The sequence below is a fragment of the Sturnira hondurensis genome, unplaced genomic scaffold (genome assembly GCF_014824575.4).
Source record: "Sturnira hondurensis isolate 20B ecotype Veracruz unplaced genomic scaffold, ASM1482457v3 Scaffold0021555, whole genome shotgun sequence".
In the NCBI taxonomy this organism is placed as follows: domain Eukaryota; kingdom Metazoa; phylum Chordata; class Mammalia; order Chiroptera; family Phyllostomidae; genus Sturnira; species Sturnira hondurensis.
The window spans coordinates 986607-1125837 of record NW_028094186.1 but is presented as its reverse complement, the minus strand read 5'-3'; the positions used below and the strand labels follow the sequence as shown (position 1 = coordinate 1125837).

The 139231-nt window shown below is 48.7% G+C and overlaps 7 protein-coding genes and 2 non-coding genes across 16 annotated transcripts in view; 6 read left to right on the top strand and 3 right to left on the bottom strand.

The window, feature by feature from the left end:
* Positions 1 to 5028, top strand: part of CATSPER4 (cation channel sperm associated 4) — a 13844-nt gene extending 8816 nt beyond the window's left edge. Inside the window, exons 5-11 of the mRNA XM_037032780.1 lie at positions 173 to 270; positions 439 to 559; positions 751 to 884; positions 2636 to 2810; positions 3579 to 3790; positions 4118 to 4283; positions 4930 to 5028. Of these exons, the coding sequence (XP_036888675.1) occupies positions 173 to 270; positions 439 to 559; positions 751 to 884; positions 2636 to 2810; positions 3579 to 3790; positions 4118 to 4283; positions 4930 to 4980 (957 nt within the window). The 3' untranslated portion in view covers positions 4981 to 5028. The remainder of the gene's footprint in view (positions 1 to 172; positions 271 to 438; positions 560 to 750; positions 885 to 2635; positions 2811 to 3578; positions 3791 to 4117; positions 4284 to 4929) is intronic.
* Positions 5029 to 21362: 16334 nt separating this feature from the next.
* On the top strand, positions 21363 to 51840 carry CEP85 (centrosomal protein 85). 3 transcript variants are annotated; one of them, XM_037032734.1, is made up of 14 exons: positions 21363 to 21473; positions 27027 to 27100; positions 30302 to 30454; positions 35756 to 36450; positions 37222 to 37355; positions 37795 to 37912; positions 39165 to 39350; positions 43928 to 44080; positions 44312 to 44463; positions 45558 to 45669; positions 46589 to 46639; positions 48309 to 48416; positions 49540 to 49765; positions 50138 to 51840. In XM_037032734.1, the coding sequence occupies exons 2-14, from the start codon at positions 27046 to 27048 to the stop codon at positions 50296 to 50298; spliced, it is 2304 nt and encodes a 767-aa protein (XP_036888629.1). In that variant the 5' UTR covers positions 21363 to 21473; positions 27027 to 27045; the 3' UTR covers positions 50299 to 51840. The 3 variants fall into 3 exon arrangements, with proteins under 3 accessions (XP_036888629.1, XP_036888630.1, XP_036888631.1); XM_037032735.1 differs by lacking the exon at positions 39165 to 39350; XM_037032736.1 differs by lacking the exons at positions 21363 to 21473; positions 27027 to 27100; positions 30302 to 30454; ... (2 more) ...; positions 37795 to 37912; positions 39165 to 39350 and adding an exon at positions 40060 to 40086.
* On the top strand, positions 32434 to 32590 carry LOC118977876 (U1 spliceosomal RNA). Its single transcript, XR_005064632.1, has one exon. It is a non-coding gene; the product is annotated as a U1 spliceosomal RNA (small nuclear RNA).
* A 1141-nt stretch (positions 51841 to 52981) lies between the features above and the next one.
* Positions 52982 to 54454, top strand: SH3BGRL3 (SH3 domain binding glutamate rich protein like 3). The gene is made up of 3 exons (XM_037032744.1): positions 52982 to 53145; positions 53727 to 53894; positions 54014 to 54454. The coding sequence occupies exons 1-3, from the start codon at positions 53098 to 53100 to the stop codon at positions 54077 to 54079; spliced, it is 282 nt and encodes a 93-aa protein (XP_036888639.1). The 5' UTR covers positions 52982 to 53097; the 3' UTR covers positions 54080 to 54454.
* A 714-nt stretch (positions 54455 to 55168) lies between these two features.
* UBXN11 (UBX domain protein 11) lies at positions 55169 to 76735 on the bottom strand. 6 transcript variants are annotated; one of them, XM_037032737.1, is made up of 15 exons: positions 76679 to 76735; positions 72997 to 73099; positions 72001 to 72029; positions 71272 to 71370; positions 68752 to 68849; positions 68219 to 68273; positions 67680 to 67756; positions 64996 to 65122; positions 58672 to 58886; positions 58325 to 58402; positions 57256 to 57373; positions 57023 to 57126; positions 55656 to 55729; positions 55445 to 55585; positions 55169 to 55364 (listed from the first exon to the last, which is right to left on the bottom strand). In XM_037032737.1, the coding sequence occupies exons 2-15, from the start codon at positions 73065 to 73067 to the stop codon at positions 55217 to 55219; spliced, it is 1434 nt and encodes a 477-aa protein (XP_036888632.1). In that variant the 5' UTR covers positions 73068 to 73099; positions 76679 to 76735; the 3' UTR covers positions 55169 to 55216. The 6 variants fall into 6 exon arrangements, with proteins under 6 accessions (XP_036888632.1, XP_036888633.1, XP_036888637.1 ...); XM_037032739.1 differs by having other exon boundaries at positions 55248 to 55364; positions 55471 to 55585; XM_037032738.1 differs by lacking the exon at positions 71272 to 71370.
* Positions 56290 to 56418, top strand: LOC118977873 (small nucleolar RNA SNORA51). The gene has a single exon (XR_005064629.1). It is a non-coding gene; the product is annotated as a small nucleolar RNA SNORA51 (small nucleolar RNA).
* A 7911-nt stretch (positions 76736 to 84646) lies between the features above and the next one.
* Positions 84647 to 86517, top strand: LOC118977779 (UV excision repair protein RAD23 homolog B-like). Its single transcript, XM_037032870.1, has 2 exons — positions 84647 to 84779; positions 85980 to 86517. Exons 1-2 carry the CDS (start codon positions 84729 to 84731, stop codon positions 86295 to 86297), a joined length of 369 nt encoding a protein of 122 aa, XP_036888765.1. The 5' UTR covers positions 84647 to 84728; the 3' UTR covers positions 86298 to 86517.
* A 535-nt stretch (positions 86518 to 87052) lies between these two features.
* Positions 87053 to 113498, bottom strand: CRYBG2 (crystallin beta-gamma domain containing 2). Its single transcript, XM_037032900.1, has 21 exons — positions 113432 to 113498; positions 111143 to 111864; positions 103561 to 106087; positions 103085 to 103132; positions 102883 to 102995; positions 102576 to 102705; positions 100565 to 100704; positions 99608 to 99734; positions 99320 to 99355; positions 98847 to 98983; positions 98558 to 98684; positions 98128 to 98267; positions 97917 to 98043; positions 97713 to 97745; positions 97477 to 97589; positions 93347 to 93476; positions 91985 to 92124; positions 91488 to 91611; positions 89687 to 89845; positions 87333 to 87492; positions 87053 to 87230 (listed from the first exon to the last, which is right to left on the bottom strand). The coding sequence occupies exons 2-21, from the start codon at positions 111721 to 111723 to the stop codon at positions 87142 to 87144; spliced, it is 5181 nt and encodes a 1726-aa protein (XP_036888795.1). The 5' UTR covers positions 111724 to 111864; positions 113432 to 113498; the 3' UTR covers positions 87053 to 87141.
* Positions 113499 to 115817: 2319 nt separating this feature from the next.
* Positions 115818 to 123776, bottom strand: ZNF683 (zinc finger protein 683). Its single transcript, XM_037032938.1, is given in 7 exon segments — positions 115818 to 117139; positions 117142 to 117445; positions 118475 to 118603; positions 119738 to 120423; positions 121774 to 121978; positions 122599 to 122726; positions 123650 to 123776. Coding segments are annotated over 6 exon segments (1539 nt in total). The 5' UTR covers positions 122713 to 122726; positions 123650 to 123776; the 3' UTR covers positions 115818 to 117038.
* Between the last annotated feature and the right edge of the window lie 15455 nt (positions 123777 to 139231).

Genomic DNA, 139231 nt, shown 5'->3' with positions numbered 1-139231 from the left:
GCATGTTTTGGGGGCAACAGAATGAGTAACAGCGGTGGATGGCAAGTGGCTGGCCCTGATGTGAGAGGAACATTGAGCCCCCCATCCTTGGGGTGTGGGGAAGGCAGACCCAGGATGTCTCCATGGGATGGGCCTGACAGACCCCACTGGGGCTGGCCCACCCCACTCCCAGGACGGCTGGAACATCCTCAACTTCCTTATCGTCTTTATCTTGCTCCTGGGGTTCTTCATTAGTGAACTCAATGTCATCTCTATCACTTACACCCTCAGGTGAGCTGGGCCCTCTGAAGAAACGAGGGGACCTGCCTGGGCCCTGGGGAAGAGATGGGGGTTATTACCAGCTGGGGATTAGTTCTGCCTGTCTGAACGGATGGGGTGGCAGTGAGGAGGAGGGGTCTGGGGAGGGTGGAGGGGCACCCCTGAGAGGCTCTGCCACAGGGTACTTCGTCTGCTGCACGTGTGCATGGCGGTGGAGCCTCTGGCCCGGATCATCCGCGTCATCCTGCAGTCAGTGCCTGACATGGCCAATATCATGGCCCTCATCCTCTTCTTCATGCTGGTCAGTGCCCTCCCCCACCCCACCCCCACCACTCCCTTTCCCTGAACAGGCCCTGGGTTATTGGGCTTACAGGGGTGTCTGGAGGAGAGGAGGGTCTGAACCCCTGTGATTCCCTTGGTAGTGTTCATTTGCATGTCCTACCTCCAAGGCTCTTGGGTGAAGTCAGGGCGTGTCTTCGGTCTCTCTGGCAGGTGTTCTCCGTGTTTGGGGTCACTCTCTTTGGTGCATTCGTGCCCAGGCATTTCGAGAACATGCCGGTTGCCCTGTACACTCTCTTCATCTGCATCACCCAGGATGGCTGGGTGGTCATCTACGATGACTTTCAGTGAGTCCCGGAGGGGTTTTGGTCCCCGAGCCCAGCCAGGAAAGGCAGGGGCTGGGCTCCCATGAAGCAAACTCCTGAGTGGGGACAGAAAAGGGCTCTGGATGGGAGTGGAGCTCCCAGGGATGGGGGTGAGGAGGGCCCACCACGAAGAGTGTGTCAGAACTTCAAACTGGAGGAAAGAACCCTGGGGCTGGGGCCTCTGGGTGTGTGCACTACTTGAAGACTCGTCCTCTTGAAACTCCACCCACTTGAAGTCCCACCACAGACCTACTCATGGGTATTCCTCCCATCATCCAAACACCTGAGCAGCTTGGCCTTGGGCAGTGGAGCTGTCTGCAGTTGCACTAGGGCTTCAGGGTAGCCTCCCAGCCTGCACCGGAGCCCACCAAACTGCCTGAACTCCTGGGAACTTAGGGTCTCATTTCACTTATTCTTAGACATGCTGCCCAAGGTCATGTTTGGCCTTGGATGGCTGCCTGGGTTCTATTTCTTACCCCTTTGCCATTAAGTCAAACCCCTATTTGTTTCTAGCCCATTCCAGGGAGTTGGGTCCCCTGACGGATTTCCTTTTATTCCCTCATGTGAGAGTCAAGTCCAGTTGGTGAAGGGTTTCTGCTGTCACTATCCATTATGATTTAGGTAGCGGAGAAACCAGAGGGTGTCCTGTAAAGGTGGACTGGGCTTTTGAGTCTTTGTCCCACCACACTGGTTGTGCAATGTTAGGCAAATTATTTCATCTTTTTCCTAAGTCTTAGTTTCCTCATCTGTCAATCAAAGATTATAATACATTATTAACTATGCCATGGATTGCTGTGAGGATCAATAGAAAATCTATATGAATCTCTTAGCACAGAGCTTGGCACAGTACACACACACACACACACACACACACACACATACACACACACACACAGAAGACAGAGAGAGAGGACACTATTATCTGGAAAATATATATATATATTATCCTCACCTGAGGACATACTTATTGATTTTAGAGACAGAAGAAGGGAGGGAGACAGGGAAGAAGAGAAATATCAGTTGGTTGCATCTCCTACAAGCCAAATTGGGAACCAAACCCACAACCTAGGCTTGTGCCCTACCCCTGAATTAACCCATGACCTTTCAGTTTATGGAACAATGCTCCAACCACCTGAGCCACATCAGCTAGGGCTGGAAAAATATTTTACGGGAGATTTAAAACACATGTTAATAGTGGATGGGATTTTTCCTGTATATTTTCCTTCTGAACTTTCTATAGTGAGCTTGAATTATGAGCTTTTTATAATAAGAAAGAGTACAGCCAATAGATTAAACTTGAAAATGCTGATGTGCAATCCCCACCCTGCAGGGCTGGGTTGAAGGCCCCACCACCTGGCAGTACAGCAGGTGCTCAGTAAAGAGCAGCCCCTGCCCTGACTGGTGCGGCTCAGTGGGCTGGGCATTGTCCTGCAAACCTAAAGGAGGTCGGTTCAGTTCCCAGTCAGGGCACATACCTGAGTTGTGGGCCAGGTCCTCAGCTGGGGGTGTGTGAGAGACAACTGACTGATGTTTCTCCCTTCCCTCCCCTCCCCCTGAAAATAAGAAAATAACAATCTTTTGTGTGGCAATTAGAAGTAGACAATAGATCCGCACAATAGCAGTGAGGCGATGAAAGTCCTAGCAGGCCTTGAGATAATTTCCCCATTTCATAGATAAGGAAACTGGGCTCAAAGGGCCAGGGTGGTGACAGGGCCTCTGGCTGTCATCTCCAGGATGGAGATCAGGGACTACGCAATGGAGATTGGGGGTGCCCTCTACTTTGTCACCTTTATCACCATCGGTGCCTTCATTGGCATCAACTTGTTGGTTGTCGTGGTGACCACCAACCTGGAGCTAATGGTGAAGGCAGGAGAGCAGGGGCAACAGAATCAACTAAACTTCGCAGAGGTGAGTGGGGTGGGGGAGCAGAGGAAGGAGAGGGAGGGTGTGAATGAGTGCTGACTTACTTGCACATATGTAGACGAGTGTGTGCTGGCACACTCAAGTGTCTGGAAGAAGCCAAGCCTGAGACCCTGAGGCCACATTCTCCACCTTGAGTGACAACTCACCAACTGTGTCTTTTGAGGGGTGTGGATTTCCTAGCTGTCTTGTTTCTGTGGCAACGGAAAACGGAGCAGCTGGATGACCTTAGGGCATTTAACCAATCTAAGCTTCAATTTCTTCTGTAAAATGGGAATGATGATAGTACTTCTCTCATAGGGCTATTATGAGAACTACATGGGTAAATTGACACATTCTAAGAACTCAATAAATGTTAACTACAGTATTATTTATTCGGAGGTAGAACTTCCAACAGGTTGGGGAGGTGGAGGGTGTAATACTTCTCAAAGTGTCAGGGGCCCTGGGCTGTGACTGGAGAGTAGATAGTGCTTTACAAGTTTGCTGGGTAGGATTCATTAGCGGTGAAATGGGGGTGGGAGGCTAAGTTTCAAAGAGGGGTGAGAATTTCCAGAGAGGTAGGGGAAGTGCTTGTGTGTGCACCTGAAGCTGAGCTCCCACAGCACAGTGGGGAGACTAAGTGTGGTTGGAGCTGAAATGAGGTACATCAGAATTCTGGTGTCCTGAGACTCGTCCTTCCCGAAGCCAAGCAGCTAGGGGCTGGGGAAGGTGGTATGGGCTGAGCTGTCTGTCCTCTCTCCGTTTCCCCTCCCCTAGACAGTCAACATGGCGGAGTATGAGAATTATGACCTCCCACTGGTGCACTGTGCGGTGGCCCGTCTGGACATGTCCGGCCTTCCTCAGGAGCCACTTATGGGAGGCCCCATGTCCAACCTCTCAGAAAACACATGCGACAACTTTTGCTTGGTGCTGGAGGCAATTCAGGAGAATTTGATGCAGTACAGAGAGATCCGAGATGAGCTCAACACGTAGGGCGGGTACTGGGGCTGCCCCTGAGTCCTGTGAGTTAGGGCTGAGGAGAACCTCAGATTTCTCTGGCCTTATGACCTCACCATTTTATTATGTGGACCCTGAGGCCCAGAGAGGTTAAGTGATCTGCCCATGGTCCCTCAGCCTTTTGGAGAAGCTGGAATCCAGACTTCTCAGTTCCTCTCATCTCACACAATCAAGTGATTGCATCACTCGGCTTGGGTCTCTAACAGAGTGGAGGGAGGATGAAGTGGGTGGACACCAGGGAAGTGGTGGGAGGGCTACCCTCTTTTTCCCCACTCTGGAATACACTCCTTCACCCTCAGGATAGTGGAGGAGGTACGCTCCATCCGCTTCAACCAGGAGCAGGAGGAAGCGCTGTTGCATAGGCATATCTCAAAGAGTCTGTTGTTGGAGAGCAAGTCTTCCATGGAGATCCGTGAGATAGCCAGCCAGCAAGACTTGCTCACTGCGCTCGTCAACAGAGAAAAGGTGCGGCTTCCCTCGGGCACCCACTCTGTGCTCACACCCCCCCGCAGCCCGCCCCAGTGGAGTCAAGCCTCTGCTGTAGTAGTCAAGGTTTCTGTCTATTCCAGGTTTGCCCCCCCCTCCACCAGACTTCCACACCCCAGCAGTCACTGCCAATCTGCCATCAGGGTTAGGTTCCACATTTCCTTCTCTAAGAGACCCTGCCACACCCATCAGGTTCTGCCCACTGAGCCACTTCTGACTCTAACGCCTTCAAATCTACCCTTTCTTAGTGAGGCCTGAGCCAGCTTAGTTCTTGCTTAGTGGCAGATACTTAGGCCCCCTGATGGCAAAGGACCCCTGGGTCCTGTTGAGGGTGCATAAGGGCAGCCTCCTTCTGAGGGAGGAAGCTTCTAGGGAGAAAAAGACACACACCCACATTAGTTTCTGCTTCCCATACCACCTGACTGCTATAAAATGACATGCAGCTTTGTGAATGTCCACAGCCTGGCCTCCCAAGCTCAGAGAGGACACTAGACAGGCTAGAGTTAGACGTATGAAGGACTTCCCTGGGAGGCCTGAATGGGGCACCCTTGAAGCTGGGGAAAGGGAGGAAGGGAGTATGTGCCATGTTAGTTGCAGGCTATTGACAAGACCTCTTGGTTTGCAGGTTCAGGAATCTAACACAAGTATACTCAACAAGCACAAGAGTAGCCGCTGAGAGGGCAGAAGGGGAGCCGAGGGGCCTGTGCGCACACACCCAGCTGCTGCATCTTCCTGCATCCTTAGCATGACTTGGCTAAGCCTGGCCTGAGCTCATCCTCTCCCTTGTACCTGGGAAGATGCCTGGGGCTATGGAGGGGGCAGCTTCTCTGGGCCTGTGCCTGTGAGCCCCAGGTTCAGAGGAGCCGGGATGAAGAAGGCCGAGGGATAAGTAAGAGTGGGAGCCCTAGAGCAAAGGGCTGCTGGCTAAGGCAGCCAGGATTTGCACTAAGGAGGGCCGTCTCTGGCATCCTGCTCTAGGCCAGAGCTAGATGGGGCCTGAGTGGGCCCAAGGACTAAGAGGAGAAAGGTGAGGCCAGTAAGGCCAAGCATTTTTGTACTGACAATAAAGTTTTGTGTTGCAATCAATGTGTCTGGCTGGTGGATCTCCAACCCCTTGGGGAAACCTTGCCCCTGATTTGATGGACAAGACAAATTTTGCCCCTCAAAAGCCTGACTTTCTGATGGGAGGGTCACTAACTACTCTCCAGAGCTTCCAGTCTAATGGGAGAGAGAATCCACACCCTCAACATTTCTGACTTAATGGTGGAGACATAACCCCTGCCCTTAGAGTCCTAAATTTTAGGGATGAAAGTCTGGTCCTCTGCCTGAGGCAGGAGACAGCCCTACCCTCTCTGTCTGAAGGCAGAAGAGACTGGACCTCACTCTGGGGGACCCTAGTCTAATGAAGTCCCCTTTGACCGAGTCATGCAAGCACAGGAAGCTCCATCTTCGGGCAATGGAGAATGACAAGGCCAAGCGTGGTCCTGGCAGGCTTGCTGGAGGAGAAGGGCACTGCAGCTTGCTGGGAGACAGCAGGAAGCATTTGTGGGCCGGGTTATGAAGTCTGGTGGGGAGCTTGTGGCCTGCGAGGCCTCTTTGGGACCTTCACACCGAACACCATGGAGAGACAAAGCAAGTTCCAGAGCTAGGCGATGCAGAGTCTGAGGGAGCTCTGGCAGCTGTGGGCAACAGGAAGAGATGTGTCGGAGGGCAGGATTCTGGTCCTCAGACAAATCACTGGGCTTTATTTTTCCCATCTGTGCAGAGGGGAGAGGATGAGACTGATCTCCAGCTCTCAAATCAAATGGCCAGCTCTCAGCTCAGGAGTTTGGAGACCAAGGAGATCTGCCTCATTGCTGAGACTCGGGTTCCCTGGTGTTGGGTGGACTGGGGGGCTGGAAGGTCCAGAGCTCTGCTCAGCTGTTAGGCAAGGACGGACAATTAAGGGCCTTGGGGGGATATTCACCAACTTGACTGGGCATCCCCAGAGGCCCACTGATTGCAGCTGCTGGGAAACTCCACCATCCTTCCCCACGCCACGCCCCAACAATCAGCATTGGTTTCACTCTGGAGAAGCCCACTGGGGCCCACTGGGGGAAAGTCTGGACACCTGGGGATGGGGTGGTATACTCAGCAGGCAGGTGAGAGGTGGTACCAGTGCCAGCAGTGCTTCATTATCTTGGACCTACTGTCATTCCCGTTTGGGCAAGGAATGCTTCCCAGTGCCCTCCAGGATCATCAAGCAGCAGAGCTATGGGCAGTCGTGGCTTTTGTTCCTGCTGCTATTTATTGGGGATGGAGCTCTCAATCTTCCTGGTGAGTGTCCACATACACCTTTTCCATCTATACTTCTCTGGGGATTCTCACAGCCCCTCTTCTGGCTGGCCAGAGAGGGGAAGAAGGTGGTGGAAGAGCGGGTAGTATCCCCAGGAAGATCCTATAATGTGACCATAGCCATTCTCCATCCCACCTCTAAATTGTCTAAAAGGCTTGGGTACCAATGAGTTTGGAGGCAGGAGCATGATGGGATGACTTCCAAGGGGCTCCTGGTTTTGCTTATCCATCCTCTTCTAGGATGCTCTCTTTGTCTGTCCACATCTTCTATTTTGTCCATCATCTCAGCTGTCTTTCTCTTTTTGTCTGTTCTATGGGCTGAGCCAATAGCTTGGGGTCTCAGCAGGCTGGTTTTCTCCACACTGGCCTAGAACTGAGAGCCCTGTGACTTGGACACCTGTCGCCCTCTCCTGCCCTACTCCAGCAAAGAGCTTTGCTGAGCCTAAGGTTGGAGTGCAGCCCCAGATCCTGAGCTCCTAGAACAGTATGGCGGAAGATATTGTGAGGTGGCTGGAAACTGCATGTTTCCTCACTCCCAGGAGTCCATGATTTTTCCAGGAACAGTAGTATCCTTGACAAAGCACCAAGGAAGTAGATAGCAATTTTTGTGAGAGGGACAGAAAGGGATAGTTATTACAAAATAGCATGTTGAGCACCTGGTATATAGCACTCACTATATAGCTCAGCACTGTGCTAGGTGCTTCACATGCATTACCTTATTTAATCATTATGACCATCAGTGAGGTGGATACCATCATCATCCCTATTCTACTGCTGAGGAAACAGGCTCAGAGACCTGAAGTGATTTATCCCCCATCACAGAACTTGGATTCTATCGCAAGCCACAATCCACTTCCTCTCAAAGCAGCTGCTGTGGGCGGGAAACCTCGGTATCATAAAGGATGTCAATCTCACCAAATCTATAACTGCAGGAAACTCCCAATCCATGTATCATGACTAAGTATCACGACTTAATACACAGATTATAATATATATAAAAGGGAAAATGAAAGGCCAACATCGCCGGGATAATTCTGAAGAACAAGACTGGAGACTCACTCTACCACATACTGCGATTTACATAACAGTAACAGCAACACAGCACAGTGTTGGTGCCAGCATCGACAAGAGTGAACCAATGAAATGAGAAAGAGGGCATGGAAATCTGTCTGGATACATAATGATGGGTAGCACAGCAAGTCAGTGGGGAAAGGATGGACTTTTCCACAGGGAGGCAGGGACAACTGGCTAACCACATGGAAAAAAAAACATAAAATTAGATCGAATGGAAACATCTCTCCCTGCAAATAAAAACTTAAAACCCCTGTAGTAATACATCTGTTCATTTCAGCCTGGACTTTTGTAGCAAATAGACCCCTGGGTCACCAGAGTTCAGCGGGCTCCTCCAATATTGAGCCCAAGTCCCTCACTACACTAAAGGGGACGTGGAGGCGCTGGGCAGGGTGTGATCTTCCCCAAGATCACAGGACAAGTCAGTAATAGAACCAGGTCTAAAGCGTAGATCTCCCTACCTTTTCCACACGTCCCGGCTAGCTCCCCTGCCCTATTGCAACCTCTTAGATGTGCCCAGGGCTGGAAGAAAGTTGGGCGTGGAAGGAGCAGGTGCCAGACAGGGGCAAAGTTGGAGACAAGGTCAGTGCCTTCTTAGAACTAGGAGGCTTGCAATAAAGCTGATGGCTTGCAATCAGGGGGTCAGGTCATATAAAAAACTATATGTCTTTAAATATTAGACTCATTTAATGCAATAGGAAACACATCAAAAGGTATCAAGAAATAGGCCCTGGCTGGTGTAGCTCAGTGGATTGAGCACAGGCCTGTGAAGCAAAGGGTCGCCGGTTTGATTCCCAGTCAGTACACATGCCTGGGTTGCAGGCCAGGTCCCCAGAAGGGGACCTGCTGGGGACCTGGCATGCATCCCTGAGATCTAGTTCACAGAGCTGGCACATATATAAATGAACACATCAAATATAGTTGGTGTTAATGTTATTTTTATTGAATCTTCCAGCAAGGATACTTGGTAAATGAGAACATCTGAGAAGAACTCTGAATTGGTGGAGGGAACAGACGTGTTGGTTTCTTTTTGTTTCTTTGTTTTACAGGCACTATTACCACCTGGGGGTGTGAGTCAGCTATAACAACTTCCACACCTAAGGAGACCACAATGTGTTCAGATGCATCCTCAGCTCTCCCCAACAGCCAGAGAGACAACACCCCTACAGTTCCACTTAACACCTCAGTCACGACCAGGAGGGCAGCAATGACTGAGGCTCAGATGCATACAACACCAGCTACAACTTCAACTTCACCGCCAGACAACAACCCTGCTGGGTCCACTGAGCGGGCAATCGCAATGCATAACCCTCAGAAGGGGATATTACATACAGCTAACATCACAACCTCCAAGGGTCCAACACTGTCAAATTCCATGGTGACTTCTACACTGAAGGAACAGGGAAGGACAGCCTCATCCACTATGGTCACTTCAGATGAGACCTCAGAACAGAGTCAGGGAGCTTCAGCTGCAGCCCCATTAGCACCAAGTCCCACAGTCAATATGTTGGCAACATCAGTGTCCACTGATTCTCAGATGTCATCCACCCTCAGAGCTCCAACAGCTTTACACACACCAAGCAGTGACATTACATCACCAGTGTCCATGGCAGCCGCTGTCTCTAAGAAGTCAATATCCCCAACCACAGTGAACAAAATCACTGACGTGAAAGGATCTCCACCCATGACAACCAGTGCAGTTACCCACACCACTTCACTAACACTGACCGGCCTGGGAGCAACTGTTCTCGGGGCAACCATGTCTGGGATTCAGGAAGGGGGAAACTACAGCTGCAAAACCCCCACCCCAACAGTAGCCCCTACAATGGGCATGCTGTCCAAAACACGTCACAGTGTCACCACACAGACACCCTCCGGTGCAGTGGAATCAGCCCCTACTGCTGGCCCTGCGACAGCCCAGTCACCTGAGATAACGGCTGTTCATTCGACAGCCCCTAGCCCCAGCTCCTCGGGGACAAAATTCTCTGCCATGACTGGGGCCAGTCAAGCTTCCCCTAAGCGCACCCAGACCCGTAGTTCTGGAGCAGGAACCTGTGCTTCAGACGAGTACCCGGATAGCCAGGGAGTCTGTGTGTGCAATGACAGCTACTACACTCGGGTAAGTCTAAGGAACTCATGTCAGGACAGCAAAGAAGAGGTGGGGGCCAGAGTGGACACCCTGCACTGTGAAGGCCCAGAGGGAAGGGGAGGGCAGGTGAGGTTCCATCAGACATCGCCATCTAAAGAGTCCATCCAGGTACAGGACAGAGAGCTGGGCCTCAGTGCTTACTAAGTTAGGGTTGCTAGAACACAGTGCATACACCGGTTGGCTCATAAACAAAGAAATTTAGTCCTCACAATTCCGGAGGCTGGGAGTCTAAGATCAAGGCACCAGCAGATCTGGTGTCTGGTGAGAGCCTGGGTCCTGGTTCATAGACAGCTGCCTTCTTCAGTGTGGGAGGGGGGCGTCCCTTTTATAAGGACTCTAATCCCATTTATGAAGGCTCCACCCTCAGGACCTAATCACCTCCTAAAGGCCTCACCTCTTAATACCATTGTTTTGGATACTGGGGTTTCACCTGTGGGTTTGGGAGTCACCAAGTTTCCGTCTGTAGCAGAGGTGGCAACAGTTTGTCCACCCTTTCCTCTAAGACTCTTAGTACTGGCCCAAGAGGAAACTGTCCTGGGGAAAGGAGCTGATGATCTACCAAAGACAAAGGCTGTAGCTGCAGCAGAGGTCCGGAGGGCAGAGCCAGGAAAAGGAGGCCAAATCTTGTTCTGGCAAGAGCAGTGTGGCAGATAACATAGAAGGGCCGGCTTCACAGGGCCTCCCCCAGGTGGTGGAACTAACACCCAGGCCCGACCTCTGGGAGGGTGGAAACTTGGCTCTGGGAACCAAAGAGATGAGTGTCCCCCAAACATGTATCTGCCACAGGTGAAATAATTCTAACCCCCAAAACATCCAAATTTAACACAATTCGGATCTTCCTAAAATAACTACTCTGCTTTTCTAAATATCAATTCCTTCAAAAAATGTTTCTTTGCACTCCTGCTCTGGTCTACTGGATATACCAGCCTTGGGATGAAGTATCTACTACCTTCAAAACTGGGCAGTGCTTAATTTATAGGCCAGTATTTTCCAAAATCTATTTTGTGGGACACCAGCATTCTGGGATTTCAGTACACATCAGACTAACAAAAAGGGTGCTATTGTCAAATATACTTGGGAATACTGGATTATACAAAACTATGTCTTGACTGCAAGACTTTTCAGAGCCTTGAAATTTTAATATTCCACTGTTCACTGTGACTGCCCCCAAAGTCAGATTTTTAAAGCAAATTTTAGCATGCATTTTCCAAGAGCGTCTGTCCCCTGTTCCTCGTGCTGAGGAACATTGACACAGCACTTGGGAGGATCCTCTGTCGCAGAGGACCACGAATTCAGGCAAGAGCTGAATCGTGCTGGGCAGGTGGAAGTGACCAGGATGACAAGTCCAACCTGAGGGGGATTTAGGGGATTCAGTCAAACTCTGAGTATGAGGTGGCTCAGTGGAGGGTTTTCTTTTTATTTTAGATTTTTAAAATTTATTTTGTAGAGAGATGGAAAGGGAGGGAGAGACAGAGGGAGGGAAACATCGATGTGCTAGAGATACGTTGATTGGTCTCCTCTCACACAACCCCAACTGGGGACCTGGCCCCAAACTCAGGCCTGTGCCCTGACCAGTAATCAAACCAGCAACTCTTCGGTTCAAAGGGCAGTGCTCAATCCACTGAGCCGTACCAGCCAAGGCAGTAGAGGGTTTTCAAATGACATCACAGTCTCTTGGATAAGATCGGGGTTTCTATGCTCACTCTCACAACACTGAACATGTCCATCCACAGAAAGTATAAAGTATATCATTGTTTTCATGCATTAAGAATGACACAGCTCTTAATTTTTTTATTTATTAATTTTTAGATGGAGGAAGCAGAGGGGAGAGAGAGAGAGACAGGCAGACAGAACATTGATTTGTTGTTCCACTTATTCATGCATTCATTGGTTGCTTCTTGTATGTGCCCTGACTGGGGATTGAACCCGAAACCTTAGTATAGTACTACAGTATACTGGGACGATGCTTAGGCATAGTATATGCCCTACTAAGTATGTGCTTAGTAGGCATAGTATACTGGGACAATGCTTCAACCAACTGAGCTACCTGGCCAGGGCCCAAGACAGCTGCTGCTGCTGCTTCTTCTTCTTCTTCTTCTTCTTCTTTTTTAAAGAAATTCTTTCTTTATTTTTAGAGAGGGGAAATGGAGAGAAAGAAAGGAAGAGAAAAAAGATGTGTGGTTGCCTCTTAAGCATCCCCTACTGGGGACCTGGCCGCAACCCAGACATGTGCCCTGACTGGGAATCAAACCAGCGACCCTTTGGTTCACAGGCCAGTGCTCAACCCACTGAGCCACAGCAGCCAAGGACCAAGACAGTTTCTTTATGTTAATTTTTCCCTGTGACTAAGAACGTGGACTCTACAAAATAGATTACCTGAATTTAAATTTTCCCTCATTTCCTTCTTCTGGGAACAATAAGAGCACATTTATTTCATGGTGTTAGAGCCTGAGTGTTAGCCTTTATCAATATTATTATTTGGCACTCCATATCACATTGTGTTAATTGCAACAGCAGAAACATATGTGATTGGCTTAAACTCTGCCACACCCTCCAACACACACGGATACAAAGTACCTTCTCTTAAATTGCTGCCCAAACCTGCTACCAAGATAAAGACAGTGAGCTTTCTTAAAAAGACAAGTAAAAAAAATACTTAAATTCAAAATGATGAGGCACATCCAGACATGTTTTACAACAGGACTTCCATTATTTTTTAGTGACCAACCATCAAGCAGCTCATCCCAAACACAACAGAGAGTGTGAAAGGAGAGCAGGCCCAGAAAGGAGGGCGGGGTTAAGTATCACGTTCTCATTCCCCACCCACCAAGCCCTGGTGTTTGACACCTGTCAGGACACCCTGTGGTGCCAATGGCAGGAGAGCAACTCAAACTGGCTTGAGCAAAGTAAATAAATACATTCCAAAAACTGGAACACGTGAAGCAAAATAAAACAAATTCATCGGCTCACGAAACTAAAAAGTCCTCAAGAAGACTTGAAGACTCTGACCCCTCCCCATGTGGCTCTCAAAGGAGCTCCTTCCACCCCCTCGCTCAGCTCTGTCTCTTTGGGGTTTAGGCTTTTAGAAGACAGAAAGAGCCATTAACTTCAAGCAGTTTAGGCCTCTTAAAAAACCCCCATGGCCTAGGCTACCTTTTGGAAGGGGAGGAAAATCAAAGACAAAACAAATCAATATCTTCAAAAATAATCTTGCCAGAGAAGTAACAGAAACTAACGAGGCTGGCTAAGGAAAACAGGAGAACTTATTATAAGGATGTCTGATGGAGGCCAAGGCTCCAACCAAGTTCTCCAGGGACTAGGACTTGGAGCTGTGAAAGTGGCAGGAACCAGGAGGTTGCCTCTCACCCTTCTCAATCTTGCTTCTCCCATTGGGCACCTGCACCAGTTTAGTTCCTCTCTCCACACACTGGCTTTTCCTGTCCCAGCCAACACGGCAGCCTCCTGACTCTCAAGCTTGATGGTATACTTGATAGCATCTCCTTTTAGGCCCAGTTCCTGGGAAAGAAACTGCGAATAGATCATCTAAGGCTGCGTCCCCAGAGCAATCATGGTGCAGGGATCTCACCTCCTGTGAGGGAGAGTCTTTGTCTAAAGCAGTCACTGTGGGTTGGGCTAATAGCCCCACTGTGTCCCTTCCACCCATATTAGAACCAGTATCCCTTCCCATGGCATCATCCCAGCAGCCTCAGAGGGCCCTGGTTCTTGTCTTCCTCCGGAACTGTCCAGGGTATTGGTGACCCTGCACTGCAAGCCACAGACAGTTGGGGTGGTCCTGAGAGCTGCTTCCTGAAAACTCACCTTTGGACCCTGAGGGAAGGTGCCTTCTCAGGATGCTCCAATGTCAGTGAGATAGAGGAAGGTCGCAGCAGCACCCGAGTCTTCAGGATGGAAAAGAAGGAGGGTACTTGTGGACTCCACCTCTCTGTAAGCAAGCTGGGAGGGGCCACCTGATAGGAAGATGGGGCACATGTGTGTGGTGGGGAGGGGCTGGGAAAGCAGGGACTATTTTGGAGTCCTGACTATTTTCATCTGGCTGAGGAATAATTCCCTAGAACTGAGTCAACTCTTAGCCACGAGGCCAGTCTTTCTTGGGGGAAAGACCCATCATATTGGGAATGTCCTTATACTTGGGTACTGTGTTTGATGAATAAGGATATTGGTTTCCAAACGTCTTGGTCATGAAACCTTTTATATTTATTTATTTTTACAGAACCCTTTAAAACAACAACCACAATCAATATTTATTAATTTCTTATCATGTGCGTGCTATGTACTGTGGGTCAAAGCCTTTTTCTACCTGCATTAGCTCATTAAATCTCCACAATAATCCTGTGAAGTTCCCATTTTACAGATGCGCAATCTAAGATCAGCACTCTCAGCTGAGGGATGATCCTGACTCTCAGAGTTAGTTACTAACAGAGCTTGTTCGTGCTCTTCACCGGTGCTGCTGCCTCCTCCCTTTGGCAGGAATCTTACATAAATGCTGAACATAATAATAAATAGGGAGAAGCAGTTTGGCTCTCACTGAATGAGGGAGGGGGGAGAGTGTTCTGCTGGGCTGACTTCCCTGCCCACACCTACGTACACAGGACTTCCGTGCCTCTTCAAGGAGCCCCTGGGCCTCCTTGGGCTCAGTTTGAAATCCGATCATCATACAGGGGTGATTTAGTCCCACCAGTGTCTACCATTGTCCCCACTTCCGCCACCCCTCAGAGATGCATGTGGCTCCTTGCTTAGGTCATGGAACAAAGTTGGCAGTTTCAACACGGAATAGCTAAGTCCATGGCTATGCCTCTAAAACTCACAGTGTTCTTTGTAATGACTGCTTTATTTTATAGCAACAAAACAAGTCACTTTGATTCTTTTTTAAAAACCTCATGGAAACAATAAAATATTGCTAGGGGAACTCAAGAATGAAATAGGTTAGCTTTGATAGTTTAAGTGAGTTGTACATGTGAAAAGCTCTTATTCCAGGAACTGGAATGCCCGACTCCAGGAGGTCCATGAGCAGGTCCACCTATGCACTCCATGGGGTCGAGATGGTGTCTGAGCCATTGTGTTCCAGGGAAGGAACATCCATGATGCAGATAAAAAATTGTTGATCATCAGGTAAAGAAATACTAGGAAAATCTCCACGGCTACAACTCTTCTCTGATTAAGCTTTTCCCCAAGCCCTTTACCTACCCTTTTCTTCTCCTTATAAAAAGCTTAGCTTGAAATGAGATGTTAAGGTAGTTTTTAGGGTACATAACCCACAATCTTTTCAGATCGCCAGCATCTGAATGAGTGCCCATAAATATTCAATTCTTGTCTCTATTTATCGATTCTGGTAGAGACAGGTAGAACAAACACCGCCTTTTCTGGTTTCAATATAAAAAAGATACATGAATCTGGGAATAGAGACCAGGACGTGGCAATTTTCACAAACACCCTAGCAACTCTTTTATTTATTTTTTTCTGAGGGATTCTAAAATATACACTGATATTTGAGAACCATGGGCACCTAGGTTAAGAACATGGGCTTTGGAATCAGGGAGACGTTAAATTCTGGCTCTGTTACTTGCTTTCAGTGAGCTTTTTAACTCTCTAAACCTCAGTTTGCTCTTCTGTAATATGGGACTAATAACAGAGCCCTCCTCAGAGAATCATGGTCAAGCCACAGTGCCTGGCATACAGCCACAGGCTCAGTAAAGTTGGGCCACTACTTTTATCTAAATGAACCACTTGCAGCCAATCAAGATGGAGAGTTTCCTCAGGAGACCTGAGGAGTCATTACCCGGCCCTTCTGTCACTCATCCAACTCCTAGTCTCGGTCGTCTGTCTCCGCTTCTGCTTCTGTCCTCCACTTCTCACCTTTCCTGCCACAGCAGAGCACTTCTCTCCCAGTCTGTTAGTCCCGAGTACCTGCGTGGTTTTGTAAATCCTCCTTGCTGGCCTCGAGCCTTCTCAAGATCCCACCCTCAAGGGAAAGCCTGTCTCCTTAGTGAATCTATTCTTATTAGAGGCAGAAGGTTCACCCTTGTGAGTCCCAGGTTCAAAAGGGGGTCAGCTTCTTGCCCAATGTTGATGGGAGCATATCCTGGTGGGATGGCTCCTCAAGCTTAATCTTTCTTTTTATGTGTTTTTAGCGTCCAGTGCTTCCAGCAGCAGGAGTTAGGCAGGTTGGCACACAAGGATGGCACCAGGGCCTGGGGGTGCTTACTGGGTTCTGGCAGGTGCTGTTCCTGGATCCTGTTTCTGCTCAACTTTGTGACTTGGAAGAAGTCAGTTACCCTCTTGGAGCCTCAGCCTCCTTAACAGTACATGAGCTATTGGGAGGTAGCCGTAGTGTCAACGTAAGAACGTCCAAACTTGTAGAGAATTTTTATGTTTTTTTAAAAAGTATATTTTATTGATTATGCTATTACAGTTGTCCCATTGTTTTTCTCCTCTTTATCCCCTCCACCCTGCAGTTCCCCTCCCACCAGCATTGCCTCCCCTTAGTTCATGTCCGTGTGTCATACATATAAGTTCTTTGGCTTCTCCATTTCCCATACTATTCTTCCCCCTGTCTACATTGTACCTACCATTATGCTTCTTATTCCCTGTACCTTTTCCCCTATTCTCTCTCCTCCCCCTCCCCACTGATAACCCTCCATGTGATCTTCATTTTTGTGATTCTGTTCCTGTTCTGTTTGCTTAGTTTGCTTTTGTTTTTTAGGTTTCAGTGGTTGATAGTTGTGAGTCTGTTGTCATTTTACTGTTCATAGTTTTGATCTTCTTTTTCTTAGATAAGTCCCTTTAACATTTCTTGTAAGGGGTTGGTGATGGTGAATTCCTTTAACTTGACCTTATCTGGGAAGCACTTTATCTGCCCTTCCATTCTAAATGATAGCTTTGCTGGAGAGAGTAATCTTATCTAAAAGTGGATGTAGGTCCTTACCTTTCAGGACTTGGAATACTTCTTTCCAACCCCTTCTGGCCTATAAGGTTTCTTTTGAGAAATCAGCTGATAATCTTATGGGCACTCCTCTGTCGGTAACTCTCGTCTTTTCTCTTGCTGCTTTTAAGATTCTCTCCTTATCTTTAATCTTGGGTAATTTAATTGTGATGTGTCTCAGTATGTGCCTCCTTGGGTCCAATTTCTTTAGGACTCTTTGAGCTTCCTGGACTTCTTGGAAGTCTATTTTCTTCTTTTTATGGGGTTTTGTTTGTTGTTGTTGTTGACTTTTTTTTTTTGCCACAACTAATGGCAATTGCTGAGAAGCAAGATCTCAAATGCTCCAGAGAAACACAGTTTTGCAGTCTCTGTTATGCATTTAAGATTGAGAAGGGAACACGTGGTGACTCGACTGCAGGGTCGTTAACAAGCTATTGTGCTCTCTTGAGGTGGTTATGCTTCTTTCAAAGGTGCAGGAACCTAAATGCACAAAAATACAATGGATGGGGCTTACTTAAGGCAAAGATAAAGCTTTTACTGAGAAGTCATATGCCTGGGGCTGCCTACCCAGCAGCTAGACCTGCCCAGTGAGGAATTTATGATCAGATCACCCTGTTAGGTTAATTTAGAACTCTTTTTTTGTCCATGGCAGAGTTTTATACCTCATCAGAACCTGAGATTCTCCAGAAATGATTTAGAATAGGTGTTGAAATTTCAAGATACAGGTCCAGGAATGTGACAACATTGGGGTGGGGGCTGAGTGAGGTTCTCATTGAATTATCGAATTTCATCTCTTATCTCAATCTGCCTCACCCCCAATCTAATGGGGGGGGGTTGGCATGAAGTCAGTCCCAGGAAAGTTTTGTTTAAAGAATGAATGCGTGGCCCTGGCTGGTGGCTTGATTGGAGCATTGTCCCATACACCAAAAAGGTTGTGGGCTTGATCTCTGGCCAGGGCAGATTATGGATTCTACCCCCAGGAGGCAACTAATCAATATTTCTCACATCCACATTTCTCTATCTCTCTGCCCCCTCCTCTATAAAATCAACAAATATGTCCTTGGGGAGGATTAAAAAATAAGAAGAGTGAATGCATAGGTTACTAAGTAACCTGTGTGTGTGTGTAGTCACTTATTCCTCTATGGGTCTCTCTTTCCCTATATGTAAAATGAGAGTTTGACCAGATGTTCTTTGCTTCAACATGGGAACTCTGACTCTTGTTCCAGGGTAAGTTCCTAGGCCTTGGCCACCTGGTCCTATATCTTTTTTCTGCAGAATAGGCAAGAGCTATTCAATTTCATAATTACGATGAAGTGTACCCATATAATATAGTATCCTGACCATTAATTATTTATAATCTCATACACTTCCTCTTTGTAGGAGAGGGTGGATACATGCAGCACTATTATTGCTATCATTTATTCATTCCAAAACAGGTTGGAATATTATACTAAGTACCAGTTCCTGTGTTAGGCCCTGAGGATTCAACAGTACACAAGATAGTCTTTGACCTTACAGAAAGACAGCTGAGTGCAGGAAGTAGGTGTTATGGACCAGGAAGCAGGACAGGCTTTATAAGTTGGTAGAGGTGACACTGTCACAAAATCCTAAGAAGACCCTGTACCTCTTTTTGCTTGTTTTACTTTTAAAATAATGATTTTATTTTTAGAGAGGGAGGAAGGAAGGGAAAGAAACATCAATGTGAGAAACATTGACTGGTTGTCTCTTATATTTTCCCCAACCAGGGACCAAACCTGCAACCCAGGCACGTGCCGTGATGGGAATTGAACCAGTGACCTTTTGCTTTGAGGTATAATGCGCAACTAATGGAGCCACACAGGGTGTTGTTTGTTTTACTTTTGAAATACTACTTTTTATTGATATCTATAATCACTTTGAAATTTCTTGGGAAAATTGGTACAAGCAATAAAATAAAAGTTAAATTTAACTAACAGTCTTAATGTTTTACTTGAAAAATCTTTTGTCATGTAGTGCTTTAACAGCTCCTAAAAAAATTAAGTCAAACAATTAATCCATATTATTTTTTCCTATTTATCAAAGTCACACATTTATTAAATCAGTACAATTAATTACGTCTCATTGGAAATTCATATTGACTTTACGGGTTTGGAGTAGGCTATTTAAATAGCCCAACTGGCAAGGTAGCTCAGTTGGCTAGAGCATTGTCCCAGTACGCCAAGACTGCAGGTCAGTCAGGGCACATACAACAGTCAACCAATGAATGCATAAGTAAGAGGAACTACAAATTAATGTTTTTCTCTCTAGAAATCAATTTAAAAAAATTAAACTTCTAAAAAAAAAGCCCTGTTGACAAAGGCATTAACCCCTGCTCTTATTTAAAATAAATCCTGGAAGATAAGGGCAAAATATTATTGACTGTACCATGCTTAAATATCTCAAGGAGAAAATAGAATGAAACAAAATTAAGTGAACAAGGAAGCTGATGAACTTCAGCTGTACTTAGTTGGCCATGTTAAAAACAAACAAAGAAACAAACAATAAAAGCAAACCTCTGTTCTGTGTAACAATAGAGACAGTGATACCTTGGTACTCATTGCCAATTTGTTCTGCAACTCCTTATGAGTGCTGAAACTGACGAGTACCCAACAAGGAAGCATTTTCTCTTGTGGGGCATCAACATGACTCATACAAGCCCTAGCAAGTGCGATAACATCCAAACAAGCACTGAGGGCAGAAACATTTTTTTCTCGTCAAAATGTGATGAGTACAGGATTTGAGTTCTGAAGCCAACTAGTAACAAGGTATGACTGCACTTATAAACTGCCAGATAACACTTAATGCTTGTGAAGGCAGTAGCTCTTATTACAACTAAGATGCAGTTCATTTTCTCATTTTCTTTGGTTAAGTTGGGGTGGGGCATATATGACCAACTTGAGTCCTTTTTTAGTCATTGCAGGTAATAATTCCATTTATATATATTTATTAAAATAAGTAGCAAGTCTTTTTAAAATAATAAGATACCTGAAAATTCAAGAATAGCTCATACTGCCCTGAATTGGTATGGCTCAGCTTGTTGGGTGTCATCCTGCACAGTGAAAGGTCACCAGTGCGACCTCCAGTCAGGATATATGCCTGGGTTGTGGATTTGATCCCTAGCTGCAGCGCATATGAGAAACAACCGATCGATGTTTTTCTCCCTTCCTCCCTCTCTTCCCCTCTCTCTAAAAATAAATAAGTAAAATCTTAAAAGAGAATATATCGTACCTAAAAGTTGATTGTGAATATTCTCTGAAATTAACACCAAAAGTCTTTATTAAAATATAAATGAGGGGTCATTCACATTTTAAAACTGGTAGTTAAAGTTTCTTCTAAAATAAAGATATACATTGGAGAAAAACTGTACAAATGCAGTTTGCCGTTTGTACATTTCTTTTTTCTTTTTTAAACTTTATTTTTCAACTACAGTTGACGTTCAGTATTATTTTATTGCCATTTGTGAATTTAAATCTCAGCCTCTCACTGTTTCCAGTCAGGCTTCTCTTCCATTCTCTGCATCAGCTCTTCAAATTCTCCTGATTCTTGGCAGTCCTCTACATGTTCCTATTCCCTCCCTCCTTATAGATGCTTTTCACAAAAGAAATAGAAGCCATGGAGTGGACCTTTCCACCACCTACCGGTCTATTTCCTATGCACCAGTCCACAGATTCATTAATTTAGACGCCTATCCTTATCATTAATATTTTAACAATTTCTAATCTTAAAGAATACTCCCTATATTCATCTATCATCATACCAAGATTCATTACGCCTTCTATTTTCTTAAATATGAAGGCAGAGACAGAACCCTGGAGCACATCCCCAGAGTCCTTCCTCTAGTGAATTTGATCCAGTAACTAAAGCTCTTTAGTCTGGTTCTTCAAAGTTAAAAAAAAAATCACACAACTTTTGAATGTCTCTCTTCCCAAGTCAGGTTTTCAGAAACCGTGGAATTTCACTATCGTTTGGTTTATAGCTTTACTCCTCCTTTAATCAATTTCCAAGCATGGTTCTTAAATATATATTAATGCAAATATATATGTTCCTTCTCCTGGGGGCTGAATTTGGGTAAGAAAGCAAGACTAATCCTTCCACCCGAATACTGGTAATAAAATGATCGCTAACCCAGCCCAAGCCCTAACCCCGAAGCGGCACTGACCCACACCGCAACCACTGGTCACAACCTGACCCAGCTTTTCATGTGGAAGTACTGATAAGAGGTGGAAAATGGGAGGAGAGTGGGACAGGTTTCCGAGTGGGATTCCGGAACAATTTGCCTTGGCCTCCAGTTTCTCCATTTGTACGCCCAGCAAGCTGCTCCGCGCGGGAGCAAGCAGCACTCTTCACAGAGGTGCCACTCCCACTAGGGACAGACTAGAAGGCTCGCGGAGGAGGCGGGGCCTTGCGCAGAGGGAGCCGACCGCCGAGCTCGGGGCAGCGTGCAAGGGCGGAACGCTGGCACGGTCCCACTTCTGATTGGTCGCAGGCGGGCAGAAAGGGGTGGGGCCGGGGCGGTGCGCGCTGTGAGGCGCGCGGCCAGGCAGGCGTGTAACGGCCGTTGGGAGAGGTGAGGGACGGAGTCGCCGCCCGTGGTCGACGTGGTGGCTGCAGTTGGTATCCCTGAGTAAGGTATTTCGCCGCCCCTTTTCAGGCCCACGTAAGTCCTCGTTCCCTTCGGGACACCCCGTGGGACTGACAAACCGTACTATACCTTGGAGAGCTCTGGAGGAGCCTGAGACCCGCGCGAGCTACCACTGTGGGCGGCGGGGGGGGCGGGGGGGTGGGCAGGCTCGGGAGAGCGAAAGCGCATGCGCAGAGCGACTAATCCGTCCCCGGGCTGCTAGGGCTTCGTAAATTAATGACCCGCACACTCCCCCTCGTGTTTATCGCGTTGTTTTCTACTCCGTTACCCTTCACTCCACAAGCCCTTGTTGTACCATTGTAGAGGACGAGCCCTTTGCCAGTTAGACGGCGGGGAGCGGGGTCCTTGCCCTCCTGCAGCGCACAGTCCAGGGAGAGGGTAGAAGGAGGTAAAGGAGGTGATTTACTCGCTTAGCACTCAGTGCAGGGTGGAGTTTGACGAGTACGGAGTCGAGAGCGCGCGGTTGAAGTCTCAGAGGGCAAGGAGCCCTCCCCGAGGAAGTGAAGTTTGAGCTGAGATTTGAAGAGTGAATAGACAGTTAAGGTTGGGGGACCGAGAGCACTTGTGAAGGCCCTAGGCTAGAGTTTTTGAGCCAGGGAGATTTTGCTCCCCAGGGGATACTTGACAACATCTGGAGATTTTTTGATGATCACAACTCCGGGATTCTTCTTGGCCTCTGGTGGGTAGAAGTCAGCGATGCTACTGCTAAACATCTTACAGTGTATACAGCACAGCCCTCACAACAAACACCTATCCTACCTAAAATGCCAGTATCTTAGTATGGGGATTAAGGAACCCTGCTCTAGGCAAGGAGGAGCTGGTGCATTTAGTGATAAAACTAAATGTTGTTTTAGGAGTTGTTCAATAGAGGATATTTATCACAGTAAACTGGAAGGATCAGAGCCCTGTTTGTCTTTTACACCAGTGTATTTCCACCACATGACATAGAGCAAGCACTATGTAGTAGTAGGCTCTCAGGAAACTCTGGTTGATGAATGCTGTGTGCTAGGTAGGAAGGAGTGGTGCTTCTAGGGTGAGAAAGATAACTGTGCCTCATTACTTGCCCTTAGGCCTTGTCTGTTTTATACTCGTCTGGTGGTATAGTATGTTTCAGGACTTGTTCTTTGTCAAGGAAGCTTCTTGGCAATGATTTGGCTTTTCTTTAGAATCTGGTTTAATGAATGGTCAAGACCATGAAAGTAGTGTGATGCTTGTGGGATTCTTTTTAAAAAATATTTATTTATTTTTAGAGAGAGAGGAAGGGAAGGAGAAAGAGTGGGAGAGAAACATCAATGTGTGGTTGCCTCTCCTATGTCTTCTACTGGGGACCTGGCCCCCAACCCAGGCATGTGCCCTGACTGGGAATCGAACAGCGATCCTTTGGTTCTCAGGCCTGCGCTCAATCCACTGAGCTACACCAGTCAGGGCCCTTGTGGGATTCTTAATGTGTCTGTATCCATGCCTTCAGATCCTTTCCTGTCTTGATGTGATTCTCTCAAAAGCTGCTTAGTGTGACTTTCCACACTAAGATTATAATTTTTGAGGGGGAGAAATGCTTGTAACAGTTAGGTAGCAACTTGGGAAATAGACCCTGGGTGGTGACCAAGAACAAAGTGAAGAAATTATATGAGCCGTCTCTGCTCCTGACTGCTCTGGGGCTTGCAGATCTGGCCGTGTCTGAGGCAGAAACTTCCAATTTGTGGTGCCTTAGGACTTCTCTATTTCTCTCTCTGTTAAACACGGAAAGAATGCTGATTAGACGTCCACAGCATTAGAGCAGTCCTGGCTGTGAAGCTTCTTCCTAGCTATATGACCATCACCTCTCTAAATTTTTATTTCTTCATCCAGAAAATGAGGATAATGATGGTAACTGCCTTAGGTTTGATGTGAGCATTAAACATAAGACATGATTAGCTCAGTGCTTGATGGGTAATTAAGTACTGAATATATGTTAGATTTTTTTACATGTTAAATTTATTGAATGGATGAATATTACTGTAGTTTAAAGGGCTTTGAAGATAAAAGCCATCAATTATCGTGTGCTTTTTTTTCTTTCTGCTTCTATTCACTCCTACCTTTCTTGGCTGTATTGGTTCTCATACCTTCATTTCTCTCTTTTATTTTCTTATCTTCAAATAGTCCTAAAAATTTCCACCAGTATCCCATCTAGTTCTGAACTTAGTAGGAGAAAGTCAATAGTTATTTTACTGTTTTACTCCTTGTGGGAGTGCTTCCCATCCAAATACTAAGCGGGCCCAGCCCTGCTTAGCTTCCAAAATCAGACGAGATCAGGTGCATTCGGGTGGTATGGCCATAGATCCTTGTGGGAGTTCTTAATTGTATGCAACTCACATATTATTAAAATTTTATTTTATGTGTGTACAGTTCGGTAGTTTTAGTATATTCACAAGGTTGTGCAGCTATCACCACAATCTAATCTCAGAACATTTTGATCACCCTGGAAAGAAACTCCATATCCATTAGCATTTACTCCCCATTCCCCTATGGCCCTCCTATTAGTCCCTGGCAACCTATAATCTACTGTCTCTGTGGATTTGCCAATTCTGGACATTCCGTATGAATAGAATCACATAAAATTTGGCCTTTGGTGTTTGGCTTCTTTCATTTACTATCATGTTTTCAATGTCCATCCGTGTTGTAGCATGTACTGGTACTTCATTGCTTTTTTTATTGCTACACTTACTTATCCATTAACAGTTGATGAACATTTGAGTTTGTTCTACTTTTTGGCTATTATAAATAATGCTGCTATGAGTATTCATGTATTCAATCCAAGATTTTGTGTGGGCCTATATTTTTATTTCTCTTGAATATAGGTATAGAATATAGGTATTATATTACTTAGGTGTGGAACTGCTGAGTCATAAGATTTCATTGAAAGTTCTTTTGTCATTCTGTTTTCAATTTATCTAAATTTGGAAAGGTGTTAGAATCCAGTGGGCCTATCATTTTGTTCTACTTTAAAGAAAGGGGTGAAAAAAGGATTTTGATATTGATTGTTTGATATCACTAGTAGGTAAGTAATCTAATCCTTCTATTTCACCATTAACACACTGAATGATACTAACCATAAATTGAAGCTTTTATTATTGAACAAAACTTCTGTTACCCAGTATATGAAGACTTGGGATTTCTATTGTAAATACAGTGAATTAGAGAGGATTTGGGATGTTGTTACTAAGAGAAAACTATAGAGGTCAGTAAAGTACATTAGAGAAATAGTACCATATAATTTTTTTTCCCTCCAATGTTTTAATTTAACCTCTAAGAGTTCTTCTGTCAGCAGAGTTTGTCCTAAACTCTTTGGGGGCTCTTATTAGTTAAAAGTTTCTAAATTTATGTTTTATCTTCCAAGAACTATACTATGTCACTTTTTATTAATATAAGCTGCCAAGTATAATTTTTAAAAAATTAATAAAGCACTTAATATTTGTCAGGCACTGTTGTAATTTAATTCTGAATGAATTAGCATGACTTAGGTCCTGTCTTCATCCTGTATTTTTATAAGGAACTGAAGCACAGAGATATATTTTTTAAGATTTTATTTATTTTACTTTTAGAGAGAAGGGAAGAGAGGGAGAAAGAGGAGGAGAGAAACAGCAATATGCAAGAGATGCCTCAATCCTTTGCTTCTCACATGCTCCTAACTGGGGACCTGGCCCACAACCCAGGCATGTGCCATGACTGGGAATCAAACCAGCGACCTTTCGGTTCAAAGGCAGACACTGAATCCACTGAGCCACACCAGCCAGGGCTTAATTTATTGATTTTAGAGAGAGGAAGGGAGAGAGAGAAACATCGCTTTGTTGTTCCACTTATTTATGCACTCATTGGTTGACTATTTATGTGCTTTGACCCAGTATCAAACCCATATAGTTGGCATATAGAGATGGCACTCTAACCAACGGAGCTACCTGGCCAGGGCCAGCACAGAGATATTAAGAAATTTCCCCCTGATATACAGCAAATAAACTGCTAACTCAGGTTTCAGACCCAAGCTATCTGATCAAGAGTCTATACTGTGACACCCTTCTCTGTACTGCCTGTCAAGTACTGTGCAAAGATATTACTTATACAATGTGAGATATTATTTGCTATTATTATTATTATTATTTTTAATCCTTACCTGAGGATATGTTTATTGATTTTAGAGAGAAAGGAAAGGAGAGAAACATTAATCAGTTGTGCCTCCCATATGAGCCCCAACCAGGGATTGAACCTGCAACCTTTTGGTGGGACAATCCTCCAACCAATTTAGCCACCTGACCAGGGCTATTTGCTGTTATTGGTTACAGTTAATTAAACGTTTTGCTTACACAGCCCTGGCTGGTGTAGTTCAGTGGATTTATTGCCTGCCTGTGAACCAGAAGGTTGCCAATTCAAATCCTAGTCAGGGCACATGCCTGAGTTGCTGCCAGGTCCCCAGTTGAGGGTGTGGAAGAGGCAGCAGATTGATGTGTCTCTTGCACAGTGATGGTTCTCTCCCTCCCTTTTCCCTCTGTCTAAAAAATAAATAAAATAGTTTGTTTATTTTTTAGACAGGGGAAAGAAGGGAGAAGAGAGAGAAACACCAATCTGTGATTGCCTCTTGTGTGCCTCCCACTGGGGACCTGGCCTGCAACCTAATAAGCATGTGCCCTGACTGGGAATTGAACCAGTGACCCTTTGGTTTACAGGCAGTACTCAATCCACTGAGCCACACCAGCCAGGGCAAATAAAATATTTTTTTTAAAAAACCTTTTACTTACACAGATAGTAATCAGCTTCTGCTGAATTCTCAGAACCTACATTGGAGTAAATACAAAGATTTTAAAGAATGGAGAAATGAGAAAAAAGCTTCATGTTTCCAGCTGAGGACTGGGGTTCTGCTAATGACCAAGAACTTGTTCTACCTTGTTCATCATGTGACTAACTTTCATTACTGGATTGATCAGGGAATTTGTTTTATATTAATCATAATTTAAGCCATAATACTTAATCGTTGGTTCGGTTATTTAGTTCTTTCTCCACCCCATCCTCCCATCCTGTCCCCGTGGCTAAGAAGATCCATGGCAGTTTGTTAATTAAAAGTAACATTAAGCCCTGGTCAGGTAGCTTAGTTGGCTAGAGCATTGTCCCAATATGCCCAGGTTGCAGGTTTGATCCCTGGTCAGGGCCCATATAAGAAGCAACCAATGAATACATAAATTAGTGGAACAACAAATAGATGTTTCTCTTCCACCTTTTCTCTCAAATCAACAGATGAAAAAATTTTAAAAGTAATATTATTTTTAATTTTTTCAACAATTGGAGAGGGTCCTAGGACCATATAGGATCATTGTTGAGAATCTCTATTTGGTTCTAGGTTTTCTCTCCTTTCTTTAGGAAGAAAAGTATACTGGAGTAATAGGAATCACTTTGCCTTAAAAAGTAGTCCATAGGAGTAAAACATATGAAAGACAACTTGAATGCTCTATGTGATTTTGATAGTTTCAGTTGAATAGAAATGAATTATGGGTAATTGAAAGATAGTGGAGAGATCTGACTGGTTACTCCTTCATTCTACAGTTGGCTCAAATAACTGCTGATGGCCATGCAGGAAAAATATCCAAGTGAGAGGAACTCGCATGCTACTTCACCAGGTGAGTAGTCCAAATTTTCTGGGTAAATTCTGACCTTTGCTCTGATATTTCATAACAGAAATTTCTTTTAAAGAACATACCGAGCAAGCAAGCATTCCCTGAGCTATTGGTATTAAAGGAATAAAAATAAAATGGGGCCATATTGAGTAGAAAAAGAGGTCTTTCCAAGAGAACAACTATCTCTGGTCCTACATGGCTTTCAACAAGACCACGTGATTGATTGAGAGGGGAGGACACATAAAGGATTGGAACAGAATGACTTTGGAACATAGTTCCATTTGAAATCAGAAAAACACAGCATAAATTACTGTGTTCTGTGTTGTCTTTGTAGTCCTGTGGGTGGGTCAGACATCTGCCGGCCCACAAAGATTGGAATTCTTCTTGAATGCCAACAGTCTCAGTTGTATTGGCACTAGAGATTCAGGAATTTATCTCTAGAATGTATTGACAAAATTTTGAAAGGTCGGTAGATATATTAAAAAATATATTAAGTATATAAAACATAAATGTATATACACATTCAATACATATTAAGTAGATATTGTAATTTAAATAGGAAGTAGCTTTTTAGAAATAACTCGAGCTCTGTGGTATTTATGAAGAAAAGGATACATTTTATACAACTAAGGAGGGCATTTTTTATTTAACTTTAAAATCCCACAGTGCCACTCTGGCTGGTGTAGCTCAGTGGATTGAGCACTGGCCTGAGACCCAAAGAGTCCCTGGTTTGATTCTTGGTCAGGGTGCATGCCTGGGTTGTGGGCCAGGTCCCCAGTGGGGGCCACGTGAGAGGCAACCACACATTGATGTTTCTCTCCCTCTCTTTGTCCTCCCTTCCCCTCTCTCCAAAACCAAATAAAATCTTTAAGGAAAAATATCCCACAGTGCCTTAAACATTCAGTAGATATTCTATTCTTCTAGACGTGCTATCTTGCATATAGTAGGCACTTTGAAAAGTGTTTGCTGAATCAATTCAAGATTCACTCAACAAGTATTTATTGAACATCTGTTATGTGCCATGCACTGTCTTAGGGCTGGGTTGTACGATTTCTTATGACAGTTTTGTGTATAATGCAAGTTTTTGGAATGTGATGATTCCTAACAAAGTTTAACTGCTTTTCTCATAGTTTTGTGTTCAGTAATCTCTCATTTGATTAATAATGATTTAATGTTTGATAAGTATGTTGCTGCTAGGCCATGTGGCATAACACAAGAAAATTTCAGCTTTCAAACTTGAATTTTGAAATAATTCAAAACATAGGCCTCTATAACTGTATACGCTAAAACATACTTTTATTGTAGCAAATATATCTTTAGAATTGATGTGTGGAATGGGTGCATGGAAAAGTAGTAGCAGTGAAGAATGGAAGATTAGTAGTAGTAACAGGGACTGGTTCTCAGTAGGAGGCCAGGAACACAGTAGAACAGGTCCTCAAGCGTCAGTTTTCAGTGTTTCAAAAGGCTTGGCGAATGGTACACTGACTATACAGATAACACCATATAGACACACCAGGAGGTCAAATTCTTTGCTTCTGGCTAAAATTACACTAATTTAGCATAGTTAACACTGGTTAATCTTCTGCTGATCAGCAACTCTGATTGTTGGCTATGTCTTTTATTAAGGATTATTACAGATTACTGCAGGTAAATAGATTCTTTCAAATCAGGTAGTCCACTGTGACGGAAAGGATAAAAGGAGTCATTGGGTAAAATTAGGTTTCCTTCAGTAGAAGGCAGAAGTAAGGGTAGCAAAAAGGTAGCACAAGTAGAAAGAATTAGGTAGCTTGGAAGAAGGGAATAAGATGATTTCTATTCAAATATCATTGGCTTTCCATTGGATCAGAGAGTCTATAGGACCATATTTTCTGATTTCAGCTTAAACTCTGACACTTTAAATGAATAAGTAGCTGCCGTTACCTTTTTGCTTGTTTGTTTACATGGATAATCAGGTATAATTTAGGAAAATTATAGTAGTTTTAAAAAATAATTTGAATTTAAGGCTTTGCTAGTACATTAGTAAATCAGGTATTTATTGAACACTTCCTACCTACCGGCACTTAAACAGCAAGATAATAAAGTCAGAAAAATTTCGTCACTTTTATATCTTAACCACTCAGAAATTTTAGTGGTTGGCCTTCCTTCCTTCCTTCCTTCCATCTTTTTGCATTACCTTTAAAAGCTCTTCAGATTGATTTTGATCTAGATTCAACCCTGTCCATGAGGGTACTGTGGTTCAGTCAAACAGTGGTTTTCAATGGGGGCTGTACTGCCTTTTACCCTAAGGAGCATTTGGGGACATACAGAGTATTTTCCGGCTTCACAGTGATGGCAGGAAGGGGTGAGGGCTGCTTCTGGCATTTAGTGGATGCGGACCAGGAATGCTAAACCATCCTGCGATGTATAGACTATACATGGAATAATTGGCTTCCCAAGAACATGAAAAGCACCTGTTGGGAAACCTTGTAAGAGGAAACAATGTGGGTATTGGGATTAGAACAACCTAGATCCAAACCTCAGCTCTATCCTCTGTAAAATAGGGGTGTCAATAAGATAATACTTTTCTGCAAGTAGGTAGATGAGATCATGTTTATAAAGTGCTGTGACTTCTGGGTTTCAGGAAATGGTAGCTATATTAAATGTTATTTTGTTTTCTGTCTCAGTACACCTGGATTCTTGGTAGGTTTTAGTTCTGTCTTTAAATGTTCTCACCTCTCATGCTATTTCCATCCAAAATTAACAAAATCAGCCATGGCTGGTGTGGCTCAGTGGATTGAGCACTGGCCTGCAGACTGAAGAGTTGCTGGTTCAGTTCCTGGTCAGGGCACATCTGTGGGCTGTGGCCCAGGTTCCTGGTTGGGGGTGTGCAAGAGGCAACTGATTGGCATTTCTCTTACACATTGATGTCTCTGTCACTTCCTCCCTCCTTTTCCCTTTCTCTAAAAATAAATAAATCTTTTTTAAAAAGGGTGGGCAGGGTAGGAGAGAGTAATGCGGGGGAAAGGGAGACAACTGTAATTGAACAACAATAAAAAACAGAAAATGAAAAAGAAAATGAGCAAAATGAGAGTTGCTAAAATAGGCACAGGAGAAAGGGGTGGAGTGCTGCTCTTCCTTCATAGGTTTAAGTGATTTTTTAAAAACAGCCTTGTGGGGTTATTATCAGCTGGTTAACACTAAAGGTGGGAATCCCACTTGTTTCAGCTTCCAGTGTGATTCAGAAGGGCAGTTCTCTGGGTTGTGAATGGCAGACCCCAGTTATCTCAGAGGCCTTTCGGAGCCGCTTCAGTCGCTGTTCAAGTGTTACTGACAGTGGAGACACGGCCATTGGCACATCGTGCTCAGACATGGCAGAGGGTAAGTTTGTGTTAATAATTTGATTACCAGTATATGTTGTTGTTTTCAGATTGTGTTTCAGGTGTATTGTCATTTCCAAAATATTTGTAAGTCAGTCCACGTGGAAAGGAGTCTGCTTGATTGTTCTTACCCCACTGCTTCTCAAAGCTTGTCCCCTCTTCGCAATTTCTGCTGTTTGTCCTGTCTCAGACAGCTTTTTAATCTTTCCCTCTAGTGCCACGTTAATCCTTGTGAAAGCTTGATTTCATAGTTTTCCTTTTTTGTAGTCGTCAATTGTTTCCACTATTTGCAGGATAAAATCCAGAGGCCTCAGTTCTTCTCCCACCTATTTCAATGTATTTCTTACTGTCACCAGGTCTCTTGTCTTACTGTGCTATGAAAGTGAAGAACTTTTTTTTTTTACATCTGGGCTTCTTTAATCTCATCCCATTTATGGTATTCCCACCTTCCCTTGTCTCTCCCAGCTATGCTGGCCTTAGTTTTCAAGGTTAGTGAAGTGCCTGACAAGACTTTTCCCAGCCTTTCCACCCATTGCTAATCTTCCTTTTTATAACCTTCTATCTTTATTGTTTCTGTCACTTGTTTTGGCACTTAAATTAGTAACTGCCAGCAGTCTTTTTGTTTAGATGATATTTTGTTTTTCATTTAGATGGTGAATTCCTAGAAGGCAGAGGATCTAATGATAATTATTAATGACAGCATATTAAATATTTTGTGATAGATACTGTACTAAGTTTTTAAAATATTTTTTCTTTAATGCCCTTAAGAATCTTATGAAATATTTTTATTTTTCTTTTTATTTTACAGATAAGATAACTGAATTTTAAAGGTTTCTTTAAAAAAGATTTTATTCATTTATTTTCAGAGATAGAAGGGAGGGAGAAAGAGAAGGAGAGAAACATAGATGTGAGAGAAACGTCAGTAGGTTGCCTCTCACCTGCCCACAGCTGGGTACCTGGCCTGCAACCCAGGCATGTGCCCTCAGCTGGGAATCAGACTGGGGACCTTTTGATTCTGAGGCTACTACTCAATCCACTGAACCACACCAACCAGGACTCAAAATGGTTTTTCAAAATTATCTATTTACTTTTAAGATTTTATTTATTTTTACAGAGAAGGGGAAGGAGGTAGAGAAACATTGATAGGTTGCCTCTCATATACACCCCTACTGGGGACTGAACCCACAACCCAGGCATATGCCCTGACCAGGAATTGAACTGGCAAACTTTCAACCTTTCGCTTTGTGGAATGACACTCAGCCAACTGAGCCACATCAGTCAGAGCTCAAAAGTCTTTTAAATTAATTGATTAAAATCATAAGACTAGTTACTTTGGTGCTTTGACAGATGTGACACCTACTAGGTATCTGGCTGTGATCAAAAAGATAATAATAAGTGCTGATGAAAATGTGGAGAGATTTGGACCTTTTTATGTTGCTGGTGGGAATATAAAATATTACAGCAGCTTTGGAAAGCAATTTGGTAGTTTTTGAAAAGGTTAAACATGGAGTTAGTTACCTTGTGGCTCAACAGTTCTACTCTTACTTATATATACACAAATGCTCATAGTAGCATTATTTATGGTAGCCAAAAAATGGAAACAACCCAAATCTCTATTAAATGATAATGGCCCTGGCTGGTGTGACTCAGTGGATTGAGCACTGGCCTGTGAACCAAAGGGTTGCCAGCTGGGCAACCCTTTGGTTCACAGCTAGGGCACATGCCTGGGTTGTGGGCCAGGTCCCCAGTAGGGGGCCTGGGAGAGGCAACCACACAGTGATGTTTCTTTCCCTCTTTCTCCCTTCCCCTCTAAAAATAAGTAAAATTAAAAAAAATAATGATAAATGGTAGTAAAATGTAAATAGTGTATTCATAGAATAGCCTATTATTCAGCAATAAAAAGAAATGAAGTATTGATACATGCTACAAAATGAATGAACCTTGAAAACATTTATGCTAAGTAAAAAAGGCCAAACACACATACTTAACCTGACAGGGGAGATACCATGATCAGGAAGGTGTTTTTTTTCTGGGTGAGGCTTATTCATTGCATTCCAAACGTGCTGACCCTTGTGATTTCCCCAAATGTGGGAAACTCAACTGCACAACATTTTAAAAATATTTTATTTATTTTTAGAGAGAGGGGGAGGGAAGAGAAATGGAAACATTTAAACATTTTATTTATTTATTTTTTGGGAGAGGGGAAGGAGGAGAGAAATATCACTGTGTGAAAGATAGATTGATAGGTTGCCTTTTGATTCATGGGCTGGCATGCAATGCACTGAGCTGTAATACATTCTTTTAAAATTGTAGTAGCCTTGATGTAGTGGTCAAAGCCATTGGTCTAGAAATTTTTTAAAGAACTCAAGATGTTTTTTCTACCAGGTTTGTTTTATACTGTGATCCTTAATTTTAATTTTTGCTCATTTCATTCATGAATCTAGGTTGGTTTATTTGGAGCACAGCTGACAAGAACCCTTATGACTGGTATAAAATATAGTTGGTTCATTGTTGCATCTGTAAGTTGAACAAGCGTGCTTTTGATTCCATTCCAATAAGGTGTTTTACCTTGAATATTCACAAGGGACAGGGCAGAGGTGGATACTGGAGGGTTCAGAAAGCTTTCAGCTCTTTGCTGAAGACTGACATAGTCACTGGCTTAGTTCAGACTTCATACTTTATAAACCAGTAAGTGATGTAGGCAGAGTGATCAAGGTTTAACAGTAGCTGAATCTACCACCCCTTACCAGGAAAGGAGGGTTGCTAAAAAGAATGCGTTGTGAGTTTTTTGGAGGGGTGTGGGGAGGATGTGGTTGAGAAGAGAGATTTAGAAATATATCTTTAAAGTGGTAAAAACCCAATGATTTGGGGGACTGCAGACTTGTCTAAATAAAAATGATCCCATACACTAAATTTTGAAAGCCTTTGAAAATTGTGCAAGATAGTGACCCCTTGGAAATAAGTATTGCTATTTTGTTTTAGAATGTTCTGAACCACAAACCAGGCTTAAGGTGTAACTTTACTTTTATAGCAGTTTGTCAGAATCAGGCAGTTTCCTTAATATAATTAAACCAAATAGACAAGTGACAAACGCTGACGAAGGTTTCACTTTTTTCCATCATCCATAGGGAGCCCTCACTCATTAGGAAATTAGAAAAGCAGCATTTTCCAGGGTCAGTTTGTACATTTTGGCTTTGGTTTTGGCATTGCTGCTTTGGGTATTATGGGATTAAAACTGAATTTGGAGAGTCTTGAGAAACAGTGGTACTGTGGATGGAGAATGGAAAGTGTTGCTAACATCAACATAGTAGCAACCCCTTATATGCCCAATCTCACTGCCTTCTGTTCCAAAATTATATTTTGGGAGCAGGGACCATTGGTGAGAGTGAATATTATGATGCCATTATGGAGAATTTTCAATTGAGAGTTTACTAGTATTAGAAGTCTTCATCATCACCAGTCTACCTGTTGACTAGTCCTATATTTAAATTGCGGGACATCAAAAACATTCTTTGACTCTGAAATGTCCTTCTTTCTTGGTCCTGAGAGGCTGATGCATGCTATCAGAAATTACTGTTTTTTTGTTTTCTTTGCTTGTTTTTAGTATGGCCTTTTAGCCCCAGGATATCTTGTGTGTAGAAAATTAGATATTGCATACATTACGAGGGATAATTTGGCTCCTCTTTGTTTTTAAAGAGCTGCTTACAAATCCATATGAAAAGATGGTAGCTCCTCTATACTGATTGAATTCTAGGAAAGCTTATAGCATCTGTCCTCATTAGCTGAGTGTGTTCTGTGTTGGTTGATGGAAAGAAAAAAGTGAGCCGTGGCTGGTGTGTCTCAGTGGATTGAGCGCCAGACTGCGAAGCAAAGGGTCACCAGTTCCATACCCAGTCAGAGCACATGCCTGGGTTGCAGGCCAGGTCCCTGGTAGGGGTCATGCGAGAGGCAACCACACATTGATGTTTCTGTCCCTCTCTTTCTCCCTCCCTTCCCCTCTGTCTAAAAGTAAATAAATAAAATCTTTAAAAAAACATAAAAAGAAAAAAGTGAAACAGGTTGATAGTCCACTCTTCATGGTAGATGTGCTTGGTTTGGGAAAGAGTACTGGGCATACTTGAAAAGGGAAGACATTTATATTCCTTGTTCCCTTACTCAGGTTTCTGCATGTTGAAGGTAACCGGTACGTTTTCTGGCTTGCTTGTAGTCCACTGCCCTGACATATTAGTTCTGTGACCTTGTAGTCTTCTTCGGAGTAGCACTTTATTTTTTATTTATTTTTAGAGAGAGAAGGAAGGGAAAGAAACATCAGTTGGCTGCCTCTCGCATGCTCAGGTCTCCTAACTGGAGACCTGGCCCACAACCCAGTCATGTACCCTGACCAGGAATCAAACCAGCAACCTTGCTGTTCATAGGCCAGCGTTCAATCCACTGATCCACACTGGCTAAGGCTCCTTCAGTGTAGCACTTTAAAGTTGGAAATGTGTAGAAATGTGAGACTTCTGTGGCAGGGCTAATGAGAGTTGTCTCCTAAGACTAGAAAGGAACTAAAGGAAATGTAAGTCCAGTATGAAAGAAAAGGGGAAAAAATCACAGTTGGAGACAGACAAAGGGGTAAGTGAAAGGCAAAAAATAAAATAGAGGATTTCGGTGTGTACCCACTTGAGAGTGCTCTCTGTGCTAGAGTGAAACCTGAGAGTTACTAAGAATAACTTCACATATTCAGGCAGTCACTTCTGGAGTGTGGGAGAGAGAACAGAATCCTGATTCAGATGCCGTGCTCCCTGCCCCGGATACAGAGCAGCACTATCCAGTTCACCTTATTCTTCAGATAGTTTTGATTCGTTGCTCACCTTCACTGGGAAGCTTTTGGAAGTCACAGAAGATTCTTGCAGCTCTTGGAAAAGATATTTTTATTAGATTGGATTGTAACTGAGAGGTACCCAGCTCCCAGAAGAGTAGGATCTAATCCATTTTCCCTAAGTAAGTGATTTTTTTTTAAAGTTCAGTTTTCAGCTTTGTTTGTTGACTGGCAAGATTTTTTTTATTCAAATGCAAGGAACAGGGTGTAAGTTAAAAATGAAGCCAGTGTTGCCTTTTCTTGGTTTACCTTGTGAATGACATTTGGGACCTTAGAACACACATCTCCCGGTTAGACTGTTGTGTCTTTCTTCCTGATATTTGTGATGATAGAGCCCTCTCTCCCTGGTCTCAGGGTAGGCAGAGGACATCTGACATAGCAGCTAAACTGAAGAAAGCTTGCTGCTTCAATTTTGACTATGGAAGACTATTTTTTCCACAGATTTTTGCAGCTCGAGTAGCAGCCCTTCTTTCCAGCCCATCAAAAGCCACGTAACCATTCCAACAGCCCATGTGATGCCTTCTACTTTGGGGACTTCTCCTGCTAAGCCAAATTCTACACCTGACAGACCCTCTTCCTCTAAAGTCCCTTTGTCAGGATTGGGTGAAAGTGTGGGGATGACAAGAAATGGAGACCTCGGTGCAATGAAACGTTCTCCAGGCCTATCTAGAGACTTCATGTATCTTTGTGGTGCTGCTGGAGAAAATGGAATTGAGCAGTCTTGGTTTCCAGCAGTGGGCCATGAAAGAGAAGAAGAGATGAGGAAGTTTGATATTCCCAATATGGAGTCTACCTTCAATCAGTCAGCAGTGATGGAGACACTTTATTCAGATCCTCGCTACAAAGCCCACTTCCACAACCTAAGAACCGACCCAAACAAGGAGTTATATAAAGTGTTGCCTGAGACCAGGAAGGCACCAGGCAGTGGGGTGGTGTGTGAGCGGAATGGACTGCACCCTAGCAGCAGCGGGTTGCTCCCTTTGGGTCTTCAGCCTGCTCCTGGGCTCTCCAAGCCTCTACCCTCTCAGGTGTGGCAGCCAAACTCTGACCCTTGGCATCCCTGTGAGCAGTCTTGTGAGCTCAGCACTTGTCGGCAGCATCTGGAGTTGATTCGTTTACAAATGGAGCAAATGCAGGTAAAGGCCCTTCTTTCCTTGGATTTTGCAGGTCCTGTGCAGATCTTTGAACTGTGTAAGTTTTGTCCTGTTTTGACTCTAAAGAAAACATTTGTAAGGGGAAAGATGTTTTTACGTAGGAAGTTAAGGCTTATAAATCCCATTGAATCTGTTGGTGGTCTAATTAAACACCAGGTGGGTTCTCCAAAATAGAAGGTTATAAGGAAAGACCCAAAAAAAGTCACCAGGCTAGGTACTTTTACATTCAAAATCTTACTGGATCCTTTTAGCACTCTGGTGTGGTATATGGAGAAATTTACCAGGTTCTTAGAATAAATCATTGTCCAGGGTCACAAAGCTGGTTCAGTGACAGAGCTAGGGTTTGAAAACTGCCTTTGAACTGCTATACGTTTCCCACTATACCACTCCTGTTTTTAAAAAAATAAAGTTCTGCTGCTGCTTAAGGGTGGGAAGGAGAGAAGCTGGACATACTCTCTTTTCCTGGTTGTTGAGGACATCTTATCTCTTGGTTTGCCTCTGGTGCCAGATAATGAAAGATAACTGACCTTTTCTTAGAAACTAGAGCCTTTCTGAGCACTGTCCAGTTGGCAGAAGTCTCCCTGGCAGGTTCTTTCCAGTCATGCATCAGAGCTAAAATTATTTCATAAACACTGGGCCTTCTTAGGCCAAGCCAGAGTGAGCCTTGATTACAGAGCCAGCCAGGTACTGCTCAGGTGTTTTCAGGTGCCTGTGGTTTAAGATCAAGCCCCTTCGGACCTGCTTGTCTTTCAGCTTCAGAATGGAACCACTTGCCACCATCCCACTGCTTTTGCTCCTTCACTGCCCACGTTAGAACCAGCACAGTGGGTCAGCATCTTGAACAGTAATGAACACCTTCTGAAGGAAAAGGAGCTCCTCATTGACAAGTAAGAGAGCAAAGGGTACCATAGGCCCAACTTCTGTTCTCCCAGCCCCTACTTAGAAGGCCTAACGAAGACTCCTGGAGAGTAGTACATCCTCCTCTGTTTGGGTGCACTCCTTGCTTCATGGTAGAGCTAGGTTGGTGAGCAGCCTAGTCCTGTATTTGACTAGTGTGTTAGACCAGTTGTGTATCTGCGTGGGCCCTGTGTGTGGAGGGAGCGGGGGTGGGGGTTAAAGGGGGCAGCTGGTTCTTTGCAGCTGATCTTGCCTCATTTCCCCCCAGTCAGCTATCTCATTTGTTCCTCCTCCAGCAAAAAAGTACTGCCCAGAACCCAAGGTTCTAGCTCATATAGTATGGATTGTACCAATCTAAGGAAAGTGGAGGCTCATAATTGCAAGTGGGTGAGTGTCAGACCCCGGACCTCATTCTACTGACTTTTGCAGGCAGAGGAAACACATCTCTCAGCTGGAGCAGAAAGTGCGAGAGAGTGAACTGCAAGTCCACAATGCCCTTTTGGGCCGCCCTGCCCCCTTTGGGGATTTCTGCTTGCTGAGGCTACAGGTAAGCATTGGCAGCAGCTATGTTGGCATTGTGCTTGTCATAATTCAGTGTCTTTGCTATGCTTGGCACTGCTAGGTGTCCAGGAGATAGAAAAGAAACCGAGTGATATAAGGTGTTTCTGCCCTCAAAGAGTAAGCATCCTAATTGTTGTAAAGCATCCCTCTCCTGCCTTTGTGGGGTCAGAAAAAACTTGAGGGTAGAATCAGGTGGCCATCCAGATGCTTTGGTGTCAGGACATTACTTGGGAGAAAAGGAGGGCAGAGGAAACTACATGGTAAGGTCCTAGAGTTGAGTGATGTTCTAAGAAGTTTTAATCTACTAGCCCTGGCCAAATGGAAGGAGAGTCAGGTGTAATGGGATATTTAGAGCCATTTTGATTTTTATCTTCCATGTCTAGGAGCAGCTGAAGGAAATCATTTTCTCACTAAGGTCAGTGGCTATAGAAAAAGCCTGCTTTGTTGACCAAGCTCTGTAATTTGGGCTTTTGAATGATGGATATAGACAGATTGTAGTACTGGCTTTGCCACCTAGTGGGCCTGTTAAGACTGTTGTATCTGATAGAATCAGATTGTTACAGTGAGAAAGGCCCTTAGATAAACTGTAGTTCAGTTCTCTAAAAATAAAACTTAGGCCAAGGAAGAAGAAAGAACTTCCCTAAGATCGTATAGAGAAAGAGTGGAGGAGAACCAGGCCTTCGGCCCAGGTCTTCTGATGTCTTGCCCTGTGTGCCTTCCTTTATACTACAACTCCTCAGGTACTGCTTTAAGGCAGTGGCTCTGAAATGGGAGCATGCATCAGAATCACCCAGAGGGCTTTTTAAAACACAGATTATTGAACTCTGGCCCAGTAGCTTAGTTGATTGGAGCATTGTTCTGATAGGCCAAAGTTGAAGGTTTGATTTCTGGCAGGACACATACAAGGGTCAACTAATGAATGCATAAATAAGTGGAACATCAAATTCATGTTTCTCTCTCTCTCCCTTCCACTCTCTTTAAAATCAATTAAATGTATATTGTTGAGACCGAACCCCAGAATTTTGGATTCAGTGGGCCTGGGAATTGGGTTTAAGGATGAGCAATTCTAGCAGATTCCCAGGTGTTACTGATGCTGTTAGTCTAGACCATCTTTTGAGAAGCACTACTTGAAGAAATTTTTAGAGAAAGATGATAGTTGACCTCAAAGTCTGCTGGGATAAGTAAAGGACATGGGACTGTAAGATTAAGGAATAGATATATTGAGGATCTTTCTGCAGGAATTGCAGCGAGAGAACACTTTCTTACGTGCACAGTTTGCACAGAAGACAGAAGCCTTGAACAAAGAAAAGATCGAGCTTGAAAGGAAACTCTCTGCCTCAGAGGTTGAAGTCCAGCTCATCAGAGAGTCGCTCAAAGTGGCGTTGCAGAAGCATTCAGAGGAGGGGAAGAAACAGGAAGAAAGGGTGAGCTAAGGAGCTAATAGCTCTCTTATTCACAAAAGAGTTGATAGCCCTCTCCACCAAGCTCTAAGCTGTTTCTGGCTCCCATTCTTGGAACCAGGAGGAGCCAGTTGAGTCAGACCCTGCATTGCCTTCTCATTCAGGACTGGTCTTCCAGAAATGGAACTCCTTTTGTTTCATCTTCACAAAAATATTGTATCACAGAAAAAAGCCCTCACTGCCCCAGGATGTGATGGGCCACCAACCAGCTGGCTTGGATGGAAAACCAACCTGAGCAGTCATACCAGATGGTATTGTTGCAAGATGTGTAAATCCTGTGGTAAATTCACACCATTCAGCCTGGTTTTTCCTCATTCTACTTAAAACGAAGGGAAGAATCCCACATGTGCAGTCAGTTTGGGAGTTCTGACATTTTTGCCATTGCAGTTAGATTTGCCTTTGGATGAGCTTGGTCATCACAGGAGTAATTGATTTAAAATCTTTTGGTTGTGTTCACAACTGGCTCTAATGCAGATGTTCTTTGGGGATGAGTTTAGTAATTTTAGCTTTGGACCACTTGCATCAAAATCAGCTAGAACAGTGCTTCTTAAATGTTAAACTTTAATGTGCTTAAGAATCACTTGGAACCTGGTTGGTGTGATTCAGTGGACTGAGTGCTGGCCTGCGTACCAAGAGGTCACCAGTTCGATTCCCAGTCAGAGCACAGACCTGGGTTGTGGGCCAGGTCCCCAAGTTGGAGGTGAGCAAGAGACAACGTATTTCTCGTATATTGATGTTTCTCTCCCTCTCCTTCCCCTCTGAAATCTTTTTTTAAAAAAGAAGAAGAATCACTTGGATTTAGAATAGGTGTAGAGTTGCATTAGGCATAGGGTTAGTTCTAGGCTTAAGTGCCACGTCCTCTTCCAGCCATGTTGTCTGACAAGGTCCAGGCATGGAGGACTCGAGTTCAAGGAGATCGTCTCCACGGAAGAGAATGTGGCATCCAAATTAGGTTAACAATTGACTGTTTTAATTATTTTATTTAGGTTAAGGTTAAGTATAGGTTTAGGTTTCACCTTAGGTTTTAGGTTGAGAATAGGTATAGAGCTAGGGTTACCTTGGGCTAGGTTTTGGGTTATGGTTGAGGTTAGGTATAGGTTGAAGTTATAGTTAGGGTTAGAGTAAGATTTAGGATGAAGGGTAGGGTTAGGGTTAGTAATGGGTAGAGTTAGGGTTAAGGTTGGGTTTTGGTTTCAGTTTAGGTGTAAGGCTAGTGTTAAGACTAGATTTAGGATTGAGGTTAGGTATATTGGTAGGGTTAGTGTTTGAGTTAGGTTAAGGATAAAGTTAGGTAGAGGTTTAGGGTTAGGATTTGGGTTAGGGTTAGAGAGGGGATTAAGTATAATGTTATTGTTAGGGTGAAAGTGAGTATAAGATTAGGTATAGAGTTACATTTTGAGTTAGAATTAGGGTAAATTTTGGTATACAGTTAGGGTCAAAGGAGGGTTAGATGTAATACAGAGTTGAGGATAGTATAGGGTTATGTTTCTGGTTAGAGTTAGTGGTAGAGAATTGAGTTAGGTCTACAGATAGTGTTAGGGTTAGTGTTGAGGATAGGTATAGGTTTGGATTAGGATTTTGGTTAGGGTTATAGAGAGGGTTTCACATAGGGGTTAGAATTAAGGTTAGGTTTAAGATTAGGCATATTGTTAGGATTAGGGCAAAAGGTATGGCATTACTGTTAGGGTTTGGTTTAGGGTTACGGCTAGTGTTGAGTTTAAGTATTATGTCAGCGTTAGCATTAGATTAGCATAGAGTTAGGGTTAGTGTTGAGGTTAGGCATTGGGTTAGGTTTTGTGTTTTAGGGTTGGGGTTCGAGTTAGGGGTAGTGTTAGAATTGGGGTTAGAGTTGGGGATAGGGTTGAGTTTTGCTATAAGGTTAGTTTTAGGGTTAGAGAGATGAGGTTAGGGCTTCACTGAGTGGTAGAAGTTAGATTAGTGTTTAGGTTGGGTTAGTATTAGGGTTATCAAGATGATTAGGTATAATTTAATGTTAGAGTTAGGGTTAGGTTTAGGTTGAGCATTGGTAGGTAAGGTATATGGTTAGGGTTAGGGTTAAGGTTAAATTTAGATTTTTGGTTAAGGTTAGGAAAAATAAAAAAAGGATTGCTTGGCCCTGGCTGGTGTCGCTCAGTGGTTGAGTGCCACCTGCCAATCAGAGGGTCGCCAGTTCAACTCCCAGTCTAGGGCACAAGCCTGGGTTGCAGGCCAGGTCCCCAGTAGGGGGCGCTCGAAAGGCAACCGCACATTGATGTTTTTCTTTCTCCCCCCCTTCCCCTCTGTCTAAAAATAAAGAAATAAAATCTTAAAAACAAACAAACAATTATTTGGAGGTCATGTTTAAAATGCAGATCCAGCTTCATTAATTCTGGGAGGAGACAGGACCTGAGAGCCTGCATTTCTAACAAGCTCCCAAGTGATGTTGGCACCATTGGTACAGCAAGGACTTTTTAAAAAAGAAACTTTTACCTGGCTGGTGTAGCTCAGCGGATTGAGCGCAGGCCTGTGAACAACTGTGGTTCAATTCCCAGTCAGGGCACATGCCTGGGTTGCAGGCCAACTTCCAGCAGGGGACTCACAAGAGGCAACCATACATTGATATTTCTCTCCTTCTCTCCTTCCCTTCCCCTCTAAGGATAAATAAATAAAATCTTAAGAAAAACTTTTAATGAAAAATAATGTAGATACATGTATCTAAGGTAAATCACCAAATATCAATATGTTTATAATAAAAGTCAGTAGTTCTGTTCCCAGATCATTCCACAAAGGTATTATTCATTGTCAGTTCTTTTCTTCCTCCTGATACATACTTCTGTATTTCTTTTTTACAAAATATTTATTTAGTTTTAGAGAGAGGAAGGGAGGGAGAGAGAGAGGGAGGGAAACATCAGTGTGTGGTTGCCTCCTGCACATCCCGCACTGGGGAACCTGGCCCACAGCCCAGGCTTGTGCCCCAACTGGGAATGGAACCAGGGACCTTTCAGTTTGCGGGATGATGTTCAACCCACTGAGCAACAGTAGTCGGGGCAAGTTAATAATTTATTTTCTTCCTGTCATTTTAGAGATGTTTTGGGAGGGAGAAACGATAAACAAATGTGGTCTGTCCATCACTTTTTAAAATTCAGAGTTGGTCATCAGCATTTTTAACAAACTTCCCAGGTGATTCTGATACATGTTAGAATGTGAGAATCACTGGTTCTGAACTTGAAGAATATAGATTGTATCTCAGGTAAAGCTTTACACTGATTTTCAGGTATCTCTTAGTACTGTCTTATCTTTGGATTACATTAGGCCTTTGCCTCCTCTTTGCCTTCAGTATATCTATCTTTTCTCTGCTTTCTCTTACTTCCTTGAGCTTCCTTTTTATAAATCAAAGAAAAAGCCACAATAGTGGAGAAAAAAGTCTGCATTTAACAAATCTCGATTGAGTAGGGCCTGCTTTACGTTGACCACTGACTGTGCCGTGTGTCAGGGATATGATAATGAGAAAAATGGGCCCAGTCCTTCCTGTCAAGAAGTTTACAGTCTCATTAACCCTTTCCGATGATTGCTTAGCTTTGTGTCATGTGTGGCATTTAGAAAAGAGTGCATTGCCTATTAACCAGAACACACCAGACTAGTTGAATGTCTACAAGGAAGTTGTATATACTTTGGCAATTCATTTCTGATGCAGAACACCCAGAGTTAGCATCAGATTCCACAGGTTTAAGGGCGTAGTCCCCAACAAGACTGCAATTATTTCAGATGCCAGCTGCAAGTTCTGGATTCTCCAGAACAATTCAGAATTTAGGAAGGTGCTATACTTAGGATTATAGTGTTTGGGGGCTTTTTTAATGCTTTTTTTAAGATTGTATTTTTTCCATTATCATTTAGTCCCCTTATAGCCACATTCCCCCTGTACCCACACACAGTCACCACACTGTTATCCATGTCCATGAGTCCTTTTCTGGGATTATGGTTTTATTATAAAGGATACAAATCAGGACCAGTTAAATGAAGACAAGGTCTGGGAAGGTGTTGAGAGGAGGGCTTCTGTGCTTTCTCCCTGTGGAATCAGTGTATGTCACCTTACTGGCACATCCTTTTCTTCACCAAACAGGAAGCTCACTGCGCTTCAGTGTCCAGAGTTTTTATTGGAGTTTTGTTGGGTGGGCTCTATGAGCTTAGTTCCTTTGGTCTTTCTAATGACTAGCCCCATGCTGAGTTATCTCATTAGCATAAGTGCATTCATGTTGGGCTTTGGCCCACTGTGAATAACAGTCACTCCTATTATTTGGCCAATTCCAAGAGTTTAGAAATTACCTCCCAGGAACCTGGGACAAAGACCAGACAAATTTTGGTCTTTGTCCCAGACAAAGACCATAATTTGTTCTGCAATGTGTATGTTCTAATCTCAAATGGGAAAATTTGATCAGCTTCCTGACTTTATTGCAGTAAAATAACATTTAGAGCTGAGAGGACAGAGGCAGTGGTCAGTTTGAAAAAAGTTGATGGCCCTAGAGGAGTCAACGGAGACAGGTTCTTTACATTTCTTTCCCTAGGTCAAAGGTCGTGATAAGCACATCAATAATTTGAAAAAGAAATGTCAGAAGGAATTAGAGCAGAATCGGGAGAAGCAGCAGCGTATTGAGACTTTGGAGCGCTACCTGGCTGACCTGCCTACCTTGGAAGACCATCAGAAGCAAAGTCAGCAGGTAGTAGCAATGTCTGGGCATATCTGGGGCCAGCAGGGAGTGGCCAAGCCAGGGGGACTTTCTCAGCCTCTGCTCTATGAAGTTACCCCTTGGTTTCCTAAAAGGAAAACCCCTCAGACCCCTAGATGTTGACACTGACATCTGTCAAATTTACAACTAGACTCTAAACTTTTTAGGTACCCAGACAGTCTTTTTGGTTTGTTGACCTAAGCCTGAGGTCTTGTCTCTCAGCTTAAGGATTCTGAATTGAAGAGCACAGAGCTGCAAGAGAGAGTGACTGAGCTGGAGAGTTTGCTGGAGGAAACCCAGGCAGCATGCAGAGAGAAGGAGGTTCAACTGGAAAGCCTGAGACAGAGAGAAGCAGACTGCTCCACTAGACATAGGTAAATATTCCTGTGGGGTTGCAGAAAGAAGTGAAGAACTGAGGTCTGGTCCAGGCTATCCCACTTACTACCTGTGTGACTACTCAAGTCACTTGTCTTCTCCAAGCTTCCTTTTCTTTGGATTGTGATTTACAGAAAAGCTGCCTGTGGGTAAGGAATATATCTTTTATATGGAGAGTGGGGGATGTAATGGTGCAGTGGGAGCTTGTCATTGTATCCCTTGAAAGGATACAACTCTCAGTGCCTGCCATAATAACACTGGAAAATAATCCTTGAATATTTGTGTTGAGTGAATGGAAGTACTTTATAAACTGGGAGATGAGTTGTCTGTATATTTGCAAAAGTAGGTCCTAGTGCTAAACTGGGGGCTATCCACGTTTTGAACCTTGTAAGATAAAGGCTACCAGCAGCATCTGTTTCTCCTCAGCCCTCAGAATTGCTCTCAATTGCTACAGCAGGTTCTGAGAGCGAAACAAGATTCCATAATGTGCTCTCAGGGTGTCTTGGGAGCCTCCTCCATATTAATAGCAGTTTTCTGAAAATGTGATAGCTGTGTTCAACAGCCTCTTGGACCAAATCCAGTTTCTAATGGATGGATTGGATTTCTCATCCCATATTCTACCCCAGTGACCCTGTTGTTTATCTTAGCTGCGATGAAAGTGAGTATAGGGGTCCATTGGAGGAGACCACTGGTTGGAGTCAGAAGTGAGGTTAGGGGACAAAGTTGCCTCTGCCCCAAACTATGTTTACCAAGAAAGAGATTGTTTTGTATTTCCCAAAATTCTAAAGTATACATGTATGGCTTTTATAATCCAAATACATGTCATAATGTTTGTTTTTGTATATCAAAGCAAAGAATAAAAAAGCTTTGGGCAGGTGGCCATTGTATAGATGTTGGCTTCTAGGGAAGGGAACTAATGCAGACTGAGCAGCTCTTTTGTGGCAGACCCTACATTACGACAGACTTAACATTGTCCTCAGCTGTGGCTCTGAAGGGCCTAAGTGCTTTGCCCCAAAACATACAGTAAGTAGATCAGGAGTCAGAGCTACTTCTGCCTGACTTCAGACTCCTTAAAGAGGCCACTGTCTTTCAGCCTGCAAGATAAGCAATGCGTTGAGGCCAGTGGAGAAAGTCCAGCTGAACAGGAAGAATGCCCAAAAGTGGAAATGGAGTCCTGCCAAAAGGAAAGTGCTTCCCTTCGGAAGGTGACTTGGGGTATTGAGGCTGTCACGAGGGGAAAGGCTGAGAGGAAAGAGAAAAGTTGTGTATTGGGAAGGAACCTGAATCTTGGGCCTCAGGTCACCTAGGGTCTGTTACCTAGAGCTTTGCCTCTTTTCCAAAAAGTCATTCCTACATAATAAGTTTGCATTTTAGATATTTATTCTTATGACAGGCAAGCAACGTAAAGGAAGGACATGCCTCTAAACATTCAGACTCGATGCTTCAAAATGGTACACTGAAGCTTGGTGCCTGCACTTCACTCATGGCTCAGGCCCCATGCAGATTCTCTCGTGCTGGGCAGAGATCCAACCACTGAGGTGGCCCTAATCCAGCAAGGAGGAAGGAGACTGGAGCCTGCTAGTGAGACTAATCACAGATCAGCAAAAAAGAAAACCCAGAAATAATTCAGAGAATACCTGAGGTCTTAAAGGACAGGAAACTGGGCCTGTTCAGTTTCTTTCCTTGAACATCAGTGTAACAAAAGCTATAACAACGATCACATCTGTGGATAGGGCAGGCTCTATTAAACTGTACTTGTAGTCGTGCATGCCCTTTACCAAAGAATCAGAATTACACTGACTGTATATAAAATTAATTGCACTGGCCTACAGTCATCTGGTGAGGGTATCTCCCCCACCCATTCCGACCCCCCAGTAGTGGTCATGAGTCCACACTACTTTTTTTTTTCCAGTAAATGAAGCACAGGAGTGTGAAACTGGTTATCCAGGACAGGGAATCTGAGTTACATATATTTCTGTAGATAGAGCTAACTTGTCTTCACCCTGGTCTCACCAGTAGGACTAGTAGACAAACCACAGGTCCCAGTGTAGCCTCTTGCCCTCTTGTCTTCTTCTGCAACATCAGCCTGTGCTTACGGCCTTCCTTGATAACTCTGCCTTTCAGATTGTGGAGAACCAACAGCAGAAGATGGATCACTTGCGTTCAAAAGTGCAGGTGAGGTGGAACCCTTGGGACATTGTAGGCAGGACTTAACGATGGAAGCTCTAGAATTTAGCCAGCAGTCTGTACTGTTCTCTGCTATGCAGTTTGCTCAGTGTTAGGCACACAACAAGAATGAGACCCAATCAGTGCTTTTAGCCTACAGTCTTGTTGGGAAGGGTTTTACACAGTGCTGTGAGAGCAATGTCCATGTTACATAGGGGAGCGTAGAAGAGTCAGTGGGAGAGGAGGAGGTCAAGAGTTGCTGGAGGTCATGATGACCCTTGAGGGAAGAGGAGGAGGAATTAGGCAGGCAGAGAAATGGAACTGGAAAGGATGGTATTGGAATTCCAGATGGAAGGAACAGCATGGGTAGGAACATGAAGGCACAAAACTGCAGTTTTGCAAATGGAGCTGCAAGGACTTTGATACTGTTGAATTAAGATGGTGAATGGAGAAGTAGGCTATGGGAGGAGTCTCCCATTAAGTTAGCTTTTATTCTCTAGGTAGGTGTTGGGAATTGACTACAGCATTTAATTGGGGTGTGGTGTGGTCAGGTTTGCAACTCAGGCTTCCGTATGGAAGAAGATTGGCTCTTGGAGTGGGGCAAGGCTGGAGGCCAGTGGACTGTTGTGAAAACCCTCATGGGACATGAAGAAGGAGCCTGACATCAGGCAGCACAGCAAGGAGATGTGAGGGGATGGGTTTAAGTGAGTTTTAGGGGGTGAAATTGAGAGGAATCAGTGACTGACAGAATTAGGGGGTTGAAGAATAAGGAAAAAAATCAAGGAGAACTGGTTTCTGTTTTGAGCCAGAGTGGGAGTGTCCTTTATACTTTATTTAAATCAGCTGTAAAATTGGGGGATATTGGGATGAATAGAATGAGAGGTGGAAGATGATAAATATAAATACCTCCTTCCCCAAACTACCCACACACACACATTAACTAGATTTGGTGCCTGTGGGAATGTTCTACTCCTCCTCATCTCTGTCAGATGCATTTAAAACATAGTATTGTCAAGGACTTGGGCTGTGAGCACCCTAAAGACTGGTATTGTTTTCAGTAGCCTCTGTAGCCCGTTATAGTAAGTGCTCAGTAAATATTGAACTCAACTGAATGGATTCCGTTCCCAGTCCTCAAGAAAGCTACGGTGTAGTGGAGGGGGAGGCATTGTGTGCACAGCCAGCAGATGCACTCATGAGCTCTGATGGGGGTATGAGTAGCAGGGTGAGGTTAGGATTAATTGCCTCTGATTTGCAGATTGAGGAATGTTCAGGTGGGCCTTGGAGGTTTCCTAGGTGATAGGCAGAGCAGAAGAGGAGTCTAGGCAAAGGGGAAGAGAAGTGAGCAACAGTCTTGGAGCTGGAACCTTTGACGATGAAGGCCAGCTAGTTATTCCATGTGGCTGGAGTGTAAATTGTGTGGAGGGTAAAAAGAGAGATGGCTGAAAAGTAGGTAAGGGCCTGACTGGCCTGGAACACCCTCCTGAGGACCTGGCTTCTTAATTTGTACAAGGTCACTGGCTGTAAAAGGGTTTTAGTCAGGGCTATTCTAAATAAACTCTTAGCAGCAGTGTTTGGGCAGGGTAGGGCTTTACTATATAGTCCAGGCCATGGCGACAGGCTCTGAACCAGACTAGTTACCCTGGTGTGTTCTCCCACCACTCCTTGCCATGGAATTTAGAGCCTACAGCAGCAAGTGGCTCAAGAAGAAGGAACAAGCCAAGCCCTGAGAGAGGAGGCCCAGCGGAGGGAGACAGCTCTGCAGCAGCTCCGCACAGCTGTGAAAGAGGTGAGCAGCACCAGCTGGGCTCCTTGGTACTCTTTCTCTGTGTGTGCTCTCTCCCCATCCCCACTCCCACATGAGCCGCCATGTTTGAAAGGTACCTGCTGAGGTTTTTTTGGTGGAGGAATAGGAAGGGACATTGCATCATCCTTTGTATTAAAGGTCCTAAACCTGGCTTAGAGTGGTTATGATGACCCACGAATGCTTTTTGTATGTGGGAAGTCATTCTCTCTCCCTTTGTCTTCCTGCAGCCACAAATTTGTGGGGTTGGGATGGTTCAAGAATACTGACCTTGGTGGTCAGTATTCTTGGTGGTCTTCATGGAGTAAACAGCTGTCACCAGGGGCAACCAAGTTCACTGGCCAAGTGCCTCTGGGGAGTCTCCCAGAGCAAGGATCGTCACATGTCCCAGTGTGGGTAAGGGCTGGGACCGGAGGAGGAAGTCTTTTCAGTGTCTTTAAAATAGGATAGAGGTAGGGAGGGAAGGAGAGTGGGTTAAGCTGTGCAGGGTAAGGGGGAAGAGACACAGGTGTATGTGAGTAACTGGTCTGTGTAGCGAAGCCCATCTCCACTTGAGCTAAGGTTCAGAAAGGAAGGCTACATTCCAGCACTGTCTGCTCCAGGTCCCCAGCTTCTCCCACCACCCACTCAGTGGCCACTAACTGTCATGTTGTCATTACTGCCCCTTTTATTCCTCTGATACACACTGATCAGACTGGCTGATGGCCACTTTTGTCAGGGTGGCAGGGAGAGATTGAAACCAGTGTCTCCTCAGATTTCACAGTTCACGTTAAGCCTTCTCTAATAGCCTGGCTAACAGAGTTGGCTGAGGGACTGGCTTCAGATAGAGTTCCGAGGGGTGGGAGTATCTTCTCTGGTTCCTGAACAGAAACCTGGAGGCTGATGACTCAGTCTGCTGGGGAGTGGTTTCCTCTCCAGTGTGGGAGCCCTGTGGACTAATCCTTCCTATAGGAGGAACTAGGCCTGATACTGGAAATGGGGTGTAAGGGGTGACATCACCTGACTGATAGCTTCCCCCTCACACACAAATACACATCTATTCACACAGGTACAGATGCGCTGTCTCTCCCAGGCCTGGGTTAATGTTCTTGCCTATTTATCCTCTCAGCTTTCAGCACAGAACCAGGACCTGATTGAAAAGAATCTGACACTTCAGGAATACCTGCACCAAGCTCAACCAGGGTCCCCATCGTCACCAGACACAGCCCAGCTGGCATTTGAGCTGCACCAGGAGTTGGCCAGTTGTCTTCAAGATCTGCAAGCTGTCTGTAGCATTGTGACCCAGAGGGCCCAGGGCCATGACCCCAATCTCTCCCTGCTCCTGGGCATTCATTGTGAGTCCTCAGGCCAGTCTGGGGCCCAGGAGAGTACCTTTCTCCTCTCACCCTCATCTGACTTCTCCATCCTTATGGCAATGTGTGAACAAGTCTCGGGGGGCCTGACTACTATCCTCTGAGAGTTGTGTATTTTGCAAAGTAGATGTTCTCTAAGTCTGTTTTGAAAAAGGCATGTTTTGGGGGTACCTGGGTGCAGGACAAGCAAAAAGTGGCCCTTGGGCAGCTAGTTTTCAGCCCACCATCCCCAGTTGCTATTTTAAAAATGCTGTGTCTCAAGACCATGGGCCTCCAGGTACAGCCTGGGCATACTGCCCCTCCACCTGAAAGTGTCCTTTGACTAACATTCTCTCAAAATGCTCTTTTCCCCAGCTGCACAGCACCCAGGGACTCCACTAGATTTACAGAAGCCGGATGTAATCAGGAGGAAACTAGAAGAGGTTCAACAGCTGCGCCATGACATCGAGGATTTAAGGACCACCATGTCAGATAGATATGCTCAGGACATGGGAGAAAACTGTGTCACGCAGTGAGGAATGCTGGGCGTGGGACAGGTTGTATTCCCCAAGGGAGGATCTGGTCTGCTGAGAGCACAGTCCAGCAGGCCCTGCCCTGACAGTCTCTTGCCTCCTGTGTGCTGCTATTCCCAGAGAAAGTGTGGAAGGGAGGTAAGAGCCTCCATCTGGGGCCGAGGGCTGCCTAGGGAACTGTGTCCGCTCTGTGACTTGCTGGCTTTGCCTTGTTGAATTGCATTTTTCCTATCATCCTGATTCACCCTTTGAGGGTGAGTTACTGATTAACTTTTGCAGGTCACCTGGTAAGTCTTCACAAACTATTTCAAGCCTCAGACTGACCTCAAAGACAAACAGGCTTCTCACCTCCCTTCTCCATCCTTTGGGGTGGATCTGCATTCATTCCCACTCCATACCTTGGTCCTGCTGATGCGCAGATTTTATTAGAGGGCCTTGAAAGGCTGAGTACCAGTAACATGCTCATTTGGGAATTCTCAGGCCTCATGAGTCAGCCTTCCTGGGAGTTGGGCTAGCTTCTGGGTTTGCTTAGGCCCAGTCCCACTGCTTCTTCCTCAGGGCTCTTGTCCTCACAGACACCTCAGGGTGATCTGTTCATTAGCAAAGTACCTACTAGAATTGGGGGCCTAGGGATTATAGGCTCCTTCGTCTGCGCCATTTTACAGGAGACCCCACTCCAGCTGCCCTGAGGCCTTGGAGCCCTGGCCATATGTTAAATGTAGCCCCCTTCTCCTTTATTCTCAGGCCGTCCAGGTAGCCCCCTTCTTGGGCTTTCAGTGCAAGCTCCTCTGTGGTTCTGGGTTTAGGCAGGATTTTCCCCCAGGATGCCCCAGGTCAACTGTCAAGCTGCTTACCCCCTCACCCTGGGGCAGGGCCCCTGCCCAGACCTGATTTGTGCCTTTTGTGTCGGGTGGGTGGGGTTCCCTTTCCAGGCTCTGGGCCCCTTAAGAGTTCAGAGTGCCTAGTACAGGTTTTAAGGTACACTTCAATGTTTTCTGGGGTGGTGGTGGTGGTGTTTCTCTAGGGCCTTTGGACCCTCTGCTTTCTGTTTTCTGTTGCCTCCTGTTGAGGGAGCATCTCACGGATGTTTGTATCTGGTTGCTGGGCTGGCCCCAGGCCTCCTCTAGAGCTGGAGCCAGGCCAGGCGGAAGCCATGTGTAGGCATGGGGAGCACTGAGCAGTTCAGGAGCCACCGTGAAATTCTTGCTGAGCTTTGAGCTGTCAGGGAAACAGCCTAGACCTCACTGCTGGGCCTGAATGAGACCCGTTAAGTGTTTTTACAGATTGTGTTTTATTTATGCAGTGACTTATTCCTTCCATTCAGAGCTGTCCCACCCAGCCATCCCCTCAGCCTCTGGGCTCCTGCCTCCTGAAAACAGAACTGCCTGGTTGGTCTCTCCACCCTGTATTGGGAGCTCAGCCACCATGCTCACGGGTATTTTTCCTCATAAAGTTTATAAGCAGTTATTTATATGAACTCTTATTATGTCAACTGGTTTGTATTGCCTATTTTTATTACAAAATAAAAATTTAACAGAGTCCTCAGTTTTCTATTGCCTTCCATCACCGCTATCCCCTACTCCACCCCTTATTTTGGCTTGTTGAAGCCAAAGCCTGGGAGTTTAGCCAAGTTCCTCAGACAACAGCAAGGAGGACCTTTGGCAGGACCAGCCTCGTGTCTGTGTCTCTACTTCTCTATTGTTGTGCGAGGAAAATCTGGTCTATTCCCATAAAACTGTCTGTTAGGGCAGAGCTGCTCTGCGTCACAGAAAAGTTGCCTTTAGAGTTTCAGTAATGTGTGAAGAGGAAGTCGGCTACCTCTGAGTTGCTGCAAGGAAGTGGCTTCCCCTGGAGCAGGCAGGGCGCTGTTTGCCTCAAAGAGTCGGGGCCATGTTCCTGGGGCACTCTTCAAACCCCAGGGGGGCTTCTGGAGGGGTGTCATGTCCAACCCCAGACAGACAGCAGTCTCCAAAACTGGGCTGGTTGCTACACTCTGCTCCCTTTGAACCCCCTGAATTTGTGCTGGGAGTAGGAGTGATTTCAGAGTGCCATCTGTGAACTGGAGTTGGGGCTGGTCTAGGGACACCCCACCCAAGACCAGCTGTGGATCTGTAACAAGGAGTCTGACGCCTCTGCCTCCACCCTTTCCAGAGCCAGCAGCCTCTTCTTACCTTGGCCTCCATCTGGCTCCTTGAGGGTGTGGCCCTGTTTCCTGCCACCACCCTTGCTTAAGTTTGCAAGAGTGGAGAGGGACATTGGGAATTTCTCAAGCAGGGGTTGTCTCTGCCTTGGTGTGCCTATCCAGAGGGTTAGCCATTTGTGGGTGTCCCCTGGGGGACTGTGGAGAAGGGTCCCCTGGAGCTAGATTATCTGACAACCCCCTTCAAAATTCAAAGACGGGAGCTGAGCTCCGCGGCGCTGCCGTGGCACTAAGGGTGGGCGGCTGGGCACAACAAATCCGGGCGAAACTGTGGAGGTGGCCGTTGCCAAACTCTGCCCTCCTGGCTTTTCTAGCCCTCGGGTCCCACCCCAGTCTCACACCGGACCCAGATGAGAGAAGGGTGAAAGCCGGGGCCCTGGCGGGGATGGAGGGGACCTGCGTGCGAGGGGCGGGTAGCACAAGCCCGGCCCCGGCCCCGCCCCTGCCCGCGCTGCCCATTGGTCCTGAGAGCGGTGACTCGTGGGCTGAGCAGGAAGGAAACCGCTCCCCGAGTGAGCGGCGGCGTCGTCTCCAGGCCGTGCAGCTGCTGCTACCGCCGCTCGTCCGCCAGCCGCTCATCCGCCAGTCGTTTCACCGGCAGCATGAGTGGACTGCGTGTCTACAGCACGTCGGTCACCGGGTCCCGCGAAGTGAGTGCGTGCCTGGGGCCCACGCTGGGGAGAAAGCGAGGGCACCCGGATCCGCCCCCAGGGTGAGGGCGGGCCGGGGGCTGGGAGGCTCGGCCTCCGGGTTTGGGTCCCATCCTGAACGCCTTCATTGGGTATCCTGGGGCCTCTGCAGCCCCAGCAGGAACTGCCCACCTCCAACCAGTGTCACTCAGACACTCATTCCCTGCACCCCCCCTACCAGGATGCCCCACACTGCTTCCTTATCTTGCCCTTCCTCTTCTCCACCGCGTGTACCTGGGATGGGATGGCCCCCTACCAGCCTGTACTCGGGCCTGCCCTGGTTGCCATGGATCTACCTACTCTGAACTTCACCCCACTTCCCTTTACTCTGACTTACCTCCCCTTGGTCAGTGGTCCCTCTCATTCCACAGCCCTGAAAGCCTGACTCATCCTTAAAAGTCCCAGTAGCAAGAACCCTCCCCCACAGTGCAGAGGGAGAAGTGGGGGAACAAAAGCTCCTGGTCACAGTCCCTGTTTTCCCAGGGTTTCCCCTCTAAGCCCTCCAGCCTGCTCCCCGAACCCTGCCTTCCTCCTGCCCCCAGATCAAATCCCAGCAGAGTGAGGTGACCCGAATCCTAGATGGAAAGCGCATCCAGTACCAGCTAGTGGACATCTCCCAGGACAACGCCCTGCGGGATGAGATGCGAGCCTTGGCGGGCAATCCCAAGGCCACCCCACCCCAGATTGTCAACGGAGACCAATACTGTGGGGTACGAGCCTGGGAGTTGGGGTGGGGGGGGTGTGGTAGTCTGACTTCCATTCAGGCGAAGTCAGACCTGAGACAGTGCACCATCACTCAGGTGAGCCCCTCTCTCATCCCCTCCCCCAGGACTATGAGCTCTTTGTGGAGGCTGTGGAACAAAACACGCTGCAGGAGTTCCTGAAACTGGCCTGAGCCAAGCCCCAGCTGGCCAACTACTCCGTCACCACATCCCTCCAGCCCCCAGCCATTGTGGGCCATGAAGGACCTTGTGACCAACCCCTTTATTCCTAACCTTCTGACCTTGGAGCCCTGCTCTCCAACTGAAGCCTAGCCTCCTATTCCCTCTCCTCGATTCAGAGGCAACATTCCTTACCCAGTAGTCTCAGAAATTATCTTAAACAACAGCCCAACTGCCGGCTGTCTCAGCCTGGCCCTGGGGCTGCCACCCTGCCTGGCACTGGCTGATGGGCACCTTTGTTGGTTCCATTAGCCAGGGCCCTGCCAAAGGCCCCGCAGTCCCCAACCTGGGAGCACCCTACAGATGATTAAATGTCCCATTCCATTGGCGCCTTGTCTGTCTGGTGTTGCCTAGACATCCTGAGTTCCTGCGCTGAGCAAGGCTGGTAGATGTAAGTCTGCTGAGGCTGTGCTCCTGTGGGGAGGTCGGTTGAGCTGTCCCCTGTGTGGCACTTGTGTGAGATAGTGCATGTGTTTGGATATATGTCCAGCACACATCTGTGTGGACCAGTGGTTTCTGCAGTGTGGGTAGGTGTCCTTCCAGTTCTCGTGCATGTGATGATACATCTGTGCCTTGGCGTGTACTGTACATTTGCATGTCTGTCAGTAATGTGGCTGGGCCATGTGGCTGCCTGCCTGTGTTCCAGCAGATTGGCTAAGTGTGGGCGTGTCATGGGAATCGGTACACAGCCGAAGTTCTGCCAGTTTGGGGACAGTGGCTTTGTGCACAGTGTCAAGGAAGCTTTCCACATATTTATGGTTCTGTGCATATCTGTGCACAGGGATCTGCTAGCTACACACTTGCCCATGAGGCTCTGCCGCCCCAGCTGAGCCAGTGCTGGAGCCAGCCTTCCCTACGCAGGAGCGGCTTAACCCTTCTGTGGAGAAAGAGGAACCTGGAGACAAAGCCCCACGCCTAGGCCTGCCAGCTGGGGCTCGAGTTACAGAGGGCGGGTCAGCACCGCCCCCTCCCCGGCCCAGCTGGGCCCCAGCCTTCCTTGGAGCCCAGCTGGGCTGCCCCACAGAGGAGCCTCTCTGAGCAGCAGCTGGTTAGGGGCGGGTGCTTTATTGGGATTGGTGGCCGGGTTGAAGTCAGGGGGCAGGTGGCAGAGCCCGGCGCGCACGCAGTAGCAGAACTGCATTGGGCACCAGTCCTGCGGCCTGCAGCGTGAGCGAGTCATCGTCATAGACTGTGGGCGGGAACGTACAGAAGATCTCAAAGGTGTTTGCATCCGTGGCCCTGAGGACCCAGCAGAATGGATCAGCCGGGGTCTTGGGACCAGACCCCCACTGCAGCTGCCAGCCCGGCCTCACACCCACCTGGCCTGTGCGAGCAGATCACGCACATCGCCGACAGTGTCCTCAGGCCGCATCAGCAGCAGGAAGGCCTGCTCACCATCCTCAGACTTGATGCGCAGCATAGAGAGCCGGGGAGCAGGCGACTCTGGTGACTCCTGGATCCTGTGGGCCCAGAGGTGGTCGGTGCCCCCAAGGTCCAGCCCCCAGGTCCTCACCTCCGCTCTGCCCTCACCTCTTGTTCTCTGCAGCCAGGGCAGGTGTCTCCACCACTATCTCCTGGACCGGGACAGGCCATGGGCAGCAGCTCTGGAAAGCATCAATGGACTGTGGACAGAGTGCTGAACTCTGCTAGTCATGTCCCAAACCCAGCCCTTAGTGAGGGCTTGTTCATGACCAGGGATTGCCAAAACCAATGAGTCTAAGGAGGAGGTGGGGGTGTTCTGTGCGAAGGAGTTTCAAGGAAATGGAAGGGAAGCTTTGAGGTTCCAAAGTCTAGTGGGGGAAAGAGAACCCCGCACGGATGATGACCAGGCGGGATGCCTGGCCCAGCGGGGGTCAGGGAAGACCTCCCTAGGGAAATGACACCTGAGTGGTGACTGGAGGAAGAGGAAGAGTCCTTAAAAATGGAATGGGGGCAAGGATACTCCCGGCAGCATGGGCAAAGGTCCCCAGGTCAGAGAGGAGGTGATACATCTGGGAAAGTGTCAGCAGTTTGTGGGACAAGTTGGGAATCAAGTTGGACTGGAAGAAAGAAAAGGTTGGGGGCGGTGGCTGGGGTCAAGAGCTTGGCTTTACCAAGAACCTCTACTAGAAGGTTTCAACCAGAAAGAGCCAAGACCCAATTTACAATTTTAAAAGTGGAGGCTGGCCTCCTAGTGCTCCCCACAAGCCATGTTCTTACACTGACTACAGAACGAAGAGGCAGAGTGAAGGCACCCAGGGAACGCCTCAGCTCAGGCCCTTTGCCTGGTCTGTATTGTGAATGGGGGATATGGAAAAAAAATAAAAATAAGAGCAGAGGCTTCTTAGGGGAGGGTTGTTGGCAGGGCCGCTGCAGTTTTCTGGGAGAGACATCCTGGAGCCTAGACTAGGATGGTGGGAATGTAGAGAAGGCATAGACTCAGATGCTCTGGATATCGACAGGCCAGACAGGACTTGGCCGTGTGGGACGAAGCGGGTAGAGTGCTGGAAAAGTGAGGCTTGGTACCTTTAACAAGTAGAGACATGGGAGGAGTGAGGAACGGATGACGAGTTCTGTGAGGGCCAGGAAGTGATCTCCAGAACCAAACTGGATTTTTGGTCTGGACTTTGAGGGGGTGGCCTGGGCCTTGGGCCCACTTCTGGCCTAAAAAGATCTGGACTTCCCCTCTTACAGCCACACCCTGGCCAACCCAGCTGCTCTCTGGGTCCCAGCCCAGAGCCCTCGACAGCTCCAGTTTCCAGGAGACAGTAGGACAGCTCCATGACACCCATCTGTCCATGCAGGCCCTCCTCAGGCACCCCCAAGTCAGCCTCCACTCAAACTACTGCTCTGGTAGGCTGGGCCAGGGTTGATAGTAAAGCCCCCAAGAAGACTGGGGGAGCCAGGACTGGCCTCACCTGCAGGGTGTCCCGGATAGGGCCCCGGATGTCAATCACCTCGCCTTGACGGATCACAAATTTGGGGAGCCTGTTCAGAAACTTCTCTGCAGTCATCTTGGAGCCTGCGGGGAGGGCATCGAGATGCTTGGGTGGGGAGGGTGGGTATCTGTGAGTGATGGTGGAGGAGGCCACCTGGAGCTTGTCCTGTACAGCATCCCCGCCACCTGGCTCAGCCTCATGGCCGAGCTCACCTGGGTGCTCCACTGTGACTGAGGGCTTTCGAATCCTCTGCCAGCCCACCACTCGGCCCTCGCCTGGAAATGGGTCCAGCCTATTCTCTGGGTAGACCTGGTTGCGCAGGTCACTCACCTGGCAAGAAGGGAGACAGCGGTGGGCCCGGCTCTTCAGCCCTGGCTCCACCCCCACCCCTACTTGCCCAAGCCTCAGGAATGGACCCACGGGACAGTCTGATGCAATTCCCTCTACAGGTGATGAAACTGGGGCCCTGGGACAGAGCAAGAGAAGAGCTGTAGTTTGTACTATTGCACACGTGGGCCCTGCTCATCCTGCAAGCAGCCCTCACTGAAGCCACAGTTCTGAGGTCCTCCACAGAGAGCCCCTTTCAGGAGCCCACAGGGAAGACAGCGATGAGGGTACTCAGAGAGGACAAAGCCCTAGTGTGGGCTGCAGTGCGGACCCCACCATTCTACATGTCACCACCTCACTTGTCCCCATCAAGACACCTCCTGGACCCCTGTCTTGGCATGGGCCCCCATTCATGACTCAAGCTGTGAGTGGCACACGCCTTCATTGTGGAACTAACACCCCCCCCACACACTGTCTCCTGTGCTCCCATCACAGCACCCTTCATCCTACACACCCACAGGGGACCAGCCCCANTCTGCCCCCCCCCCCCCCCCCACTATGGCACTACCTTCCAGCCCAACCAGATGGCTCCAGGAGCCTTTAGGGGAAGCCAGGTCACCTTTGTAGACTCCTCAGGGACCCCAGGCAGTCAAGTTGTCTCAAATGCTGGAGGAGGGGCAGTGATCCCACATCTGAGGGCTGTGCCTTCAGGGTGTCAGCAGGGGGCGCTGCCTGCTGCTTAGTCACGGGCTGTCTGGGCGATGGCAGCCACCCCCTCCCTTCCCAGCCATACTTCAGGCTCACCCTTCTCTTCAAGGTCATCAGACTGAGGTCCCCTGGGGTGGGGCACTTGCTTCAAGCCTCAGATTGAGTAATGCCTGAAGAAGCTGTCCCCACCACCTTGCAAAATCCCCACACAGGGAGTCCTGACTGGTTTGAGGCGCAGCTCATCACCTTAAAAGGGCCCCCATCAGGGTACAGGCGCTGGAGCTCTGAGGGGAAGAAGCCATCCAATATGTCTCGGAGGCAGCGCTGCAGGAGGGAGAAGAAGGGTAACGACTGGCCAGGCCTATGTGGTGACCCCCACCCTACTTCCTGTCTGGATGGCAGGCCGTGGGCCTCAGGCTTACCCAGTGTGTCAGTCTCTGGCCCAGGACCTGACAGTGGTGGAAGTGGGGGGCTCTGCAATCCTGCATGGGTCTGAGTGCCCATAGCAGGTAGACTGGTCCCCGCCACCTCCAATTAATGATGAACAGAGTGGGGAGCACCTCAGGCCTGTCTTCCCTCTCCCCCACTCCTACCTGTGTGGCAGGATCATGGAACGGCCGGAAGGGCCCATCAAACATCATGATGCCATTCCGGTACAGCTTCAGTGGGATGGGCTCAAGGACACAGAGCTGCGCTCCACTGGGCATTGGCGTCCCTTGGGTACCATCGTCTACCACCAGCTCACTGAGGTCCTTCAGGCTAGCCAGCAGCCTATCAAAGTCCACCTCAGGGGGCACCAGTGAGTCCCCTGGTAAAGAAGACAGACACCCATGAGCCTCTCTTCTTGACTGCAGTGTGTCCTAGCAGCCCTGGCTTCCATGTACCCCCCTTGATGGGCAGTGGCTTTGGCATCTCTTCAAGTGGCCACCTGAGGAGGAGGAAGGACAACTAACACTAGATGATAATAATAGCCATCTTTTATTGAGGGTAACTGTGTGCTAGGGGGGAAATATCTATTAACCTAGTCTCTCTTCATCCCAACCCTATGCCGTGGGGCTATAATCAGTCCCATTTTTCAGATGAGGAAACTGATTAGGGAAGATTAATGGTATGCCTAGGGATTCACAGAATAAGTGGCAAGAGCAGGATCTGATTGGTCTGTGTCCGGTGCTGGGTTAGCTGCTGGATTCCAAAAAGATGACCATGTAAGGGCCAGTAGGAACAAGCACTCTGTCTGTTACTTATTGTTCCCAACTCTACCTGGCAAAAGACAGGCCTCGGGCCAACCCAGAGGCTATGAGGTGGGGATTACTGACTTCCATTTTACACACAAGGAAACAGGCCCACAGGGATGAAAAATGACTTGCCCCAGGCCCCCTGGCAAGTCAGAGGAGGGGCTGACTCTAGAGTCTGTTTCTCCCACCCGTCTGCATTATCAGGAGGAAGAGGTTGGACTAAGGACACAGGGCTACTAAGGAGGATGTCGGGACAGCTGCTGAACAGAACAGATGTGGGGCAGATCTTCGGTTGTGCAACTATTTCTGGGTCACAGACCCCTCTGAGAAGCTGACAGACGCTCTGGCCTTCAAATCTGAAAAAATGTGCTGCACGTACAGCTGTGGGTCAGCCTCGGGCGGTGCAGATGGGGTGGCGAGACAGCCACGACAGATGCCAGGGCAGAAAGCTGGTGGGGGGCTGGTGGGGGACAGGCCAGGGAGCCGGTCTCAGTCCTCAAAGGGACCTGGCTTCCAAGGAAGTCATCTGTTAGGGTGTAATCCCCACCAAACACCAGAGGCTTTCTGGGCCTTCCTGGAAGATGTTTGTCACCAGGACAGACAGTTTGCCCCAGGATGTGGGTCAGGGCTCCGGGGACCTAATTCCTTTCCCCACAATGGTTACAGTGGCTGTACCTGGGGGAAGTACAGATGGGGGTGGCCATTTCCTGTTGCCTTTGTACTGTTGAAACAGTCTACTCCAGCGGTCCTTCCCTTTCCCCTACAATTTCCACTGCTCTAGGGGCCGCCCCTGCCCCATCTCCTCCTGGAGTCCCTGAGATTCCCAAGATAAACAGAACACAGCATGCCCGGTATGAGTCAGAACAATGTCAAGACACTATTTTCCTTTAACAACTATGTTCAGAACACATGGCTTAACCTAAAAATAACAACAGAAAAGCCCACCTTCAACATCTGCCCTGGTCCCTACATTCCTACTGATGAGGAAAGTGAGGCCTAGAAAGGTGAGAGCAAGACGACTTGGTCCAAGCAGACCCCACCAAGCAGAGCCAGAAAAACCACTCCACAGGCTGACCGCTGCCACAGCTGCTTCCCCGAGCCAGGGCTTTTTGTGGGAGCTCACGGGACATGGGGTGGTCGCCAGAGGAAGGGGCAGGCGGAAGCCCAGGGAAGGATGGCAAGAAGAAATGAAAGGGAAAAGAAGTTTGCTGAGAAAATCAGCCCAAAGGCCCTTGGCAAGTGAGGTAGTGCATGGCAAAGTGAAGTCAGTCAGGGTGGGCTGGCAGGCTGCAGCACAGCTAGGGTGAGGCAGGGAGCCCCTGAGAAGAACCTGTAGCTCTGGGCAAAGCAGGGCTGGAAAAAAAAACAAGGCAGGAAGAGCTTGGCATGACTACCAGCCTGCAGGGAGTGCTCAACAGAACAGTGCAGCTGGGCCCCCCTGGGGTAAATAACGCAGGGCCGAGCTCAGGTGAGGCATGCCCTCTGAGCTGCAGCTTTCCTTTCCGTGGAATGGGCAGCTAACAGGAACCGGCATCCGCCCACTGCGGATGACTCAGTGTTGACTTCATCTGCAGCTCCCTGAATGGCGCGGTCTCGCCCATTTTACAGATGGGATATCGGGCCTTGGAAGGCAACATGCCCCAGGCCTGGAGCTGGCTGGATCCTGGTGACTCTAAGCTTCTGTTCTTTTTTTTTTTTTTTTAAGATTTTATTTGTTTATTTATTTTTAGACAGAGGGGAAGGGAGGGAGAAAGAGAGGGAGAGAAACATCAATGTGTGGTTGCCTCTCACATGCCCCTCACTGGGGACCTGACTCATAACCCAGGCAGGTGCCCAGACTGGGAATCAACCAGTGACCCTCTGGTTCACAGGCCGGCACTAAGTCCCCTGAACCGCACCAGCCAGGACTAAGCTTCTGTTCCCAGGGTGCACACAGGCTGCGTCTCAGTGTTGGTTCTTCAGATAATGCTCATTGGCACTCCTCTCCAAGGAGAGATGCAGCGCAGCAAGGTCTTCTCTGAGGCCTCATTCAACTTGGAGGGCCCATGGCTTTATTAAAAATAGTAGTAGGCAGGCATGGAGATCAAGTCTAAACTCCTCGGCCCAACTTTGGAGTCCCTCAGAGCCTGGGCTCCCCAGCCTCCCCTCAGTACGGTCCCCCTTCACACCCTGGAGACACAGTGCCAAGGCTACTGCTTCCGAACTGTGTGATCCTGGGCAAGTGGGCTGACCTCTCTGGGGTTCGGCTTCCTCTTCTATAAAATCAGACCAGTAACAGTCCCCACGTCACAGCGCTGCTATGAGGAAGTGCCTGGCCACTAAGGTGCTGTCACTAACCCCCATCCNTTTTTTTTTTTTTTTTAAGATTTTATTTGTTTATTTATTTTTAGACAGAGGGGAAGGGAGGGAGAAAGAGAGGGAGAGAAACATCAATGTGTGGTTGCCTCTCACATGCCCCTCACTGGGGACCTGACTCATAACCCAGGCAGGTGCCCAGACTGGGAATCAACCAGTGACCCTCTGGTTCACAGGCCGGCACTAAGTCCCCTGAACCGCACCAGCCAGGGCTAAGCTTCTGTTCCCAGGGTGCACACAGGCTGCGTCTCAGTGTTGGTTCTTCAGATAATGCTCATTGGCACTCCTCTCCAAGGAGAGATGCAGCGCAGCAAGGTCTTCTCTGAGGCCTCATTCAACTTGGAGGGCCCATGGCTTTATTAAAAATAGTAGTAGGCAGGCATGGAGATCAAGTCTAAACTCCTCGGCCCAACTTTGGAGTCCCTCAGAGCCTGGGCTCCCCAGCCTCCCCTCAGTACGGTCCCCCTTCACACCCTGGAGACGCAGCGCCAAGGCTACTGCTTCAGAACTGTGTGATCCTGGGCAAGTGGGCTGACCTCTCTGGGGTTCGGCTTCCTCTTCTATAAAATCAGACCAGTAACAGTCCCCACGTCACAGGGCTGCTATGAGGAAGTGCCTGGCCACTAAGGTGCTGTCACTAACCCCCATCCTCTTGCTCATTGCTGGGCTCAGGATGTCTTTTCACCATCTACCCAGAGGGGCCTTGCTAAAACCTCACCCCCTGAGGCTGGGCCCCTGTTCTTCCTGGGTTTCTGGAGCCCTTGAGCCACTTCCTTGGTCCCTTGTCAACAGGCTGTTGTCATTTTGTTTGACTTTCCAACCACACCAAACCCTTCTTGAACCCAGGCTAGAGCATCTAACCGCAGGCCTGGCCAGGAGTGGCTACTCAAGAAGGCTGAATTGGATACCTCCCTCTATCCTGCTATCCAGCAAATATGTCTGGAGCACCCATGCTCTGCTAGGCCCAGAGAACCATGGCCATGCCCATACCCAGAGTCCTGTCCTCTTTGGGCTCATACTTGAGTGAAGGAGATAGGGTGAAAAACAGTGACCATGGCATACAGTAGGTGCCACTGTGGGGGATGTGGCGCCCCTGCCCCACCATCACTATCAGCCAGAGAGTGGCAGGCCTGCACCAGGACGGTTCCTCGCACCTTCGCTGGGAGCACCATCTCCACTGTGAAATGTCAAGGTAGTGCCCAAGACACCCCAGCATGGCCTGGCCCCACCACCTCAAGCAAAGTCTGTTGAACAGGAAGTGGACCCATTATTTCCCCAAACCTGCCAGTCACAGCCTGCTCTGGGGACTTCACCTACATTCACTCTGCTCTGCCAGGGCCACAAGCAAACCTGCGGCCCCTACTGTCGAGCATCGCTGCCGGCTTGCCCCAGTGTGCTCTGATCACCCAGGCCTGGGTGCCTGGGTGCCACCCGCCAATCACGTGTATGTGCACTGGCCCTGGCCTACACTCCCTCCACACTGTGCTGGGTACTCCGGGACATCCCAGGGCTACACAACAATGGCTCGTGGCCATTGAAGCATCGACCTGCAAGAACACGCCCCATGCACTATGGTATTTGCTGCTCTTGGCAGCCTGAGGGGTCAGTCATTTCAGAGAGGAGGACTCCGATGCACAGGCCCTTTCCATGTGCGGAGGTGGTGGTGTAGGTGGCACACACCTGGCCCAGAGCAGGCGCTCCATGAGCGCTGGCTCCATGGCTTCTGCTGAAGCCAGTCAGGTTCTAGCTGAGCTTCAAAAGAGGGGAGAAATGGGGGGAAGGCACTTTAGGGGACATAGCACTGGCCTGAGCGGGGGCGAGTGACGGAAGAGCCGGCCTGCTTGGGGTCTAGGTCAGGCCATTTCCAGGGACTAGAGAGCAGCCTAAGGACAAGTGGAGCTGCTGCAGCCTATGGAGTGAGCACGGCTTATTGTGCAGGGAAGGGAGGCGGTTCCCACCCAATCATAGCAGCCCAGGGCTTGGGGAGAAGGGTGATAGCGGGGAGGTGGTGACTGGCAGGGTAAGCGGGACATGTAGGAGGGCAGGACCTTAATGACAGGGAAAGTGAGGAGTTCAGAAGGGGACAGGGAAGTAGTGAGGAACTCAGCCCTGAGGCTCAATACCTGTTGTGACCAGAACAGGACTGTCCCCTTTGTGTCTCCGAATACCCTGAAGCACCTGGCACCCATCCCACCTGAGTTCTCAATATACTGGTGGGAAGGGGTGAATCATCCGGCCTGAGGCCAGGCCCTTGAAAGGTTCCCCCGTCCTCCTGGGTCCTCTTCCCTAAGGCAGGACTCCAAGCTCTGGAACGTTTAATCAGCCCCAGCACAGATGCCCTGGCTCACCATTTACTGGCCAGGTGCCCCAGGGCCCGAGGGGCCTGGTATGCACCCCTCAGAGGAAGAACTGTAGCAGCGGAACAGGGGAGAGGCGAGCTTTGCGGATCCAAGGGGCCCTCGGGACAGGGGCGGTCTGGAATCTGGGGACGAGGCAGTAGGGGGAGGACACGAAGAAGCAAGGAAAGAGGGGAGTCAGCTATAAATGAAAAGCGGCTGTAAATGAAAAACATGTCTTTCTTTTGGCAGAAGAGCTAAGAGCTAAGTGGAGGCAACCACCTCCACTCTTTGAAAAGAACGGACCTAGCTTTCAGAAGCAGCCAGTTGTTCAGACCTACAAACTACTCTCTGGGGTGCAGACCTCGAGATACTGGCAGTCGGAGTAAAAATAAAAAATGGTGCTGGCCGGGTACCTCGGTCCTGACACGCCAAGGTTGCAGGTTTGATCCTGGGTCAGGGCACAAACAAGCAACCAGTGAGTGCATGAGTAAGTGACACAACAATCAGTGTTTCTCTCTCCTTTCCTCTCTTGTTTTTTTTAAGTCCCACAGAAGCAGGTAGATTTCAATAGTCTGGCTAAAAATGAACATGAAAAGGGACCCAGAGAGGGATCCAGCTTCCAAAGCAGAGGGACTGCTTTTGAAGGCAATAGCTTTTAGATGGATGGCATTTTAGAAACTATGGTGCCTGAGAAAAATGAGGTCTTGTTACATCTTATATCTCTGGGTCTTTGAAAGATGAGCAAGCAGAGAGAGAGTCTGAAGCAAGACCAGAGGAAGAAAGTGGTGGCAGGTTAGGGGGGCAGTGATGCAGGCCAAGGCCTTTGCGGCCTGCCCTGTGTCAGTAGCAAGGTGTGGATGTCTCAAAGCGCCTCGTGCCTGGAGACAGGGGTGTGAATAACACGTGACCTCTGGACAGCTTCTGGCCCAATGGAAGCTGCTGCAGAATTCCTTTTGCAGGAGGGGCTGGGGTGAGCCCCCTACTCTACCTGGCTTCCAGAACTTGTTGGCCTTCATCCAGTCCCTCTTGTCATCCTCTGAGCCTGTACTGTCCTCTGAGTCCTCCTGGTCCGTGGGTTCACCCACCCAAAGCAGGCCATAGTCACCGAGGAACCTCTGGAGAGGGAGATGCCAAGGGCACTGTCAGCTCAGTCCATTCCCAGGGAAGAGGTGGCATCTGCCCAGGCCCCAGCCTCGGGTCCCAGAGCTGACCGGGCAGAGGGGATGGGCCCAGGGGTCTTGGCCACTTTCTGGCTGTGAACTTGGGAAGTCACTTCACGTCCCAAGCCTCAGGCTCCTCCTTATACAATGCAACAGTGCCTTCCCCACAGGCTTGTGAGCAGGACTCTGGAAGACAATTCATGTCCAGCACCTAACACAGAGCCCACACCAGAACTCACTGAAGGTAGCCATTGCAGTGGTGGGAAACCACGTGGGCCTGGCCTGAGTTGGAGGAGGGGCAGGGACACCCGGCTCCGTGGGACTGAGAGGATGTGGCCACCCTCTCAGCGCCTCCCTGGGGCTGGGTCTCACGTCTCTGCCACAGGAAAAATTCTGATTTGTCTATACTTCCTTTGCTGGGCCCTCCTCTCCCTTTCTCCCCTCAATCCACTGCTTATGTGCAGCCACCACCAAGCTGCCCAGTGCTGGACCCAGCACGTTTGTCTTTATCCCCCGTAACATATTGTTTTCAGTTTCATGTTTCCAGCCATTAGATGTCTAACAGGGAGCTCAAAATGAACTTGACCCAAATGGTCCCCACTCCCTGCCCCTACCTCCCAAACCTCCTCCACTCCAGGCCTCCCGCAGTCGTCCACCTAAGGCCTCATCCGTGACCCACTCCCCTCTCTGCCTGCCCAAGATCTTCAACACCTCTGGGTGCCACCTCCAAAGCAGGTTCAGACCCACCCACTCGACTCTCTCCTCTGCTGCCACTCTCGTTCAAGCCTCGGTCACCTCCTTCCTGGACAATTCAGCCTCCCCCCATCCACTGCTCCCACTGAAACCTTCCTGTGGTTCCCAATTCCTGCAGAACTGAATCCAACCTCACACAGTGGGTGGTACCCCGCTGCCCCTGTCACGTGCTTCCTGCAGCCTCTGCTGGCTCTCCCTCTTGCTCCCACAAACACCCCACCACGAGCCACGTTTCTGTGGCGGCGGGTGGAGCTTCTCATCTCTTCGGCGTAGATCCTATCTTTCCCTGGTCCCCTTGCATCCTCTACAACTCAGGTGGCAAACGCAAGGCCCACGGGCCGAATCCCACCCTCCACCTTGTTTTATCCAGCCCGGCACCTTGTTTCTACTCAGTGGCAGCGCTGAGCTCTCGTTTAACTGTTAAGGAGTAATTATATTTATACGGCCCTAAAATTACATTTGGCCCTTTGAAGACTACCGAGAGGCTATGGCCCCTGGTGAAAATGAGTTTGGTGCCCCGGGCTAGACTTCTTGTTATGTATCACCCCACAAAGTGGAACAAACCCCAGCTTGTCTCTATTGGGTTGCCCACTGAGTATTTCATCTCATCTCTGTACTCGTGTTATTTTTCTGTGCACTTGTTCATGTCTCTGTCCCTTCCAGGCTTTTTGTCTCATGAGGGCAGGGGCCATCTACATCCCCATACCTGGGACACAGGGGATACTCCTTATGAGTTTGTTACACTAATGAAGCAGTCAGTGTGTGACCACTGTGAACCCAGGGGCTGCCTCTGACCCCCTCGGCCAGCCCCGGGGCTGCAGGCATTCCCCGCAGGCTGCCAGGGAGCAGCGCTTGGTCTCCCCACAGTCCCAGGTATGAATGGGCGGCAGAGGGTGGGGTCGGGCGTCGTGAGGAGGGCCCTCAGCTACAGCCGCAGCTTGGGGGTTTGCTGTTGTGGTCTTAAATTTGGTTGGGGCTTTGGAACACACCCTGCACAGAGAGAGAAGGTAGACCCCAGGAAGGGCTTCTGGTGGGGCCAGCGAGGAAGTGAGGGCACTGATAGAGCATGTCCCCCAGGACCCTCCCTTAAACGTAGGGCCCTTCCTGTTTGAGGCTTGCTGTATGAATGGGGGCAAGGAAAGTGACACAGGGGCACTGAGATGCCAAAATCAGAGGCAGGGGATGGCAGTGACCAATCAGTGAACATGTATGGGCGGGTGCCACGCCAGGTCCTGGACCTGCAACAAACAAACCAGAGGAAATCGCCCCTCCCCCCATGGAGTTCATGTCCCTGAGGGGAAGACACAGGGCACTAAGGAAGCACAGGACAGAGAGCCCGCCCTGGTCAGAGTCTGAGAGCAGCTCCTGGGGAAGGGCCCCCACCTGATTTGAGACTGAGGATGAGTGAAAACTCACCAGGGGGAGGTGGGAAAAAAACATTTCAGGCAGAAGAATCAGCATGGGCCAAAGCTCTGAGGTGAGAAAGCGCTCAGTGTGGTCAAACAACCAGAGGCAGGGCTCAGGGCTGGAGGGGAGAGTTGCTCAAGGAGAAACTCTAGAGGAAACTGCAGAGGAGGCCCAGGCAGGAAGGAGTGTGCCCCGCCCTGGACACCTTTCTGACTCTTTCACCTCCAGGTTAGCCCTGAGCAGGGAGACCAGAGCAGGGCCCAGGGTTGGGAAGTGGGAGGAGGGGACCCCACGAGGAGGGCTCTGACCCAGTTCCCCAGGGGCAGGCAGCCCTGGCTGCTGCCTCTCTCACCTCCATCTCCCCGACCTGCCGCTGCAGCTTCATGCACATCGTCTCCAGCTCCTCCTGCCGCTGCAGGGACATCTGGCCTTCGGGAGAGATGGGAAGGGGTTCCGCTGCCCCAGCCTGGGGGCTGCCAGGCTACCTTGACCAGAGGTCTGCCTTCAGGGTCATATGAAGCAGCTGTCCCTTGAGAACTTGAGGGATCCCCTGAGAACCACCTCTCGCCTCTCTTCCTGACCCTGACAGGGGCTGCCCTCCTGACTGAGGAGGTCGCCGTCCTCCTGGAGCAAGTTTCCTGAGGAGGCAGCGTTTCCTCCACATTTTCGATGGAGCACTGTGTGATCAGGGCTGGGCTGCACCTGCACTCAAAGGACTCAGTCCCACATAGGAGGGCACCATCCTCAGCATGTCTCTGCCCTTCTCTTCGCTCAGCTGTCCAGACCCCACAACCCAGCTTGATGCTTTGGGGCCCGGACACTGAGGGGCCAGTGGCCCAGGGCGGGTAGAATAGGAGGGCCAAGCAGCCCACTGAGACAGCCGCCTCTTACCCTTGTTCTCCTGCAGGGTCTCCACCAATTTCTCCAGGGCCCGGATCTTCCGATCCTGCAGCAACAAGATGTGCGAGTGGGTACAGACAGGCCTGGTGGTCCCAGAGCCCAGGGGAGCCCCTTCCAGAAGGGAAGATCCAGCATTTTGGCCTCTGCAGGGGCGCTAAGGAGCCTAAAGCCCCTGCCCCTGCCCTAGTTTGGCACAGCCACTGCTCCAGTATCTCCGCTGATCCCTGTGGTTCCATGGAGGCGGGGTGTGGGTGGCAACCCCCCAAGTGCCCTACAGCCCAGCAGCCACACACTCCGAGGGCCTTCCTTGCTCAGCTGGGGAGAATGCCCTCAGCCTCTCTGCTCACCCCTGTGACCTGATCAGTCCCAGGCCGCTCCTGTCCCTCAGACCAGGCAGTTTGGTGTGGGGGATGGTTCCAGCAGCCACTCACCCTGGTCTACTGCAGTGGCCTCACTGCCCACACCTGCCTGGACCCTTCCACCCTTCAGACCAGGCCCTGGCCCTCGCCCCACTGGGGTCCCACCTTGGACAGCATCTCATCAGTCTGGGCCTTCACCTGCCGCTCCAGGTCCCGCATCTTCATTGTCATGGTGGCCATCTCTGAGTTGTGGGCCGAGGGCTCTGCCAATCAGACAAAGTCTGGGAGCTCATGTCTAGAGCTGAGGCTGAGGTATGGGGTCCAGGGGAGAGGGAGAGGGGTCTCCAGGAGTGGAAATAAGAGTAATAACAACAGCTGTCACCTACATAATAGAGACCATGCCAGACACTTTTCACGTATCAGTTTATGTAATCCCCACAACATACCTGTGAGGAAGTGAACGGCTATAGGAAACTGAGGCACAGAGACATCCAGTAATTTGTCCAAGGTGTGCGGAGTAAGTGGCGTGACACGTGGGTCCCATTGCCCGAAACACTTTCAGAAAGTTCCACCTCAGTCAAATTGAACCTCTAATCTCACGCCCAGTTTACAGGAGAAAGGGGGTGGAGGAGCAAGCTCAACAGGAGACAAACCCAGCGAGGGACATGCCACAAGACAGGGGCCTGGACTTCTCAAAAAGTCAGTGCCACTTTTCAAAAAGGCGGGGAATGTTTATAAAGAAATTACAACCCAAAGCAGCACATGACCCTTGACCTGGATCGGGAGAAAAAATAACCATGAGGCGTATTTTGGGACTGGGGAAATATGAGTACAGAAGAGATGCTGGGGAGTGTGACTGAGTGCTACACGCTCTGGGCTGTGATCATGGCTATGGGCTGTGTCGCCTTGTTCCTGGGAGATGTGCACGGAAGAGTTTAGAGGTGGAACACCGTGCTGCCTCTGACCGACTTCTAAACGGTTCATCCGGAAATACATTGACATCCATACACGTGTATATGGAGAGAAAGCAGACGTGGCCAAATGACACTAAGTGCTTCTAGATGCGGGGCCTGTGGGTGTTCACTGTGCTATTATTTCAACTTTCCTATATGCTGGGAAAAATTTCAAGTTAAGAAGCTTGAAGGGGGAAAAAGAACAAACAAACAAGAGAGAGACATGGGAAGAGGCAGGCGCTCTTCTCCCCCTGATGCTGTCTTTCCACATGTGAGGCAGGAGCTGCGGCCACCACCTGCAGCCATGTGGGGCTGGCATGCCACGGGAAGCTTGGGCACGACGGAGAAACCTGACGTCGTGAGGGTGTCTTTGAGCTGCATTAACAACCCTCGGGCTGCTTCCTTAGGGATGTGGGCCGATACGCCCTCCTTTATCGTCCATGCCAGCTAAGGAAGGGCATTCTCCGATTTGTAGCTAAAAGGTTCTTCACTGACACACAGACATTTGGGGAGTGCCACACAGAGGTGGCAGCAGTGTATGAGTTCACCAACTGAGGCAGAGAGGAAAGAGAGAGGAGACCCGGCTGGAGGTCTCAGTGAAAAGCCAGGAGGATACGGAGCTAGCAAAGAGTGCTCAGAAAAAAACCTGGGAGGCAGGAAGGCATCAGGAGAGCGGTCGTGGCGGCCAAGGGCCTGGATGTTCTGAGAAGGAGGGAATGGGAAACCTGCCGTGTGGAATGCTGCTGTGCAGAGCAGAGAGGTGGGACCAGCAAGACCTTGAGGGGTTCAGACACTGGCTGAGGGGCGGTGAGGAGTGAACGGCAGGTGAGGGGTGCAGAGAGCATGCCCACAACTCTTTAAGGGGAGGAGCTGCTCATTGGGATTACTGCTAGAAGTGTCCCCAGTTTGTTTGAAGGGGATTCTGGCTTTGTGACTGCATGGCTGTGGGGCCAGGCTCTGTCTGTCTCCCTCAGCTCCCCTCCCTACCTGTTGAGTGGATGAGTGTTCAGTGGAGGAGCCCCTCACTGAATCCTCATCTCAACATGCTGACCTAGGTGCTCCCATTCCTACTCCGTAGAGGAGGAAAGGGACAGGGAGAGACAAGGAAGGGGCTTATCCATGATACACAGCTAGTGGACACTTCTAACCTCATCCCCAGCTGACTCTGACCCTGCTCAGCGCTCTGTACAGCTCACCCTGCCTGCCCAAGTCTCCCCTCTGCGGGGGCCTGATCAATCCTACCTCCTGTGGGAAGTCGCCCTGATGAGCCCCATCCCACTTTAGGTGCCTACAGGACCAGAGTGTCTCCACAGCCCTTTAGGGATGCTGTGGGCCAGATGAGAAGGGCTATCTAGCAGACCTGGGGACTTGCCCAGAGCCCTGCAAAGCTGGAAGCAGATGGCTGAAGCCAGAGCTTCACTCTCAGGACCTTCACTCCTCTGACCCTAGATTCTGGACCCACTGACATCACACTTGATGGCGCCTCCACTAGACAAAGCCTGGCCTGGGACTCTCTTGAGCTAACGGTGAGGCCCACACAGCTTTATGCCATACTAGGCCTTGAACAGGTTTTGGGGTACACGCACATGGTCATCGGCAGCCAGAAATGGGAGCAGCTGCCTCAGGCCCAGCAGGCCGGAGAGTAGGCACCATACCCTGCTGAGCCTCTCTCCTTCCCTGGGGCCCCCTCCTGCTGCTGGGAATGCAGCCCCCTTTAGGCCTCTGCTCTTACCTTGCCTACTCACAGGGGCACCTATGCCACCATAGCAGGAAGGGACAAAGATCCTTTCTTCCGAGCCCTGTCCATCATTCAGCAAGTCCACCTCATTTTCTGCAGACAAGACGCCCAGGTCACTGCACTGGCACTAAGGCCCAGAGTCAACTGGGGCTCTGGGCCCTGGCCAGGATGGAACAACCTCATGCATCCCCCAAACATATAAGGATAGAATACTGGGGATGCTGGTGAGCAAGGATCCAAACAGAACAGGCCTCTTCTCAGCATTCTCCATGCCTGGCTCCTGAATGGCCAATACCAGCCCCACAGTGGGGGCAAAGGTGGGGTTAGGATGCAAAGATCTGTCTGCAGGAATCAGAGTAGCGATGTGAGGACAGGGCCTCAGGGAGGAAAACCTATTATGGGTTAGAGGAGATTGTCAGGGGAAGGAGGGCTAGGATCTGGTCCCTCATGGATTCTTAGCACTCACCAGCCAACCGCACAGGGGTGGAGGAGTTCAAACATTAGTGATGACATCTCTGCTAAGGGCGTGGGGTCTCCTGCTAAGAGCTGCCAGGAGGAAGCCCTGTCCCCAGGAAGGGATGGCGGCTGCAGGTAAAACTGGGGTTGGGCCAGCTGCTCTGGCTAACAGAAGTGTTGGCTGTGCTCTTTCTCTCCACCTGCCCAACCACAAGGAGACGCGGCAGATGGAAGGTGAGGAGGAGATGAGGGCAGGGCCCCACTTACCGTCTCCGTAGAGTTTTATCCCTCGCCTCCTGGGAAACCGGGCAGGAAGGAGAAGGAAGGCAGACAAGTTAGGACCCCCTGAAATGTCACCAGGGGAGAGGCCCTAAGCTCCAAACCCCTAGCCAAGCCTTAAAGAGATGGAGGTTGGGCCTCTGCCTCCTGAGGATATCCACCCCCAAAGCCCATCCTGGCACTGGAACCAGACAAGGGGCAGGCTTCAAGGTATTCAACTCCTTGAGTGCCGGCCTGCGAGCGAAAGGGTCACCGGTTCAATTCCCAGTCAGGGCACATGCCTGGGTTGCGGGCCAAGTTCCTGGTTGGGGCACATGAGAGGCAACCACACATTGATGTTTCTCTCCCTCTCTTTCTCCCTCCCTTCCCCACTCTCTAAAAATAAATAAATAAAACCTTAAAAAAAAAAGAAAAGAAAAAAGAAAGGTATTCAACTCCCCCCAAAGCAGAAGGATGGAGAAGATCTGGAGCATAGAGACTTGGGTGGAAGACAAGGGTCCTCAAGTCAGGGAGTCCAGCCCCAGCTCTGCTTTGAAGTGGCTGTGAGATCCCAGCCCTGTGACTCAGCCACTCTGGATCCCCTTCAAATGACTCAAGTGATGTGCAGAAGAGAGGTTAAAAAAAAGTACTTGAAAAGATGAAAGTGCTAGACAGATGTAAAGGACTCCCTCTACACCTGAGGGAATTCGGCACGTGGCGGGGGCCCAGACCAGGTGCACTGTCAGCATTTGCAGAATTAATGAGACTGAATAAGTATACCATGCTAAGCCACTCCCACGGAGCCCAGACCTTACTAGCGGGCACCACCCAGTGTGTGCTTGGCACCATAATGTAGAGCCTCCCAGATGGTAGAGAGGTGAGGTGGCCAGGGAAAGCTACATGACTCCTTAGTGTTCCCCCAAGACACTCATTCTCTCAGTCCACAGCAGGGGTGAGGAGCAGGCAGGGGCATGGACACAAAGGCCCTGGAGGCTGGCCTCCTACCCTGAATTCACGGACTCTGACTGCAGGGGCACTCTCCGGGTCTTGCCAAGGGAGGCCAAAGGCGAGCTCATAGTTCTTCTAGACTCTAGCTGTCAGGAACTCCCTGAGTAGAAAGAAGGAAGTCAGTCCTTGGGTCATTTCCTCAGGACCAGGAAGTAGTCTGAAACTTTCTTGCACAAAGGAAGCACTGAAAAATGTGAAATATGGCTTTGACTTTTGTTGGTTTCCCTTCCTTCTCTCTTCCTTCTGGAAAGATGAATGCATGTCAGGGAAGTAATCGAAGGCCACTACTATATTCCGCGAATTAAATAGTATATTATATGACAATATCTATAAACTCTAGAACGGAAGGACCTCCATCAGGGCCTGAACTGAGTCTTTTGTTCCACTGTGGAAAGCTGCGGCACCTCTCCCCTGCCCCTGCGGCTGCCGAGCAGGGCACGCGTGCCACCTGGAGGCAGCCCCTCTGCCTTCACTCAGGAGTCGGGGACTCAGAGGACCCCTCTAAAGTCCAGGTCCAGAGTTTCCTCATATCCACTATCCAGCCTCCCAAAATGTCCCTATCCTGCCCCAGCCCCTGCTGTCTTGTCTGGGCACTGTCATGGTTTTGTGGCTAAGTGTGACAATCCCTTGTGGCTCCTTTACCAATTAACAAATGGTGTTAGAAGAATCTTAAACACAAAGCCGACATGTCATTTCCCTGCTAAAAGCTCCCAATGGCTCCTTCTCACCCACAGAAAAAAATTCGAATGTCCTTAATTTGGATGATCTGGTCCCTGCCTGTGTCTCCTGGCCCCACTCCTCCTCCTTCTACACTTCAGCCGGCCTGTACACCTCACTCGGAACTGCCGGCCTGGCCTCAAATGCACCAGGCCTTTGTGCACGTGGCCGCCAGCCGGAGCTCGGCTCCTGGAACGGTCTGCCCACTCCCAGCCACACCTCTCCCTTGACTGGGCCAATTCCTTATTTTCTCAGTCTGTTTTTGTTTGTTCTTTAGCTATATGCATATTTTCACTTTTTACTTTAAAATTACTATAGACTCACGGGAAATGAGGAAAATAGTACAAAAAGGTCTTCTGTTTCCCCCCCCCCCCCATTTATGTCACTATGTGTGCGCCCTTCTATGCATGGCATCCATGTGCAGCTTCATGGAACCGCCACCACAGTCAAGACACAGAACTGTTTTGACACACGAAGACTTCCCTCACGTTACTCCTTTACAGTCACACATGCCTTTCTCCACCACCCCTAACTCCTGGCAATCACTGCTCGGTTTTCCACCTCTACAGTTTTCTTACTTCAAGAAGGCTGTATAAATGGAATCATACAATAGGTGAGCTAAAAACAAAACAAAGCAGCTTTAGTGAAATACAGTTTACATACTTAACCCTTTTAAAGGGCACTGTTCATTGGTTCTTAATCAATATCACAGAGTGAAATCATCACCACAATCAATTTTAGGACATTTTTATTACTCTAAAAAGTCCCAGGCACTATGCAGTTAGTGACTAAGACTGCTGGGCATAACCCCCACACACACACACCTGATCACCCCTTCCTCCTCCAAACTCTTGTCACCACAATGACCACTCAAAAGAAACTAGTAGACAGTCCTGGCTGTTGCGGCTCATGGATTGAGAGCCAGCCTGCAAACCAAAGGGTCGCTGGTTCGACTCCCAGTGAGGGCATGTGCCTGAGTTTTGGGCCAGGTTTCTGATTGGAGGGGTGCATGAGAGGCAAACACACAATGATGTTTCCCTCCCTTTCTTCCTCCCTTCACCTCTGCCTAAATATAAATAAAATCTTTAAAAAAAAAATAGACAAAAGACAGAAATTAAGGCTTGGTGAGGATGTTGGACCATAATTTGTTGAACTGTAAAAATGGTGCAGCTGCTGTGGAAAACAGTCTAGCAATTCAATAAAAGACTAAACACACTTCATGGCCTAGCAATTTCATGCCTAGGCATATACTCAAGAGAAATGAAAAGTTATCTCCACACAATAACTTGTATACATGTTCACAGCAGCATTAGTCATAGCAGCTAAAAAAGTGTAAACAACCCAAATGTCAATTGACCAATGAACAAATAAACAAATGTGGTATATTTGTATAATGGAATGTTATTTGGCAGTAAAAAAGGAATGAAGTACAGTTATGCCTTGGTATTTGTTGGCTTCAAAACCTGTCAAACCCTGTACTCGTCACATTTTGATGGGAAAAAAATGTTTCAGCACCTGGTGCTTGCTAGGGACTCATCGCACTTGCTAGAACTTGTGTGAGTCAAGATGCCGTCCCACAAAAGAAAATGCTTCATCGTTGGGTGGTCATTGGTTCCAGCAATCGCCATGAGGCCCAGAACTAATGACAAGTACTAAGGTACCACTGTACATGCTACAGTGTGAATGGACCTTGAAAGCATTATGCTGAGGGAAAAGTCAGTAACAATACGTAACAAAAGGTTACGTATTGTTACCATTCCATTTATATGAAATATACAGAATGTGCATTTCATACAGTAACGAAGTAGATCAGTGTTTGCTTAGAGCTGGGGGCAGCTGTGGAATAAATGGGTCCTAACTGCTAAAGCAGGGCATCCGTTTCGCCTAACGGAAAATTCTAAAATCCTGGTGATTATTGCATAACTCTATAAATGTACTAAAAAACTATGGAACTTTACATGTTAAAGGGGTGGGTTATATTTCTATAAAACAATTGTAGAAGAAAAGGCGCTGATTCCCAAACCCAACTCAACATCTTTTCCTCAAAACAAAGTTCTTCCTACTTCCCCCATCTTAATGGGACCCAATCATCCAACCACAAATTTTTTCTCTTCTTCTTACCCTAATAATTCCATCCCATCAGGTACCACACCCTGCAGGTCAAACTCTGCAACCCTTCTCACACCTAGGTCTTCCTTTATATGCCCACTGTTGGCCATCACAGTGGGGCTTTCAGTGTCCTTTGGGACTGTCACAATTGCCCACAATTGACTTCCCTTCTTCCAGTTTCACTCCAGGCTAATCCGACACAATGTCTCCAGATCAATGTTCCCATGGATTATAGGAGACCCCTGAGTACGACGACTGTGTCCTTCCATCACTCTGGGGACTCCTGAGCACAGGGATGTGTCTCTCCTACTCCCTCAGACCTGGGGTCCCTAAGGATAGAGGCCTGTCACTTGGGGGGGCTTCCAGGGGCAAACTGTGTCTCCTCTCTTGGACCTGGGACGCTTTAAGGTTGCACTGTCTCTCGTTTAAGGCTTGGGCTTTGAGAGGAACGATGTGTACTATGCCTCTACGCCTTTGGGACCCAAGTTCAGAACTGTGCTTGACTGACATCTTTCGTCACATCTATTCGACCTGTTGGCTTCCCCCATGCCCTGGTGCTTTCCAGCGCCTACAGGGCCCGGCAAGCTGCAAACCAGCACTCCCTAGATCCCCAGCTGGAAGCGCTCTGGGAGAGACTTATTTCACCACCTAACCGCGCCCTGGGAGCCGTGTCGCTGCCTCCTGCCTCGATGCGAAGCCATGATAGGCAAGGGCCCGAATCCGAACCCAGGACGCGGGGGTCCTGCTGGGGGAGCCGGGCTGCTAGAGGAGTAGGGCCTTCGGGACTTTTGAGGCGAGGCCCCAGCATGCGTGGGGTACTCCGCGAGCAGAAAGGCCTTGGGTCGGGACTCACCACGCAGGCCCACTGAGCTGTCCCGCGGCGCCATCTTGTTGTCATTCGGTTTCCCAGGCGACCAGAACTCGTCCGCCTCTCATTGGCTAATTCGAGGGGGTGTCTGAGCAACCAGAGGCAGCAGAGGCAAGTACAGCCGTCAGTACTCAAATTCTATTGGCCCATAGAGTTTAATCTTCACCAGGGGTGTTGTAAATCCCAGAATCCACCGCTTTGAGCGTACTTAAGGTCTGCGGAAATGGAGGCTAGTTTATACCACCTGGAAGTCGAGAAAGTAGAAAAACTAGGATTGGCATCAGGAAGCTGCTGGAAGCCTCTGGACTTGAATGTGTAATGCTGAAATTGCCATCGTTTCGCTAAATTGATATTTGGAGAAATTATCCCTCTGAGCCTGTTCCCCACCTAATCAGTATTTGGTGGGGGCTGTTTTGAACATGAATTGAAACGATGCAAATACTTAATAAATATTTATTAAGTCTGAATGTCTCTGCAAACGTTTTGACTGAATGGCGCTCCGCAGGGACGCTCAAATTATAGTTCAAATTATAGGTGTAAAGTTTAGGCGAGACACTTCCAATCCCTGAGCCTCATCTGTAAAATTAAGGTGTGAGGTTAGATTAGAGCAACCAAGCAGTTCAATTAAGGGCATGCAGCATGAACTTTGGCTTCAGGGGTCCCAGCCCCTGACTTGTGTGTTCCTGGCCAAGTTGTTCACCTTAGTTTCTTCATCTATAAAATGGAGATAATACCCATCCTACAGAGTTTTTGTGAGGATTAAATGAGATAACGCAAACTACTTGTCTCAACATCCATGCAGAGTAAGTTTTAAGAAACATTTCTTGCTTTTAACTGCCATTATCTTTATCCCTCAGTCTTCAGCTGTGATGGTCTGGGGTCCTATGACTTCTGATTTCAGGAACCCACTTCTTTTTTTAAAAATATATCTTATTGATTATGCTATTACAGTTGCCCCATTCCCCGCACTTTATTCCCCTCTGCCCAGCACACATCCTCTCACCCGCATTCCCCTGCTTTAGTTCATGCCCATAGGTCGTACATATAAATTCTTTGGTTTCTACATTTCCTATACTATTCTTAACCTCCCCCTGTCTATTTTCTGCCTACCATCTATGCTACTTATTCTCCGTACCTTCTCCCCCTCACCTCCTCCCACTCTCCCACTGTAACCCTCCATGTGAGCTCCATTTCTGTGATTCTGAGGAACCCACTTCTTTATGCCTGAGCTTAACCACCAAAAACCTTTCTCTGCATGTCTCAGACTGCACTTTTTAACATTTTTCCATTTGACTCTCTAATCTACTGCATTCAGGGGAGGGCAGATTTGCCATTTATGTATTTACTGGTTGCTTCTTGTATGTGCCCTAATCCGGTGAACCACAACCTTGGTGTATCAGGAAGACGAACTGAGCATTCTTTACACACCAGCTGGAGGCTAAAGGGAGTTGCCAACTAAAGAGTGCCTTCCAAGTGCCTGCTGCCAACATTAGGAAGTTTGTAGATGAGAAAACCGAAGCTCTGAGTAGTGAAGTGACTTGCTTACTTGCTTAAGACTATGTAGGTAGAAGGCAGTAGAAGTAGATTAAAACCCAGAACTGTCTGTCTCTAGAGGCTGGGTTCTTTCTAGAAGCTTCCACTTTAGTAAAACAGGCAGGCAAAGATACGCCAAGGTGCAGGTGGTACATGCCCATTGCCAAGGAAGGGGTTCAGGTGAGAGTGTGACTGGAAGTTGGAGGTGAGAGAGTTCTCTTACTGCTGAGCTGCTCCCAGAAGTTTTCTGAGGCTTAATGTATGAGACGAGAAAGTTTGAGGTCATGCTGGGGGCCAAGTGATTTTGGGGGGTTGGAGCTATGGTCAGGGCACTAGCAACCTTATATTGTCACCTTGCCTGTGTTCCTTCAGCAAGGACCAACAGTAAGGGAGGCAGTGGGCTCTGGTCTCATGAGACCTGCTATGTTCTCCCCACTGCTTCCTGCCTCAGCAAGGCTGGGAAGCATGAATTGGCATGTACCCAGGCATCAGAACTTGCTACATACCTTCCTCTTACCTTCCTCTGCCTGATACTCTGCAGCAGGCACTCAGCAAACATCTAATTTATGTGAGGTAGAGGGAGCCCTCTAACCTGGTGGGCCAGTTCATGATTTTTTAAATAACATGTATTAAGAGAAGTCAGAGCCTTATTATAAATGTACTTGTTGCCATTGTAGAAACTTGGAAAATAATAATAGCTATCATTTATGGAGACTATATTATGGCTCAGCATCATTTAACAAGTCTATGAGGCTGGGTGCTATCACTCGCTGGCTGTTTCTGCTGAAGCTACATCACTTATCTGAGCCTCACTTTCTGTATCTGTAAATAGAGATCCTAACATAAGCCTACCTCACAGGATTATTGGGTAAATTAACTTTCTCATAACCATGCCACATTATTTTTTAAAGGCGTTTCCTGAAAATAAAGTTATAAAAACAAGAGTCTAAGCTCATCTATTATTTATTCTTCTAATCTATATTGCTCTAACCCCCATTTTAAAGGGTTCTGAAAACCTTTTCCTAGGTCTCTGGGCTCACATAAGATTTGAGTTTTGGGAGGACATTGGAGGTCAATCTGTCCAGCTTCCAAGTTCACCCAGGATTCCCTCTACCTCCGGCCTCTTTTTTTTTTAAATTGATTCCAGAAAGAGGAGAAGTGAGGGAGAAAGAGAGGGAGAGAAACATTAATCGGTTGCTTCCTGCACATGTCCCAACTGGGGACCAAACCCGCAACCCAGGCACGTGCCCTGACCAGGAATCAAACCCACAACCTTTCGTCTGCAGGATGGTGCCCAACCAACTGAGCCACACGAGCCAGGGCATGGTCTCTTCTTGTTTCTGTCCCATGGTGGATGCCTGACAATGGTGGAAAGTTCCTGGATTGGTAGGAGGGAGGTTCTGAACAAGGGTCTTTCCAGGCCTGTTCCTCACCTGTAGGATGAGGAAGGACACCCCAGCCCCGGAGTAAAATGGCTCTGTAAGTCCCTATTCTTGAGAATAGATGTAGTCTACTTTGCTTTTAGGTCATTTCCTGAAAGATCCTTATCAGTTATGACCCTTTGGGACTAAAGAATTGATTGGAACCTAGCAGCTTAGGAGGGAAAAGTAAATAATAAAGGACGGAGAAGTCCTCTAAGTCCATGTATTTCTTCAGAATAGACACCCAGCTCTCCAACCTTCCTCCTCTTCTCCACTCGCATCACTACCCCCTTGCATCCAACCCTCACTTAGCATGACATCTCAGGCCTTGATATTATGAGTCTGCCCTCCACCTTCCTCAGTGTTCCAGAAACTGTTATGCTCCCTCCTGTTTCAGGCTTCTCCTTCCAATGGGGACATCCTTCTTTGCCTTTTCCCCTTGGGAAAATCCCCCCCAATCCTTCAAGAATTACTTCAAATGTCCCCTCCCCCATGAATATGGCCACTCCCCCCAAGCAGAATTATACTCTACATTCTAATAGTCCCACGGCCATTATAGTATTTCTTTTTTTTTAAATATTTTATTTATTTATCTTTAGAGAGGAAGGGAAGGAGAGAAGGAGAGAAATATCAATGTATGGTTGCTTCTCATGAGTCCCCTGCTGGGAACTGGCCTGCAACCCAGGCATGTGCCCTGACTGGGAATCCAACCATGATCGGGTGGTTCACAGGCCCATGCTCAATCCACTGAGATACACCAGCCAGGGCGCATCATAATATTTCTTACAGTTTTGTGATGATTTCAGTATGTGTCTCCCTCCTGGACTATGAACTCCTCAGGGACCCTCACTCATCTTGCCAGTAGGTATCAATAAATTGTCTTAAATGGATGGGAGAACAGACAGATGGATGAAGATTTACCTTGGAAAGCTCTACATTGCATTGGGATCACAGCCTTCATGTGGGAGGGATGAAAAATGAAGGGCAGATCATCCTGTAATACATGCTGCAACCCCTTTCCTCTATCTTCGTCCTTGCAGTATTCCATTCCATCACTGAGTTCAAGTACATATTAAGCACCTGCCCTATGTGAGACTGTGATGGGCCTTGGGGACAGTCACCAAAAAACCACTGTGAAACTGGGACAGGGAGTGAGCTGAGGTGTTTTGCATGCTTAGGTCCCTCTGGTTCTGCAGGTCTCAACACAGACATTTCCTCTGAGTGGTCTTCCTCTAACATTTACCTAATATATGTCCTCTTCACACTTCTCTTTTCTCACATTACCCTCTTGACTTCTTCATAGCATTTATTGAAATCTGAAATTACCATTTTTTTAAATTCGCCTTCCCCCCATTTGAATGTCAGCTCTGTGAGCACAGGGACTCTGCCTTCTTGTTCTGTCTAGTCACGTACTGCCTAGAAAAGTATCTGACACATGCAGGCACTTAAGACATCTATTACGCTATAATATTTTCTTAGGATCCATCTTCCACTTCACTAATTCTCTCTTCATTTGTGTCCAATGGTGTTAAACATACCGCTGAGTTCTTAATTTCTATTATTGTATTTTTAAGTTCTAGAAATTTCATTTGATTCTTTTCCATAATTTACAGTTCTCAAGCTTGTCTTATATGTCTTTGAATAAACTAAGCACTGTTATTTGAAAGTTTACTTGGTAATTGGATTATCTGGATCTATTATGTTATTGTTTCTATTATCATTTCTGTGAGAGCTGGGCTGCTGTTTCCTTTTTGCCTACTCCCAGGGGTAATCAATCTTTCATGGTCCCAACCCAAAGCCCAGTGGGGGAGTGAGGGAGTTTACCAGAGTCTCCCTTTCTTAGCAGATCTTCAACTATATAGTTTCTCTCCTCCTAGCCTCATAAATTTGTAGAAAGCTCTGCTCAGTTTCTCAGCTGTCCCTTCTGGAAGTGGCAAATACTTTTAGGGAAAAAACAGTCCCAAATGAAAGGCTCACCTCTCTCTTCCCTTAATTTTATCCTGCGTTAGTAACTCTCTAATACTTAGTCTACTGTTGCCTCATAATATCCATAATATGTCTAACTGACTGAATACAGGCATGCAAGGCTTGGAGGTGGGAGTGGTCACCTTACATTCACACATCCAGCTCTCCCTAACGCATACTCTGCACGATGTTCTGTGCTATGCTGGGTTAAAGAGGTGGGAAGACCTACTACCTCCTCAAAGGACAAGACCACATTCTAGGTTGACACAATCTTTACAGCACAGACCAACAGAAGGGGCTCTTGTAATACTGAGGAACTCTCTCTTTGAAGGAATTTCCTAGGGGGGAAGTGGAAAGTTTCCCAGGGAAGGGGCTTCTGAGCTGAGTCTTAAAGGGCAAATAAGAGTTTGCTAGATTTAAAGAAAAGAAAAAACTAGAGAAGGGTCTTGCTTGCAGAGAAAATACATGGAATATAAAAGCACCAGGAGCCCTGGCTTATGTGGCTCAGAAGATTGAGTGCTGACCTGTGAACCAAAGGGTTGCTGGTTCCATTCCCAGTCAAGGCACATGCCTGGATTGTGGGCCAGGTGCCCAGTAGGGGGCATACGAGAAGCAACCACACATTGATGTTTCTCTCCCTCTCTTTCTCCCTCCCTTCTCCTCTATCTAAAAATAAAAAAATAAAAAGAGCCCAGAGAAGCTAAGCTAAGGAGATGCAAGCTGGATGTGTTTGGAGGCTAGGGTGTATGGGAGGGATGTTATGTAACCCATAACACCAGACTTGGGAAGAAAGGCAGGGTCTTTGAATATCATGCTAAAAAGGTTGGTCTTGATCTCTGAGCAGAGTTGCAGGGGTTGTGGACTGAGATTTCCCACCGTGCTAGTTAAGGTTCAGAATTCAGGTTTGGAGAAAGTGTACAGTAGGACACTGAAGTCGAGAGGTGTCTAGGTTCTATCTCCAGGTCTGCCATTAATCTGCCCTTCTTTGGCCCTCAGTTTTCCAATCTGCAAAATGGGAGTTTTGTGACCAAGTTTCTGTCTATCCAGATGTTGTCAAGACAGAATAAAACTGCTCAGAGGAGAGGGCAGGAGAGGTAATGGTGTGAAGTGTCACTGCTCTCAAGTACTGATGGACTCCGGACATCCATGCCCCAAGTACTGATGACCCTTAAAAACCCTTCCATCACATACAAGGCCCCACCACCACTAGCAGCTCAGGCTCATGCCACAGAAGCTCAGAATGTGAAAATAAAATTTCTGGGGTGAGAAAAGTTTTACAAAGTATCCTCATATGCATCCGCAGCATGAAACAGGTACGACATGGCTGTCCCCAGGGCTTAGTCTGTGCAGCTGCCTCCTCGTAAGAGGAAAGAAGATGGCTGAGTGAGCCAGGGCCAACTTTCAGCAGAGTGCTCTTGGACGTCAACATGGCTCTCCTGTCTCCTGGGCCAGTGCCCTTCCAGCACATGCTGCCTCCCCAACTTTTATGAGCCCCCACAATCACCCATACCCATCAGTGTGCTTAAAAAAAGCTGATACTTGAGTCTGGCTCAGAAAGACTTCCAGGGAAGAAGCCGACAGGGGTGGGCAGGGGTTGGTCATTGAGAGCCCTTCCCATTTCCCTCCCAGGGTCCTCAAGGCCCCTGGCCCTTCCCTCTGCACTGCTTCACTTCCTCACCAGTGGACTCTCAGTTCTTTTTAGCCAGGGCTGTAGGTCCCTAGGGCCCACTCGGGTTCTTCTGAGGCTTGCAACAGGAGGCCCAAAGCAATAAAAGGGAAGTGAGAGGGACTTTTCTTTTACTACCTGGAAGGCAAATGAGACACGAAGCAGACTATGAAACGGAGAGTGGGTGAGGCTGGAGCTGGGCTAAGGAGTCAACACCTGGATTCTCCAGGAAGAACAGGGACAGGAAATCAACACTTCTAGGGCAGCCCCAGAGGCTACATGCATGACTGTGGTTTCAGACAGACCTAGGTTCAAGTTCAAATGAGACTACCTCCACCATGTATTACCTTGGACAAGTCAGTTAATATCTAAGCCTCAGTTTCTTCAGCAGGAAAGTGGGAATAGTTAAAAGACCTACTGCAGGGCCCCACTGAAACAATAAAGTGAGAAAATATACAAAGAATAAAGAATGGAGCATGGCCCAAGTAGCTTTATGATTCACCTTGTCCCCATCCCTTCCTGGGACAGCTATCCCTCACCCCAAATCCCTCCCACTGCAGTTTAGTCACCTGCTTGTCCCCCCACTAGCCCTGCAACCCTTCATCCTAGACTGACACAAACAATCCATCTCCTATTTTCTTTACCCAGATCACAAAATGCTAGGGCTTACTTAAGAAACCTCAGCAATAATTCACTTTACTGCTCTCAGTTAGAGTGAGAGATATGAGGCTCAGAGGAAGTGAGCCTGCCTAGAAGCCATGTTCCCAATGTACTAAGGCAATGCCCCTTAGTTTCCACAGAAATCTACTGTCCCTCCCCTAAACCCAAATATTAATGTTCTGGACCTGTGCAGCCATATACCACCTTACCTTGAAACCTAAATCTATCCCAACCTTTTCTCTTTCAGCTTCAAAACCCCCACCCTAATCTTTTAAAAAAGATATATATATATATCTTTTGTATTATATATAATTTACCATGTGTTGGCACACTTAAGGGGGTTATATTGTACTCAATTCTCTGGCTGCTCTTTTGTTAAAGGCTCAGAGAGGTATAGTGTCTGGCCCAGAGTTGCAGAATTGATAGGCAATTAAACCAAAAGTCAGTCCCCAGCAGGCATGACTCCAAGCCCAGGTACCTATTTACCCCAGCCCAGGTACCTATTTGCCCCCCAGCTGCCCCCTTGTCTTGCCCACCTACTATCCCTTGAGGTAGGGATGTTGCTGGCTCCCAACCCAGAATGCACCATCAGCCTGGGCCCTAGAACCTAGGGGCCTCGTATCCTCAACCCTGAGATCTGTAAAAAGGAAGCAACACCCCACCCTACCCCATAGGCCCTCCTTCCTCTCCCATTCACCCCGCCTCCCTTGTTCAAAAACAGCCAAGCCTTGAGGAGCCTGCAGACAGCCCCAAGCTTATCTCCAAACGCTGCTACCAAGATCCTTTTGAGATGAAGGGCTTCTTCCTCCTATTCACCATCAGCCTCCTGGTTATGCTTCAGGTAAGACCAACCCCTCAGAGCCCCTGGCACCACTGCCCAGGTTCCCCAGACCTGCCTAGTATACAAGGAAGGGAATACAGGCTCCTAGGCATCCAGTCTTCTCCCATGGATACAGAGGAAGAAGGGCTCCAGCAGGCAAACCAAGAACCAAGAGGGGTCTGGCCCCTAGCCATCTCGCCCTTCTGGCTGGGTTCAGACTGCTTGAGGGCTGCCCCTGAACAGAAGCCTGTACCTGAGGCTGGGGAGAATTTTCAGAGTGCCAGGAACACTGAGGCACCCAAGGGGTACTGTGGAATAATAGTGAATTTAGAGGCCTGGAAAGACAACCCTGAGTGAGGATGGCATCAATCCACAAGGAGCCTGGGGAAATGGTCTTATTAGGAAGGGCCAGGAAATGTTCAAGTGGAACCTGATCCTGTTCTGGAGGTGACAGGGAACCCCCAGCGAGACAAGCCTAGGTGTTTGGGAACGTAGAGAAGGTAGAAATCGCCCACTCCAGAAATAGCTGAATTCTCAAAACCAACTGCTATTCCCAGAGGCAGCTTCAACAGCATCCTATGTGCCTGGAGGGCTCTAGTCAGCATAAGAGAGGGAGTCATCAAGAGCTTGATGAAGAACAGCTCAATCAACCATCAAGAACAGCTTGAGCACCACCAGAAACGGCTTAATCTCCATCAGGGGCAGCTTTAGTTGCAGCTTGATCATGCACTGAGGACAGTTTGATCACCATCTGGCCATGTCCTCAGGGAGAAAATCGTACCCTCCCCATCTATCCATCTACTCACCCACACGTTGCCAGCTGCCTTCTCATCAGCCTTGTCTCATGTGTCCCCGCTCCCCACCCCACTGCCGAGTGATGTGCTCCTCTCCCCGTTCACAGTATGAGGAACCTGGGGCTCAGAGAGGCTAAGCCCCTAGCCTAGCTGGTAAGGTCAGAGGCTGGGGCCACACGCTCCCCTATCTTCCACATGCTGGAGAAGCTAGTGACCTGGAGGTGACAGGAAGGTTCTGTGGGAGGTGGGCCAGGCACCGCCTGTGACCCTGCCTGTGTCAAGGCAGGAAGCAGCCAATTGTCTCCACAGGAACTGGTGGCAGAAGTCATGGTCACAGGACAGAGAAGTGAGGACTATTGTGTTGGGGAGGGGATCTCTGTCTCTACACAAACTTGAGATTCAAAAGCTTGCCCCACTTTTCTTGTAGATACAAAGAGGAATGTTGGAAACCACCACGCCGGGCACGGTCACCACCACCCCAGCTCGCACCACTGTCGCTGCCGGCGCCCCAGCCCGCACCCCAGCCCACACCCCTGCCCGAGCCACTGCCCGAGCCACTGCCCGAGCCACTGCCCGAGCCACTGCCCGAACCATGGCAGGCACCACCCCCACCAAGAACCCCTCCACCTCCTTTGCCACCACCAAGAAACAAACAGGCGCGGCCCCAGCACTCAGCAGCCTGGGCGGTGTCAGCATCCTCATCATCTTGACCAACACCTTTGTCCAGCTCTTCCACCTCAGCTGAGGCCATGCCTCAGCCCTAGCCCTGTGTCCTCTGTGTTAGCTGCCACCATCACTCCCAAGGGAAGCTCCTCACCCCAATCCTTGGGAGGGGTTCATACCAGATATCACTAGTTGTGGTGACAGGAAGTGTCTTGGGGGCAAAGGCCAACACTGGGAGGCACTGATGTGAAAGGTGTTAGCATCACCCAGCCCAGGTTCAATAAAGTTGTCCTGTACTTGGAGCAGGGTCCTATGTGTGGTCACTGGACATCATCGGGCTCCAAAAAACGGGCTTGCAGCAGCACCAAGAAGCCTCCCATGCCCCGCCATACCCCCATCAGCAGGAGTTTGTGCCAGGGAGCTCCCACCCCAGCTTGCCTGCTCCGAAGTCCAAATGGTGAGGCCCTTCCCCTTAGGATGGCCTGGCAGAGACCTGCTGTCTTCACTATCAGAATACTGCATTGGAACCTGTGCGTTCCCTGAGGACAGGGGCCAGGGGAATTGGTTCCTGTGTGTGCTCCCACAGCCCAGTGCCAGCCCTAGCTCAGAGCAGGCTCTCAAAACATATCATTTGGGGTGACTCTCCATAACCGACCACACTCAACAGTTTGTCTGGTCCCAGGGCTCCCTCTGGTGGCAAGGGGTGGCCTTGCATCTGAGTCCCAGGACAAGCCAGAAGAACCAAGACTGACTGAAAGCAAGTGGAAGAAGGTAGGTGAACGAATCCTCATTCCCACCCCCAAATATCGTGTGCAGAAAGGAGGATACCCAGGAGGATATTAGAAAACAACTTATGTTATAACAACAAAAATACTATAAAAACATTTCATCCCAGAGAAAGCCACAGGGACTGGGAGGGAAGGGTGTCAAAGCACGTGTATGGTCCAGATCTGGGAAGCCCTGTCCTTGGCCAGCTCCCACAGTACCACGTGGTCCCGGTCATAGCCCCGGCCACCTGGGGGAGGAAAAAGAGAGGGGGAGATAGTCAGAGCAAGCTGGGGACACCATTGCCCCCGGCCCCTCAGGTGCCTTTTCCCACACATGTCCGCCTCCTTACCCTTCACATCTAGGATCCGACCTTCAAACATCTGGCTGCAGATGTGGCCCGATTTGTTGATGCTCCACGTCTGACGGGGCAAGCGGCTCTCAGCCCACAGCACCACCTTTGAGCCCGTGCTGGGGGGCCCAATCACCTGCAGGCTCATGGTGGGGGCCACCTATGCCCCCAGGAGGTTGTCAGGCACTGTTCCTCTTCACAGGGATTCCACCAAAGACACCCCTGACACTCGACTTTGAATCATTAGGGACTGCAACCCTGGGCAAATCTCTTGATCCTCCTGAGCTTTGGTTTCCTTGGAGATGGGAATCCCTGAGTGCTCACTGTTGTGCGGGTTCAACGTGAGAAGTCATATGAGGGCTGGAAAAATATTAGTTCCTCCAGGAAACTTTCTTTTTTTTTTAAATAATTTTTTAAACTTTTTAAAAATATTTTATTTATTTATCTTTAGAGGGGAAGGGAAGGAGAGAGGAAGGAAACATCAATGTATGGTTGCTTCTCGTGCATGCCCTGCTGGGAACTGGCCTGCAACCCAGGCATGTGCCCTGGCTGGGAATCGAACCGCGACCATCTGGTTCGCAGGCCCGCGCTCAATCCACTGAGCTACACCAGCCAGGGCATTCCAGGAAACTTTCTATGACTGACTTCCAAAACACACAGGTTTCAGCATCAGACAAGCCATGATGCACTTATTGGCTGTGTGACTTTTACCCATGTACTAAACTTCTCTGTGCTCTGCTTTCCTAACCTGTAAAATGGAGAGTAAAATAGAATCTGCCCTCATGTTCTCTCTGGATTATACAAGGTATTCATGCGAAAGGCTTAACATGGCACCCTGAGTACATAGCCAGTGTTTCCTTTCATTCTAACTGAAAGACAACCCCGTTTTAATAGCCTACAAAGACCTACACCCCCATAATCTTTCTGATATCATCTCCTGCTACGTCTTCCTTTACTTGCTTCAATCCAGCCATTCAGGTGGTCTTGCTAGTCCTGGAAAATGCCAGGCATGTTCCTACCTCAGGGCCTTTGCACTTGCTGTTCCTTCTATCTGGAGTACTTTAATCAGACATCTGCTTGCCTGCCTCTTTCAAACGTCATCTTCTCTGAAAGGGGTCCCCTTGTTAGAGCTACTGATAGTTCCTATTTCTTCTATTAATTTATTTTTCTCTATTGCTGTGATTTTCAACCAGTGTGCCACAAGAATTTTTAAAACATGCAATACTTGATTATTTAGGCAGGGGCATTGACATCTTTTTCCTTAGACTGTCAAATAAAAAATGACAACGGGCCCTGACCAGTGCAGCTCTGTTGGTTGGACATCATCCCACAAAATGAAAGGTCACTAGTTTGATTCCCGGTTAGGGCACATGCCTGGCTTCCAGGTCCAGTCCTCAGTGGCATATACTACAGGTAACCAAGAGATCAACTGATATTTGTTTCTCTCTCACATTTTTGTTTCTCTCCCTCTCTCCCACCTTTCCCCTCTCTCTAAAAATAAATAAATATATATTTTAAAAATTACAAAAGCCAACACAACAATAGTCATCCAGTGTGGATGCTGTCTTGAACCATAAATATATAGGTCATACAGTAGAGTTGCACCTTATTGGTAATACTGCTAAGGCTGCATCTGATTGGTTAATTCTTGTGGTACCAGAAATCCTTATATACAAGTATAGGCACCTGGTTTTTTAAAAAGTCGCTCTGGAGCAAAAAGGGTAGGTAATTACTTCTTATCATCATCATTATTATTATTTATAAATCAATCAAAATTATAACTATTTTTGGTCAGATCAGCAAAAATATATTTTTTGGTGTGTCGCAGAATTTTAGTCATTAATTTACATGTGCCATGAGATGACATAGGTTGAAAATTGCTGCTCTGTTACACTTTCCATCATCTAAGGTGCTAAGATATTTTACTCATTTAAGTTGTTTCTGCCACTCCCCACTAGGATATAAGCTTCAGGAGGGCAAGAGTCATTTCTGCCTTCTCACTGCTGTATTCCCAGCACCCAGAACAGGGTCTGGCACAGAGTCAGTGCTCAGGGAATGTCTGCGCAGTGAATCTCTCAGTATTACCAGGACCCAAGTTCTGTCACAGGATATCAGAACTAGGAAGCCCCTTAGAAGCATCTGGTTCAAAGCTCTTGTTTTGCACATGGGGGACTGAGCCCGAATGCCTGGGGAGTGCACAGCCTGCATCCTCCACCTTCTCAGGGTCTTAGTATCTGTATGTATGTGTCTCTGGCCCAAGGGTGGGTCCTGTTACTAACTGTGCTGGGACTCCCAAGGTGAGCCTGTGTATGCCTGGAATCCTGGGGTCCCTGTCCCAGCCACTAAACCAGTACCTGGTTCTTCAGCAGCCCATCTTCATAGTACCAGATGCAACTACCTCCAGCCGCAGGCTCAGAGACCACCACACGGCCTGCCTTCATGTCTTCCACGTGGTCTGGCACAGCCAGGAATCCCCCCAGTGCTGCATTCCAGAGGCGGAAATAAGCCCGGCGCTGTTGAGTGGAGGCAGCTGAGAGTCAGGGCTCCCTGGTCAGAGATGCTCCCACCTGGGCCCCCAACACCCATACCTCTGGACCCTCCAGTATCCCAAGCTCCCAGGCCCTCATTCCTGCCCCTAAACCTTCCTTGGCCCTCCTTTAAGTCACCCCTTGTTTCCCGCACAAATACCAAGGGCACATCTAAAGCATATGTCCACACCCACACAGTGCCATGTCCATACATACCCACGGATGTGTGCAGAGGGACACACTAGCAGATAAACCCAAGGTCCACACAGTTGCACAGAAGTTTGCAACAGACACACAGATACTCACAGCCATGCAAACTCACACATCCTAACCAATGCACGGGTCCCTCCAGCCTACTCTACACCAGGCGCTTACGTCTGCTACGGGTATGTGCAGGAATATGGGTGCGTGCGCACATGCCCACGCTAAAGAGCTGCCACAGCAGGGCAGACACTGTCCTGTCAGACCTCAGATCAGCCTCTGCCCCCAATCAGCTGGGGACCTTGGGTACTGGCGATGGCAGTCACAGTAATGAGCACCACAGCTGACGTTTGGTAAGTGCTTATCCACTCAAGCACTGTTCTAAGGACTTTATATACATTCTCTTCAGTCCTCAAACCAATTCCATCATACGTGTTACCCCATTTTAAAGGTGAGGAAGCTGAGGCCCATGGAGACGCAGTACTTGCCCAAAATTGCAGAGCAAGTCCTTATCCACTTCTCGGGGCCTCTATTCCCCCATCTGTAAAGTGTGGGAGTTGGAGATAACCTCCGAGGTTTCTTCTAGCACTGATGTTTTAAGAGTCTGTGGCTTTACAACCACGGCGGTGTCACAGGCACGTGTCCTGGTGAACGCGCTCTCACAGATGGGTACGCACACAAACCAAAGTCACCTACACAGACCAGTGGTCACGAATGACTTTGCAGACACAGAAAAGACCCTCAGACAGGCGAACACAAACCCACACAGACCCCAGGGCCAGGCCTCCCCATTAACACACATGCAAGAAACAAGACACACGTCCAGACGTGCGGACACAAGGTTTCTCAAGGTGGCGTGTGCTTACTACTGCTGAGTAGTACATGAGATGATTTTCAGTCCTCCATGGATAAGCTTATTGTTAAAAATTTAACGGTAATGCATTTATTATATTGTCTATTAAGGGAAAAGCACACATCCACATCAAACCCATGATTTTATGAATATTATTCCTTAAGATAAAGATAGAGTAGGGAAAAGGTTAGTTGATTTAGAGAAAAATATTAGGTAGCTAATGGTTCAAGAAGAATGGAGAGCCCTGGGTGGTGTGGCTCAGTGGACTGAGTACTGGCCTGCGAACCAAAAGGAAGCTGGTGTGATTCCCAGTGAGGGGACATGCCTGGGTTGTGGGCCAGGTCCCCAGTAAGAGGTGTGCAAGAGGCAACCACACACTGATGTTTCTCTCCCTCCCTTCCCTTCTCTAAAAATAAATAAATAAAATCTTTAAACAGAAAAGAAGAAGAATGACAACATGGTAATATTGTGACAAAAACACACAAACGCTGAGTTTGGGAAACATGGGAAGTACACAGACACACACACCCAGATAAGACATCATGGACACTCTCAGCCTGACCTGCTACCCACCTGCTTGATGGGGTAGAGGGAACCCACTCTCTGGGTCCCACTGTAGGTCAGCCAGTTGGTGATCTCGCAGCTGCCCACTAGCCACTGGCGGCCCCGGAAGTCACTGTGTTCACACAGCACCCAGCTGGAAGCAGCCAGTGCAAGAGACACAGAGGAGAAGACAGACAGGGAGGTGGAGAAGGCAAGAATGTCAGAACATTGCCCACCCCCTCTTCTCTCCTGCTGGGACATTTCTTCTTGGAGTTGGGGTCTCACAGGGGAGAGAGAGGCTGGGAAGTGGATTTGGGGTTTGCAGAGCAGAGGAGGGTCCTGAAGAGCCCCTTCCTCCCTGGGCTGAGGTCCAAGCCCTGGGAATCAATGCCCCTCCTCAGTCCACTTCTACCCCCCTCCTGGATGGGAGGAGACAGGAATAGAAGTGGGGAAGGGAAGAAGCCAGGGGCCCAGCCCGCACTTTCGAGAAGTCCCCAGTATCCTGTGCCTCCCCACAACCCACTCACGTGCCCCCTTGGATCCGCACGGACAGCACGTGGTTGCTGAAGCCCTCGGCTTGCAGGCTCCGCACCTCTCCACTGAGCTCAATCTCCTTCCCCTCGAAGCACTCCAGTCCATACAGGAAAATGGAGGGTTCTGAAAAGTGCTGGGGGCCAAGGGGCGTGGAGAAGGGGTGAACCCAAGAAAGCCCTGGCCCCACACTCAGCCCCCCAACTCCCAGATGGGTATTTCAGGCTCTCTTCCCTCCTAAGATCCAGCCCACAGGACTCCTGACTCCTGGGCACTGGCAGCTGGATGTCCCCCAGAGTCTCAGATACAGCAAGTGCCAGACTCGGCCCCCTTGCCCCTCAAACCTTCTTTCCAGTAAATGGCACTTCTAAGAACAGTATACTAATAATACTATTAATCATAGTGGTTCTCATATATTTGGGGCTTACTACATGCCAGATTCTGTGCAAAGAACTTTACCTGATCTCATTATAGTATTGTAGAACTTCTCAACAACCCTACAGGTAGGTGCTATTATTATCTTTGCTTAGCAGAGGGGAAACTGAGGCTGGAGAAGATTAAACCCCTACAGATGGGCTCCAGAACCAGGTCTATCTGCCTTCAGAGCCCAGGGTGTAGTTGTAAAGAGCTTGGCCTCAGGAGCTGGGCTGCCTCAGGGAGAACCTGGCTCTGCCTGTAGCAACCGCCCAGGGTTGTGGTAAGGATTGAAAGTCTTTTTTAAAAAGGCGAGAGCATGCTGTGTGTCCAGTAAATGTTGGCTGTTCTGCTGTGCTGCCACTGCTGGCCCACCCAGTGCTGGTCACCATGTCCTACACAGGTTAGCTCTTTAATGCAGCCTGTGTCTCTCCTCTCCACCTCTTCCCTGGTCCGGGCCACGCTGATTCACTCTGGCTCACTGTGGGAACAACCCCATTGCCTGGCTTCCTTCCATTCACTCTCCACACGACAGCAGAGCCATCTTTCTGCGTCATTCCTCTCCTCACGGACCACGGCCTCAGCAGTCTGGCCCTGCCCCCCAGCCCACCCAAGTGCCAATCCCTCCTGTCCCTGTACCACTTCTGTATCTGGACACACCACTGCGCATAGCAATCTCTATGTCAATGTGACTGTGGGGTCCTCAAAGGCAGGGCTGTGTCTGATTTACTTCATTGTCCTCAGGACTTATCTTGGCAGATGCTCGATAAATCTCTGGTAAGTTGAACTGGCTTTGAAGTCCTGGGGTCAGGGGGACCCGTGCTGGTTCTGAGGAAGACTGGATTCAAGCTCCACCAGCCCACTCAGCAGTGGGAAGAGGCTTGGGACGTCCCAGCAGCACTCCCTGCCTCAGGGATCACCTGGAACTGGACAGGGGCACTCACCAGGGGTACTTTCTGGAGGGAGCCCAGGACTGTGGAGGCTAGACAGCCCATGGCCGTGAGAGTGGGGAACTCGCCCTCGGACAGAATGTGCTGGTCACCCTCAAAGTTCTTCTCATCAAACAGGATCCAGCTGGGAAAGGGGAAGGGTGGTGGGATATGAGTGGATGGGTATTTGAGCCTGCCCTGTCTTCAGCCTGCCCAGGCCCTCTGAGACACAGCAGAGTAGATGCAGACTTGATCATGACCCCCCTGATCCAGGATAGGTCAAGGATGAACAGGTACTGCAGCAGCCTTAAGACGTCAGACGTAGGAAAGGACTGATTGAGCCCTGACCAGGTAGCTCAGTGGGTTAGAGCATTGTCCTGATATGCTAAGACTGCAGGTGCATGGAAGAAGCAACCAATGAATGCATAAATAAGTGGAACAACAAATCAATGTTTCTCTGTCTCTCTCTAAAATCAATTTTTAAAAAAGGGGGGGAAAGGCCTTGGCTGGTGTGGCTTAGTGGATCGAGTGCTGGCCAGCAGACCAAAAGGTCATCAGCTGGATTCCTAGTCAGGGCCAGGTCCTCACTTGGGGTGTGTGGGAGGCAACCAGTTGATGTAGTTCTCACACAGAGCATGTTTCTCTCCCTCTTTTCCCCCCTCCCTTCCCCTCTCTCTGGAAATGAATAAAATCTTTTTTTAGAAAAGCCCCTAAGGAGGGAAATTTGGCCATATCAAGCAATTATTCAGCAATCCTATTTCTTGGAATCTATCCCAAGGACCCCTCCAAAAACATAAAACAACACAAGCACACACGCCCATTCATTACAGCAGTGTTTGCAATGGCAAAGGGTGGAGGCAGCCCAAATGTCCGTCAGTGAGGGTCTGGCTGAACACACTAAGGATGTGGAGTATCATATAGCAGCAGAAAGGAATACAAATGACCTTTTAAAGAGATATAAAGTTATCTCCAAATTGTTAGGCAAAAAAAATATATTACTGTAATTTATAGTATGCTTCTTTTTAAAAAGCCAAAATGTAATCTGCATACCATAAAATGCACTCTTTTCAAGTACACAGTTTGGTGTCTTTGGTAGATTCACCAAGTTGTAGTCTATACCTTTTTGTGTAAGAAAATGAGGAAGGAGGGAAGCAAAACACTTGATTTGATTTCTATAGTTATATGTAAACTTATCTGGATATATTTTTAGTTATATTTTCAAAAACATGGGTGAATAAACTAAACACTAAAAAAAAATCACCTGTCGGGGAGGGAGGGGACAAGGTAGCAGGGACAGAGACAGAAGCTAATCTTTTTAAGTCTTTGTTTATTTATTTTATTTTTTTTAAGATTTTATTTATTTATCTTTAGAGGGGAAGGGAAGGAGAGAGGGAGAGAAATATCAATGTATGGTTGCATATGGTTGCCTCTCGTGCGTCCCCTGCTGGGAACTGGCCTGCAACCCAGGCATGTGCCCTGACTAGGAATTGAACCATGATCATGTGGTTCGCAGGCCTGCCCTCAATCCACTGAGCTACACCAGCCAGGGCTAAAGTTTGTAAGTCTTGGCTTTGGAACTGCACGGACTGAATGCTTGTGACTCCCCGAAAATTCATATGTTGAAGACCCCAACTCTAATAATGGCCTGTAGGAGGTAAACAGGTTTAGATGAGATCCTGAGGGTAGAGCCCCCAAAATGGGATTAGTGTCCTTGTAAGAAGAGGAAGAGGCAGGAGCTCTGTTTCCACGGCAGGGGGCGCATGTCACAGCTGGAAAGCAGGAGGAGGGCCCTCACTAGGAAGCTGAAACCGCCAGCACTTCCCAGCCTCCAGAACTGAGAGAAAATTAAATTCTTGTTGTTTAAACCACCCAGAGCCTGCTGTTTTGTTATAGCAGCACAAGCTGACTAGGACAGGCACACTGTAAATATTTTATGTAATTAAAAAGTAGAATTAAGCCCTGGCTGGTGTTGCTCAGTGGATTGAGTACCAGCCTGTGAACCAAAGGGTCCCGGGTTTGATGCTCAGTCAGGGCACATGTCTGGGTTTGCAAGCCGGGTCCCCAATTGGGGGCACATGAGAGGCAACCATACATTGACGTTTCTCTGCCTCTCTTTCTCTCTCCCTTCCCCTCTCTCTAAAAATAAATAAATTAATTTAAAAAATCTAAAAAAAACCCAAGCGCAACAACCCAGAATTAAATAAAAATGAAAATACTCCTAAAAATTAAAATAAATTAAATTAAATAAATAAGTCTAACTTTACATTGGGTTGGTAGCATAACCACAAAGAAAAACTACACATTATTTCAAATATCTTAAAAACACTACATTTTGAATGATATAAACATGCCAAATGGGATGTAGATGAATGTCTCAAGGACATAAAGAACAGAGAAAACCCTCAAACAGTAGTCACTGGTTTTTACCACTAGTAGTAATATTACAATTATAATTCTGAAACACCTAGCATGTAGATTTTGGTCTCTGAATAGTTATATCCCACTGAAAGGAGCCAGAGGTCCTTTGGGAATGGCTGATTCCAAATGTTTTTGTGGGTTTCGGGGGGGGGCTGCAAAATTATTGTACCAGGAAAAACGAGGAAGTTATTTTTTTTTTTACAAAAAGAACTATTGGGGTCATATCAAGAGGACCCAGGAAGATCCTGTTGAAGAGGCTCCCTTTGGCCAGAGATGAAACAATTTGAGCACAGACAAGAATAGTGACTCCAATGGATTGAAGCATTTCAAATACATAAAACTCTGTGAGTTCATACCAATACTTTTAAAAACATCTTCAACGGTCTGCTTTGGACGTCACTAGAGCACCAATTCAGAAATTATTCTGAAAATTAATCAAGAAAAAGGGGTAGATGCAACATTGATCCCTGGGAAAAATCAAACTTTTTTTTTGTATAGGTAAACAAATAGTTGAAAAGGAAAATTCTCAGTATTCCAGCTAATACAGGTAGAAAGCATAACAAAAACTAGAAAATCATTATTTTGTAACTTCTAAAGAAGTCATGGATCTAGGCAATTATCAATAGATATTAAAACCATTAGGTGAAAGGTAGATGGGAAATCTTATGATGTAGGCATCTTAATGTCACTGAAAGTGGGACAAGCAGACCCAGGCCTCCTGGTGTTAGGCAGTGGAAGTCCACAGTACCATGTATATAGCACTGGCAACAAAACAAAACAACACCTTTAATTTCATCAGTCCTCCAGATCTAACTACCAGTTTACACAAAATATGGGGCACAGAAGAACAAGTTAAAAGACAAGACTAGGAAGCAATCAGCCAAATACAGAAGAAGGGAAATTCACAGGGCAAGTTACTGGGTTCCCTCAAGCAAATAAATGGTGTAAAACAAAATAAAAAGGGGGGGAGGGGCTGTTATACACTAGAGGCCAAATTGACCAAATGCAATGTGCGGACCTTTGTTTGAATCCTGAGAAAAACAAACCAATTTAAAAAGGCATTTTTCATCCTAGCCAGGGCAGCTCAGCTGGTTAAAAGCATTTTACAGTCATGACAAGGTTGTTGTTGGATCCCAGATCAGACACATGCAAGAATCAACCAATCAAGGTTTCTCTCTCTCTCTCTCTCCGAAAAAAAAAGAAAAAAATCAATCAATAAAAAATAAAATTAAAACAAAAAGGCTCTTGTTTTTTTTGGTTTTTCTCTTCTTCTAAAAGGCATTTTTTTGAAGCAACAGGAGAAATTGGACATGGCCTGGGTATTAGGTATTATTAATTATTGTTAATTTTATTAGATGTTATAACTTGTAGCTATATGGGGCATCTTTTCTTATTAGATATACATGCTTAAGTATTTACCTGTAAAATTTTATGTTGGGCCGGGAATTTTAAATAATCTGCTAAAAAATGGCAGAGGGGCAGATAAAACAAGATTGGGGTTCTTTATACTATATTATCTACAAGTTTACATTTCCATTGAAACTGTATTTTGCTTTGATTTTTTAAAGATTCGATGCTTCAGGACAGAATAGCTTATTTCAATGAAGCCGGAGTAAGGAAATCATTTGAAATAAAGACCCTCTTTCTGCAGCTCCAATTTCCAAACCGAGTTAAATGCTTCAGGGCAGGTCCGTCTACCCCGAGCTTCCCTCCCCCCACATCCTCACCTGCCGCCATGGACGAGGCAGGACTGGGGCTGGAAAGAAGGGGGCAGAGAAGCCTGGTCATCCTCGAAGGTGATGTGGTCTCCCAGGAAGTCCGGACCCGAGAAAAGCTGAATCTGGGGGCGGAGACGGGAATAGATAAGAGTGAAGAAGGACAATGGAGTGAGCCAGAGAAAATGGGGAACAGGGGGAGAGATCTCAAATAAGCGAAGAGACATAGGCCTCTGCCAGCACCCTACCTTTGAGACAAAGTGCAGATTGTGCTCCTCCACCTGAAAGGAGAGATCGAAGTTTCAAAACACAAGGAGGGGAACCAGCCCCGCGCCTTAGCCCCTCGGGTTTCAAAATCCCCGGCCCTAACTGCTGCGGCTCTCCAGTCTCCTGTCATTAGCCCCGCCCCACCCCAAGTCCCACCTCCCAGAGGCCCCGCCTTCGGACCCCACCTGCAGGACCGGCTGAAGCGAGGCGAGGGCGCTGTTGCCTGCGCCCCAGTCGTCACAGTTACGGTACACTCCTTTCTCCAGTACATACTGCTCCCCAGAGAAGCCCACCTCCTCATAGGCCACCCACCTACAGAAAGGGAGAGGCTCGGATCAGCGGGGCGGAGCAAGCACCTCTGCCGGAACCGCCCCGGCCCGCCCCGCTGTCACTCACACGCCGCTGAGCACGTGGATAGCCTGCGTGTGGGTGCGGTGTCCCGCCAGCTCCACGTCCGGCAATGCCTCGCTCACCTCTACGTGGTGCCCCTCGAAGTCCATGGCCTCAAACAGCACCACGGCCGGATCCGAGAAGTCCTGGGCCCCAGGGACAGTCAGGTCTCTCCCGCCCACCCACTGAAACCCCTGGGAGTAACCAGACCCCAGGGAGGCAGAACAGCAGGGAACTTTGGGGAGAGGTGATCAGTGTGGCCTGGAGAAAAGGAGCAGGAGGGAGAGAGGCTAGACCTCAGGGAACACTTCAGATGCTCTGGAGAAGAGGGAGATGGAACATAAAGTCTTCCCTCAACTAATTGTACTGGGGGGTGGAGGGCGGGGAGTATGGCTGTGACCAGAGGCAGAGGGATAGCCCAATTGATGTTGCTTACCGTCCGGATGACCCGTAGGGAGATCAGCGCCTCATCGTAGCCTCCCCAGTGTGACCAATCAGGGTATTCCCCCTCCTCCAGCAGATACTGGTGGCCCCGGAAGCCTTCCTTCTCATAGCCCACCCAGCTGGGGGAGGGTGAAGGCAGACAAACAAACTCAGTCAGAGCAGACCCCTGGGTGTGTAAGACAGCCGCCCCCACCTGCAGGCAACCCGGATGATCACTTCCTATTCCCAAAGTAGAGACCAGTGGGGTAGATAAGGTAGAAAGAAAGGTCCTGAGTCCTTACCAGCCTCCAAGAACTCGCAGGGACCCCACGGAGGCCAGGTGGGGGCTGTGGCTGTCCTCTGGCTGCTGAAGGTTGTAGATGTCTCGGCTCACTTCCCAGCTTTGGCCCTGAAAGCCTGGGGCCTCATATACCACAGCCTAGGGGAAGAGGTGGTCAGGTTTGTGGGGAGTGATCTGGACCCAAACATCCCCAGCCAGTCCAGGATGGCTCTGCACAGCATCAGCCCATATAGCTAAGCCCCCAACTCCCTCACTCCACCCCAGGCCCCAACTCCAGTCTCTTCTCTGACCTCTGGCCTAGTCCTTACACATAACAGCCAGTTCCCAGTGAGCCCATCAGGTTCCACCTTCCAAGACCCAGCTGCTGACTCCCAGGACCTTCCTATCCTGTCTTCCAGTCCAGGCCATGATAGCCACACACATACACAAAACCCACCCTAAGGTCCTTTTTGACCCGAAAGTCCAGACTCTTACCTTGGGCTCCCCTGGCTTCTCCACTCTTGGGCAGCCCTGCAGAGGAGACAGAGCTGAGACACCAGCCCAGAGGTGGGGGAAGGCAGATGGGGCTGGTGACCTCGGATTTACTTGATCCTGAGACCCCTAGAAATGGCCAACCCCCTGTTTTCCCTATCCTCCACCTCCTGGGTAATTCCACCTCTCCTCCAGTCCCATTCCCTGTAGGAGCTCCCAGGCCCTGCCTCTTCCCCAAGACTACTTGTCCTTCCCTCAGGACGAGGCTACTTGGAACCACCTACTCCTTACCAATTTAATGGGCTTCAGGGAACCCACACTGGGGTCTGATGTACCCAGGGCCTCAGAGTTGGGGTACTCTCCAGGTTCCAGGATGCAGGGAGTGCCTTCAAAGAAGGGTTTGGGGTACAGCAGCCACCTGGGGGAGGCAGAGAGGTAGCTTCACCCCAAACACCTGGGGACACAGATTGGTGGATGGGAGGGAAGGCTTAGAGAGGAGAAGGAGGTCTTGGGGGAGAGGCCTCTGTCAAGGGGACTCTGGAGGTATTTCAGACCCCCATAATCTCGGGCAGTAGCCACTCCATCAGTGTCCCTTCCTCTGGCCTGGCCCTCTTTTGTTTCACACAGCAGCTGGAGAGGTCTTTCTAGTACACAGACCTGCTTAAAAATCCCCCGTAATTTCCTGTTAGCCTGCCAATACAGTCCAGCTGCACAAAGAGGCCCTTCAGTCTGTCCCCCTGCCTTCCTCCTAGGCCTCACATCTCCCCATTTGCTGCTTTCTCTGAACAAACTGGGTTTTCAAAGCTTAGATCTCTCACCTCTGGACCTTTGCAGGTGCTGTTCCCTTTGCTGGATATACTCTTTCCCCCATTCATTCAATTAACAAACATCTAGGGGCATCTACCCCGTGCCAGGCCCTGCTTTAGGCATCAGGGATACGGTAGTGAACTAAGGACACACAATCCCTGTCCTCAGGGAGCTTAGACTCTTCTGGGGCCAACTGCTCCCAGCCGAGGCATCTCCCCCCTCCTGGCAGGCCTCTGTGACCTCTGGCTGGTTTGGGGCTTTTCTGTACTCCCACAGTTCTTCGCTCCCCCATCCCGGGACCCTGATTGCTACTGTCCGCTTACTTCCCTGTCCCCACCAGTAGATTGAGAACTTCTTGAGGACAAGACTGTATCCTGTCGCCTATGTGTCCTCAGCACAGTGGATGTTAAATGAAGGGATTCCAGAACAGCCCAGACTCACAGTCCTGCAGAGACAGCGGCCGATGCCACCTGCATGGGCCTCTTCAGGCTCTGGGGGTCCTCCAAGGACTTGGTTAGCTTCACTTGCTCCCCCTTGAGGCCCTTCTCAGAGTACAGGCTGATCTCAGGGGTGATGTAGTCCTGAAGGAGAAGGGTGGAAAAATGAAGTGTGGAACAGCACCCCTCAGAGACTACCCATATCTGCACCTGCTTCCCCAAGTCTGCCCAGCTAGGGCTCCAGGAGGCTTCAGGGAAATCTTTGTGACTGTCTCCCCAAAAGCCAGGAGGATGACTGGGGTGTAACAATCCCAACACCAAAGTCCTTGATGGTCCCACCCTGTTCCCTCAGGACCTGAGACCAAAGTTCTCAGCACAAGTGTGCCAAGTGCCGTGCCCTCTGCCTTGCCTTGGGTCACCGGGCTTCCAGCTTGCTGGAGGGACAGGTGGGGTGGACAGCTGCTTCCTGAGCTCTGACTTCAACTATTCCTTTAAGTATAATTCCCGCCTCTGTCCAGACTGGTTCCACTTGCACCTCATCCCAGGAAGCAGCAGATCCTCTCTGCATTCTGGGCATTTCTTCCTCATCAGAACCATTTTCATCGACTCCCTCCTTCACCCCATGATTAAGAAGCATCCGCAGATGGCAAGGCACTTTGCTAAGGGCACCTCACCCCATCTCACTTGGTCCTGTCAATGGGAGTTATCACTCCATTCTCAGACTAGGAAAGAGGCTCAGTGAAGTCAAGCAGCCTGCCCAAGGACACACAGCCTGTAAGTAGCAGGGCCAAGTACAGAGCTGTTTAGTTTTTGTTCACCCGGCACCACCCATGTGCCTGCAACACACTAAGTGTCCAATCGGTACTGAATTAATCAAATGAATCCAGGTCCACCTGACCTCAAAGCCCTTGTTTTTCTCTTGTGCCTCATTAGCTTCCACACCATGATGAGAAGATCACAATAAAGTGTCTACAAACGTTTGTGTGTTTCTGGAGAGGCTTTGAAACTGTTCCCCCTTTGCATGGTTGGGCCACTGCCCTAGTTAAGAGTCACCAAGTTAAGAGTCACCAGCTCTCGTCCTCTCTTACTAGGAGAATTTCGACAGCTCTGGACTCAAAGTTATTCCCCCACTCGTTAAAAACAAAAACACAAAACAAAAAACCAAAACCCCCGACCGGCCCTTCTTTCTCTTCTGGTTCTCCCTAGTGGCCAAGATGATTTTGCCGAGTTTAATTTTTGGTAGTTTGTAAATTGGTGTTATAAAAACAATGTTGTTTTTCCCCTGCTTTACAGATATGAAACTATAATATTGACTATGCCTTTTCCAACCACACATCCCACCCTCAAAATTCAGGAGTGCTCCTGAGCTAAACATCACAGTCCTTCCTGGGCTTCCTGCCTCTGGGGTTCCCATCCAGTCTCTTCTCCTCCTGGCAGCCAGAGGGGTGTTTATAAATCCCCAATCTTATTGTGCAGCCTTTCTGCTTCAAACCCCATCCTGAGACCCTAGCTTGACCCTGAGTTCAGCAAGGCAGAGAGCAGGTCTCCCCAAGCCCCACTGCCTGGCGTGGGACCTGGCACACAGCAAACATTATCAAGCATCCTTTAGCCAATGAAAGAACAAATGTCCAAGGCACCGGGGGTCTTAGTGTGGGCCTAACAGCCTGCGCCCTGGAGATGGGGAAGCACCCATATTCACCCTTCACCTGTTTCTGCGATTCTAATGAAATCTTTCTCCAGAGCCAGCTCAAACTTCCCCAGGCTGCTTTCCCATGCTGGGGATTGGCTTCTGCCTGGCCCCGCCTCCTCAAACCAAGCTGAGCACTCTCCAGTTGGCTCCAAGGTCAGGAATCTACAGGTGAGTCCATAATAACCCTAACTAACCCTCTGTCTCCTGCTCAGTATGATCTATCCCAGAGATTCCAACTCTAGGCGCCTGAGGCTTTCTTCCTCCTCAGGGCCTGGGGCCCAGGGTAGACAGGGCAACATCTAGCCCCCAACCCCAGGCCACTCACCCGGACAACCCTCTTCAGGGACCCAATGCTTTTGAGACTCCATGCTGTCCCTGAGGCCCTGAGTTCCACGTCTCCTTCAGGCAGGACCAGCTTCCGGCCCTGGAACTCTGGCTCTTCGTACAGCACCCAGCTGTGGGCAGAGAGAACCAGGGTCACTGGGTGGGAGAGGACATACCCACAAGGCAGGGTTTCTGGATAGTTGAGGGGGCTTCTGCCAGGTTGGCCTGGGCACTTCTCGCTGCACTTGCTGCCCCCACTGCCCCAGGTTCACAGGCAGGCCCTCATTCCTCAGGCACTCTGCACTCACCAGCCTCGAAGCACCCTTATGGAGGCCACCTGGGCCCAGCCGGAGGTGTCAGCAATGTCTTCCCAAACCTGCCTGCTGCTGCCTTGGCAGCCGGGCTCTGAGAAGAGGATCACCTGGAGAAGACACAGAAGGGGTCCTCAGACTCTGCTGAAGATTCCACCTCCTGTTCCTCCTCCCACACACTTGCCCCCCACCGTCCTACCTTTCCTGGCCTGGTGTTCAGCTTGCCTTGGGTCTTCGATGCTGAGCTCTGGAATGGAGGCAGAGTGCTAAGAAGTCTTATGGGGTTGTCTTCTTACTGCCTCCCACAGCCTGCTATTCCAAGCATCCTACATCCTCTGTTTTAGTCTCTACCCCCACAGAGCACACCATACTTGTCCCCAACCCACCCTGTCCCAGGAGCTGTGTCCCTATTACTCCCCTTCCCCAGTTTCCAAGAGATTGGAGACACTAAGCCCTTGGGAATCCACAGTGCAAACCTCTTCCTGTTTGGACAGGATGACTGAGGCCCAGAGGGATGCAGCTTGCACAGGGTCACACTGAGCCATACCTCAGACCCAAACACAAGGCCCAAACCTCTACCTCTGAAGATTCTGCCTCCTAGTACCATGGTCCTCATACCATCCAAACCCTGGTGAGGCCAGGCACCCTCCCTTGCCCAACCAAGGCCTCACTCACCCAGCCCTCAGGGGGCCCAGTGCCTTCAGGCTTCTCTGTCGGCAACCTTTCGCTGCAGAGCAGGGGCAGCTGTCCTGGCACCTTTCTGAGCCCTGGTGCCCCATGGGGAGGCAGAGCAGATAGTTTTGTGCCCAGTGATCCCAAGGTGAGGACCTCCTTGGTGGCAGGCACCAGACCACCAAAGAAAAGACTGCCTCCAAGACGGGAAGTAGGCCTCACGCCCGTCTGCCACTCTGACCCCGGCTCTGACTGGGAGCGCTTGGCATCTGTGACATGCTTCTTCATCATCTCCAAAGGAGAATAAGAGGTCTGGTGGGGCCTGGTAGGGCCAGAGTCCCAGAAGTCCCAGGCTTTCTCCCGCCTGCGCTGGAGCTTCTCATCATCACTCAGGTAGGGGTTCTCTGGTTCCTCCTCCTCTTCCTCCTTTTCTTCCTTTCCTTCCAGTGCGGGCACCTCCTGGGGGCTGGGTCCCAGCACCCCTGGCCTGGACTGGTCCTCCTCGATGGCGGGTAGCGTGGCATACATGGCCAGGTAAGAGGAGCGGGGGGCTCGTGGCAGCCGGTGAGTGCGGAGGATCTCAGGGGACTCCATGCTCCGCAGGGTGTCCAGGAAAATCTCCAGGTCAGCATCGAGGGCCACCTCCTCCTCCTCCTCCCTCAGGGATTCCAGGGGCATCCTGTCTTCAGTGGAGTCAGGGACAAGCTGGGTCTCTGGGCTGGCCCCCGATCCCATTGGCTCGGGGGCTGGGGGCCCTGCTGGGCTGGGGGGCACCTTGCCCACTGAGGAGGAGGGAGCAGAGGGAACAGCAGGGCCCTGGACAGCCCCCATTTGGGTGGGAGATGAGATGGGGCTCCCTTCAGAGCCCTGGACAACCTCAACCTCGTGGGAGGATGGAATTGCAGGAGCAATCAGGCCTTGAACAGACCCTTCCTTGGGGAGGGAAGGGCCAAGGCTGCTCTCAGTACCCTGGATGACTTTTTTGGGGGTGCTAGGCCTGCCTTCTGGGTCCTGGACAACCTCAGTTGGTTTGGGGGACGAAGCGGCAGGAGCACCAGGACCCTGCACAACCCCTTTGTGGGTGGAGGCTGTGTCGGCAGGAGTATCAGGAACCTGCACTGTTTCTTTCTGGGTGACGGGGAAGATAGGGGCATTCTCAGAGTCCTGAAGAACCTTGTTCCTCGGGGAAGATGGAGCAGGCAGATTATCCCCTGGGCTGGGGATACACTTCCGTCTTGCAGAGGATAGAGGTTGTCCAGGAACAGTTGCAGCCTCACTCCTTACCACGGGCATGATGGTGGCAGCAGAGGGGCCTGTGACCCCCTCCTTTGTTACAGAGGGCAGGGCCTGGGGTTCCTGGGGGTCAAGAATGAGCTGGACTCTGGGGTGAGAGGGCATCACAGGCTGCTCGAGGGCGTGGTCTAGGACTAGGGAAGGGGTGTGGGTCTGGAGTCTGGGAGAAGAGGGTACTGGTGCGTGGCCCTGAGAGGTGTGGAGGGAGAGCTGGGTGGGGGGGTTAGAGGCTCCCTGCACCCTTGGGACCTCATGGGCCCTAGTATCCCAAGCGTGGACCTGGTCTTGGTCTGGGTGGGCTGCAGGGACCTCTTGGTTCTGAGGTGGGTGAGCACCCTCTGGAATACCTACAGGGTCTGGGGCAGATCTGTCTTTTGGCTCTGTTTTCTCCATCTCAGGGAGCTGTCCCAGGGCTGTGTCCACTGTGCTGCTCAGACCTGGACTTCTTGGCACCGGAGCCATGGGCCTGGGAAGCCTGCTGGCAGGTGGGTTTTGCTCAGCAGGCACAATACTACTTAGCAGCTCCAGGGCCTGACTGTGGCTGGGCAAGCCCTCAGCCCCGCGGCTCACCACCACTGCCCGGACAGCACTGCGGCCCCTAGGCAGCGCTGGCTCCAAGGTCACAGAGCTTCTCACCCGTTGGTCCACATGCCCTCCTACCACCACCGTGGTCCGCACAGTGCGTGTCACCTGCCGTTTCTCAAGGCTTATACCTGGGTAGGGGCTTGGCTCACGGGGCCCAGGCAGGGGCACCAAGAGCTCAGTCCTTGCTATGGCTCCCAGGCTTGGTGGCTCAGTCCCAGGGTCTTGGGAGCTGCCATCACCCTGGTCCACCGTCTCTTTCAGCCTTCTCACCAGCCTTTTCTCCCTGGGAGGTGGTGTGTACTTTTTGGAAAAGATGGGCCCGTGGCTCTGGAAGCTCCTGGAGTCAGCCCCAATTCGGGGGCTTTGGTGATTCACAGTCTCTTCTCCCCCTGCAGCAAAACCATTGACTTCCTTTCCACTGCGACTGTACTCAAACATCCCCTCCGGAGGGGCTTCCATGTGGGCCTCTGATACCAAGGACACCTTGTGAAAACGATGTCTACTCTCTTCCTGGGCAGGCGGCCGCCGCTGCCATGTCAGTCTGGCACTCACCACTCGGGCCTCTGTCCGAGCGGGGGACCTGCCGGCCTCCTCCATGTGGAGCCCCAGCAGCCCGCCCTGAAGAGTACTTGGCTCACTCTGGCCCAGCTCCCTGCAGAGGTGCCAGAAAAAAGAGAGACGGAGTCAGAAGTGGCGATGGTGGCGCTCTGTCGTGCAGAATAACTACTCCTGCCAAAGTCAGATGGGTAACCTCAGGCAAGTCCTTTGATCTTTGGGGCCTTTGTTTCTTTATCTGTAAAATGGGCATGATACTCCCAGCCTTCTCCCCATATTCAGGTGCTCCCCTATGCCAGGGACTTTCAGGGGGTAAAGCTGTGGCCTAAGCCTGGAAGGAGAGGGGAGAGATAGAGCAAAAATGACATAGGATCCGACCCAATGGTCTATGGGTGGGGCTGGGACTTTGCCCGAGAAGTCCTCCAAGGAGCCCAAAACTGGAAAATCAGAGAGCTGAAAACTAGACAACTGTTTGAACCCTGTTCCTGCCATTATAAGAGAAGGGACGGAAAGGCTGGCCTTGGCTTCAAGCAGAGCTGGGTTCCCCCTGGCCCTACCACTCACCAGCTAGATAACTTTGAGCAGGCTACTTTCCCCCCTCAAGTTCCAGGGTTCCAAGCCACAGAACTAGAATAATAAGAGTGTGTGCTCATAGGGTTATTGTCAGGATGCAATAAGAGAGAAAGAACAAAAACTCGCCTTATAAACTAAAACACAGACTCATAAACTCCACTTTGTCACCTTGGAGAATTGTGACTGAATGAATACTAGCAGGTGGGGACACCGGTGTGCTAGCTTCAGCGTGCAGTATGACTGTGGGCGCACGTCTGGGTGCATCTGCGGGTCTTCATTAAGCTTCTGAGGACCCAGCACTTTGGACTTAAATGCACTTCCCCTCAATTTTCTCCTCTCTGACCATCCCCCCATTGTACACATGAAGAAGCCCAGGGTCTGAGAAGAGGAGCGGCTGGCTCAGGGTGATGCACCTGCCAAATTCGAAGATGGGGATTGAAGTCATATCTGAATCTACGTCTAGGCGTCTTCCCTCCTGCTCCTAGGATAAGGGCTCTGATCACATCTAGATATTCCAATGGTCCTCTCCAGCAGACCACATCTTACCTTCACTCTTTTAAGGGGTGGGGCCAGGATCTTACTGCTTTTCTGACCCTCTTTGATCTCTCTGGGTGTCCATTACCTCCTTTATTAAACGGAGAATAATAATAACAATTGTCTGAGGAGATCTCTAAGCTCCCTAGAAACTGATGAATCTGTTTCAATAGTAACAACAATAGCCATTTGCTGAGGGCTTACCCTGTGCCAAACACATTGCTTTACATTGTCCTTTATGCTCATGGTCCTATGGAATCCTCTCAAATGTAAGAATCCCATACATTTGATACCTCATAAAGAAGAGATTATTAGTAAATTATGAACAAACATCCCCATTTTGCAGATGAGGGCAAAAGGGCTCAGAGAGGTTAAGAAACTTGCCCAGAGTCACATAGTATCAGAGGCAAGACTTGAACCCCAACCCTAAGTGCTTGACCACCAATAGCAAACTCCTCAATTACTGATAACTGAGGCTTGATGGTTTGGAGGTTTGCTTATATGATTTTATATTTTATTTTATTGCATTTTTAGAGAGAGGGGAAGGGAGGGAGGAAGAGAGGGAGAGGAACATTGATGAGAGAGAGAAACATTGATGTGGGAGAGAAACATCAATCGGTTGGTTGCCTCTTGCACACACCTCAACCAGAGATGTGCCCATGACCCAGGCGTGTGCCCTGACCAGGAATCAAACCCGCGACCCCTTGCTTTGCCGGACAATGCCCAACCAACTGAAAAAAAAACAGTCAAGTCTTGGAGGTTTGCTTTTAAAAGGGGATCACAGCAGTCACGGGGGGCCATGCAGCCCCCGTTCTGACTTCCAAGTCACACTGACCAGGGCAGTCCTATTCTTTTGCCCCAAGGACCCATGAAGTCAACCTGTTCATCCCCAGCCTCAGACCTAGCCCATGAGGCAGACCCTAGACCACTCAGAAGGAAGTTAAGACCAGAAATGGACTCAGTCCCCCAACCTCCCTCCCTCATCTCTGTTTTCCTCTCTCCTAAGCTGGTGAAACCCAGAACTTTGACCCTGTTGGTGGCCCCAGCAGTGACTCAGGTTTTATGAGGGGCAGAGATGAAAGGGACTGAAGCCTCGGGAAGCCTGACCTGACTCGGAGACCACTGGTGACTATAACAGCATACGGAAAAAACAAAACAAAACATCATATGGCCTAGCCCGGGGCACGGTTTGAGTGCCCCCAGAAAAGCCTCGTGTAACCAGAAGGTGGCAGGCTAAGGAGCCCCAGTCCTTTCCCAAAGCCAGGACTCCTGAGAGCAGGACACCATCAGACACTTGAAGCCCTGGATGCATAGCCCTTCACTGAGCATCTGACCCTCCCTGCTGTTCTCCATAAAGAGCCCCCTTTCTTCCCACAGAACCCCTGTCCTCATTGGGATTTCACCTACATGAGCTTCACCCCCTTGCTGAGCCCTGCCCCCCAATCTCCGCTTCATTTCTGAATAACAATAATAACAACTACTATTTGCTCAGATTCCATCCCTAATGGCATTAATATTAAGGGACAAAGCCTGGGTTCTAAATTATTCATTCATTCATTCATTCATTCATTCATTCAATGTTAATTGTGTTAGATGATGCTCTAGTTTCTGGTTAGGTTCACCCAAAGCCAACTCTCCCATGAAGGTGTTATCCTAGGAGTCCAGGGGTCAAAGAATTAGACATAAAAACAGAAACAGTATTTAGAAGGCCCCATAGGCTTTGGCAAAGTGACAGGAAAGCAGCTTCAGAGGAAGCCATTGATAATCAAATTAGCCATTGTCAGAATGCAATGCCTCTCTCAACCCAGCCCAACTCTGGACAACACCCCTGACAGTCATTCATTCCTCAAGCATGCGGTCATTTGCTTCTGCTTGCATACCTTTAGGGACAGGGAGGTCATCATCTGACAGTTGACCTGACTGATCCCTGGACAGTCATGACTGCTAGAATGTTCTTCAGACTATCCTGGAACCTGGCTAGCAACAGCTCCCCGTTTTTTGTCCTTGCTCTGAAGATATTCCCTGGTGACACAGGATGCCTTTCATAGGCCGGGAAAAGTGCCCATTCCCAGAGCCCTCCCAGGGCCCCATATCAGAAGTGGATTTGTTGGCAGGGTAACCAAACAAGGTGTGTGGAAGGGAGAGGCTGAGGAAGGGGCGGGGGGAGTGTGGGAAAGAGCCTTTCTAACCCAACAAGTCCTGGATTCTCCTCTCTTACTGTGAATCACCCACAGACCGAGCCACACCAGTACAGGTCCACATGCCCACAAACACATGCATGTCACATCGGCATGCACTGACACACGCACAGACACCAGCACAGAGTAGCATATGCACAAACACACACACAGACCATTATGCTGCCGTACATAGTCAGACCCACCAACACACAGAGTCAGAGCTACAGAGACACAGCAATGCACAAGTCACAGAGACACAGAAACACACAGACACAATGACACAAGCACACATTCATGATTCATGCACATAATCAGTTCATAGCCCCAAGCCCTCCTGTCCTTGAAATTCACCCATACTTGAACACCAACACCCCCCTTGAATGTATACGCATTTCCACTTGCGGACCCAACTGGGTCACACATCACTCCCTATTATTTGCCAATGCCAGCCCGGGAACCCTGGGCACATAGAAGGATGCTGTCCCTGGAGGTACACCTCCTCCTCTCAGAGTGAGCCCTAGCCTCCCGCCAGAGTCTGTCATTATTTACTTGGGCCCAAAATAGCCAGGGAGTGGCAGATACACAGACCCAGTCCCCCCAGATAAACCTACTCCTGCTTCTGCCCTCTCTCTAGGCCTGCTTCCTCCACCACCTTCCCTGTCGACAGCCCTTCTCCTCCAGCTGCGGCACCCGAGCAGATCTGCAAGCCAGCCGAGGTCCCACATCTCCCTCTTCCCTGCCACAGGACCAGGCACCGTGACTCCTGCCCAGAGGCCTGGGCACCCTGTTGCTGCTTCTGCTAGCACAGTGCCACCAAACCCACCTCCACAGGGTCAGAGAAAACCCTGCAGTCTGCACGACAACCGCCCTCCACCCTCCACCCTCCACTGTGTGCCCAGAGCCTCTATGAGAGGCAGGATAGAGAAGTGGTTAGAGCACAGGCACTCATGTTCAATTCTGCCCCTTCATTTCTGGTTGACTTTGGGCAAGTGACATAACCTCTCTGAGCCTTAGTTTCTCTGCTGTAATTGGGGCCTGGGGTGCGAAGCACTATTCCATGGGGCTGTTGTCAGGGTAAAATAGGATTATGTTTAGAAAACCGTAACTGACCCAGTCACAACCATCATCATCAGGAACTTTTCAGGGCCCTGTGTGAGGCCCAGTGCCCCTCCCTGGTGGTCCTAGAGAGATGCCGTGTTCACCCCTTTCCAGATGAGTTTTAGGGAACCCACCCTTTCATCTCTGAGCCTACCAAGCAGAGTTGGGAGAGTTATTTCAATACAAATAAAAATCAAGAAAGATTGAGAATCTCAGTGTCTATTGCTTTGGTCACCGACACAGAGCCAGGTGGGTAATTATTGCTACACCTGAGGTGTTATTAATAAGCATCTCTGCTATTTGGGCAGCACAACTCTCTGGAGTTCAAAGCATAATCCTGTAACCACCTCATCTCCTGTTACCAAATCTACCCGACAACTCTAGGACCAGATTGGTTAAGCAACTTGCCCCAGGACACCAGCAGCTTGACTATTCCCAGGTGGGTTCTGTGGTCTCCTGAACAGAACCAGAGAGTGGTGGGTGTTGCTGAGGAGGTGACCCCTCCCCCATCCTCTTTCTCTCCTCAGGTGGACAGGGGAGAGGAGCAGAAGTAGGTTCCAGGACCAGGAATGTGAGTGTGGGTGAGGAGGGGGAGAGCAAGGCAAGTTTGGGGGGGGCGGATGGCAGAGTCAGTTCATGCCCAGGGAGCTGAATGAATGGGCCTGAAGTTGAGAAAGTCTGGAGATGAGACAGAGACCCCCAGAAAGGGCAGCCAGGCCAGTTTCTCCTCCCACCACCACCCCACGTGGGGACCAACCTGTACTCACCGTCCGTGTGGGGACCCAGGTGTCCAGGGAGCCTGGAGTTCCTGCTGCTGGGCTGAGCTTTTCTGATGCCGTGAGGCTCTTAGCCAGGACTCCTGGGGTGGGTCAGCTGGGCACCCCGTGATGGGGCGGGGCCCCTGAAGAGGATTTTGCCAGCCCCTGAATTCCTCAGGGCAGAAGGGGTGGAGAGCTTGTTGGGCCGGTTTGGGCTCCTCACCCTCTTCCCCAGGAGTCTGCCCACGCCCCTGCAGGATGACAGTGATGTGGTAGCGGGTCCTCCTGGCAGGAGGCTCAGGTAGGATCTGGGCTGCTTCTGGCAGTGCTGGCTCTGGGGTGGCAGGCTTGCCCTTTGTCCCCTCTGCCTTGAGGAAGGATGCTGGGCGGGGTGTTGCCAGCATGTTGCCAGGTGGCTCAGGATTCAGAGGGACCTCTGGGGCCATGTATGGGGGTTGCAAACAAGGGCAGTCTTGGGTTCCCTGTTCCAAATGTCCAGGAGCTGGCGCCGGGCATGAGGGGCACCTGGCACCAGCAGGGTCTGCTGCCAGCGCTGGGCTCTCCAGGCCCATGGAGGCATAGTTGGCCATGTCAGAAGTGCTGCCCACAGCTGGCCTCTGTAGACGCCCCAGGGCCTGAGCAGGGCCCCCTGAGCTGCGTCTTCGCTTCCAAAGCCAGGAACCATGGCTCCCATTCTGAAGGTCCCACTCTGAGAGGCTCTTGGCTTGGGTCTGAGGGAAAACAGAGGCAGGGCCTGGTGACAGCATCTTCCCCCTGCCCTCCAGGCACCCCTAATCACCCTCGCCTGCCCTCCTTGGCACAGGAGAAGTAGAGCTTCCCTAAGGAGATGCTGCCAGGACCACGAGCTGGAGGAAGGGGCAGAGCTCTGGGAAAGCCCCTCAGCATTTAACTCACCCCCTCCCATTTTACATATGAGAAAAGGGAGACCCAGAGAGGACACCGACATGAGCAACGTCACAAGTGAGGGCCCAACTCTCAGGCCAACTGCTGCTTTCCCAAGACCCACAGGTCTCTGCTCCTTTGGAATCAGCTGCCCGGGGGATTAGGGTCTTCGTGGGCATGTCTGCCACAAGTGTCCATGGCCTCTGTCCACTCCAGGTTTCCAGAGAGCCTGCAGCCACTTCCCCAGTACCCTCCCACTTGAGATTCCCAGGCACACCTGGGCATATGATGTACCTGGGACGTGAGGGAGTCAGGAAAGAGGGTTTCCCTGAAATTGGGACAAACCTGACCTGTGTTTGTTGTCTTCCACCAGAGCCACGTCTGGCTGTGGGGGTGAGGGGATAGGGCCCAGGATACCAGACCCATATGGACACTGCCCTCTCTCTCCCAAAACCACCAGTTTTTGAGGACGGGTTTATGCTCTTGGCAACAGAGCAGCCAAGTCTGAGGTCAAAAATTCCTTTTAGCAGGGACCATTGATCCCAAATGCCTCAATTTACTCATCTATGAATAGATGCAGCCTCTCCCTCACCAGGGGCTGAACACCTCAAGAGCCAGGAGGGCAGAGTGATTCATGTGGGGCCTGGAGGTGCTAACCTGGGCTTGAATCCTAGCTTTGCTACTTCCTAGCTCCAAAACCTCTTGCATCTTAGATTCTCCATGTATAAAACTGGCATGGTAATAACAGTACCTGCTTTCTGGGAGTGCTGTAAAGATTTCATGAGATAATCCATGCAGAGCATCAGCAAATAATAAGTATTCAGTTAAGCACTAGTAATTACGAATGGTACTCAGGACCACACACCTGCTGAACCATCTCTAGGGGAGGACACTCAGTATTGCCTAACCCATGGTTCAGATGGGAAAACCGTGGCCAGAAGATTAAATGTCCAGGAGATATGGACCCCTGGCCCAGCATCACCCCAAGGGGGCCATGCCAAAAAGTGGGGAAAAGGGACTAAAGGTGGGAGGAGGTCAAGGTGAAGCAGGAAGTGTGGGGAAGGGGGTCCTGGGAACAGGTGCAGACCCTACATGCCTCCCTGGGGGCCAGGTGTTAGGAAGCTCATGTTTCCTGAGCATCTAAACCCACATTGGATGTTCTACATCCATTACCTCATTTCTCACAGCTGCTCTGAGAGGCGCTGTCTCCATTTTGCAGAAGGAGAAACTGAGGTTCAGAGATGAGGAGTGATCTGCCCAGGGTCACGCAGTGACTCGGCAGCAGAGGGAGGACCAGAGCACTCCAGTTGTCTGAATCTCGAGTCAGGGTTCTCAGGGTCTGCCCCTCCCAGAGCTTCTGCCCATTCCTTGCCTCCCCTTTGCATTCTCTCCTACCTTGAGGCTGACATTGTTGGTGCTGCTCTGGCCTTGGGCCAGGTCAGGGCAGCTCTGGCCACCCCAGGGCCTGGAAAGGAAGCACAGGGGGAAGGGAGTGAGGTAGTCTCCTCCTCTCCCACCCAGAGACTGGACCCAGTGGTCCTCCCCCAAACTCTCTCAGAGCCCACAGGCCGGATGAGTTCCTGAAACTTGGGGAAGGTGGGGAGTGTGCAGCAGCCTCCTTTCTCCTCCTTCCCCTAACTGTCCAGTCCACCCTCAGGGACAGAGAAAGACAGGATGGGCTTGGGAGAAAAGTGGGACTAGGCCTGTATCAGGGCCAGGACACGGAAAAAGTACAGAGCCCTGATGATGCAAAAGCTCACCATTTGCTGTGCCAGGCTTTGCACTAAGTAGTGCACCTGCGTGATCTTCTTTAAGCCTCACAATCATCCTAAAAGGTGGATATTAGTGCCCCATTTTTTAGTTAAGGAAATTGAAGCCCAGAGGGGTGAAGTAGTTTGCCTAGAGTCACATAGCTAGTGAGCCTTGGAATTAAGGCACCGGGACCACCCCACTTCAAAGGCTGGCTGGATGTTACCACACTAATGGGGGGCTAGATGGGGATGTGCCCTGGCTGCCTCCTCTGTGCTGCTGACCTCCACCCCAGGAAATCAGGAGGAATCAGAGGCCTGCGCCTCTGTGCTCAGGCTGGTGAGAACTGAGTCCAAGTGCAGACATGGGATGTGTCATCACGCTGGTGCAGAAGCCTACGCAGTCCCTCCCCTTCCCTCCACACCTCTGAATCACCTGCACCCCAACCCCACCTCCTCTCAAGTGGGGAAAGGGAGAGGCAGTGCCACCTGGGCCTATAGGGCAGGTTCCTGCCAGACAGGGTAAAGGGAGAGGGTGTGTCTTTCAGAAGGGGAGGGCAAGGCACTGGCAGGGTGTGGGCACCCCCCCAGGTCACACAGGCCCCCCAGCATAGGGTGGCTAGGCCCTCCCCTCCCCTCTCTCTGGGGTGAGAAAGCAGTACAAACCCTTCCCCTCCCTCTGCCCCCACCAAACCCCTATCGCTCCCAGGGGGAGCTGAAGACTTTTGTGTCATGATAAGATCAGAACAAATGGCTGAATAACTGCACAGACACGCAAATGCCTCACGCTGTTTTCGAATATAGGGCCCAGGAGCTACTGGGGTCCTCTTCACGGTCCCCCCTCCCAGCCATTTGACCCAGCCACCCACAAAGCCTTTTTCCTTCCACTGGAACATCAGCGAGCAGTGAATGGGCTCAGAGAGATAAAGTAATTTGTTCAAGGCCACACAGCCAGGGGCACCTAGGGTTAGGACAGAGCTCTGGCTTGCAGTCCTATGGTGTCTATGAGGCAACAGAGCAGCCCAGGGCTTCAGGATGTGAGCTCTGGAGTCAGACTGCTCAAGCTTGTGTTCCAGCTCCACCACTCCCCAGTGGTGACGTTGGACAGGCAACTTGACATCTCTGAACCTCCATTTCCATGTCTGAATCACACGGATACCTGTCTCATAGAGCTGCTTTAAGGATTAAATGAGATCATTCAAGTAAGGCAGTAAGCAAGTGGCCAGTAAAGGTTGATGGTTATTACAATCTGGGATGACAGGGCAAGCCTCTGTGGCATCTAAGGGCAAATGCAGTGCAACCTGACAACTCAGGAACTTGTCACACTCCTGACAAAAGGACAGGAAGACCAGAGGGGAGCTGTCCTGTGATGTGAGAATCAAAGTCCACAGAGGCTCAAGGAGCTACTGCATTTGCCTTTAAAACTGTCTCCTCCAGAGAAGAAATCATGGTCTGCAGGCGGCTAGCCTGGCTTAGGAAATCGCAAAAGTTGTTTTAAAGTTTTGAAAGAGCACAGGGACTTTATAAAGACCATTTTCACATTCACATATTCAAAATCGACACATTTGTATGCCCCGAGACACTCACAGACGTTTATTTGAATATCCACTACACTCTAATGCACACACACACACACACACACACACTCACCCTGGAGCCCAGTGGCACCCCACGAGACCCTCCCTCAATCCCCTCACCTATCCCGGGCTCTGGCTTCCTCTGGGGTCCGCTTCCCCCTGCGCTCCCTGCGAATCCCTAACCCAGCCAGGTGGCGGGCCAGACGGACCCCCCAGCTCTCGCGTCGCTCGGCCATGGCGAGAGAAAGGCCCCGAGCTTGGGGCATCAGGGCACCTGACCACTCAGACCTGCCGGGCCCACCCGGATCCGCTCGTTTGCGGAGAACCGCCTACTATAGCCCATCCCTGTGAACAAACAGCGGCCCCGCCCGTATGCGGGCGGGGAACCGTTCCAGATATGGCCCATCCTCTGGGGCATGGGTTCGCTCTGCAGGGGAGGGGCTGCGCCTGAGCCCCCTCTCCCAGAGGCCTTGCCCCCGCTACTTGAGGTCTCCTCCGGGCGGTGCCCACTGACTTAGGCATCGCCTAAGCCTGGTCTAAACTAGGTGGACCGGGGAAAAGAGACTGGGAGGAGCTGAAGCCAGGAGGCGGGGCTGAGCGAAGGGTCTCCCCGCCACCACCATGAAGGAGGGGCTATAACACAAGGGCGGGGCCGTGTGCGGGAATGAGCAGGTCTGGTTGATTGGGAGGGCCTAGCACCGCGGTTGGCATCTGCCTTGGGGCCAAAGGGGTGACAGGGTGGGCTTGGATCCCGAACTTTGATTACCGGTTGGGGCTGAAGCCTACCCTGCCATTGCCCCGCCATGGTGCGCTCCTTGCGAAGAGTTCTCTGTCCTGGAAACCTGGAAGCGGGATGGCTGCACCGAAACGGCTGTGAAACCCAAATGGGTGGGAATGGCACCCCATACTAGCTGTCCAGCTATTATTATTTAATAATAGCTACTGTTTATTGTGATAAAACCTGGGCCTTCTGCCTCCCAGGCAGTGCTCTCTCCCATCTGATGCTGCCTCTGTGACGCTCCAGCGGGGGTAGGGAACGCCTTGCACTTTGAGGGGGTCCTCTAGGACGTCAGAAGAAAGGCCATCAGGAGGTCCTAGTTCCGCAGGCTCTCTTCGCCAGTGAGTGCTTCCTTGCCTGTAAGTCCTTGCAGGGCCTCTACCCCTTCCCTGAGCCCAGCACCTCCTTAGCCCTTTGCCCTCTGTGGTGACTGGTCCTGGCACACAGGACATCATGCTTCTGGATCATGATGGACACTGACATCCTGTGTTCCTGTCCCTCTGCTCACACAGGGGCTCAACCCTGGCATGTACATGCCATGCATGGCAGGGAGTAACCAGTTAAAGGGGCACTGTGGCCTCCTGAGAACTAAGACAAGAAGGTGGTGGGAAGCAACAGACTGACATCTGGACAGATCAGAGGGTGATGTGTCTTCTGCTTGGCAGCACAGCCTGCACCTTGCAGAGTCCTGGGAGGCAGGACCGTCCATCTGTGAGCTGAGATAAAGGGTCTGGTCCCAGGAGGGAGCAGAACCCAAACCCAAGCCAGAGGCAGACGGCTGCAGGCATCCATCCCAGGTGTGGGCAGCACAGGCTCTTCCTGCCTATCTCTTGACTTGCTCCAAGGTGAGATGTGAAGTCTGGCAAATACATGGTGGCTTCCCCCTCCACTATGGAAGCTCAAGAGGCCTCAATGGGCTGTAGAGAAAATCCTTTAATTGCTCTGCCCCGACCCACCCCCAAGGCAGTCCAGACACCACAACTTAGGCTGACTGCCCTTCCTTTCCCTGAGATGCTGAGGGCACCTTGGTCTTGTCCACATCCCAGCCCCTCTGCCTCTCTGATGGCACCGTCACAAGATCTGGTGCCCCCTGGTGCCACTGGGCGAGGCAGGTGAGAGATGCCAGAGGCAGGTGGGTATGAGCTAGGCTACAGGGCAGTGGATCGTGCAGCCGATGGTGCAGCTTCAGGTGAACGTGCTGGGTGAAGCGACTGGGGCAGACACTGCACTGAAATGGCCGGGCGCCCGAGTGCAGGTGCAGGTGGGTCTTGAGGTTGCTGGAGCTGCTGAAGCACTTGTGGCATATCTGATGGGAATGGGCACTGGCATCAGTTCTGCCCACACAGCTGGTTCAGGATCTCTGCTCCCCCTTCCCCACCCCCTCCCTGTAATTCAGGCTTGGATTAGCCGCCCCCCACCCCCACCCCCGCCGACCCACCCAGGATTCCGCCCTGGACCTACAGTGTCTGGCACATTAGAACCAGGCAGACCTGGGTTAGTACCTTGTTCTTTAAACGCTGCATGACCTTGTGTAGGTGACTTCCCCTCTCTGAGCCTTGCTTTCCTTATTGGTTACATGTGGTTACTAATAGTTAACCTCATCAGTATGATGGGTTGAATGAGATAATCACATGGAAACTTTACAAGTGGAGCTGCAGCTTCAGTGGGCATAATTATCATTTACTGGGAACAGCCTCATGCCAGGAATTGGTCTCATGTAGTCTTCCCCAGGACCCTGGAGAAGCATGACTAAGTGCTAGTACAACTCCTACGTGACAGTGAGAAAGCAGAGGCTCAGAGGAGTGAAGCCACTAGCAAGATCACACAGCAAGTTGGAGGCAGAGCAAGGATTTGAACCCACATAGCCCAGACTCATAACCACAACGCTGCTTTCATTTCTGCTTCTATAAACAGGGCAAGAGTTCCTGCCCTTCCAAGCTCCCAAAGGATGTGGTAAGGCTCAAAGAGAAAGGGAGCTAACATTGAGCTGATGTTACAGGCAGTGTCCACCAGCAATGCTGGGAAGAAGGTAATGGGTACCCACTTCCCAGAACCACCCCCCACCAACTTTATTATCCTACAGACTTGCAACTCTATTCCCCCCTCCAAATCCCAGGAATGACCGCCAATATCACATTCTGGCCCTTCCAGGCTAAGAGGGGTCATTCTCACCATCTTCCATATTGCTCTCCTCCCCCACCCTCACCTCCTGTCCTCTCTACTTGCTCAGGAGGATTGGGAATGAAGCCTCAGGTGCACCCCCCCCCCCCACTGCCACCAACAGACCTGGAACTCCTTCATGCAGAAGTACAGGGGAGGGGGAGCAGGGTCTCACCGGGCACTTGTGGGGCCGCTCCCCAGTATGCACCAGGTGGTGCTTCTGCAGGTGGGCGAACTGTGTGAAGCTCTTCTGGCACAGGGCACACTGAAAAGGGCGCTCCCCACTGTGCACACGCAGATGGACCTGAGCCAGGTGTGGGAGAAAGGCTGCCAACTGTCCGGAGTCCCCCAGCAGGGCCTGGGACCCTCTCTGAATCTCTACCCACACCTCCACAGGACCCTGTTTTGACATCAAGGCCTCTCAACCCCCTTGCCTCTCTGCCACCCTCCTTAGGGTCACTCTCCCATTCTTCAGGATACCCTCTCTTTCTGTTGCTCTGAGGGAAGGGGGATGGCAGTGGTCAGAAGGCCAGGTGAGGGGTAACATATGCCCTGAGCAACACTTCTCGGAGTGTGGTTCACAGACCAGCAACATCTGTGTTAAATCTGTGGATTCTTAGGCTCCACCATGACCAACTGAACTAGAATCTCTAGGGCTGGGGCCTAGGAATCTGCATGTTTACTAGCTCTCTCGATAGTGTGAGGCTCAGTGAAGTTTAACAACTCACACCCTAGAGGATCAAGAAAGGGTCTTCCCCCAAAATCTTAACCTTTCCTCAACTTCAGCAGTGCCTGCCAGTTTGTGCATAGCTGCCCTTCTTTGCTGACAGAGCTGTGCCCATGGTCGCCCCCTGCTGGACATCAGGGGCACCAGCGCTGATTTGTGGCATCCCTCTTGAGAAAGGCTGGTCATCAGTTCTGCCGTCTAGACTCACTAAAAGCTGCATGTAGTGGGGGAATAGAACAACTGTAATGGTATAATCAAAATTTTTTTAAAAAGCTGCATGTTCCCTACTCAACATCAGACAAATAAAACTGAGAAGGCTTAACATCCAGAAAGGATGATTGGTCAGGAAAGGGCTTTGCAGTAGCTGCTGAGAGACTGAGATCAACGCCTAATTGCACCATTAAATCAAAGTGACCTTGGGCAAACTCTTCCCATTAGGAGCCTCAGTTTCCCCATTTTTACTTAAATTGGATGATCTCATAGACAGTCTTTTAGGGTGGAGAGGACTTTGGTAGCCATATTATTTTGCACCTTCTTTCTACAGATGTGAAACTGAGGGGCCAAGTGAACCATCCAAGGTCACAGCCTAGATGCTGCCCAGGAGTTCCTTCTGGCTGTAAGGTCCTTGATGCTAGAAGCAGAATGGGAGCAGGGGGAGGGGGGTCGTTAAAGGATGGTGAGGAGGGGCAGCAGAGCCCAGGAGGACAATACCTTGAGGTTGGAGAGCTGCCCGAAGCTCTTGCTGCATACATTGCATTCATACAGGATTTTGCCATTCTCTTTCTTCAGTGGGTAAGGCAGGGCTGCCCGGGAGCCCAGTGGAGTCCGCTTTGCTGGAACCACCCTGCCAGCTTGCTCTGGCCCTTGGGAGGAGGTCCTGGCAGCTCCAGGGCCTGGAATCCGTGCCTGGGGGAGCTGGGTTTGGCCAGAGACATGGAAGGCCCCTGGGTAAGGATGCAGGATCTCCCCCCAAGAGCTGTGGTGCCCAGGCTCACTGGCACTCATCAGCATGCTGGGCACAGCCCTGATGGGGTAGGAGGTGTCTTGTGGCAACATGAAGAGGGGGTGACATTGGACAGAAGGTGGGGCCCCATAGGCCAACAGGTAAGGTGGAGGCAGGAGAAATGGATACTCAGAACAGAGGGGGTGAAGGTGAAGTGGGAGTTCATTGGAGATGAAAGTAGGCGAGGGGCAGGGGCAGAAAGCCAAGGGGTCGGGGCTCCTTCTATTCTGCCAGGGGGTTGAGGAAGAGCTGTTGTAAGGAGAGAAGGATGGGCAGGGGGCCCCCTTGTCAGCTCTTTCTTGCTGGCTTCCCATCTCGTCCCTGCTCAGAGGGTACTTGGCTGTTAGTTTCTCATCATCGGGGGAGCCGGCGTGTGGCCCTGGTGGCTGGTGCTCTGAGAAGGAAAAGGAAGCCAGTCAGGGACCCACAGGCTGGAGTAAAATTCTGCCCCCATCTAACCTGCCTCACTCTGGGTTGGGGGAGAGCTCTAGCCTGCAAGCCTGTTGGTTGACTGGGACCAGGCGTTTCCCCTCCCTGGACTGTCCTGATCTGCAATTGCACTCGCCAAGAAAAGCAGCTAGTATCTGTGCAGTGCTGAACAATTTTAGGGAGAGAAAAGGATTCAAGAAGCCTGTTAGAGATCTACGTGGAGCAGTCAAGTGCGCAGCTGGATGAACTGGTTTGGAGTTTCAAAGAGAGGTCCGAGCTGGAGTATGAATTTGAGCGCCAGGGGCCCGGATGATATCACACGGGGACGACACTAGACCTGCTGTGTCCAAAATGGACACCGACACATGTCTATGTTGGAATTCACTGAAGTAAATCCAACAGAAAATTCAGCGCCTCGATGACACCAGCCACATTTAAAAATCTCAGTAGGTATGGTATTGGACAGCCAGGTACAGAACATTTCCATTATTGCAGGAAGTTCTGCCACACAGTTGCAACTGTAAATAGTGAGAACAGGAGAGCAGAGGAGGGAAAGAAGAGGAGAGGGGGGAGAAGAGGAGGGGTGGGGGAGGGAGAGAGGGAGAAGAACTGGTGAATATTTAGGAGGTAGGTAGAGAAGAGCTTAGCAAGACTGTGATGCAACAGCCAGTGAGGTAGGAGCTGACCAGAAGTGACACAAAGTAAAACACTAAAAGGAAAAAGTAGTAAAAAGGAGATTGCTTGGGTTGTCATTTATTTACTCAACCAACTTTTTGCTCTGTGGCCTGGCAGTGGGGTGATAAAGGACACAGCGGCACATTCCCTGCCCTCCAGGAGGTCACAGTGGCATAAGGAGATAGCCTATTATAATGCAACAGCCTAGGACACGGGGACAGTGAGAGCTTATTTTATGAAAGGAGAAATTGGCCTCTATGATGTGTTTGAGGTCTTTGAGCTAAAGGGGCAGCACCAGGACTCCACCCCAACTCCCTGAGTCTCAGTCAGGGCTCTTTTCTCATAATAAAGACTCTTCCAGCTAAACAGGTAGGCAAGCACCATCCTCAACCCACCTACACCAGATCCCATCCCCACACCTGTGAAAGTCAGCACCTACCTCCTCTGGCTCAGGTGTCACCACCTTGAAAGACCCCTGCACCCCTAGGTCAGATCTCCAGGCCAAGATGTGCTAGTTTAGTGTGCCAGAGGTTCCGTCCTTACCAGTGATACTCGATCCCCTCCCCTTCCCATCCCAAAACCTAACAGTGCCTCCCGCCCCCAGCCTCCACCAAGATGCAGCTGCATGGCCTGGGCTTACTTGTGCTCAAAGAGTCCTCTCTGAGACCCTGCGGGGCTGTGCCTTGGGATACCGGCTGTGGGATGCATAGGTAGAGGTCCAGGCCCTGGGAGCAGGCCAGTAGGGCAGACCTGGCTGGTGCCAGTGGAAAGGGGCACAGACAGCTGGCACAGGGTGGGCCGTGGATGTCCACTGTGTCTGGAATTGGCCTACAGACTGGGAAGACCTGGAGGGTAAGGAGCAAGTGGCTGGGGGCTGTGACTCTTGAGTCCCTGGGAGGAGCCCATTTCTACCTTGGTTGCCAAAGTGGGAGGAGAAGCTAAGAACCACTCACCCTCACCATATGTGTCACTCAAAGGGCTTCCCTTTCCCTCATCCAAAGATTTCTTTCTCCAGGGGTTTTCATGCCTACCCCAGAATTACCTTTCCTCTGTTCCCCTTACCTAGCATTCCCCCTCCCACTTCTCTTCCAGACCACCCTGATCCTACTGTGACTCAGGCCATCTACTGTGTTTTGAATGGAGTCAAGGTGAACTTGGAGAAAACCCTCATCAAGAATGTAAACTCTACAAGATGAGTCCTAAGGCCAAGGCCAGGATCAAACAACCAAGCCTCCCGCATGGCCCTATCCCTTTCTTATGGTCCACAGGACAGTCTGGCTCCTAGGGCACAGGAAAGGGTCTCCAGCACCTCAAAGGCCCGTCCCATGGTGTGCTGGGGTAGGGGTGCCCAGTACCAATGGATGGTAGGAATCCAGGTCCCTTCGGATTTCCCCCCACTTCCTTCTAACATCCCATCCCTCCACAGCAGACTGACCTCAGAGTTAGGGCTGGGATTCCACCTTACCTGGTCACCTTGGCACGCCTGGAAGTCCAGGCTGGGGGACAGGGTGCTCCCTGTGCTGCTCAGGGGTTTGGTCTTGTGGCAACAACCCAATTCTGGAGCAGGTTCCCCCTTCATGCCCCTACTACCTGCTGGGAAGACCCATCAGTCACAAGCAAGCAGTAAAGGCCCTCCAAATAGCATGGCTCCCAGGGCAGACTCTCCTGTCAAACTACTGTGTGACCTCAAGCCATTCACTGGCCTCCTGGCCTTATTTTCCCTATCTGTGAAATGGGAGAGTTGGATTGGCTGATGTGTGAGGACTCTCTCAGTGCTGACATTTAGAAGCCATTGATCTGTTCCTGGTAGGTACAGAAAGAGGGTCGAATGGAGACCAGCCATTCAGAGGCGAGGAGCAGGGTTGGCCTGATTCCCTTCCATGGGGAAGAGAAGAGAAACAAAGGTCTTCATGAAGGTTATTCCCAGGTGCACTCAGAGATCTGAGAGAATATTCCAGACTCCTTGGGGCCACAGGTAATTAAGAAGCCACTCTCCTCCATGATGGGAGGGACCCGTGACTCTATGACTCTACCAACCACAGGTGCTCCACCAAGGGCAGCTCTCCACCAAGGAGAACTCCTGCATTCTAGCTCCCCTGCATAGCTTTTCCGGGCAGCTAAGGAAGCCCCAGTGTCCCACCACCCTGACTGCCCCAGCTCAGCTCTCTCACCGCGGTCAGCTTACACGAGCGGGCCAAGAGTCCTTCGGGTCTGCTGACTGGCCTGCTGGGAAGAGGCCCTGAGTGCTCAGCTGTCTGTTCAGTTAGCACCTCGCTTCCCTGCCATCTTTCCCTGAAGGCCACAAAGCACACCAGTCACCTCAGCTCAGCAAATACCCCAAGGCCCTTCCCCTTCCCCTCAGCAACTGCATTCCCTCTTTACCCCAAGTGCCCCTGGGGATCCTGGCACCCTCCAAAACCCAGACTCCTTTCCTTTTTCCCAACTCCTCCCAATCCTGTCTTAGGTCTCAAAACAAATTCCCCCCCAAAAGAGGCCTCCTGCTTGAGGCCCTTCACCTGGCTCCGCAGAAGTCCTCCTGGCTGAAGAAGGAAGGAAGCAGGCAGGCGGGTAGCCGCTGCCTGTGGATGAGGCCCCAGTGGGTGCAGAGAGATGACAGGAAGGTGCTATGTTTGATGTTGCCACAAATAGGAAGAAGAGGGCCGGCTGGAGGCCCAGCGAGACCTGACAAAGGGAGCCACCCTCCAGCCTTTACCTGCCCGTGGCAACTCTATAGGACAACATGCTGGTGTGATGTGGGGGCAGTTTCTGGAAGCACCTTAAAAATTGTTGAGCATCCCTTCCTCTTTTCACATCACGTTTCAGCTCTAATCCAGTGCTTTCCAGTTGGTGCTGAATCCCCGCTCAGGGACACCAAGCTACGGCGAGGGGTCAGATATGCTTTATACTCATCAAACGCTTTCTGTGGACTGAATAATAAAATGACTGGCACAGAGATGTGCTCTGTCTAAATGTATGTGTTCATCATTAATTGAGCGTGCTGGTTTTTGAACCACCATGAACTGGCAGGCCACTGGAGCTGTAGTAGGTGGGGGTGAGAAGGAGAGAGGGGTTGCTATCTCTGGTCCTTGGGAAGTGCTCATGGGTGGGAACCAGGGTTGAGGGGCCTGTAGGGGGAGTGGGAGTCACTAGGGAGGCCTTTGAAGGAAAGCTGTGTCTGGAGTGGGGACAAGAGCTGGAGGTACAGACAGGGGTCCTCAGGCTCCTAGGCTACAGCATATTTAATTAATTATTATTAAATAATTAATGTAATTAATAGTTACAAAATAACACACAATAGTGGTAAACACTTCAAACAACAGAATATAGAGACAAAAAAGGTGGAACCTCACCTCCTTCACAGTTTTCCAGGAGTCACTGTGAATTGTTTGATGTTTATCGTTCTAGATATGTATGTATGTATGCATGTATTTTAAAGATTTTACTTATTTCTTTTTAGAGGGAGGGTAAGGGAGGGAGAAAGAAAGGGAGAGAAACACTGATTGGTTTCTTCTCCAGGGACCAAACACACAACCCTGGCATGTGCCTTGACTGGGAATTGAACTGGCAACCCTTCTGTTTGTGGGACAATGCCCAACCAACTGAGCCACATGGTCAGGGCTATCCTTCCAGACCTTTATTTATGAACCCACAAACAGGCAGATGGCATTTTTAATTTTGTTTTACATTCAAGTAGATTATATGATGCATACTGTTCTTCAGCTTTTTCTTTTTTAAAAATATTTTATTTATTTATCTTTAGAGGGGAAGGGAAGGAGAGAGGGAGAGAAACATCAATGTACGGTTGCCCCTCGTGTATCCCCTGCAGGGAAGTGGCCTGCAACCCAGGCATGTGCCCTGACGGGGAATTGAACCTCGATCGTGTGGTTCGCAGGCCCATGCTCAATCCACTGAGCTATGCCAGCCAGGGCTGTTCTTCAGCTTTTTCTGTTCAACAACCTCCTGTGGCTGTGATTTCATGTCAGAACATATACCTCTGCCCCTGCTTTTTCCTGACTATATAGTATTCTATTGCAGGGGTGGACTTAATACTTAGCACTCCTCTATTGGCAGACTCCAATTTTCCCCTGTTCCACACAATGCTGAAAAGAACCTCCACTCAGAGGTTGAGAATATTAGCTCTGCTGGATTTAACCCCAGTTCTGTGATTTTATGGCAGGTCATTTAACTTTTTTTCTCATCTGTCAAATGGAGATAATAATAGTTTTTGCCCCACAGAATTTTTCCTTGAAGATTCCTCAAGATAATTCACATAAAGCTCTGGCCCTATGCAAGCAGTTGACAAACGTTAATGGGTTACAGTTAATATTGTACACTAATCTTTGCCTAGGTAGGCAAGTATCTGCCCAGTCAGCTTCTTAAAAGTGTTAAAAGTGTAATAGATGTTTCTGGCTCACTTTGGAAGACCAGAATGTGGGCAGCATGCTTGGAGAGTTGAGCTATATTCAGCGTTATTGCCTTGTTTACGAACCCCTGGTTGGAGACCATTGCTCTCATCCAATGCAGTCTTCCCCAGTCTGCACATCACAACAGTAATTGTTCTAGGCATTCAACCCTCACCGTGTGCCGGGAACCCTGCAAAGCACTTCAACATGCCTTGTTTAACTCAATCAGCACAATGACCCTGCAAGATGGGTACAATTATTCCTGCTTTACAGGCAAGAAAACTGACTCTCGGAGGAGGAAAGTGACCCATTCAAGGTCACATCACCCAAGTTGGGGCTGTGATACCTCCAGAGGGGAAGGACAGCTCACGGAAGAGTTGGTGCAGGGGCACCTATGAAGAAGTAAAAGGGACCACAAATGTGGTATAGTAGAATCTGGATTCCCTTCAAGAGCCAAAGGACCCCCAGAAAAATGAAAACTGACAGAAGCCCAAGTTAAGGACTTGGGGAAATGAGCTGTGGTATTAGCAACTGGCACCCTACAAGAACCTTTCATTCATTCATTCACTTATTCATTCACATGTTTCTTGATTGCCAGCTATGTATCAGGCATTGGGCTAGTTGCTTGGAATACAGCCCATAGGAACATAACTCAGACCTTGAAATTTACAACCCACTTATCAGAAGGCTTGTGGGATGTTGCTGAAATAGAAAACAGTGTGTGGCCATCAAGGCTTATTATTTTAGGGTGGGGGCTCAGGAAGCAAAGTAGAGCCAAGGGTGTCTGGTTGGCTTGTACAGTAACAAAGAGAAATGGGACTACAGACAGAAGCCCTACTTCCTCTTTGAAAACCTCAGAGACTCTCCAATCCATAATCACTGCCACCTCCAACCTTGAGGCCAGCCAGCTGAGCTCCCCGCTATCTCAGTACATGGGACCTGGAGCTCTGCTGCATGGACACTTTTGAAGGACATCAAGGAAGGAGTCCAGGAGGGGGTCTGGGTCCACCATTGGTCCAGAGGGTTAAGTAGCTGTGTGCGGAGTGTGACTCTGAGGACAGGGTTGAGGGCGGGGAGCTCAGCCCAGTGCACAGTGCTCTCATTTCACTCTGCTCTGTGGTTGACACCTGCCTCCCTCTGCCTGACACCCACTTATCTCATCTCACCGGACAGCCCAGCTGTCAGTCTGCCAGATGCAATGAGTTGGACTTTGGCTTCACACCCTGGGGTGGCAAGATCTTGAGATAGGGCATGCCTGCTTTCGCATTTGCAGAAGGAGCCTCGAGACTCCTGCATCTTCCCCTACACCCACCCGCGACTTTCCAGTTCCTCTGTGGGGAAATTTGCAGATGTGCCTTCAGGTTAATTCTGAGGTCATCTCACCAATCCTCTCATCTCTACCATCCTAGAGGATGGGAGACAAAAAAGAGGTCACATCCCTGGGTTTCAAATCCACTGGAGCTGATATACTCTTAGCTACCATGCAATGCTGTACACCATGCACATGGAGCCCTTTCCAGCCTTGGGTGAAATGGAAAAATTCAAGTCCACCTCTATGTCCACCATTAGAAGAATGCTACATATTATATACGGCCATGAAACAGAATACTATGCAGCCAAGAAAAAGCAAAGAGTTATTGAGTGCATTCTATAGGCCAAATCTCTTCACAATTTTATCTCATCAAATCTTCCTTGAAATCTTCCAAGCTAAAAATTACTAATGTCCCCATTTTATAGATGAGAAAACAAACACTCAGTAACAGTACCAGGTAATATCAACTCATATACTTACAGTAGCCATATAGTTAACATAATACTGTCCAGGAATGAATGTGATACAGACAGTACCTGACACTTAGCCTTGGTGTCAGGATTAACAGGCAAGGATGGGGACTGAGGCAAACCAGAGAACCAGGGGCCATTCACCACGACTCATCGTAATTAGGCACCAGTGTTGCCAGATTCAGATTTTCTAGAGATTTTAAAATCAGGATTTTAATGTAAAGTCTCTAGATTTTTTTTCAAAGTTGGTTCAAATGTATTATAGCAATGTGCTGGTCATTCAGGAGGGATCTGCATGCCAGATTCAGCTGCCTCTGCCCAAGGTCCCAGAAGCCCAGGACTTCTATGTTTCCAGTTGTCTCCAAAAGATACAATCCAAATGGAGTCAACCACACATTCAAAGAATTAATGTCAATTATTTACAGATTTTTCCAAAAAATAGAAGAGGAGGGGACAATTCCCAACTCATTTTATAAGGCCAGTATTACCCGGATATCAAAACCAAAGATGTCACAAGAAAACAAAATTAATATCCCTTAAAAATATATTGAATAGATGAAAATCCGCAACAAAATGTGAACAAAGAGGATCCAAGACCACAAAAGAAGGATTATACCCCATGACCAAATAGGATTTATACCAGAAGTGGTTTAACATCCAAAAATCAATTAATGTAATATACTATGTGACTAGAATAAAAGACCAAAACCATATGATCATCTCAATAGATGCAGAAAATGAGCTTGACAAAATTTAACACCATCTCATAACAAAGAACACTTACCCAGCTGGGGATAGAAAAGTTCCTCATCGTGACAAGGGCATCTACAAAAAATATACCACCAACATTGTACTTAGTGGTGAAAACATTGTTGCTTTCACTCTCAGATCAGACACAGAACTAAGATATCCACTCTCACCACTTCTTTTTCTTTCATTATATTTTATTGATTATGCTATTACAGTTGTCTTGATTTTTCTTTCCCCTTTTGCCCCTCCCCACCCAACAAGCCCACTCCTTCAGGCAATCCCATCATTGTTCATGTCCTTGAGTCATACGTATAAATTCTTTGGCTACTACATTTCTTATACTGTACTTTACATCCCCGTGGCTATTCTGTTACTACCTATTTGTACTTCTTAATCCCCTCACCTCTTCACCTATTCCCTCACACCCTCCTACCAGGCAACCATCAAAATGCTCTCTGTATCCATGATCCTGTTTTTCTTTTTTAAAGATTTTATTTATTTATTTTTAAAGAGAAGGGAAGGGAAGGAGAGGAAGAATGACATCAATGCATGGTTGCCTCATGCATGCCCCCTATTGGGGACCTGGCCCACAACCTAGGCATGTGCCCTGACTGGGATCAAACCCGCAACCCTTTGGTTCTCAGGCCCTCGCTCAATCCACTGAGCTATACCAGCCAGGGTAGAGCTCAGTTTTTGTTTTTCTTGTTTGCTTCATTTGTTTTTTAGATTCAACTGTTGATAGGCATTTTTTGCCATTTTATTGTTCATAGTTTTGATCTTTTTTTTCTTAAATAAGTCTCTTAACCACTTCATATAATAATGGTTTGGTGATGATGAACTCCTTTTGATTTTTTTCTTGTCTGGGAAGCTCTTTATCTGCCCCTCAATTCAAAATGATAGCTTTGCTGGGTAGAGCAATCTTGGCTATAGGTCCCTTCTTTTCATGACTTTGAATATTTCTTGCCAAACCCTTCCAGCCTTAAAAGTTTATTTTGAGAAATCAGCTGACAATCTTATGGGGACACCCCTGTAGGTAACTAACTTCTCTTGCTGCTTTTAAGATTCTCTATCTTTAAACTTTGGCATTTTAATTATGATATGTCATAGAGTGAGCCTCTTTGCATTGATCTTGTTTGGAACTCTCTGTGCTTTCTGGACTTGCATGTCTATTTCCTTCACCAAATTAGGGAAGTTTTCTTTCATAATTTTTTCAAATAGATTTCCAATTTCTTGCTCTTTCTCTTCTCCTTCTGGCATCTCTGTGATGCGAATGTTGGACCTCTTGAAGTTGTCCCATAGGCTGCTTATACTAACCTCATTTTTTTGGATTCTTTTTTCTTCTTGTTGTTCTGATTGGTTGGTTTTTGTTTTGTTTTGTTTTCTTTTTGTTTTTGCTTCCTTACATTCCAAATCATTGATTTGATTCTCGGCTTCATACACTCTACTGTTGTTTCCCTATAAATTGTTCTTTATTTCAATTAGTGTATCCTTCACTTCTGACTGGATCTTTTTTATGCTGTTGAGGTGCTCAGTGAGTTCCTTGAGCATCCTAATAACCAGTGTGTTGAACTCTGCATCTGATAGATTGCTTATCTCCATTTCATTTAGCTCTAGTTCTAGAGTTTTAATCTGTTCTTTCATTTGGGCCATGTTTCTTTGCCTCCTCCTTTTGGCAGCCTCCCTGTGTTTGTTTCTATGTTTAGGTAGAGTTAATTTGACTCTGTGTCTTTGTAGTATGGCCTAATGTAGTAGGTGTCCTGTAGAGCCCAGGCATGGCCTCCCCTATCACCCAATTGAGTACGCAAGGTACATCCTTCTCATGGGCTGAGTACACCCTCCTCTTGTAGTTGAGCCTTGGTTGCTGTTGGCAGATCAATGGGAGAGATTTACCCAGGACAGTCAGCTATAAGGACTGGCTATGACCACTGACCACCAACCTCCACTCTCTGTGGAGTAGCAGCTGTGCAGGAGTGGGGTGGTAGTGTTCCAACATTGTCTGTAGCTTTCACTGGGTGCACTGGCCCTGGGGTTTTCCAGGTGGCACAGGTCAAGGTCAGCCCCCACCAGTGTTTTGCATGGGGCTGCCTGAGCTATAAAGTAATCTGAGATGACTGCTGCTCATGCTAGGCCTGGAGATTCCCAGGTGAAGCCAAGCTATATATCTAGGCTGGCTGCTACTACTGCCGGGACTGGAACTCACTGAGGCCAGCTGTTGCTTGTTTGTTAGGATTTAGGAAGTTGTGAAGCTTGAGCCAAGACCAGCCATTCATATGGAAAAGAAGCATGAGTGGGGCCATAAATCAGGTAGGGAGGAGTCTCTAGGGATCTCCAAGGAGGTTCAAATATGGCTGCAGCTTACTGGATCTGTGGAGGTAGGGTTTAGAAAAGGGACAATGACCTGTGCTCACCTTGATCCCAGATACTTCAGTTCCTCCCTTTATGTCACTGGTGCCGTTCAAGCTGCTACCCCTGTGCTGGAGCTCAGAGGGAGTGAGTCTGAGTAGGTGAGTCCATGTGTGGGTTCTTTAAGAGAAACTCCTTGGGGTTCCAGAAATTTCTTGCCCTGACTCAATCCCTGCTGGGTTTTTGCAGCCAGAGGGTGTAGGGACGTATCTTTTTAATTTGCGGAGGTCTGGTGTAGGGCCGGGACTCCTTGCTCCTGAGATATCCCTCCCGAATTTTTATCCACCACACATGGGTGAGGGACCAGCTTGTTCCACATATACATGCCTCCTACCAGTCTGAATGGATGTGGTTTCTTTAATTCTATAGTTGTGGACTTCCATTCAACTCTATTTCTGATGATTCTGAGTGATGGTTGTAATTTTGGTAGAATTTTAGTTGTAATTTTGATGTGGTTGTGTGAAGAGGTGAGCCATGTCTGCCTATGCCATCATCTTGACTGGAAGATCCTCCACTCCCACTACTTCTGTTCAACATTGCCTGGATTTTCTATCCAGGGCAATTAGACAAGAAAAATAAATGAAATGCATGCAGATTAGAAAAGATGTGGAAATATTTTGGAACTAGGTACAGGAGATAGTTTCACAATGTTATGAATATCCTAAATGCCAGTGAATTGTTCACTTTAAGTGGTTGGTTTTATGTTGTGTGAATTTCACATCAATAACTTTCTTTTCCAAGAAAAGCGAAAAGACAACCCACAAAATGGAAGAAAATATTTAAAAATCATAAATCTCACAAAGGACTTGTATCCAGAATATATAACCAACTCTTACAACTCAGTAAAAAGGACAAATAACCCAATTGAAAAACAAGCAAAGCAGCCCTGGCTGGTGTGGCTCAGTGGTTTGAGTGCTGGCCTATGAACTGAAAGGTTGCTGGCTCGATTCTCAGTCAGGGTATATGTTTGGGTTGCTGGTGTGGCCCTTGGTTGAAGTACATGTGAGAAGCAGCCGATGGATGTTTCTCTCTCTCTCTCCTTCCCTTCCCCTCTATCTAAAAAAAAGTAAAATCCACCCTGGCTGGTATGGCTCAATGGATTGAGTGCCAACCTGTGAACCAAGGGGTCGCCAGTTCAAAAACCAGTTGGGGCACATGCTTGGGTTGTGGGCTAGATCCCCAGTGGGGGTGCATGAAAGGCAACCACACACTGATGTTTCTCTCCTTCTCTTTCTCCCTCCTTTCCCTTCTGTCTAAAAATAAATAATTTTTTAAAAAGAAAACATGTTAAATAAGAAGTCAGTCACAAAAGTGATATATTATACGATTTCATATAAAATGGTCAGCCTAGGTATATCTATGGAGACAGAAAATAGATTAGTGCTTTACCTAGGGCTTGGGGTTCTGGGGGGAAATGGGGAGTATCTGCTCTAGTGTGATGAAGATATTCTAAGATCATGGTGGTTGCACAATTTTGTGAATATACTTCAAACTACTGAATTGTACACTTCAAATTGTTGAATTGCATAATATGCATATTATGTTTTAAAGCTGTTAAAAAGAAAGAGAGATAGGAGGATATTCATGATTTCCTCACACTGGAATGCATTCTTAGAGTCTCCCATTAATGCCTCTGCTAGCAAGGAAACTCCAGGAAAGGAGGTTCAAGGGAGGTCTCCATTAAAACCTGTATGTCAGCAACTCTGCACATACAAACCTGAGGGTATGGGAGCAAGAGCAGCTCCAAGTAGAGAAATTCAATGCACAGGCAGAAATGGTGGCTTAGCATTCAACATCTTTTGCTCCCTCCCAGCATGCTTTCCTGTCCTGCACAGTAGAAAGTGGGAAAATTACGGACTCCCTTGCAGCTAGAACTCTGCAGGTGGATATGGTTCTGCTAATCTATATACCTTTGCGTGAGGTTTGGAGGGTAAAATGAAGAGGTCAATGCCTCTAGGTTAGCCATTTTTGCAACAGTGTCAGCAGAGGGCCCAGGGCCAGGGTTTGGGGCATTTTTTTTCTTTCCTGATGTTACTCTAGCATAGGTCTGGAGCCAACATTACAGATTCTCTACCTTTCTGAGTGTAGCAAAGGGAGCAGCTTCACTGGCTGGTCAGTTCCATGGAGTTGTTCTAGAGTTATTCCTGGAGATGTAGTCTAGAACCAGCTCCCTGTCCCTTCCACTTATTTTGGAAGCACTTAATGCCCAATATTACATCTCTTTCCACTCTGCAATAGCAATTTTTTTATCTGCAGCTGCATCCTGATGAATGTACCTGCTTTACCCAAATGATATTGCATGAAGATGTAATCACTCTGACCCTTTTTGTTTCCTCATCTCTACAATGGAAGCAAGAATACCTTACTGAGGATTAAATATGAAGTATTTCAAGTACCTAGTACACTACTTGATAATAGTTGCATGAAATGAAGCTATTTTTGGTTATTTTATCAGGAGTCAGTATAGCTTGTATGCTTATAGGGCACCAAACAAACTCAGCATCCGCCTTCTCCCAGAAGTCTGCCCTGAACTTCCCTATCTCTGATTCCTTAAAACTCAGAGCCAAGTAGTATAGAATTAATTATGTCAGCTGTGAGAGAGGGGGACAAGGGAAAGAGCACCAGACTTGGACAGTCTAGGTACCAGTAGGTCTCTTTTACAGATGTGAAGACTAAGGCTTAGAGAAGATAAGGACTTGACTTAAGATCAGCAAGTCACAAAGGCAGAGAATGGATGTGAAGTTATTTGTGTCTGAGTTCAGAGTGTGAACCTTTTTATCAGCATTCTGGACACAGATCTGTTACTTTTAGCACACGATCCAGACCTTATTCACCTTGGAGAAAGGAGCTGGCATCATTTCAATGAGAAATTATCTCAATAAGCAGCCTGTTGGAATTCTTAGTGGGCAGGGACACCACCTCAGAAAACTGAGGCACATTGGATATCACAAAGAGAATTTGGTAAACAACAGGCCCTTTGCTAGGATCTGGATTAGAGGACAACCCTGATTGCTCATCCAAAGAATCAAGGAAAGACCTATTCATTTAGCTGACACTGACCAAGAACAAACAGTGGGCTTGGTGCCTTGTAGAAGGCAGATGGGCCCAGAGCCTTCTTGAAGGAGTGTGTGCTCTAGCGGGGAGCCCAGGTAGGGTAGTTACTCCACCCTCTCCTGCCCATCAGCCAGCCTCAAAGCTTTCCAAAGTCACCCTCCCCAGGGCCTCTGGACTTCCACACCCTCAGAGAGGCCCCTAATGCCCATCCTACCAACCACCCCACCTTTAAGTTCAGTGGGCAACTTCCTCCTCCTAAAAACCTCTAAGACCAGACCCCAGTTCAGCAAACTCTCCCACCTCTGAGGGTCAGCAGCCCTCAGTTCAGACCGACAGTTCCTCAGGTGCACAGCATGTCCTGCCTTGCGTCATGATTATAGTGGGAAAAGTAGGAGACCCGAATTAATCTCAAAGCTACATCAGTCACAGCCTGTGTGACTTTGGCGTATGATGCAGGCTCTATGAACCTCTTTCTTCACCTGTTAAACAGGGTTACTAATACTTACCTTGCTGGGGAGAGAGAGAGAGAGAGAGGTAACCCTTATAAGGGATTTACTCAGAGCCCGATTCCTGTTAGATAGATAGTTGCTCCCTCCTCCTGGCCCCTCTCCTGCCATTTCCTTTCAGGTTATAGTGTCCTCCAGGGCAGAGACAGAACTTTACTTTTGTCAACATCCACACCCATCCACACCCCCACACATTCTCACACACACAGATGCTGCCTGTCAAAACCTGTTGGAGCAAATGAGTCAACAACTGGAAGCCTATGGTCTAAATCACTCATTTCATTTAATATCATTCATTCGCTCGTCAAACAAATGTGTCTTGAGTCTCAAACAGGTTTCAGGCCCTGTGCTTAGTGCCAATGGTACAAAGGTGGAGACAATGTCCTTGCCCCTTGGGGGCCCACAGGCTGTGATGAAAGAGACAAGTTCAATATCACAGACCAGTGTGATCACTGGGCTGCAGGAGCCAGAGGGCGGTGTCTTAACTTGGGGAGAGACAATGGGGGCAAAGGCATCATGGAAAGTTTTCTGGGGGTGGGGGAGGGGTAACTGGTATGATTCATTGACACATACTACTTTTAGTGTCTTTGTCACACACACTATTAGGATGGAAACACCATGGAGGCAGAAATTTTTGTTTTGTTCACTGCTGTATTCTCAGCACCTAAAAGCTTACCTGGTACATAGTAGGTGCTGAGTGAGTGAATGAATGAATGAATGAATAAGTGAGGCAGGCAAAGAAGAGGAAGAGTTCTAGTCAGAGGTATGGAGGCAGGAGACAGCTTAGCTCCTCTTGGTTCCTATATATCTTGCTCTTTCAAGAGACACAATAACCCCTTATAGGGCTTGACCCCTTACAAAGACTTTCGTATCTCCATGGCCTGTTTATCTCCCAACAGCCCAGTGAGATGAGCAAGGCAGATACAACTCTCCCTGCTGACCAATGGGGAAAGTGATCTTTAGAGAGTGAAAGTGATTCACCCATGGTCCCCTGCAAATTGGTGGCCTTGCTGAGAAGAGAACTCAGGTGCCTGGCTTTGAGGCCCGACCCCACGGGCCTCCCTGCCACTGAAGCAGAAGGCAGCTCTGCCCTCAAGAGCAGACAGTGCAGTCTGTAGGTGCTTAATTGAGCTGGGTGTCTCAACCTTCATATTCAGGGAGGAAACCCAGAATCTCTCTCAGCAGCCTGTAGAAGCCACAAGATTGAGAAGGCATGCAAAATAATAGTGATAATAATGAGGAGGAGGAGGAGAAGAATTGGAACTTTTCTATTATTAAAGATTTCTGCGAGTTAAGTGCTAGACATCTATTCCCTCATTTATTCCTCACCACAACCCTAGAAAGTGAATATTCTTCCTCCTGTTTTACAGATAAGAAATGGAATGCAGAAAGACTAATCAACTTGTAGGAGGCCACACAGCCATAAGTGGCAGAGTTGAATCATAAGCCAAGTCTGTTGAGCTTATTATCATCTTTGCTCATCTACAAAGGAGCAAAGGATACAGGAACACAACTATGATGCTGTGATGCTAAGATACTGTGTTCATGTTGGAGGCCAGGAGGATCTCAGAGCCCTGGTCAGAAGGCATTTCCAAGGACAGAATCAAGGGTCTTAGGTACCAGAAAGACCCGCAGTTCTGACTCAGAACTTCTCCCGCTGCCATAACTCTGTCACACAACAGACAATTCCAGATGCCAGGTAGATGCCTAGCATAGACAGGGTACAAATGTAACCAAAACACCCAACTTCACCAGGCTTGGGAATAAATGAGGGTATACTGATAGAAATGACTTAAATTTCACTCCAACCCAGCCTTGAAATCTCCTAGCTATTTCTCCTATGGCAGTTGACTATTTTGGTGAATAGCCCAAGGCCCCAAAGTCAACCATATTGAGTTCCATCTCCATCTCTACCACTCGCTTGCACCTTGAACAAGTCCTGTAACATGCCTTAGTTTCAGTTTCCTTAAGTACTAAATAGGAATAGGAATAGATCCAGGTCTTGGGTTGTTATGAAGGTCGTAGCACACTGCACATGCAAAGTGCTTAACTCAGCACCTCACGCAGAGTAAGGGCTGGATGAATGGGTGCTCTTAGGAGGATTATTTCTGGGAGGTTCTGGTGATGGCATTTCAGGCTCCCAAACATGCCACCTGAGTAATGCCCCCATCTATCTTCACAGGAAGCCAAGCATTGTGTCTCCTGGCACTCCCCAAGCACTGAACCAGCATGTCACACCCACCACACCAAAACCATGTTCTGCTCTTATTGACAGGAAGATTATCCATTCATTCCCCGGGTCCCCCTTTGTCAGCAGAGGGAGCAGAATTGGCACATCTCATTCTGGCAAGGTGGCTCAATTGGCCGAAGTGTCATCCCATACACTAAAAGGTTGCAGGTTCGATCCCCAGGTTGAGAGTTTGATCCCCATTTGGATGGGTATGGGAGGCAACTGATCAATGTTTCTCTCTCCTTTTCTCTCTCTCTCTAAAAATCAAATAAACATATCGTCAGGTGAGGATTAAAAAAAAGAAAGAAAATGGCGTGTCTTACTCTCCCGTACATCAGAGCCCTTCATGGTAGTCACTCCTTTGACTCTGATAAGTAGGCTTGCTGACCAACCAGACCTAGTGGCTCTGGCTCCGCACCACCGCCATTTCATCCTCCTGGGGGCTCCTCCATTCTCACACATACAGGCTTCTGGGACCCATGCCAGCCTATAGATTAGCAGAACCATATTCACCTGCAGAGTTCTAGCTGCAAGGGAGTCCGTAATTTTCCCACTTTCTACCTGTGCAGGACAGGAAAGCATGCTGGGAGGGAGCAAAAGATGTTGAATGCTAAGCCACCATTTCTGCCTGTGCATTGAATTTCTCTACTCAGTGTCTGAACCTCAGTAGACTGCACACCTGCTCTGGCCATCCAAAATTTCCCAGTCTGAGTAGAAAAGACCCCAACAGGCTCTAATAATAAAGAGCTTTAAGACACAAAGTGTTGAGAGAGCACAGAACAGGAGGGCTTCTTCTGTCTGGACCATGGCAGGGAAAGTGATTTCACCATGTCACTAAGCCCTCAAAATACTTCAGACCCCCTGGTTTAGCCCCTAGAGTATTGTCTGATGCAGCCTCTGCCCAGCTCACCACTAAAACGCACATGCCCTCACTGTATCCTTCCAGAGCAGGTACCATCTCTACTTTACAGAACAGGAAATAAGGATCAGTGATTTTAAATGATTTGCCCTGGGTCACATAACAAGGTAGAATTTAAGCCTAGGCCTAATGCCAGAGCCTGTGCTCTTAAGAATCCCTGAGTCATTTTAAGAACTAAACAAGCGACTTGTGAAAACACCTTGGAAAGTGTACGAGAGAAATTTGAACCACCATTCATAGTAAAAATCTTTTGCATTAATGTGAAAATATTTTCATCTTGATCAAAACCCTCAAGTCATGCAACAATAGCATCACATCAAAGAATGCCAAAGGGGTCAACATGAAGTGGCTTGCAAAACTGTAGGTCCTCCTCTCTGGTCTGGATGGGCAGATGTCCATTCTGGAAGACTTATTCCTTGTGGATTCTAGCAATACGAAACCAGAAGGAGCTGCCTAATGTCTAGTGCCTTGAGCAGTGTCAGGAGCTAAGAAGGTATTCACATTTAAGATGGATTCAAGCCCGTGCTTTTCAAACTCATTTCCAATGGAACACTGATAAAGTAAAAACATATTAGCAGGACGCTATCAGAAGATCATGACCTCTAGATTAAAGGAGACAGCCCAGCTTCTCACAAAACAACACAGGTATCACAGATTAATGGCTACAAGAAATAATCAAAACCCGGTTATTTTGAATAGATTATAAACACTGAGTATCACATGCTGAAGTTATAAGATAAGTTGCAAAACATAGTAAAATTTTCAAATATCTTGAATGCAGCTCCATGCATGATTGGTAAATGCAATAACAGGAAACTGACAACATATCTGTTGAAATAAAACAATGCATTTATACATTGAAGAATAGTTCGTGAACCTTGTAGGAATTCTTAATATGTTACTTCAGGTCCTCTGAGAAGCAAAAGTCCAGAAGGGTTTAGATGTTGGAGGGATTTATTGGGGAAAATACCTGTGGGGGAAAGTGGGCATGGACCCAGAGGAAGCTAGGAATGCTGGCAGATCATGGTGTAGGTGCGACCCCACGGAGGACAGAGGAAGGTATGTAGGTTGGGCAGGGAATGTCTTAGACTCTGCAATCCTAAGAAAGCTTCAGCAGAGCCAATGGGAATTCCTCCCTCCAAAACTGCCCATCAGAGGACTCCCTCACCTCCTGAGATGGCCCTGTGTTCCTGTCCTTGCCTGCTCAGCCACTGCCTGGCAGTAACCCATGGAAAGTGTGGCCTCAGAGAGAACGTGGTGATGGATTTCAGCCATTAGAGTTGGGGCACACACAACACTTGGGCATAGCATATCATTTATTAAAGATAATAAACATGTCACAATAGGACCAGTCATAGAAATGTATTTCTTTTTTATTATACATGTATTTTCCAATACATTTTATTAGAAATTGTGTTTCTAGACTATTTTGTGAAGTCTCAGAAAACATTTTGGAAAATGATGGATTCCATGGATTCCTGGACGAGGGAGAATTGGGATTGTGGGAAGACATAGGGCAGGGCTGGGAGACTGGGATTCTAGCCCAATTCTGTCAACTAACTTGCTCCGGGAGCTTCTTCAAGTCACTTCCTTAGTTTCCATACCTTAAAATGGGTGCAAGAAAGAAGGGCTCTCACGTGTCGCTGGAAACCTGCCGTTCAGCATTCAGTGCCCTCCCTAGTTGGTCTCTCTGCCTAGAGACAAACTCTCAGGCAGAGGATTCTAGAGCAATGTGGCTGCTTTTGTGGCATCAAAGCCTGCTGATCCTGAACCCTCTTCATTGTGCCCAGCTGAGTGTGCCAAGCAGAGGCCTTGCTCCCCACCACTTTCCACTGCTGGCTTTTCCTGAGCAAACTGGCTCAACTTCTGGTCTTATGGTTTCCCTCATTGGCTGTCAGCAGTGGTGGGTGTCAGGAGGTTGGGGGAGGCTTTCGGAGGGGCCTGTGGTAAGCAGGGGGAAGGTATCGCCTTCCAAAATAACCTCTGAGGGGAGCCTGGTGGCCACTTTAACCACCACCCTGTTTCCAGGAAACCCCCAGAGACTGAGTGAA

Coding starts and splice junctions, on each gene's coding strand:
- CEP85 (XM_037032734.1), top strand. CDS start 27,046: ATGGCCATGCAGGAAAAATATCCAAGTGAGAGGAACTCGCATGCTACT. Junction 39,351..43,927: donor GGAAGAAACAGGAAGAAAGG/GTGAGCTAAGGA, acceptor TTCTTTCCCTAG/GTCAAAGGTCGTGATAAGCA. Junction 49,766..50,137: donor CCTGCTCCTGGGCATTCATT/GTGAGTCCTCAG, acceptor TCTTTTCCCCAG/CTGCACAGCACCCAGGGACT.
- SH3BGRL3 (XM_037032744.1), top strand. CDS start 53,098: ATGAGTGGACTGCGTGTCTACAGCACGTCGGTCACCGGGTCCCGCGAA. Junction 53,146..53,726: donor CGGTCACCGGGTCCCGCGAA/GTGAGTGCGTGC, acceptor TCCTGCCCCCAG/ATCAAATCCCAGCAGAGTGA. Junction 53,895..54,013: donor ACGGAGACCAATACTGTGGG/GTACGAGCCTGG, acceptor CCCCTCCCCCAG/GACTATGAGCTCTTTGTGGA.
- UBXN11 (XM_037032737.1), bottom strand. CDS start 73,067: ATGAGCTCGCCTTTGGCCTCCCTTGGCAAGACCCGGAGAGTGCCCCTG. Junction 71,371..72,000: donor GATAAAACTCTACGGAGACG/GTAAGTGGGGCC, acceptor TCTTGTCTGCAG/AAAATGAGGTGGACTTGCTG. Junction 55,730..57,022: donor CTATCCGGGACACCCTGCAG/GTGAGGCCAGTC, acceptor GATGCTTTCCAG/AGCTGCTGCCCATGGCCTGT.
- LOC118977779 (XM_037032870.1), top strand. CDS start 84,729: ATGAAGGGCTTCTTCCTCCTATTCACCATCAGCCTCCTGGTTATGCTT. Junction 84,780..85,979: donor GCCTCCTGGTTATGCTTCAG/GTAAGACCAACC, acceptor CTTTTCTTGTAG/ATACAAAGAGGAATGTTGGA.
- CRYBG2 (XM_037032900.1), bottom strand. CDS start 111,723: ATGGCCAACTATGCCTCCATGGGCCTGGAGAGCCCAGCGCTGGCAGCA. Junction 106,088..111,142: donor CCTGGGTCCCCACACGGACG/GTGAGTACAGGT, acceptor GCACCTCTGCAG/GGAGCTGGGCCAGAGTGAGC. Junction 98,984..99,319: donor AGAAGCCAGGGGAGCCCAAG/GTAAGAGTCTGG, acceptor CTCTTCCCCTAG/GCTGTGGTATATGAGGCCCC.